The sequence below is a fragment of the Silene latifolia genome, chromosome X (assembly GCF_048544455.1).
Source record: "Silene latifolia isolate original U9 population chromosome X, ASM4854445v1, whole genome shotgun sequence".
Classification (NCBI taxonomy): domain Eukaryota; kingdom Viridiplantae; phylum Streptophyta; class Magnoliopsida; order Caryophyllales; family Caryophyllaceae; genus Silene; species Silene latifolia.
Genome location: NC_133537.1, coordinates 15,797,821 through 15,941,999, shown reverse-complemented (window position 1 = coordinate 15,941,999; position 144,179 = coordinate 15,797,821). Strand labels below are relative to the sequence as shown.

Sequence of the window (144,179 nt, the reverse complement as noted above, 5' to 3'; positions counted from 1 at the left end):
CTGCGTGGGCCGAGACACGGGAGAGTAGGCACCTCGTGTGGGTCTGCAGAGGGTCACCCGTCCTACGGGACGGTGAAGAAGTTTGGTAAGTAAGAATTCACTACTCATTACCTATTCTCTTTCATTTTTTTGTCCAAACTTCTTGCAAATTTCATTCAAAACTAAAGATAGCTTTGTTTCAAATCATAATAGGAGGCCGGAATATCGGTCGTTCTCGGGTTATACGACGGCGATGGAGCACTACGAGCGGTGTCGGCGGAGGAGAGGGCCCCGATCGAGCGTGGAGCGTTTGGTCCTCCGGTTCAGTCCGGAGGGATATCGTGAAGAGGAAGTTGCGGGCTAACCTTAGCCTGGTCCGCGCTTTCCCGGATCGATTCTCGGGACACGACTTCCACGTTTCACCTACCTTTTGGTGAGGTGGGAGTTACCCCGGAGGATTACGGCATGATTTACGTCCGTGTGGGGGACCGAGGAGGTGGTGTGGCCGGAGACTCGCTATGAGGGCGGATTCACCGAGGCGAGGAGGTTGATCGGTGGAACTTATCGCCGAAGGTCTGTTGCGATCTTAGGCTTGGTACCCGCACCTACGTCCGAGACTATTTTGTGGGGAAGACCCCGAGCCGGTGACGATCGATGGGAGGGAGACGGCTCCTCCTCCCCGTGTCTGAAAGAGCAGAGTTCGTCCGTGGCTTTGGTGGTTCTTGTCTTCGATTTACCTCGGAGATAAGGGCGAGAGGCTATCGACGAAGCTTCTTCCCTTTCTTTCTGACCTGAGTTCCCTAGGACGCTGGGACTGGGTTACTGCTGGTTTTGCGGTCCTCATCCGCTTCATGAGGGCCATGGTTCGTCCGGAGTTGATGGAGAAGGGGACTTCTCCTGGCGCTGTCGGACCTGGACTACTGTTAGAGGTATGAACCTTTCTTTAGACCAAAGTAAATTCTTTTCTTTATCAAATCACGAAAGATCGTCATTACTCATTCTGTTTTATAGGCATGGGTGTACTCCTACTTCCCGAGCTTCGCGCCCAAGAGGACAGAGCCGCTGGAGAAGGCCTATCCCGTGGTGAGGGATTGGGTGATGTGTCGGACGAAGAGCAATCGCTCTTCTCACAATGTCTACCGGCGGGAAGTGAACGCCCTTCAGCTGAGCAGTGTGAGTATCCCACTCGTATTCATTTATATTTCTTGTCCTTTGCTTTTAATTGATCATAGGAATGATCTTTGCCTTGTCTTGTCACAGTGGGTGCCCAGACCTTGGGCGGAGTACGCTGGAGTGCCTCCTTTTGTTGCTGAGGTCCTTCGACCTAGGAGCCCGAGCCGGCTGCTGTTGTGGACGTCGATGGGTCCTGTGTGGTACCTGGGCGAGCGTTTGGCTCGTCAGTGCTCTCGGGGCGCGTTGACGGTTCCCATTGACCCTCCGAGGACGATTTTCAGGGAGCCTGCGAGGCCGAGAGGGAGGCGGACCGGGCCGGTGCCGGGGCGACGACCTTCTTCTCGCTCGGTGAGGACTACTCGGCGTTCTGTACGGGAGGTTGGCGACCGGCCGCAGTGGTGAGTATCTTTTATTTTTTGATTTGATTTCGGGAATTACGACGAAAGATCATCGATTAATGAGAGCTATTTGTCTTTGCAGGAGGTCGAGGCGGCGGGCATCGAGCCCCCAGTGTACCCCGAGACTCTTGAGTACACCGACGCGGCTGGGAGGACGACGATCTCCGAGTTGCGTGACTTTGACGTAGCTGTGACGGATGCTGGCTTAGACGACTGGCAGCATCTGATTCGGAGGGTGAGCCTCCAGCTTGTATACCCTTCGTGTAAGAACACATTTGGTTTGAACTTGTTCACTTTGCTGAGAATTTCTTTTGAAATATAAGTCGCGCCATCTCGGTTCGTGGCACTATGGAGGGTGGCCAACCGGCTACGAGCTACCGCCATCGAGGCGCTCGTCGGTGGTCGAGATCGTCAGGTATGAACCTCATTTGATTTCTTTTGATTTTTTTTTGGTTTTTTAGTCTTGTTTGAGTTTGATTGACAGGAGCCAATTTCTTTTTTGTCTACAGGCTGGTCGTGAGCTGGAGCGAGAGCTGACCCAGTCTCGGGAGGAGACGGCTCGCCTGTCGAGGGAGCTCGAGTTTCGGGACGCCGAGATTGCTGCTCTTACGGCGAGGGTTGCTGAGCTGGAGGGTGCCCAGCAGTAGTCTGCGTAGTTCTGTAGACTTGATTTTGATTTTGAACATTTTTGGACTTTGTTTGGGGCGCAAGCCCCCGGTTTGCCTGGACTTTGGAACTTGATTCGGGGCGCAAGCCCCCAGTTTGCTTGTACATTTGTATATATGATGGCCTGAGTGCCTTTGCTGCTGGATTGTGTTGCTTGTACCTGCAGGTTAGTTCTTGAACAGGTTTGGTAGACAAAACGGTTTACGCCGTTATGCTACCGAAATTTACGCCAAAACATACATTTTAATACACATATGGTCTTAATTAGCGCAAAAAAGACTCAAAAGGACAAAAGACGTAAAAAATGCAAAAAAGCAAAAATTTTGTCGGAAATGACCGGACGGTAGGGAGGGTTACCCCCTAAAAAAAGAAAAAATAGAAACCTGTAAGTGTAGAAGTGGAAATGTTGAAATTTGTTAGAAAAATGAAAATAAAAGAAAATTATTTCCTAAATACGGAATTAAAATGAAATTTATTTCCTAAGAATAAATAAATAAATTAAAATAATAATAAAAGAAAAGTTAAATGCGATAAAAATGGCGAATGTGTCGACGTCGCCTCGAAATGCGTGCCCGCGAATTTAGGAAACATGAAACATGGTAAACTGCTCATATTTACCAAAATAAAATCTCGTAGGAATAGGAAATTATTCGCTATAGGATTAGGAAAGATCCAAACACGGAAATCACAGAAATCTAGTCTGGGAAGAGGCGCGAGATGAGTCGCGTACCTTTGAATAGGCGCGCGAGAGAGTCGCGCTTGTTCCCAAGCTTGTCTCTTCTGGCGGATTTTTGGAAATAGCAATTAGTATAAATAGAAGCGTCGACGAAGCTTTAAATCATATAATTCTTCCGTCTCTTCTCCGTTAATCCTCATAAAAACTCCCAAAATAAATTTTCAAGAGAAAATTGTAAGCATGAATACTTTGGAGATCCGTTTGAAGGAATGGACTAATGAATTCTCGAATGTTGAGAAGCACGACATGGGTGCTCATAATCTTGGGTCTCTATTGAGTTTGAAACTCATTAAGGTGGTAAAACCGTTCTTGGATGCTTGTCTTGACTACGGGACCCAAATTGTCATGTTTTCGCTTTCCCGAGGTGATATTTGTCCTTTTCCGGAGGAAATTGCGCCATTGGTGGGTGGGACCCCGAGCATCTACCCGCCATTCCTTCCACTTCACAAGGGTATAAGACAAAATTCGAGACCCGCTTGGATTGACTAGACTTGAGGTGGATCGTTTAGTTACCCCGAAAGGCGTGAGAATGCTTTGGACTTTGTAGACCGATTCATCAACAGTGGTCGACCCCACTGTCTCTTATGTTGCTAGGAGGAGAGCATTTGGCTTCTGTTTGCTTCATGTGTATGTCTTCCATGGACACGTTGATGAAGATTTGCGAGGTGATCCCCGTCTTTTGGGTCTTATTGAGCAAATGGAGCTGCGCAGGAGCCCAGCTTGTTTATGCTTAGGGGAGATTATCTTGGGTTTGGATAATAGGAAATCCAACCGCGATCTTCCATTTCTGGGGAGTCCCGTTATCTTACAGGTAAAAGACACCCTTTTTCTCTTTTTTTTTTTGTTTTTTCTTTGTCTTCTTTTTTTTCGAGGTTTGGCTTATGGAACGGCTCCGACTGCTCGAGCCCCCAGTTCATGCACTTTCCTATCATTCCCGTATGATTGCGATGAGGACGCGGTTGTACATGGTGGACTTCACTCGGGTCTGCGACTATTGGAAGAACAAGCTGAAGAATGACGATGGCCCGTTGATTAGGTGGGTCGTACCGTGGTGGCACCTCAAGTCTGTCACTGGAGTGTCTTCTTTGGATCCTACTAGGTCCGTGCGCATTCCAGGGTTGGAGTTCATGGTGTGCATCTTTCCGGAAAGGTTGATGAGGCAGGTTGGTTTGAAACAGACTATCCCGAGGCTTGATACCGTTCCGCAGACTGCTGTAGCGCTTACCACCGAGAGCCGAAGAGAGTGGGCTATCAAATGGGCCCAAAGGAACATGTGGTTCTTGAGCTTCTCCGCCAATGCTTTGTGGGTGTCGGATTCCTATCTGAGGTGGAGAAAGGCTGCAACTTCGGAAGAACGTGAAAGACTGAGGAAACGCGAGCCTGTTGACTACAAGGTGCGCGAGGGAGAGAAAGAGAAGGAGAAGCATCTGACAGAAGGGGAAGAAGAAGCTGGACTTCAGGTCATTCGCCCTTCGAAGAAATCAAAGACTACTCCTGTTGCGGAAATGGTGGTTGGCAAGAATGGAAGAGTCAGGCCTCGAGAAAGACCGTTGGTGATTAGGTCTGAAGTGGTGCAAGAGCGCCCGGCTCGAGGTCGTGACAAGAAATACGACAAGAATGACAAGGGCAAGGGGAAGATGGATGAATAGCCCGAGTCCTTATTTACTATTTGATTATTATTATTATTGTTGTAATAAAGGGGAGGGATTTTTAGAATCCTAGCCTATTCTATTTTTTTATTATGTATCGTACTATTATTATTAGAAAATGAATGAAATAAAAAAGGTTAAATGGTTAAGAAACCGCTGTGATTTTCTTTTATTATTCTTGTCGAATTTCAAATGCAATGCAAATGTCCTTCTATTTACATTTTAGGTATATTGGGTTGAATCCGGTGAAGGATTGCCTACGTATTCACTTAAAAAAAAGCGAAATCAAACCCTTGCGCGTAGTTCGAATAAATGTAAAAGAATAATTGTTCGAAGCAAGAGCTTGTAGTGAACATAGAAAATAAGCATGAGCTTTTTGCTTGTTCTCAAGGTGCGAATTCGGTTTATTTGATGATATGAGGATGACAATCTTGTCAAGATGCAAGAGCATAGTGACACTTAGCTTATTTCAGCTTGGCCAGGGGCCATTTATTTAGTGCCACAAGAGCGACACATGGGTTTACGCGAGGCGCGTTTTTGTCCTATTCTAGGCATAGTATCGTTTCAGTTGGTCAAGGTTTGTAGGGTTTGAAAACTCATTCCCATCTAGGTCTGTGATTCTAACCGCACCCCCTGGGAGTATGGATTTGACTAGATATGGTCCGGCCCAATTAGGTTTGAATTTTCCCCTTGGGTCGACGGGTAGAAGAGCTCTAACCGATTTGAGTACTAAGTCTCCTTCTTTGATGTTTCTTGGCCTAACTCTTTTGTTGAAAGCTCGTTTGATACGTGCTTGATATGTTTGGACATTATGTAAGGCGCGTAACCTACGTTCATCCAGGAGGATGAGTTCTTCATACCTATCCCTCTTCCAATCGGCTTCAGGGATTTGACTTTCGAGTAAAATGCGCAAGGATGGTATTTCCAGCTCGACTGGTTGTACGGCCTCCATGCCATAGGTCAAATAGAAAGGAGTAGCCCCAGTGGGTGTCCTAACTGACGTACGATACCCCCATAAAGCAAAGGGTATCTTGCTTGGCCAATCTCTATAGTTGTCAGTCATTTTCTTGAGAATTGTGACAACGTTTTTGTTTGCCGCCTCTACCGCGCCGTTAGTCTGTGGTCTGTAGGGCGAAGAGTGGTGATGCTTAATCTTGTATTTGGCTAGCAATTGCTCGGTTTCAGCCTGGAAGTGTGACCCATTATCGCTGATGATATCATGTGGGCAACCATATCGACAGATGATGTTGTTTTGTATGAATTTTGCCAAATTTTTGGCCGTAAGAGCAGTGTAGGAAGCCGCTTCTACCCATTTGGTGAAATAGTCAATTGCTACTAGGATGAAACAGTGACCTCATGTTCCGGCTGGGGTTATTTTCCCGATTATGTCAATTCCCCATGCGGAGAATGGCCAAGGAGATGTCATCGTGTATAGCAACGAAGGAGGGACATGTTGTACATTCCCGAAGATTTGGCAATTGTGGCAGTGTCTCACGTATTTGATGCAATCCGATTCCATGGTGGTCCAATAATACCCTAAGCGTGTGATTTTCTTTGCCATCATGGGCCCACTCATGTGAGGACCGCATTCTCCGTCGTGGACTTCTTCCATTACCTTTCGTGCTTGTGAATGATCAAGGCAACGTAGGACTACACCAAGAGGTGTTCTTTTGTATAACTCTCCTTGCATCAGGACGTATTGGGAAGTTAATAGGCGTATAGCACGTTGTCCCCTTTTGTCCATATCTGGTGGATAGGTACCATTAAGCTTGAAATTCAGGATTGCTTGGAACCAGGGTTCCTGTGCGATTTCTTCTTCATCGGTGATTTGATGGACATAAGCCGGTTCTGACCGTCGTTCGATGCATAAAGGCATTTCCATCATGTGGTCTGGCATATTTATCAAAGATGCAAGTTTCGCAAGAGCGTCTGCAAATTGATTTTCCTCTCGAGGTAGGTGTAAGTAGGTTACGTGATCAAAGAATTGAGCCACTTGGTCTAACCTAGCTTGATAGGGTGCGAGGCTTTCGCTTCGGATTTTCCAGGATCCTGTAACTTGGTTGATGATCAGCGATGAATCCCCATGTACTCGGAGGTTTTTGATGCCTAAGCTTATCGCGCTTGTAGTCCAATGAGACAAGCTTCATACTCTGCAGCGTTGTTTGTCACCTTGAAGTCGAGTTTGACAAAGAATCGGTGTATGCTCACCTTCGGGAGAAATGAGCAACACTCCTATTCCGAATCCTCTTAAATTTGATGCTCCATCAAAGTATAGATCCCAAGAGTCTACGTCTGTTTGAAGTATATCCTCGTCGGGAAATGACCAAGTGTCTATGGTTTGTGCGTCGTTGATAGGATTTTCCACGAAGAATTCGGCGACGGCGCGACCTTTTATGACTTTTAGTGGCACATATTTGAGGTCGAATTCTGAGAGCATCAGAGTCCACCTTGCAAGGCGTCCGTTGAGGACGAGTTTCTCGAAGAGGTATTTGACTGGATCCATTTTGGAATATATCTTGACGGAGTAGCTAAGCATGTAGTGACGTAGCTTCTTCGTTGCCCACACAAGAGCGAGGCATGTCTTCTCGAGTTGCGAGTATTTGCACTCATATTCCAAGAACTTCTTACTTAGATAGTAAATAGCTCTTTCTTCACTTCCGACGGTTTGGGCCAAAGATAGCACCCATGGCGCTTTCGATTCTTGTGAGATATAAACCAAGAGGTTGATCTCGTTGTGGCGGCATGAGCACTGGTGGTTTACCAATATCTCCTTGATTCGGTCAAACGCCTTTTGACAGTCATCATCCCACATGGTGTGGTCTGTTTTCTTGAGTTTCTTGAAGATAGGCTCGCAAATCATGGTGAGTTTCGATATGAATCGGCTTATATATTGTACCTTTCCCAGGAATCCTCTGACTTCTTTTTCTGTTTGAGGTTGTGGCATTTCGATCAGAGCTTTGATTTTTGAGGGATCTATTTCTATACCGCGTTGGCTAACGACATATCCCAGGAGTTTTCCGGATGTTACCCCGAATGTGCATTTCTGAGGATTGAGTCTCATGTTGTACTTTCGTAGCCTTGCGAAGAACTTGCGAAGGTTTGCAATGTGTCCCTCTCTTTCCTTGGATTTGATGATCATGTCATCGACATATACCTCCACTTCTTTGTGCATCATGTCATGTAGGAGCGTAGTTGCGGTGCGTTGGTATGTAGCTCCGGCGTTGATCAACCCGAATGGCATTACTGTATAGCAATATGTTCCCCATTGGGTGACGAATGCGGTTTTGTGCATATCTTCCATGGCCATCTTGATTTGGTTATAACCCGCATATCCATCCATGAAGGATAGTAATGCGTGGTCTGCAGTATTGTCCACCAATATGTCAATGTGAGGTAAAGGGAAGTCATCTTTTGGACTTGCTTTGTTTAAGTCTCTGAAGTCAACACAAACACGGATTCTCCCATCCTTTTTGGGCACAGTACTATGTTAGCTACCCAATCGAGTACTCGGAAACTTTGATGAACCCGGCTTTGAATTGCTTATCAACTTCTTCCTTAATCTTTAGAGCCCATTCTGTTCTCATTCGTCGAAGCTTCTGTTTTACAGGTTTGAAACCCGGCTTAATCGGAATCCTATGTTCGGCGATATCCCTGTCGATCCCTGGCATGTCTTTGTAGGACCAAGCGAAAACGTCTTTGAACTCATTTAGGAGGTCTATGAAATCGGCCCTTTCGGTAGGGCTCAAGGTAGTCCCTATCCTAAGTTCTTTGGGTTCTAATTCGGTTCCTACGTTGATGGGTTCGGTGTCCTCTATTACTGGTCCTCCTTCCCCTTCCTGTAATATTTCTTTGGTTACGTAGGGAGGTATTTCGGTCAAGTCCGGGTCTTGGTCGTCCTCGCATCATCATAAACAGAATTGCACTCGAAAGAACACAGAGAGTAAGCAGAAACTGATTTATTCATATTAAGATTTGAGTAAAGTTGAAACAAAGAAGCCAACCGATCCATGGTCACATGGAAAAGGGACGATAATTGGGGCATTCCCCGAACTACCGTGACTACTTGAGGCTAAGCTAGGAGAAACGAAGGGAGTGGGGATGACAACAGAGTAGACTCTCTAACGACTCCTCTGACTCGACTCCGACTCCGACTCCGACTCCGACTCGAACTCGTCGTCTTCTGGTTCTCCTTTGAACATCTCTCCTTCTCCGCAGAGTGAGCTTGAAGAGCCTTCCTTGGTTGTTGGTCTACTTGATAGATTTTCTCCATCCTTTCTCGCCGCTTTGTGTCGATTTCGTGATCAACACGGTGGGGTTGAAGCGATCGTCCTGAAGTATCATAGTAATGATCTCATCCTGCGCGGCCCTAATGAATCGGTCCTCTCCAAACAATAGGCTAACAGCTTGTTCGTCGAAGCAAGGTGCTTGACGGGTTTTGACGGTAGGAACCGTTTCGGGAGGAATGAAGTAGCAATCGTGAAAGATCTCGATTCCGGCTAACTTCCTCTCAAGATAATGCCAAGGTTCGGGAAATCCATGAAAGAGTTCTGAACTTCCTTCTTGAACGAAGTATCCATTTAAGGTGGGGAGATATGGTCTCATTTGGACTCCCACGTGCTTGCGATTCTGGACTTGAGCGAGCATTTCGAGAACTTCTTCAGTTGTGGGTTTGTATCCTAGTCCAAGTGGTATCCTTGTTGAGTTGCCTTTCTTGTATGGTGCAAAGGTGTTCTTCCGGACTGGGTTTAAAGGCATTCCAGGGAAGTATCCCTGATTCTTGAGTATGTGGTTGACCACCAAGTTAGAGTAGGGATTATAGTATAAGGGTGCCAACTCACTTTCTATGACATTCACACTTTGGAAGCCCCCAAGTTCGTATACGGGATCTGCAAGGACTTGATTGTTTGATTGCTTCTCGATTATTGCCTTGATGGGTGACGAAGTGATTGTCACAACTTTGCCGTTTAGCGGGATCTTGATCTTTTGATGAAGGGTGGATGTTACTGCTTTGGAAGCGTGAATCCAAGGCCTTCCCAGAAGTATGTTGAATGAAGCCTCGATGTCCACTATTTGGAAGTTAACTTTTCGTTCGATTGGTCCCGTGGCTATGGTTAGGCTAGCAAGCCCAACCACTTTTCGTCGTGTACCGTCATATGCACGTACACCTTGATTTGTAGGAGTCCAATCTGACTCCTTCATGCCTAGTTTGTATGCCGTTTTGAGGGGTATGACGTTGACCGCAGAGCCATCATCTACCAAAGTCATTGGCACGTTCTTCTTTAGACAAATGACGGTGATGTATAGGGCAAGGTTGTGACTAGCGCCGAAAGGTGGCAAGTCCTCATCCGAGAAAGTAATAGGATTACTTAGCTTAGGTGATTCTTGGAAGACCAAGTTGACTACATCTTCAGGAGTGGAGTTATGTGCTACATTCAATTTAGCCAAAGCTTGCAGTAAAGCTTGGCGATGCGGAAATGAGCTTGCCACTAGTTGCCAGACTGAAAGATCAGCCTTGGTTTTCTGTAATTGCTTGAGCAAATGATCAGTGGGATCATCTTCGTTGTCATTTGGTGTGATGACGTTGGTTGGACCGTTTTGAGTAGTGCTTTGATATGGGCGACCCGAACGAGTTAGGTGGTCCACATCTTGGTCTTCTCCATTTTGGACTATCTCCTTGACCAAGGAGTTTTCAATGAGGTATTCGTCTTCATCATCATCGGCCCAAACCCCATTGATTGCAGCTAGTTCCTTCATTCTCATGATATCACTTTCTAGTTGTATGATTTGATCGACTAGCTTATCGACCACGGCAACTACTTCTTGCATAGTGGCATTTTGAGAGAAGATCAATGGTACACGTTCTTTAGGCATTGCATTGGGATGGCTTAAGGCTGTTACCATGTTTTCTAATTCCCACACTTGTCTACCTACACTCCTTGCCCATGCGATGAAGTCGGAAATGGTAGGGGAGATGGTAGAGTAGAGCCTTTCTTTCTCAATTGCATGAATTTCATTTTCGGTGGGAGAAATGAGGTGTGAGCAATCTAAGGTAGATTCGTCACTTGTAATCACTAGAACTCCAAGAGGATTCTGAGTGTTGTTGGGCTTACCCCCTGGTGGAATTGGAAGTCGACCATCTTCGATCATATCTTGAAGCACGTGTTTCAACTTGTAGCATTTTTCTCGTGTCGTGCCCTTTGCCCCTATGGTATTCACGAGGAGTTTTCATCCCAGAACTTGGACTTCTTTTCGGGTTCGGGAGTAGGTCCAATGGGTTGGAGTTTGCCTTGCTTCATTAGCCTTTTAAAGCGTTGAGTACGTGTCCCCAAGGTTTGTGAACTTCCTTGGTGGGCTAGTTTTCTTGGATGGCTCGAGAAGGTTAACTTCGTCGGTCTTGCTAGTAGAGCCGTATGAACGACTTGTGGACCCTTGATATCCTCGACCTACCATTTTGGACAAGAGTCCTTTACGGATGTCATCTTCAATTCGTGTCCCTAGTACGGTTAAGTCCTTGAAAGTCTTGATGTTTTGATATCTCAAGTGACTGGCATATATGGGTTTGAGATTATCCACAAACTTCTCCACGAGAGTAGCCTCATCCGGGCGTTCAACTAGTTGAGTACTAGTCTTTCTCCACCTACTTAGGAAGTCGGTGAATCCTTCTTTGTCATTTTGGGTAAGAACCTCTAGAGTACGCATGTTGACTTGGATCTCGGCATTATCCGCATATTGTTTCGAGAATTCGATCGCGGCGTCCTCCCAAGTAGCGACCTTTTTGTGATCCAAAGTGTAGAACCATTGCTTCGGAATGGTGTCAAGAGATGAAGGAAAGATCCTTAAGAACATCTCGGGTTTGATGCCTTTGATAGACATGTAGTCCTTGAAGGCGCGGATGTGGTTCAAAGGGTTCTCATGTCCTTTAAACTTAGGGATATCCGTCATGCTAAAGTTAGTGGGTAATTTGGAATTGACGGCTTCATACTTGCGATTGTTTTCCCTATAAATGTCATCCCCCTTAAGGTACATTAATTGCTCCTCTAGGTATTGGAGTCTTTTCTCAGCTGCGGTTGTCCCTAGGACAGGGTTCTCATCTTTAGACTCGTCATCAGAAAATTGTAGTACTTCACCTTTAAGGGGAGGCAACCTTCCCTCTACATCAAAGATACGGCCTTCGATAAGTTCAAGGCGGTCATAGGTTTGTTCTTGAGTGATTTGCATTTGGGTTATCGCGGCTAGGATTCGATCATTACTTTCTTGAATTTGCTGGAGGTTCGTTTCACCACTTGACCCAGGCATCTTGGAAACTGGATAAGAGATTGGCGACGAATCAAAACACGATCGACCATTCTATCACACTTACTAAAAGAGGAAAGCTTTGACTCGTGAAGTGGGTGTATGCCACTTGTGTTGAGAAAGTTTTGAAGAAAGACAAGGTCTTTGAAAGTGTGTGTCCTAGCCAATTGTAGTGTAGTTGTAGGAGTGGACTCGAAGTGAGGTTTTAAATGGGCTTGTGGCCCGAATTTTGACACGACAAACGGACAGAGTTTTGACCGGATTTTTGCGCTAATTGAAGGCCCTATTTTTTTTTCGAAATTTTGCTTTGAAAATAAGGATTTTGATTTTTTGAAAATTCGTCATGGTTTTGTTTAGAAATGGTGATCACGTAAGGTTTACACATTTATACAAGCATTATAACGGGATGCTGAGTGCATTTAAAAAGGGATTTGGTTTAAAGGGTGGGTTGCCATACCGAACCATCAAACCCGAAGTCTGTGGAGAGGCTCGTGCCAAACAAGAGTAAGGCCGATTCCTAGTCCATTTCCTCAAGTAGTGAAGGCCCTTGATACAAACAAGAGTAAGTACCATGGTATGGATGACGTCAATCGCTATCCATCCTTAGGCCCAAATAAGAATTAGGACCGTTTAGACGGGACGATTGGTCGAATGGGTTGGGTTGGGCCTAGGAAGGCCGAATAAAACGGTCTAGGAAGACCGAGTTATGAAAACCGACAATTGTCTTGTACAAACTATTCCCTAACCTTGTTCAAGTTTCACCCTTGGCTACACGTAAGTGTATTATCCCAGCGGAGTCGCCAAACCTGTGGACAGCGGGCCGCCACGGGGCGCTTGGTGAGAAAGCGGGAACAAGCGTTTGCATTTTGTATGGAGTCGCCACCAATTTTTATGGGAAATTGGAACCGTTCGAATACCTCGTGTCATGTCAAGACACAAAGTAGTGACATGAACACTAAGCAATCGTTACCCTTAGCATTCTATGTCTAGAATGACTCTCGTGGATGCCAATGAACACGGGTGCTCACGGAGATCTGGAGTAAGGGGTGAGGGTACATATTAGGAAGCTCTTTTGATCGAACACCTAATCCCGCCCGCCTCGATAGCGGCCTCTACTAATGATTAGGGAAGTTATTTATACTTGATATACCGTCGGCTATATGCATGCAATGCAACATCCAAGTTTTAATCCTAGCATGTGAGAATTAACTAAGTCGGTGAACAATTAATTAGCATACAATTGATGTCGAAGTTGGATTTAAGTTCAATTACATGTGAAGACATACAGACAATAAAAGAAATACAATAATTACGAATTACAATAATGAAAATTACAATAATTACATTGGATTAAGCGATTTATGTCGAAAATACCTTTAAAACGGATAATTTGAGAAAAAGAAATAAAAGAAATTAACGAACAGAAATTAGAAGGTGATAATACGGATATTAGTCAGTTAATACGTAAACTAATTAATCTATGTCAAGGCAAAAAAGGAGTTCAGGGACAGAACTCATCCTGGAACAGGCGCAGCAGGACTGCGCCCTCTGGAAGAGGCGCAGCAGTTGCTGCGTCTGTTCCAAGGGTGAGTTCTGGCTGTGAAGCCGGAACTGCAAATCGTTAATGTCGATTGGTAAATTTAAGGATTAATTACGATATTCATTCGGATGAAAGTGATTAACAGATTAATTACATGTGAATGATGGTCATAAAAGCGATAAACATGAATGAGATGGAATTAAACGGATTAATCATATGAGATAATGAAAATATTAATGAGTCCTCTATTGAAATAAGTCAATTAGGCTAAATACGACGGATATACAACGAATATGTGACGAACATGCGACTAAACAGATTAAACTATATCAATGACAAATTTCAGAAACTCAATATGAACAAATTGAATCTCTAAAATCCGGGTTTGAATTTAATGACGAAAACCCGTAAATATGGATTATTTAGGATTTAAGTCGGATTTATGATGATTAAACATGCTAATGAATGATGGATTATATGATGCAATATACACGTGAATTATCAGTGACGATTATATCAAAGAATTAACGGACGAACAAATAACAAATAAAAAGAAGCGAATTACAGAGGACGAGGAAGAAGAAAAGAAGCAGGAACTGCGGCAGCCTCACGAAGAGGCGCAGCAGGAACTGCGCTCCTTCGAAGAGGCGCAGCAGTTGCTGCGTCCTTTCTCGACGGTTTGTCTTCTGAAAATCCGTAAAAACAGAGTTTTAAAGCACGGTTTTAGAAATCGGTTTTAATGGTGTTTTCGACATAAATCTTACAATGGTGATATGATAAATAAAATACAATAAATAAAAGAGGAATATACACCCTCAGACTTACATGTTGACGAAACGAGATGAACTAAGATATCGACTAGTAAATGCTCGACGCGAATGCAAGGAAAGAGTGCCCTCGTAAGAGGAAAAAGATTGATTAATTAAGGTTGATTGAGTGTAGTTGGTCAAATTGGTCGGTCATGCAACGGAAAGGCTGGTATCCGGAAAGATCCGAGCTTACGTGGTCGGAAGTCCAAGCACGTAGGCGCCGATTAGTAAGAACGAAGTCTAGAATGCAAAGGGAGAAGAGAAGGGCGGACACTCGCGTGAGAAATATGAGGAACGAAGGCTCCTATTTATACTAATCACGTGAAGGAATAGGGTTCCGGAGACTCTTTGGAAGTGAATCTCGGAAAGATATAAAAAAGATACGTAAATCATGCAAAGAAGGGCTCGGAAGAGGCGCAGCAGCCATCGCGTCTCTTGGAAGAGGCGCAAAGACTGGCCATGCGTCTGTCCCGGAGGTTTCCTCCTGCTGAAGAAAGATTTCCGCGTTTGAGTTATGGTAGGACGGAAATAATTCGATTATCTTGTGAATATTACGGGATATTATTTGCCAAAAGATAAAATTTATGGAATATGGAATAGAAATATTCGAACATTCCGAACATTCGACTCGGGATTTAACAACTATCGAAAAATGGAGACGGTTTTTGACCCGGACTCCGAATGTACTCTAATTATTGCCAAAACGACCGTATCCAGACGTAGATGACAACTAAGAGGTTGACATTAATATTTGAGCAAACACTTGACGATAATCTTACGAACTGTCACAAATCGTTCCGCGAATCAAACATGCGGCCCAATCATCACCGGGTGGTTTGCGGGAGGTGCAGAAACGAGGTGTCTACAGAGCCCCCACTTTGACTGAGGCTTGGACAAGGCGAAAGTCAAAGTATAGCCATCAGTCAATCGAAGATTACAACCTCGACGACTATGGCGACGCGAGGCGCTCAAGGGGTCTGAGCCAAGGACCTATCGTCGGAACATTTTAGTAGTCCGTCGACTATCGGGGAGGGTCGTTTAAAGTCCATTAGACTACGTAAGGAAGCTCGCCAGCCATAAGGAGAGATCATACCGAGACTCGGTCGAACTTTGGGAAACAAGAAATATTGAAAGCAAAGCAGGACGTCGGTAGAAATCTGGCGAGGAATCCGCTGCGTCGGTCTCAAACGAACTCGCGAAACTTGAGGTTGAATCGCTTGCGTCGGTCTCAAACAAACTCTTGCTGGGGAATATATTGACGACTAGGAATATCTTGATCGTCGTGAGAGAAATCTTGAGTGAGCAGTACTGCAAAATACTACTGCGCCGGGGACAGACGACTAGGAACATCTTGATCGTCGTGAAAGAAATCTTGAGTGAGCAGTACTGCAAAATACTACTGCGCGGGATAAAATGAGTTGAGCAATACTGCAAAATACTGCTGCGCGGGATAAAACGATCTGGACAATACTGCAAAATACTGTCGCGCTGGATAAAATGCGGACCGGAACGAAAGAAAAATCGTCGAAACGGACCAAAAGAACATAATAGCATTGAAGAAGAGGCGCACCCAAAGATGGGCCCACTAATAACGAACTCATAACGGATTTTTGAAAATTCGTATGGAGGGAACACAAGGAAGAGGCGCAGCAAGAGCTGCGTCTCTTGGAAGAGGCGCAGGCCCTTTCTTCGTCTTTTCCCCAAATTGGCAATTCTGCGTAAAAACGCGAAATCAGAAGGTTTTATGTTTCATTATTTCGAAACTCAATTCCTTCAATTTCTCTCTCAAATCTTCACCATTTCCGTCAAGGTTGGATTCAAAAGCTTGCATTAAACATGACTAATCGAGGTATGTGTCTTAATCTTGCACTAATCATCTACATTTGTCGAATTTTGAGCCGCGAGAATTAGGGTTTTCGACCCTTTTGATCGAAAATTTGGGGCTTTTCCCCCAAATGAATTTGTTTTGCCAAATTGATGCTAGAAACGGATAGTAGGCAATGTTAGGAACATAACCATGTGTTTGCTTTGAATTTTCATCGAGTTTTGAGCCCTTGAACAAATTTTGAGACGGTTTCACAGCTAGACCGTAAATTGCTTCGAAAATAGCCTTAGGATTGTCCATTGGCGATGAAATTTGACATTTGGGATCCTTGGATGATGGGTAAACTTCCTGTCATCTCGAGCTTACGTGGTCGGAAGTCCAAGCACGTAGGCGCCGATTAGTAAGAACGAAGTCTAGAATGCAAAGGGAGAAGAGAAGGGCGGACACTCGCGTGAGAAATATGAGGAACGAAGGCTCCTATTTATACTAATCACGTGAAGGAATAGGGTTCCGGAGACTCTTTGGAAGTGAATCTCGGAAAGATATAAAAAAGATACGTAAATCATGCAAAGAAGGGCCTGGGAAGAGGCGCAGCAGTCACTGCGTCTCTTGGAAGAGGCGCAAAGACTGCTCGCGTCTGTTCCCAGGAGGTTTCCTCCTGCTGAAGAAAGATTTCCGCGTTTGAGTTATGGTAGGACGGAAATAATTCGATTATCTTGTGAATATTACGGGATATTATTTGCCAAAAGATAAAATTTATGGAATATGGAATAGAAATATTCGGAACATTCCAAAACATTCTGACTCGGGATTTAACAGCTATCAGAAAATGGAGACGGTTTTTGACCCGGACTCCGAATGTACTCTAATTACTGCCAAAACGACCGTATCAGGACGTAGATGACAACTAAGAGGTTGACATTAATATTTGAGCAAACACTTGACGATAATCTTACGAACTGTCATAAATCGTTTCGCGAATCAAACATGCGGCCCAATCATCACCGGGTGGTTTGCGGGAGGTGCAGAAACGAGGTGTCTACAAGGAGGCGGAGGAGACACCGGTAGCACGAGAGGTGCGGTTGCGGGCTGAGCAGGCAGCACAGCGAGCTGCCAGAGAGGAGGAGAGGGATCCCCCGTTTACACCGATTGCGGAGGACGTGGCTGGAGATGACGACTAGAGGTCCCCCTTGTTTGTTGCTGGTTTGGGGAGACCGTTTTGTTGAGTCGGAGTACCTGGGAGACGGCGGTGCCGACGCCGAGTAGCTACTGGTCTACTCACTTCCCCAGTTTTCTGGCTGGTTTGGGGAAGTTCGCTTTTGAACGTACTTTTTACTCTTTTCATTTTGTCTCCTTTATTTTTATTCTGCTGGTTGTATACCCCATCCCCCATCTTTCTGTGGTGTATCTTTGGAGGACAACGAGGGCGTTGTCCGTTTTGGTTTGGGGAGGGTATTGCATCCTTTTGAGTCTGCATCTGCATTTGTTCTGCATTCACGTTTAATTTTTCAGCTTGCATTGTTGTTTATTTTCAATAAAAAAAAAAAAAAAATTTCAAAAATCAAAAAAATTAGAAAAATTTCAAAAATTCAAAAACATTTCACGTTTATTTTTGCATATAGGTTGAGTCGGAACGGTAGATTCCCGTGATGAAATTGCACTATAACTTGTCATTTTACTTGAGCCTTGCACTTTTATTGATAGTCTTTAGCCTTGTCATACGCATAATCTACGAATTTCTGTTCAAATAATAGCTGACCGTTTAGACTTGACCTATAAACTGGCAAACTACTTAAAAAATTCTGAGTTTTAGAGCCATAACTGGTGACATTCATGACCAGTTCATTAGGAATTTTTGAAAGTAGTACTCCTTGCATAGCATGTTCGTCTCATTTGCACATTTATGACATTCAATTTCTCGTCAAATGCACATATTCGGGTTTGTGGTTGGTGTCACATGCAGGGAGGGTCTTGCAAATTCCCCTTTCTTTATATCTTCACCCATTTAGCTCCACTTTAGCCAAAACTTGCCTTTTTGACCCATTAGCTACATTCCAAACTAAGCCTGCCTAGTCAAGCTAGTTAGTATGTCTTTTGTGGTATGTCTTCCATTGCAGTTTGGTCCGTAATTCTTGTTGGAGTTGGTGTTTGTATTAAGGAAGGAGGAAAGAAAAAAAAAAGTATTGAAAAAAAAAAGAAAAAGAAAGAAACGTGAAAGAAGAAAGAAAAAAAAGAGAAAAAAAATATGAAAAAAAAACATAGAAAAGAGAGCTGAATCGAAAAAGAAAGAAAGAAAAATTGTGAAAATAGTTGCACCCTCTTGTCAGAGTTGAGAAGATGTTCGAAGATGTACAATCGACAAGAGTTGTTGTTCAGTTAGTCGTTTCAGACGGTGTCTTTAAAAGGGAAGTTTGTAACCGTCTGACTCCTCCGTTCTATCCTACATTTTTTTGAGGAGATTGTGCTTTGAGTCTAGTGAGTTTTGTGCCAAATGAAGGGCACTAGTACTTAGTTTTTCAGTCAGTTTGAGATCCGGATGGTTTCATTATGGTCCTGTTAGGAACTAGCTTGACGCTCTTACCTCCACATTTCCATAACTTGTTTTGCCTTTTCTCACCTGAACCTCACTATTCCCATATTATTTGCATACCCTCGGCTGTGACGGACATTATTGGTTGGAATTTGTGCATCGATTTTGAATTGTCTTTCATTTTTGTTGCATGCATGCTATGTAGGTCGCAGTTAGGTGAGTGACTGTCTTTTCTTCTCTCTTTTACATATAACATTTGCCCTTTGCTTCATGAGAGAAGAGTGACCACGTGAGAGTCCAGTTTTGTTGGTCTTGCAAGGTCGATAGGTCAGCTTTATTTCTGAATAGCTCATAATTCGTTTGCGTATTGACTGCTTAGCTTTAACTGTTGATTTTTGTTGCATTAAATCGGTTCAAGTAGACAAGTTAAGCTAGCTCTGAGTTATCATTTCCGTTCCATTAGTTTAGTTTTGAGTTTACTCGAGGGCGAGTAAAGGTTTGGTTTGGGGAGATTTGATACGTGCCTAATATATAGTCTTTTTGGCCTATTTCAAAGACGTATTTCTATGCATTTCTATCTTTTTTTTTATGGTATTTTGCCCCGAATTGGCTACTTTGGTGTATTTTGTCCTTTTTGTAGGAATGATCGCGAAAGTGGTGGAACCATACTCCTTTTCGTCCTTTTTGCATGCATTTAGAGGAGACGGGACTGTCCCAGAGTGAGATACTGCATTTGGAAGCATTGTGGCACGCACTACGAGGCACTTGGGTGAAGACGTGAGCTGAATTGAAGATAAAAGTACTCGATCGAGCTACCCCTTGGTCGATCGAGTGGTTTCTAGACCCCCTGATGCTCGATCAAGCTATCCCTTAGTCGATCGAGTAAGCTGCACATGACCAAGTCCTCGATCGAGTAAGAAGTTGGTCGATCGAGGGACTTCTGCTGAGATGTTGGTCGATCGAGTGGTTTAATCCACTCGATCGAGAGGTTTTCACGGCCATGGGCTTTTAATTAGTCCGTGTGTTGTTTATTTCCGCAAACTTTAGTTCTTTTTTCTATTTAAACCTAAGTTACTTAGGTTAATGTATCTAATCTTCTACACTAGAAAACTACTGCTACCTTTGCTACGTTGCTTTTACTTTTCTACTGCTACTCTTATTTTCGGGATTGCTTCATTGGATTTCGTGTTCTTTACGCCGGAATTTGCTTGGATTGTAATTCCTCCCTTCTCTTTATTAATAAGAATTACTTGTTGCTTTAATTTCTCGTTCATGTTATCATTCTCCTTTGCCATAATTTCCGTATTTGCATTGTATTATTATTTCATTATGTCTTCTGCTGGAAATTTATTTGTTGTTAGTTTAATTACGAACATGAGTAGCTAAACCCCCTTCATGTTGGGATTAGGGAATCTGCGGTAGAAAAATGACGACGTAGTGAATGAATTGGACGAATTGATTAAGAGACCCTGTCACTATAGCAATTTAACTGTAATTCCCGACCTAGTTGAGTGCACGCTTCTATGTCACCCATTAAACTGGCTACAATTAATCCTGGATCGAAAGATTGGACTAAATAGGCCTGCTATAAACAGTAGACTACCCTAATGAGGACGAAAGTTAAGTTAGTGGTATTTTAGGGTAGGAAGTGGACCGAAAGGACCTTCTAACATCCGTCTCATATTAGTTCGTCTGAGTCATTTACTGCCGAGTTGTTGGACTACCGTAGTGAACCGAAATCCCGACATGTCCCTCTCTTCTTGATAGTTTAATCGTATTTTATTGCTTATTTGCTCTTCGCCTTATTTCTCTTCCCTTCAACCTTCGTAGTTTAGAATTAAATTTAATCAAACCCCCCCAATTGTTACCATAGGATTAGAATAGACAGCTATAATTACATTTCCTCCCTGTGGATTCGATACTCGACTGCCTCTGCTACATTTTAGTTGAGACCGTTAGGTTTTATCTTTGATAGGGTTGCGATAGCCGTGTCATTAGTAGTCTTAGGTATTTATTTTTGGTACTAAAACGACGGTATCAAATTTTGGCGCCATTGCCGGGGAGGCAATTAGCCTATTTGTCTGTTTATTTTCGTTAGTCTTCGTCTCGGGAAATTTTAAATTCCTTGAGACAGTTCTTATTTATTTTCTCTAGTGTTGTTTATGCCCAGGTCTAACAGGACAGAAATAGTGCCAGCTGATCCTGAATCGGAGCGGACTTTTCACTATAGACAAAGACTGCTGAGAAAGAATCAAAAGGAAGTCTTGAGTACTTTTGAGCCCGATATTGAACACTTTTTATTTGCAGAAGACCAGTCTTTCGAAGAAGACAATTCTATTTCTGCTGCTAGTTCTGTGAAGATGCCTAATATCGCGAGTCACTCTGAGCCTACAGCTTATATTCCTAAAGGGTGCAACCTTGCGATAGAAGACGGGAGCACATTTGATATCAGACCGTCTTATATCAACTTGGTTGAAAGAAATTTGTATCGTGGAGTAGCTGGAGAGGATCCGCGAAAACATATGTAGGTTTTCACAGACTATTGTTCTACCATTCCCACTACTAAAGGAGTAACGCAGGACAAGATTAAGGAAGTTCTATTTCCTTTCTCCCTTAGTGATGGAGCCCGAGATTGGTTGACTGACCTTGATAGAGCCACAGCTGGAATAACAAATTGGGAGACCTTGGCTCTCGCTTTCTACAAAAGGTACTTTCCTCCACAAAGAACTAATCAGCTGAGAGGAAAGATCACACGTTTCAAGCAAACTCCGGAAGAAAAATTGTATGAAGCGTGGAACCGGTTTAAGAAAATGGTGCGGTCTGTCCCTCATCATAGTTTCGATCCATGGTATTTGTGCAATCAATTCTATAATGGGTTGTATGACGATCACCGTGCTATTTTGGATGCTGCATCAAATGGTCGGTTTCAAAAGAATATTGATGATGATAAAGGATGGGGAATCATAGAGGAGATGACTACCCATTGTGCTGAATATGGGAACCAAAGAGGAGGAATTAGAACGGTTTCCTCAGTCGATAGTGCAGTTGTGGCTCAGCTGGAAGCCATGAATGCCCGGTTCGACAAATTTGAATTGCAGACTGCTAGAGATCAACAAATTGTTCACTTGTTGACTAGGTAAGAAACCATTTCATGTGAGAGATGTGGAAGCAATGATGGTCACACTACTGTTGACTGTCTAACTGAGAAGGAGCAGGTTCTTGCCTTTCAACAATATAGGCAAGGGGGCTCTTATTACAACAATCAGAGTGGAGTCCATTCTAACTTAAGATGGACTAGTCAGAATGTCTTGAATCCCACACCTCCACCACAGCAGCAACAACCCTATGTTCCACCTCATAAAGCTCAACAAGGCTTTCAAAAGCCTTCATCTATCCCACCGCCGCATCAAGGTGCTTCCTCTAGTGGTATAAGTGAGATGACTGAGTTGAAGTCAATGATACAAGCGTTGACTGTTCAATTTCAAAAGAGTGACCAACAAAAAGATGCGTCAACCAAGTCACTCGAGTCACAAATAGCTCAACTCGCCACTAATCAAGCTTCGAGGCAGCCGGGTCATTTACCGTCCCAACCAGATAAGAAACATCATGAGACGGTGAATTTTATTAATTTGAGAAGCGTTCTTTCCTATGAGGGGCCTAAAATGTTGACAGAAGATGACAAATTAAACCCGGAAATCAATGTTGTTGAACGTGAACAGTCGTCCCATGACGAAAATATGCTGAATCCGAAGAGAGTACTCGATCGACTAATTTCTGGAGGTCGATCGGGGACAATTGCTATGGAAAGTACTCGATCGAATGATTCTGATGTTCGATCGAGTACTGTTGATATTGAAGCTCTTGATCGAGTGGATGATAGTCCTCGATCGAGTGAAGTTGTTGAAGAAACTGCTTGATCGAAGGGAAAAAGCGGTCGATCGAGTAAAATAGTTGATTATCGTGTTCAAACTTTAGCAGAAAGAAATAAAGGTTTGGAAATTCCCATTATGGTCCCTTTCTCGAGGCGATTGCAGAACAGGAAGGCTGAACAACAGTTCGGAAAATTTGCCAATATTTTAAAGAGCCTTCACGTCAACGTTCCCTTCGCCGAATTGCTAACTCAGGTACCCTCTTACATGAAATTTATGAAAGAAATACTAACGTGTAAGAGGCATATTAGTCATCATTAAACGGTAGCTTTGACTGAAATAGGGTCTGCCTTAATTCAGAATAAGACACCACCCAAACAGTCTGACCCGGGTAGCTTTTCTATTCTATGCCATATAGGGACCCACTTGATTGATAATGTGCTATGTGACTTAGGAGCTAGCGTGAGTGTCTTACCATTGTCTCTTGCTAAGAGACTTGGTTTGACCAAATTTCACTGTACCAATATGACTGTGCAGATGGCCGACCGTACAATATCACGCCCCCTAGGTGTTTTAGAAGACATACCTGTAAAGATCGAGAAATTCTTTATTCCCGTTGACTTTGTGGTCTTAGACATCCCCGAGGATTATTACACTCCTATCATATTAGGACGACCATTTTTATTTACTGCTCGCGCAGTAATCGATGTCGGGGGAGAAGACCCTTACTTTTCAGATAGGTGATGAGGAGCTAATTTTCTATCAGTCCAGTGTTCGTAGGGCCCCTATGCAGGTTCAACCTTGCAATGCCCTACCCTCTATAGACCCTGACACAGATTCTCCAGTTGATAATATCGAGTTTTGTGCGGCTATATTAACACCTCCGCCTCAGACTGAGAGCAATAATATGGAGGACCATTCTGTTAATTCTATTGATGCAGGCATATGCGGAGTGGATAGAGGAGACCATGTCGATAAAGGTGCAGTGAAAACAAAGCTCAATGATGGGAATGATGCGAAAGTCGATGCCAAAAGAAAAGACAAAGGAAAGAAGAAAGTGAAGGTGTATGTGGACGCGAACTATTCTTCTCCAACCAGTTCAAGCTCATGGCGACCCAAGAGGACGGTCCGCGATGCTAAAGGGACCTCCTCCAGTCAGAAGCCCTCTTTTGGGCTGTTAAAGTGCTTCGGAAGATAAATGAGAAATGTCCCTGTAACACCCCCAATTTATTCAGGAGCCTTTAGCTAGACATTCCCAAATAAATAGGACTGTTACCATCTTGGTTTTTCCGAGGTAGTGAATAACAAAGTACAACAATATCAAAGTATTTTAAATTAAAACTTAGCGATTACATGTTTATTACAAATTAACCAACTAAACTTAATATAAAATATTTACAACTCGCAGCGGAAATAAATAAAGTGATATAATTGTTCTACGTGATCTAGACTTCAACTACGGTCCAAGTCAAGCTCTCATCCCAATGCTCCCGAGTCAGCTAATCTCTAGTACCTGACAAAACTGCTCCCCATAAAACGGTTCACCGCAGGTGTTCACGAATACACAGTCAACCACGAGGTTGAGTAGGAATAACCAACAACAAGTCAAAGTGAAATGATATGATATATAATGTAAACACAATTGTGCTCATCATCCGAAACACCCGTTCATCCCACCAATCCCTGGCCCGGGGTATTCATCATTCCAACCAAAGTTGAAGTATTCACCATCACAACCAAAGTTGAGGTATTCATCATCCCAACCGAAGTTGAGGTATTCACCATCCCAACCGAAGTTGAGGTATCCAATTATACACCATGCCAGTTATAATAACCATCTCAGACACGAGCTGAGGTATCCAATGCAAACGAAATTCCAATATAAATGATCAATAATAAACAATCTAACGATATATAATCCACATCCATTAATCCATCCAATTTCACAATACTTTTATAAATTCCACAAACCAACAAAGACAAGACGAGTTGAGTAGTTATCCTACCTTTTCGCAAATCTTCGAGTCACGTGAGTCACACAAGCAATCAAAATTGATTCTTTACCAATTCATAACCTACATAACATAATTATGTACAATTACTATATAACCAATAATCAACCAACTAATCATGCACTTATCCTATGCCCATCACGTCCTAATCCTTTTGACAACTTCAAAGCTAAATCTCTAATTCTACCGTTTTACAGCACTGTTCAGTCTCGCTATAAAATTCATAATTAACTCATCAAAAATCAAAACGATGCAAGACCAGTAAGGTTGGAACCCTAAGACACATATCTACAATTCTTGTGAAATAGACTTTCTTCAAATTCCAGATTTATCAGGGTTTTCTTGAAGGAATCATAAATACTGACGAATTCTGTCGCATAAAAAGTATTGACCTCTAAAATAAGTTTAACAAATCCTTTGCAAGTGAAACAAAAGCCTAACATCATCTAGACTCTCCAATTTTAATGTTTGCAAAAGACACAACTCAATTTCAATTTATAAATTAGGTTTACAAAATAAACTTTAGACCACTAGTGCATTCGCGGATTCTCAGTCGACATGTTCATAACGAATTTATTCTGGAAAATCTACACGTTCAATTGCTACAGAATTTTACAGGAATCAACAAGACTTGAAAATAACCTAAGTTTATTTCTTTACGTTTTTGAAGACAACGATTTTAAGATAGTCTGGTAGTTCGTTTAAGACAACTTACAGATTTATTGAATTGCTGTAACTTTATTCTAAACATTGAAAGATTAAAGATGAACTTACAAAATAAAAGATGATGAACTTCTCTTCTTTTTTTTTCCCTTTTAATTCTCTCTCTCTTTTATGTGATATTATGAGTTTATATGTGGAATAAGAATTTATGGTTAGGTTAGCCTTGCTTATATACTAGTAAGGTAGTATTATTTTAGGAAAGTTTCTCTCTTTATTATTATTATACTAGTCTTACCATAAGTAGGATTACCATACATCTCTTTTACTAATTTAATTATTAAGATATTAATATAATTATTATTACTTTCCCATATTATTATTTCTATACTATTTATTATTAATTCCCGATACAAAAACCCGATAACACCCATAATATACTAATAAGTTTCGGTCCATATAATAATGGCACACGGCCCAAAGCACAAATATTAGCTAAGCCCAATTCCCGACTTGGATGCTTAATTTATTATTTAATTAATTTCTTACTTATACGTATTATTAGAAATGTCTTTAATCAATTATTAATGTACATAAATTATTCTCAGAAATTATTATCAAAATACGGGATATTACAGTCTTCCCCCCTTAAAATGAACTTCGTCCCGAAGTTCGCCTATAACTACTACAACAACACCTATAAACATCCACACAACTGAGCACTATCTAACTGATGATAACACAATTATCCATTTACGATTATCCACCACAACAATCTTATCACAAGGTATCACAACAATAACTCAAAACATTCGTAATATTACAGTCCCATTGTAAAAACTTTGTAATTTGAATTTCTGTTAGACATTTTAATTTGCGTTTAGACTTGTAGACAATAGTGTAGCTAGTTTTTAGCGTAAAAGCGAATATAGACTGCGAATTGTGTTTTTGGTATTTGCGGAAAGTGTTTTGCTGTGTTTTTATGCAGGTTTAGGGAAGGTTTGATGCATTGGGATGCGTGCCAAAAGGAAAAAGCCTTGATCGAGTACTTTTTGTACTCGATCGAGCAGATTGCCCAGCCAAAGCCTTCGATCAAGTAAACTAGAGTACTCGATCGAAATGCCCAAAATGAAGGTTCCTCGATCGAGTTGTCCTGTACTCGATCGAGAGGAAATTAGGAGCAAAAGTCCTCGATCGAACAGTCTGGTGTTTTCGATCGAGTAGAATTCAAGGAGGAAAGAGAAGCTTTCGATCGAATAAGTTCAAATGTCTCGATCGAGCAGACTGGAGAAGAAAGCTCTCGATCGAGTGGTTTCAAATCACTCGATCGAGTGATTGCTGCTTATAACACGCAGGGAAGTCTCTAATTCCCTTATTCTATTTTATTTCATCTTCTTCTTTTTCCTTGTTTTTGTGATAAACCGCCTTCAAAATCCCCCAAACCTTCCATTTTTCTTCCCTTTTCTACCAAGTCAATTACCCTATATCACTTTTTGAAATAATTTCGACCAAAGCCCATTGTTTCCCCCTTGAAATTTCGTGTTTTTTTGTGGGATTTTTCGCGATTTAGGGTTTGCGAAAATCGGGTGTTAATCCGATCAATTTGTGCTTAATTTGTCGTTTTAATTGCTTCTTTTCTTGGGTAATCGTTACAAGTAAGTCCTCTTCCCTATTTCCTTTTGTTTAATTGCGTTTTTTGACCTTAATTATGCAGTTAGGGTGTCGAAAATTTTCGAAATTAGGGAAAAATTGTGTTGTTGGTTTATTTTCTAATTTTAGGACTTACTTTGTTTAATAGGATGAATAGTAGCTCTTTGCCTTCCTCTAGTTCTACTGCTAGTTCGCCTGTTACTGAGACGGTTGTCCCTGCTGCCACCACCGTCACCAGCCCTACTGTTACTCCCGGTGTCACTGTTACAGTTGTTGCTGCTGTTACCACTGCTACTGTACCGTCTTTGGAGTCGACCCCTGCTGCGTCGACACCCTCTATCACAACCACTTCGTCTGCACTTGTACCTCGGCCAGTCTCAGGACGCGCTCCTGGACTGGCTGCCTCTGCCTTAGGTGTTGCTGCTGCCTCAGGTTCACGAGGGCGGGGATGGGGACGAGGAGGGGTTCCTACTGCTGCTGGGCGCACGGCTGCCAGGTTTGTGGCCGATGACTCTCTGGACTCGTTTCCCGAGTATCCTCAAGTACATTTCGTTAACTCGCTTCATCGTAAGCGTTTTAAGTATTTGATGACCTGTGACATTACCTCTACAAAATTTCTGTGTCGTTCTTCATTAGATAAGTTAGGGATTTTAGAACCCGTGGCTGAGTTATTGAATGCGACGAGGATGACGGGTTTGACCATGATGAGAGCGCTGACCTATGAGCAAGTGACCCTCGAGTGCTTTAGCTCTTATACTTTCTCATCCGCTGCCTATGCCACTAACCCGGAGAGTCCTTGTGCTTCTTTTAGACTATTTAACCAGACCACCACTTGGACCTTAGCTGAGTTTGGGAGGAGGTTGGGTTTGTCTTCTCACGGCCATCAGGATCCTCCTCGGAAGATCCTGGCTTTACTTAGGCCTACCATTGCACAGACTCCCTACGACCAGAGGAAGGTGGCTCACGTCCATCTTCCCCCGGCCCGTTACTTTCTTCGTCTCGTAGGAGGGACGATCTTCGGCCGCCGCGAGCCTAACAACGTTGACAACGTTAAGTTGTCTATTTTAGGAGGCTATTTGAACATTGATAGCGTTGGCCCCTTCATTCTTAACATTGCCTATTTGACAGCTCAACATTTTAACGTTGTCGGGCAGAAGAGGACGGGCACGATTTCCTGTGGAGGGATAGCCTCCTACATTGCTCGTACCCTCTTCACTGTCTTCCCCCGAGGCTTGACACATGCAGATAAGGATGTGTACTTAGATATTAACGCCATGCAGGCGATGTTTTGGTTAGCTAAGGATCAGCGGACTTGGAAGATCTGTGGTTCCGAGTCCTTGACCTTACTGTTTCCCGACCTACCCCATCTTTCACCTTTGGCCACTGTGTCGGGTAGGTTGCCTCCACCATTATCTTCCTACCTCCTTACACTTGCTCCTTCCACTTCTTCCGCTTCTAAGAAGCGGAAGCGACCTGAGACCGGAGAGGGGTCCACACCGACTCAGGCTGGGCAGACGTCCACGCCCACGTCTACACCGACCCCTATTCCTACTCCTTCTGTTCCACAGCCGGTTTTGCCGGCTAACTTTGTTCCTCCTCCACCTTTTGAGGCGCCCGAGGTCATGGACCAAGGGTTTCGTGATGGTTTGTTTCTTGAGATGTGCAGGAGAGTGGCTCGTATGGAGCAGGACCAGGCACTTGCCTTGTTTCCTCTATACGAGTACCACATGAGGAGAGGACGTCCCGTTCCAGACGGCTGGCCACACCCTTCTTTCTACCGGTACTCGGCGGAGGGGTACCCACAGCCGGAGAGCGAGGCAGACACAGCTGAGCAGGAGGAGAGAGCTCGAGCTGATGAGAGGAGGAGACGGGAGCAGGAGCGTGATCTCGACTTCACGGTGGTTGGTGAAGAGGAGGAGGAGGCTAACGAATAGCTACTGGTCTACTCACTTCCCCAGTTTTCTGGCTGGTTTGGGGAAGTTCGCTTATTTTGTAAGTATTTTTGCTTTATTTATTTTTCATCTCCTTTATTTATTTATTTCATTCATTTATTGGCTGTAATTATCCCGTTCCCCGTATACTCTGCTGGTGTATGTTGGAGGACAACGGGGGCGTTGTCCGTTTTGGATTGGGGAGGGTATTGCATCCTTTGAGTCTGCATTTGCATTTGTTTTTGCATTCACATTTATTTTCTGCTTGCATTTGTTTTTAATTTCAAAATATTTTTCAGAATCACAAAAAAATTCAAAAATTCAAAAAAAATCAAAAATATTACGTTTATTTTTGCATATAGGTCGAGTCGGAAAGGTAGATTTATGTGATGATTTTGCACTGTAACTTGTCATTTCACTTAAGCCTTGCATCAGAATGGCATTTTATTAGCTTTGTCATGCGCATAGTCTACAAGTTAGTGTTAAAAATACAGCTGATCATATAGACTTGACTTGAAAAATTGGCAAACTACTCTAAGTTATTAGAGCCGTATAACTGGTGTCATTTATGACCGGTTCATGTAGGAATTGAGAGTAGTATACTCCTTACATAACATGTTCATCATTTTGCATTTTCATGAAATTCGATTGCTTTTTGCTTGCATACATTCGGGTTTGTGGTCGGTGTCACATGCAGGGAGGTGCTTGCAATTGTTCCTTTCTTTCATTTTCACCCATTTAGATTCACATTAGCCAAACTTAGCCTTTTGACCCATTAACTACACCCAAATTAAGCCTGCCTGTCAAGCTAACTTAGTGTATTTTTGCGGTATACTTTCCATTGATGCGAGTTGGTTTGTTTTATATTGTATGGAGTTGGTATAAAAGAAAAAGAAAGGAGGATATGTTGAAATTGAAAGAGAAAAAAAAAGTTGTGAAAAATGAAAATAAAAAAAAATAAAAAAAGAGAGAGAGAGAGAGAGAGAGAGAGAAGGAAAGATGTGGGCAAGAAAATGAGAAAAGAATTAGAAAAGAAAAAAAAAAGAAAAAAAAAATTAGACCGTGTAAAAAGAGAAGTTTGTGACAGTCTTACTCCTATGCATTGTTTATACTTTTGAGGAGTTGTGTATTGGTTAGTGAGTTTTGTGCCAAAGAAGGGCTCCTGAGTTTGATTTTATAATCGGCTGAGAATCAGATTTGTCTAGTATGGTTTTGTTTAGGTGCTAGCTTGACGCTTTACCTCCACTTTATCCATAATTGTTTTGCCTTTTCTTACCCGTAGCCTCACTTTTCCATAACTTTTGTAAGCCCTCGGCTGTGACAGACACTATTTGGTTGTAATGTATGTATGGTGATTAGAATTGTCTATCATTTTAGTTGCAAGCATGTTTATGTGGGTCGTAGTTTAGGTGAGTAACTATTTTCTCTTCTTCTCTTACACTTTTACACTTACCCTTTGCTTCATGAGAGAAGAGTGACCCGTGAGAGTCCGATTTTTAAGGTCTTGCAAGGTTGACAGTTCAGCTTATTTATAGGCATCATACAACTCGTTTGCGCTTGACTGTTGTAGCTATAAATGTTAGTTTTGTTTGCATTAAATGGTTTAAGTGGACAAGTTATAGCTAGCTCTGAGTATTCATTTCCGTTCCATTAGTTTGCATTTAGTTTACTCGAGGACGAGTAAAGGTTCGGTTTGGGGAGATTTAATACGTGCAATTTATATAGTCTTTTTAGCCTCTTATTGCACGCATTTCCATGACAATTTCATAGTTTTGTATTGCAAAATGCCCCGAATAGGCTACTTTGGTTTGTTTTGTCTCATTTGTAGGAACGGATCTCAAAGTGGTAAAATCGTGTCTTATTCAGTCCTCTTAGCATGCATTTATGGAGATGGAGGATTTAGTGCGAAAGAACCATGCCTCGGGAAGCGTGAAAGAAGTCCTTGTAAGCTGACCAAACGTGTACAAGTTGTTTTCAGTGGCTAACTACTCGATCGAGTGTTTTCTTGGTCGATCGAGTGGTTTTGACGGTTCAAGGTGTTCGATCGAGACCCTGCTGAGCTCGATCGAAGTGGGCTGAATTAGAAGCTCTCGATTGAAGGCCATATCTGTTCGATCGAGAGGATATGCTGAAGAATTACTCGATCGAGAGGTTTCAAATGCCTCGATCGAGTACTATACTTATTTACATGGGATTTTATTCCGTGATTAGTTTATGTTTTAGTTAATAAACGCTTCCCTATATAAGGTGAAGACGTCATTAGGTTAAATTATCTTGGATCATACATTACTATTCCTCTTAATTACTGCTGGAACTTTCTCTCTTCTTCAACGTTGCTTTGCTCTTTAATTCCGGATCTTATCTTTGTAATATTTCTTCACTCTTTGCTCTTAATTTAATCCTTCTTTGTTGCTCTTAAGCTTTGTTCCTTAATTTTTGTTTTATTATTCTTATTAGTAATTTATGGTTCATCCTAATTACTCATCTATTATGTCTTTCTCTAGTTTATTCATCGGTTTTATTGTTAGTATCATTAATAGCATGAGTAGCTAAATTCCCCTATGTTAAGATTAGGGGAGCCATGGTAGTGAGTTGACGATGTTGTAAATAGGTTAGATGATTAAATTGTGAGATCTGTTTCATTAACAATATAACTGTAATCGTTTAGTTGAGTGCACGCTTCTAAACCCATTAAATTGGTTAAATTCAATCCTGGATCGAAAGATTGGAATGAACAGACCTGTTATGAATAGTAGACTACCCTAATGAGGACAGAAGTTAAGTTAGTTGTAATCTAGGGTGGATAGCGGATCGGAAGGACCTTTCCCTTGCCCGTCTCACATTAGATCGTCTGAACTATTTACGACTGAGTTGATTAATTGCCATGGTGAACCGAATTCCTAACATACTTCTCTTTATCTGATCACATACTTTGCTCATCCTTGCTTTTACTGCCCTTTTATCTTATTCTCTTGTCTTAATCACTTTTAGTCTAGAAATCAAGTTTAAAACCCCCATTTTTACCAGACAGACTTAGATTAGCAGATAGATATAATAGCCTCCCTGTGGATATCGATCCTACTTCCGCTAACTTCTGTTAGTAGTCTTAGGTATTTATTTTTGGTACTAAAACGACGATATAAACCACGGTACCGAGACACGCCTAGACATACCGACAACCACACTGGTATCGGGACACGCCCAGACATACCAACAACCACAAACAAGTACCAGGACACGCCCAGACGTACCGAGTCCGGAAGCCAACCGGATCCCCTGCCAGACGTTGTGTCTCAACCACACGAGTCCATCCGTAACTCACGCCATTAATGTGCACATTCCTCTTGGAGTGGGAAGCTCCAAGAGGCGATTTAAGCGTAAGACGGTCTCCCAACCTGTAACACCCCCATACTCCAAGTGCCTTACCAGGACCACTCAAAGCATGGAAGTGCTACCATCTCGGTTACCCGATGCAATGATAATCAAATGACAATGAAGAAACATAATTTAAATAACAAAATAGTTTAAAGTGATTACATGATCAAAACCAAGACCAAAACTGAAATACAAGATTCTCAGACGGTCTACTGCTAAAACTATCAAAACTATAAAACATCGTCTGACACAGCGGAAGACTTCTAGCTGCCACGTGATGACTCATCCCAGCTATCCCATACGCGTCATATCATACCTGCTCAATAACTGCTCACCACCCCCGAATGGATCACCACAGTTTTTAAAACATTTAAACAGGGTCAGTACTAATCACACAATTTATATAATCCAGTAACACAACAAATAACACAGCTCAAACGGTCACACACAATCACCCACTCTAATCAATCTCCGTCACCGACTGTCCACTGGACCAGCCCTGCCAGTGGGGGACCGCAGCCGTACCCACCAAATCCCCGCTCATCATACCGAGCGATAACCTTGTCCCATTAATGTGCACATCCCCTCCCGTGGCGGGTTCCACGGAGGGCGAAACTAGGGCGTGAAGTCACTCCCGCAAGTGACTCCACTCAGCCGAGAACGCATCTCGAGAACCAGAGATAAACAATCACAACCATCAACAACAATCAATCAACAACCGTCATAAAACCAATACGATAATAATCAGCAATTACACAACACCAACAATGCATTATGGGACTAATACTGAGTAGGGAAACCCAACCTGGAACAACAACACAATCAGACGATCTCAACAGCTGTATCAAAATTCCTCTTTTACGAATCCTCCTCCTAACATATAATCACATAATTACTAACAATCACAAAATTAACACAAATCCCCAATTCCCAAAATTAAGGTTTAAACAATGTTAACTAAATACTATAAAATTGGTATGTAGATCTTACCCTTGACGCAAGGAACACTATGATGCAAAGAACAAGATGATCTGACACTCCTAGCCTTGGGGATTTGTCAACAACGCGACGAGAGAGAACTACGTAACTCCTTTTTCTTTTGAAAGGTTTAGAAAGGTTAAAAATGATGAAATAAACTGACGGAAACCTTTTATATCAAACTCGCGTTATTAGCAAAACCCGTCAAAACAACCCCGTAAAACACACTTACTCGATCGAGTAACTAACGTACTCGATCGAGTGCCGCTTACTCGATCGAGTACCCAACAGGTCAGAAACTATTTTAAAACGCAAAACACACTTACTCGACAGAGTAAGGCCCACTCGATAGAGTACCCAAAGACTCATAAAACCGTGGTATTACAGTCTTCCCTCCTTAAAAAGAACTTCGTCCCCGAAGTTCAACCCATACCCAAAAACAAACATACTAACTCGATCAAGACACAACAACCAACTAAGAACTCAAAACAGAACCCCAACTTATAAAACATGACACCATGAACTCTTAACACCAACTCCACCAACTATTCCTACCTCCACACATCGCTCACGATATCGTACCAACTCCATTATATCTCTCTCGATCCTAACTCCATACACTACCAACACAAACGCTGCTAGCTCCGTAAAATATCATCCACTAGATAATCCAATATCAAGATACTTATAACATCAAACGGAATGTTACATTCTACCATCCTTAAAAGGAACTTCGTCCTCGAAGTTTACTTACACTCATAAACATCATCATGCCACTATCAAAACTCTCTAACTCCTAAACATCATCATCCAACCCTAACCACTATCGAAGTATTCTCACACTCTTAAGCATCACACTGCTACAAGCACGGCCATGACCCTTTTATAAGTATCATCCACAAAACAAATCCCTCCTTTACGCTACGCTAACACTCTACTTCCAATTATATTACAACATGCACCACCATGAAACTCTCTTTTATCGCATCCTACTCCTCTTAAGACAAATGTTACATCCTCGTAACTCACTAATACTAAATCCTTAGCTATATCATCTCATTATCCTCATCACCACCACATGTCAAAGACAACCGCCTATAACCTCATTTCCATAACCATTCCTATTTCCAAGGCTCTCTTACTTAAACAGTTCTCATACTTCAAATCACTCTGCACTCCATCTAACCAATACCACAAAACCCTTAGCATAACTAATACTCCAACTCTTCCACATTACCGCAACACGACATACCTCTCTATAAAAACTATATAAACTCCTATCGTCAAAAGCATAGCTCACGATTCACACTTGTGACGTACACTCATTCCAAATCCTCAAGTTCTTTTCTTTCATCACTGCAAAACTCATACATGACTTAACATGACACTAAATCCAAACACCCTACCCTCACTGTCCCAACGAAATATTATGAACCACCTGCAGCTTTCAGATCATTACCACACATGTTCTACGAATCACTTGCTATGACTATGTGCACCGATGCCTCATCTACAACAAGATCAAATGTACTGTAACAACTTCTGACAACTGTGTCCCATCAACAGAATATCCCTATGCCATGACAACCACGGAAACAAATACACTCTTTTTCATATCATATTCTACCCTCATTCTCAAACTGAAACTGGTAAGAAACATCAGCAAACAAAACAACAGTCTACCTGTTCAACCAAAACTTACAAGGAACAGCAGCAAACAACACAACAATCTATGTGTCCAAACTGAAACTCACAGGGAACAATAACAAACAAAACAACAACTATGTATAACTGATATGTACTTTTGAGTACTCGTATCATAATCATCCCGCCTACTCCACCATAACCGGTGACGGCATCGCAACACCGCCAACAACAGCCACACCGCAGTGCGAAAATACCCGCATCACAACACTAAATACCGTGCCCGGATCACCACCCGAGGCACCACAACCACATCGATAGTCATCACAACTTACACAATCCCATAAGCACTGACTCAACATAACTTCTCGGACAAGAAAAACTTACTCAAATCCACTTTACTAAATCACAAAGCAACATATTATATGAATTAAACAGATAATAACCTCATGAACATCATCCCCTTACCACATCACGGAATAACATATATCATGAATACATACAAGTATAACCAGTCATCCCAGATCAATCAAATTATTACTTTTTGAACTTCATTCCATTAGATTGTCGTACCCAACATATATCACAAACATTCATATAACAACTTTATAGCTATCACACCATACCGCTTCTCGTGAGGTCAGAACCTCACACAAACATTTATACACATCATAGACCCATAATTACATCCAACTAGTCAATCCTGATCACGTAAGTTACCACCTGATAAAAGTTACCTCTCACTCGAGCTTAACTCGTATACCCCTCATAACATACTCTCCCATTCGCATATCCATTACATTTGTCAATTATAATCATACCATTACTATTCAACTATTAGCACTCGCCTCATCTAACCACATCTTATACTTCCTTACAACCATACATATCAATCCGGCCTCTACAAAAATCAACCCCATTAGAATTGCTACCTTTCTAATATACCATCACCCTTAACCACTAGTCACAAACCATAACACTACCACTGCCCGCACATCAAACCTCTTACACTCATCTCTAAACATCACGATTCCTTTCCTACCTTTGGTTAACATCCCAAATAACGAACATCGAATCCATCAACAAAATTACCTCAACATTCTTCCCAATACTATCCTTAATTGTATCATCATCTAACTCTCCACCAAAAATCTCGTATCGTGCAAATACTCCACCAACTCCTTACTCCCTTAATTCCTCGAAACTCAGGATTACTCATGTTGTCCTAAAACTTCTGTATAACCATTAACTTAATTACTCTTGATAGTATCATACATCTCGACCATTCCTTACTTTTATGTCACATAACTTCGGTCAACATTTTTCTCAGCTTACTTTTATCCTTCTTTTCTCTTTATACTCAACAATTCCATTTAATATCTCAACTCCTTATTACTTCTACCTAACCCTTTAGTGCTCCAATTACCTTCTCATCGCTCCAAAACTCAAATCTCATTATTTCATATCGATATCATCTCACTCTTTCTTACCATGGATCTTCTCTTATTATGCTATCACTCACACTTGCCACTAACCTATCCATAAAATCAACGTTCATTATTCAAACAATTTCATTTCATGCCGTTAATTGCCCAAGGAAATCACACATTAGTTTCACCTCTTAATAAACCAAATCTCCCAAACTCACTCATTGTCTACAAATCCACCCCGCGGCATGTCTCCATCTCAGCTCACTATAGACCACCATTCTTCTTCCCTCTACAACGACCTTTCATTACAGATATTCTTAACCAACACAATCTAACCATCTCCCTCCATAATTCTTACACATCTCAAGTTGCTACTATCCACATCATTCCTGTCAACCCCTTTATCCTCACATTCCTTACACTTATATCACTCCTTAGTCACATCCACTTGCCTTTACATCACTCAAATTCGTAACTATATCACTCACCACGTCTCGCAAAACTTGATCCATGCCTCAATCAGCTCGTCAATGTTCTTTTTTTTTTCTTTTTCCACTTCTCATCACAACCACATATAGCTCATCTCCTCCCACCAAACTCATACTCACCATAAGGTGCCACTCACCACCCCATAAAATTGAGTAACTTACGTATCAGGACCAACATACATGTAAAACAATGCATAAAGAAGCAAAATAACAACTTTGAATTAAACATAATATGCAACGAATTCAAAAGATAAGCATATGACCCGAAACATGGGTCACTAGATCGAGTACTGACCACTCGATCGAGTAAGGGACTTACTCGATCGAGTAGGTGAAGGTCAAAAGCACGTAAAACAAATCACCAGGGCTACTCGATCGAGTAACTAGTGTACTCGATCGAGTGCCGCCTACTCGATCGAGTACCAAGGCTACTCGATCGAGTACCCTACGCAATTCTCAAAGATTGTCCGTTTTCGAAATGCAGTCATAACTCACTCATTTCTTGGTCCTTTTGGGCGTGTGACCTATCGTTAGAATCGTAAAAGAACAAGATATCACCTCCAATTAGAATCACATTAAAATCATTTATGCATCTCAAGTTATAACAGTTTAAAGACAACCTCTTTATAATCAAAAAACACAACTACTTGATTTTTACTTCCAAACGACTTAAACAACAACAAGGTAGACAAAAACAACTCAGTACTCATAAAACCAGTATTGCAAATCACATGTTACTATCTTCAAAAGTCAAACAACAACATCCATCATGCACATATATTATTTAACTTATTAATCATGTACTAACCGCAGGCTTTAAATTTTATAACTTTTCGTAACACAAAACATACCCATACATTACAAATCCTATTTCCATGTTACTAACACAACAATATTACAAATCCACTTCATCACATAAACATGTTCATAATCAAGGAATTCATATTCTCATGTAATTGCCACTTCATCTTTTCCAATCAATTCATCTAGTTCAATCACATTCTTTATCTAACAAGCGCATATGATACAACAGTAGACAAGTATAAGAAATCATTATATAAAATTACACACACAAAATTATGTATAATCATATCACATATGAACTTCTTCCTTTTTCCACCACATTGCTCATCATTCTCATACACTTTTCTAATTCCAACCAACATTGTAAACCAACTATCATTCAACATGCTTTCAACCAACAACATACAAAATCACACCAATTCATGCCACACATCACTATATTGGTACACAATTCACAAAATAAACACATAGCGATCCCGACTCATATCCCATGGTTACCGGTTCAAAATTATAGGGCGAGTTCGCGACTTTAGGACGTCTCCCAAGTCTTTGCATTAGCTCCTACAACTTCTACCCCGGGTTCATTTTAATTGACTCCCTATGTTCATTGGATTCATTGGTTACAGGTTTCAGGATCGTCGCTCTGATACCATTTTGTAACACCCCCATACTCCAAAGGCCTTACCAGGACCACTCAAGGCATGGAAGTGCTACCATCTCGGTTACCCGATGCAATGATAATCAAATGACAATGAAGAAACATAATTTAAATAACAAAATAGTTTAAAGTGATTACATGATCAAAACCAAAACCAAAACTGAAATACAAGATTCTCAGACGGTCTACTGCTAAAACTATCAAAACTATAAAACATCGTCTGACATAGCGGAAGACTTCTAGCTGCCACGTGATGACTCATATCAGCTATCCCATACGCGTCATATCATACCTGCTCAATAACTGCTCACCACCCCTGAATGGATCACCACAGTTTTTAAAACATTTAAACGGGGTCAGTACTAATCACACAATTTATATAATCCAGTAACACAACAAATAACACAGCTCAAACGGTCACACACAATCACCCACTCCAATCAATCTCCGTCACCGACTGTCCACTGGACCAGCCCTGCCAGTGGGGGACCGCAGCCGTACCCACCAAATCCTCGCTCATCATACCGACCGATAACCTTGTCCCATTAATGTGCACATCCCCTCCCGTGGAGGGTTCCACGGAGGGCGAAACTAGGGCGTGAAGCCACTCCCGCAAGTGACTCCACTCAGCCGAGAACGCATCTCGAGAACCAGAGATAAACAATCACAACCATCAACAACAATAAATCAACAACCGTCATAAAACCAATACGATAATAATCAGCAATTACACAACACCAACAATGCATTATGGGACTAATACTGAGTAGGGAAACCCTACCGAACAAAGAACACAATCGATTTGTCTCAACAAATGTATCAAAATTCCTCTTTTACGAATCCTCCTCCTAACATATAATCACATAATTACTAACAATCACAAAACTAACACAAATCCCCAATTCCCAAAATTAGGGTTTAAAAAAAGTTAACTAAATACTATAAAATTGGTATGTAGATCTTACCCTTGATGCAAGGAACACTATGATGTAAAGAACAAGATGATCCGACACTTCTAGCCTTGGGGATTTGTCAACAACGCGACGAGAGAGAACTACGTAACTCCTTTTTCTTTTGAAAGGTTTAGAAAGGTTAAAAATGATGAAATAAACTGACGGAAACCTTTTATATCAAACTCGCGTTATTAGCAAAACCCGTCAAAACAACCCCGTAAAACACACTTACTCGATCGAGTAACTAACGTACTCGATCGAGTGCCGCTTACTCGATCGAGTACCAAGGCTACTCGATCGAGTACCCAACAGGTCAGAAACTATTTTAAAACGCAAAACACACTTACTCGACAGAGTAAGGCCCACTCGATAGAGTACCCAGAGACTCATAAAACCGTGGTATTACACAACCGTCTTACGTCTTCACAACAACAACAACAACAACAACAACAACAACAACAACAATAAATCCTCCAACATATATGATACTAACCAATACATGAACCACACTCAACATATCATTATCATCCTCTTAATGATGTGATTACCACTAAACATATTATAATGCAAATGCCCTAATTATGTAAGACTAATTATCAACATAAACATCACATTATTGAAACCGAGTAGAATTAACCTAGCTACCTTTTTGCAATCTCCTCAAGCCACTCGAATCCGGACCGAAACCATCTCAAGGAACCATCTCATCCTATACAAATCACATAATAACTATCACAATACATCCTATACGAATATACACTACAAAGCCCCTTATTATTACCCCTTAATTACCCCTATTACACATACTAATCACTAATTAATTACCCATAACGAATTCCCACAAAAGTTAAGATTTAAAGACTAGAAAAAGATAGATCTTTACTTACTAGATGAAGGAGATGAAGATGAAGGTGGTAGATCTTCTAATTCAAGCTAAATCCCAAGTAGAAGGTGTTTTTGAGGGTTTACAGAGAAGAGAGAGAGAGAGTTTGGAGAGATAAGGAGAAAGGTGGAAATGATTTTAGGGTAGGGGAGAAAAGGTGTTAATCCCGTGTTTCTGAAAACTGCGTCACTCAACCGAGTGCCGAGTCCACTCGGCCGAGTAGCACTCCACTCGGTTGAGTGTACTCTTCAGTCTTCACTCGACCGAGTGGACCCACTCGATCCGCTGCAACACCACACGGTCTAGTCCGGGTCCAGTGTAAGACTATCCTTCCCTTCCGAGTGCTCTCTTATCGGTCTAAAGGTCCTCTCACGCGTCCCAAGGTCTAAGTACGGGTCCCACAAAAGTCGGGTATTACAAAAGTATACATAGAGGACGATTTATGTGAGCCATGTATCGGCGGAATTGGACCCGAAAGGTTGAGGTTGCTCTTGTGGTAGAGATGTGGTGGTCATACGGTGTTTGAAGTGGGCTCAGGTTTCAATGGTGAATTGGGCTTGTGGTGGCAGGAGATGGTGAAAGGTCGTGTATTGTTTAGTGTTGCTGGTGTTGATGGTTCAGTTTTGGACCGAATTAAACTCGGGTTTCATTTCGAGCTCGCTAGGTTAGGTACAGCTGGTGTGCGAGCCATGTCAGATACTAATTGGAAGTTCCACCATGGCGATGTACAGGGAGCAACGAAATGATGGTGGTTACTGAGAAAATGAGAGGGAAACATAAAGAATAGAATAGATGCGGGGGCAAAATCGTCACTTTATTGTTTTTTGCACCTGAAAATGGCATTGGGGGCAAATTATAACCTGAGCTATTAATTGCGATGTAAATTTTAAAAAAAAAAAAAAAAAATTGACGTGAGAGTAAGTGTAAAAAAGTGGATTAAGCGTGAGTGTAATTGATAATTTACTCTAAATTATATAGTATAATGAAATTATATTGATTTATCTACTTAAAAAGAAGTCCATTGGTTTCTGGATTATATATATAGTACTAGCATTGGTGCCCGACCCGCCCGAGTTACCTCTATTTAGCATTAAAACTTATTTTTAATTAAATAAAACTGTTTTAAAGTTGCATAACTCATAAATTTATCATTGATATATTTTTTTCTATGACATATTTTAAAATCACGATAAAATAAATTATAAGACAACTTTAATACTCCTGCTATTGATATTTTACTTAAATCGATTGCTTAGCTAATTGTTCATATATACTTTCTTTTTTTGTTAGTATTGTTACTCTTATTACATTCGTTATTATTGATGTTACTTTCAGTACTCTCGCCGTAAATATTGTTACTTTCACAGCTGCGACATTAATATTGATAACTTCACTACTTCCGTTGTTATTTCTGTTACTTTCACTACTCCCGCTCGCAGCTAATATTGTTACTTTGACTATTCAAATGAGTGATTACTATCGTATTATTATATCCAATGTTACTACAGTTCTTTTCACTACTAACGTAACTATTTTTACTATTTAAACATGCAATTTTAAGAGTCTTATATATTTATATAAATATATTACATATATGCATTAAATCAAATCAAAATAATTACGGAATATTATATTTTTGGAAATATAGTTTAATTTATTTATCTTTTAATAGTTTCCAAAATATAACATACTTATATTATAATTGTGTATGTTGAATAATTAACATCTTTATACTAATTACTGCCATAAGTGGGCCATGTTTATTTTAGGGAAAATCACTATATTCTGGCGTTTTCTAAATTTATATATTTCAACCAAAACTATATAATATTTACATTGAAGTCCCTTGGTCAGGTCTATCACACAGCATTATCGATTAAAACTATATAGTATAATTAATTTGTATAGATTTATATAATTACATTGAAGTGTCTTGATTTCCGGATTATATATATACTAGGTTTGGTGTCTGGCTACGCCCGGGCTACCTTTATTTACCAATTTTATTTTCTACTCCCTCCTAGTCGCTCATTTCTTCCCTCTTACCTTTTTCATGATAGTCGGATTTTCTTACCTCTTTCCTTTTTTGGAAGGTTTTCTGTGGTCCAAATTCATTTGCATGTGAGGTGTAGGGTTTTGTGTGGTTTAAAATCATTTCTTTATTTCTTGTGCAAAATGGAAGGAGGAAGAAATGAGCGACTAGGAGGGAGTATAAAATATGATTCTCTAAATTTGGTTAACACATACATTTACAATTTAAATTTTGAATTTATGATGAGATGTAAAATTAATCAACAAATTATGAGACATGTTCACCACTCCCGCTGTTAATATTATCACTTTTACTACATCCTCTGTTAATACTATTAGTCTATTACGTTCACTACCTTTTCGGTCAGTGTTGTTTCTTTGATTACTCCTACTATTTTTACAGTTAACCCGCTAGTTTTCTCAAAATCATATATTTAAATAAATTAATATTTTCCTAAAATCAAATTGTTAGTTAATTGTTCATACTCTCTATGTTGTTCTTACTGTTACTTTCATTTTATGTGTTGTGATTACTACTATTGTCACTTCTCCCGCCGTCATTATTTTTTCTTTCAGTACTCCCGCATTTATTATTGTTAATTTCACTACTCTCGTTGATGTTAGTATGACTTTCACTACTCTCGTTGCTATTATTGTTGCTTTTACTATTCACGTGGGTGATTACAATCATATTAGTTCATTATCTAGTTGTATTACTACCCACGTGGGTGATTTTCAATGTTATCATTGTTGTGGTATGGAGGGAGTATTTACTAAATAAATTACAAATCTAATGAATTATGGAATATTATATTTTTTGGAAATCTAGATTGATTTATTTATCTTTTAATAGTTTCCAAAATATAACGTTCTTATATTATATTTGTGTATGTTAAATAACTAACATCTTTATACTAATTACTATCATAAATGTTGTCTGTTTATATTAAAGAAACTCACTATATTCTGGTGTTTTAAATTTAAATACTTCAACTAAAACTATATAAAGTCCCTTGTTCGGGTCCATCACACAGTGCTATCGATTGTATAGATTTATTTAATTACATAGAAGTTTCTTGAATCCGTTTTTAAAATAATACTCAAAAATAAAGTATTTGTCGTTTTGGGTCGGTTTTGAAAATATTTATCAAAATGGTGTCCACGTAGGTTCGAGTCTTCAAAACGTAAAATACGGCGTAAATTATAAGTTAGTAAGAAAATCCGTCGTAAAATAAAAAGACACGCCACTACGAATGACGGGTTTTATCTAGTAAACACGCCAATGCCATTGGCGTGTTTGTTCAGTTGCAATGAAAACCAAAGCTTTGCTCTTAAAGGATACTGTAAAACCTGCAACTCTTAAAAAAACCAAGTCAAAGTGTAAAAATCAACCATTCTCTTCAATTCATCCTCTCAACCTCAAACTACTTGACCAAATAAAAGTACCATCACCGCGAATCAAAGTACCATGGCAACCATCATCTTCCACTTCATATCTCCATCTACTGTTAACTTCCACAACAAATCAAAACCCCTTACCTTTTCATAAATCCGGACACCAGACCAGGGGCGAACCCAGTAGGTAGCAACGGGTAGCGGCCGCTACCCCAAAGTAAAAAAAAAAAATCAATTTAGACGCTGCTCTTTCGCTACCCCAGGTCTGGCGTCAAAGATAAGTAAAAGTAAAGGCATTATTATTTCAGGAAAAGTAATATGGCACAGCGGTAAAACATTGGTAGTCGAAGCAATAGGTTTCGTGTTCGAGGCTTGTATTACTCATAATGCCATTCTTTTTTTCTCTATCTCCATTCAGTAATTTTAGTGTACGATTGTTTTTTCCGGGTAAATTAAAATGCGGCTATTTTTTGGTAAATAGTGACCATTTTATGTTAGATAGTGACCACTTTAAAAAAAAATGGTCATTTTCTAGTCATAAAAAGCGGTTACTATTTCTCCAAAAGTGATCACTATTTACTAAAAACTGGTCAAATTTTTTTCATCGCACATATAACGGTTTATACTAGAATTTGCGATCTCCATTATATTGCGTACTAGGGAGTATTGACGTCTTTTTTCTATTTTACCTAATAATAATGTTTGTTATAATGTTTAAATTTTTCTAAATCGTGTAAAATGAAGATAAGTTGTCGAATCATAATGTGAAAATCTTAAAACATTACAGAGCAATGGTTAACCGTACCTTTTTTGTATCACAAAGCTATATAATCAAAATTATAGTCGAAAAATCAAATAAAGGTAAATTGTGACTTAAAAAATGAGTTTTAAGTTAGTATCGATTTCAGTTCATCATTTGATTGTTGGTTGTGCGTTTATTTTTGAATTTTAATACGTTCAGCACGGTTTTTGTTGGGTAAGATCCGATCTGAGACAATAGTAGAAGATGAAGAGAGGTGAGAGACTGATTTATTCATGCATCTAAATATCAAATACACGCCATTTGCAATGGCGTTTGTGTTACATTAGACACGCCGGTCCGAATGGCGTGTCTGTTTTGCTGCACTTTCTGTCAGTCTAACTTCCATTAAACACGCCATTACTAATGGCGTGTTTATTCCGTGTTTTAGGTTTGGAAAACCCGAGCCTACGTGGACACTATTTTGATAAATATTTTCAAAACCGACCCAAAACGACAAATATTTTATTTTTGAGCATTATTTTAAAAACGGACTCAAGTTTCTTGGTTTCTGGAATATATATATACTCGCTCCGTCCTGGTCAATTGTTGTCCTTTGGTTTTGGCACAAAGACCAAGGAAAGAGGAAGAGACCAATTACTAAATGACAAGTGGAACAAATTGAGTATCAATGATCAAATTGTTCGTTCATCAAGTTCATTCTTAAAATGAAAATGATAACAATTGACTGACACACCCTATTGACCCTAATATGGAAAAAGACTACAAATGACCGGGGACAGAGAGAGTATATATATACTGATATAGTATTGATTATTCATTTATTGTTGTTAATAAATAAGAAGTAGATTATATCTTTCTTAATAATGAGAATTGTCACATATAAAACGGTCTTACACAATAACTAACTACGGTTCAACAATGAATCGACCGGAGTCACTCGAATCGGGTAAAACATTAGGAGGTGTATTTTGGACCATCCCAACATTCATCATTTATCTGACAACGCCCGTGACACTCCTCAGACCTCAATCCCCACCACTCCCAAACTCTTGTCCATTAATATTCCCTCCTCCATTATTATTCTTCTCAATCAAAATTCAAAACCCACAAACTTTTTCACACTTTCACCAACTTTCATTCAAACTCCACAGTCCACCCATGAAAACCCCCACCCCCACCCCTATCCCACTAATCCTCCTCCTCCTAATTACACTCTCCACCGTCATCCCACACACAACCTCAAAAACACACTGGCGCGACATCCTCGTACTCAAACAACTCAAACTATCCATCTCTCCAACATCCATCCCTCCTGCCTCCTGCATTTCAACATGGGACTTCACCTACGACCCCTGCGACCACCTCTCCTCTGACAAGTTCACGTGCGGCTTCACCTGCACCACCCTCGGTGGGGCCCAGAACATCTCCCGTGTCACCGAGCTCGCTCTTGACTCACCTGGTTACTCTGCTCAACTCGCTGCCGTTACCTGGACCCTCCCGTTTCTTACCGTACTCGACCTAACCGGTAACAACTTCTCGGGTCCGATTCCGGATTCGTTTTCCGGGTTGACCCGATTAACCAAGCTGACATTGTCTCGTAACTCGGTATCCGGTCCGCTTCCTGGCTCACTGGGTCGACTCAACTCGCTCGAGGAAATTTACCTTGATAATAATGCTCTTGTGGGTCCCATACCCCGGAGTTTTTCCGGGTTGGTCGGGTTGAAGCGGTTGGAGCTGCAGGGGAATAAACTCGGTGGCGAGTTGCCCGACCTGAGTCGACTCAGTAGCTTGTATCTTATTGATTTAGGGGATAACTCGTTTTCCGGCGGGTTTCCGACGAGTTTACCAGCCAGTTTGGTAGAGGTTTCGATGAGGGGTAATAAATTAAACGGGAATTTACCGTTTGAGAGTGTGGTAAAATTGGGTTTCTTACAGGTTTTAGACTTGAGTTATAATCAACTCAGTGGGTCAATCCCAGCGAGTTTGTTCACTCGACCGAGTCTCCAACAGCTCTCACTCGCCTACAATAATTTCACGTCAATCGAGGTGCCTAATGGTTTTGGTGCGGGTATGGATCCGGGTTTGATAGCGGTAGATTTGAGTTATAACGAGTTAAATGGGGTTTTACCGGGGTTTATGGGCTTAATGCCGAAGTTGTCATCTTTATCGCTTGAGAATAATAAGTTGATGGGCTTGATACCGACTCAGTATGCTTTAAAGACGGTTTGGCCCGAACCAGGGATAGCCCAGTTTGATAGGCTGTTATTAGGAGGGAATTATTTGTTTGGGCCGATACCGGATCCGTTAATGAGGATGGAACCGGGTTCGGCCCGTGTTAATTTGGTGGATAATTGTTTGTTTATGTGCCCAATTACAGTGTTTTTTTGTCAAGGTGGTGATCAGAAGTCTTTGGTAGAGTGTAGGAATAATATTGGGCCTGTTATCCCGTGAGCAAATTTTTGGAAATTGATTTTATTTTGCCTTTAGGGGAAATCAAAATTTCCAATTTCCAAATAATCATTTGGAAGGGAGGAAAAACCGAATATTAGTCCAGAAATTGCTATGTATTAGTGCTGTCGATTTTTCTAATTCGTAATTAAAGCTTTCTCCATCTCAAATATGTACATTTTCATGGGATTCCGTTTACTTCACTGATTATTTAAAACCTAATCTCACCTGTTTTCTCAAAAGAAAAAAAAAAAACTAATCTCACGTTCTCATCTAAACAATTTTTAGGGAGACCGAACGAGTTTTACATGCATCACAACATTTGCAAGTGCTCCAAATGTAAATATTAAGAGATTTTTTGAGCGAAAATATTCTTAAATGAATTAAACTTGACTAACTGGTATTGAACGGTACTGAATTGAATTATACTCCATAATAAAAAGTATAAATATATCAAATTAAACTGTACTAGATGTAAAACGAGCCCAATTCCTCTCCATTTCCTAAAAAGAAATGTTGAGGTAAGTTCCTATTAATGGTCCGGATCGCATCTTGACAACATCTAACGATTCTCAATTTACGCATAAGTAAAGGAAAAATGAGAGTGAAATGGGTAATTATTATTAAAATAAATTGTGAGAGAAAATTGAGAGAAAGGAAATGGAGGGGATCCAAATCCATGTAAAACCCAATTACGAAATGTCGTCGACGTTTTATAACGAATCGTCGACGCTTTTCATAAAAAAGACGCTACATATCCCTGCTTTCCCTTTCCCCTACCTCTTACTCTCTCTTTCTTTTTTACCCTATTAACCACCTATCCCTCACCCCCAGCCCCATAGCCACCGCTGCGACCACCACCACTACCACCACCGGAGCACCGGAGCACCGCCACACCACCGCTCCACCGGAGCAGCACCAAGCTTATGAATCAAAGCATAATAGACGTGGAACGAATGTGAAATGAATGCGAATAGCCTTTCTAGTTACTAGCCCATTGAAAAAGCTCGATCAAAGTGGGCAAATCAATAGGAAGCTTATGTAATTTACATAATCTATAAGGTGTGGGGAAATTAAAAGAATTGTGAAGATGTTGTTGTGAGGAAATTAAAAGGAGAAATAGTGTATGAACGTTGATACATGATGTAGTTTTTGCTATTAATTGTGACAATTGCCTTTTGAATCAATGGATTTACGTGTTGAACCTACAAAAAAACTAAAAATGGTCTAATCCGTCTAGTCCAACCGATTTACGTGTTGGAGTAGGGTCACACTTGAATCAACACGGCTAGGTCAAGGTCAACCTCTCCCACAGTCTGGTCGCAGTCCGTATCCTGGTCTAATATTCCTAAATTCTAATGTTTTGTTGAGCTGTCGTGGAGAACTTGGACACGAAGTTGTTCCTGTGTGTCGACATAGTGGTGGAGTCAGGATTTGCCGTTAGAGAACGGAGGTGAAAAATTTCAGCAAAGGCGAATAAGTAATGCCACATATAATTAATTTGAAAAAAGTTCAACCATTTAACAAAAAATTCCGAATTTCTCATTTTCCAGCGAGGGCGAGCGCCTTTACTTGCTCCCCTCGCACCACAATGTGGACACATTGGCGTCGCTTAAAAAAAAAAAAACTCTTGCTCAAGATTCATGGCTAAGAAAAAAATGAATGTTGGCCCACGTGCTTGTTTAGCTTGTGAAGCGGGCGACCGTTGCAAAAAACAGATGATAGAAAGGCCCATTAATAATTTTGTATCCAAGTGGAGAGGGGCCTATGGGCCGTGACTTATGCTTTGTTTTATGGTTTATGCAGCTATGGATGATGCGGAATAATGGAAAATTATGCCTCCAACTAAAAATATTCAGCAATCTTTTTATAAGTTTGTCTTATACTATAAGACCGATTTAAAAAATGATTAGCCAAAAGTAATTATTATATATATATATATATATATATATATATATATATATATATATATATTTTATAACCCGATAACTTGTGATGAATGATATCGCTGCGTGCAAAAAAAAAAAATACCTAGATACACTAATGTGTTTCTAAGCGGAGAGGCCGATCTCCAAAGGGAGATGGAAAAATGTCAACTTAATCGAGTCCGTCTAGGTAACAGTTCTGGGGGTTTTAATTGTTTGTTCTAATCTAAAAGAGATCAAGAAAGAGAGGAAAAACAAAGGAATAAAGGTTAAGCAAATAGAGATAAAACAGCTAAGAAAGTCGGTTCACCATGATTCTTCTGTCATGCAATCTAGGTCTCGGGTCAATACAAGTACGGTCTATGGGGTAGTGAATATCTCCTTCCGGTCTCAATTCGCCCTAAAGCATAGATAGCTTAGCTTCCGCCCTCACTACACGCCCTAATGTTCGCTACAAGTCTCACCCTTTCCAATCTTCCGATCTAGGTCAGGGTTTACTGCGGTTTAATGACTAACTGCGTCGACTCAATTAGGCAGAAACAATTAAATGTAGCGATTAACAACATAAACTACACTACCATTAAACCTAATAATTCGATTTACAATTCCTTCATAATCATGGATTCCCTAAGTCTTAGCAAGAGAAATTAGCTATGCATTATTATTGTGATAGCAACAATCATACACAAGCAAGAAGAATTAAACATGGTAGCAAGTAACAAAAGATTGATGATAACAAATGTAAATAAAGAGAGAAAGAATTAAAGATAAGCAAAAGATAAAGATTAAGATTAAGGAAAGAGATACCGATTACAAGATTCGATCCAAGCAATAATTCAAGAGTAAGAGTATGAGAGAGTAGAGAGGAAGAGAGAGTATCGTCGTCTCTGAGATGATGAAGAAGTAGTATCACGTCCTACTTAACGTAATTAAATCCTAATTACAAAGTCCACTCGAAATAAGGCAAAAACACGTATACAATGATAAAACCTCCCGATCGAGTGAAATCAAACCACTCGATCGAGATCAAATCCAGCAATTCCTCTCGATCGAACAGAATAACCATTCGATCGAGTACTTCTCGTTTCAGCCATATCGATCGAGCATCAAAACAACTCGATAGAGTGAATCTTCAATAGATAAAGCATTCGATCGACTGAAAAGTGGTCGATCGAGCTATATTAGCACGTAGGACTCCTTGACACCTTCCGAGGTCAGCTCACGCGTCTTTTAAGTGATAGATTCCAAGCTCCGATTCCTTATTCTCCACAAATGCATGCAAATGAGACAAGTTTAGGCTTGGCTTATCTTCTTTCTGGTCCGTACCTGCAATTTACACAAGACAAACCAAAGTAGACTATTCGGGGGTATTTGTAGCTAGATGCTACTTAAATAGTACAGAAATGCGTGTAAAAATGAGGTAAAAACCTTATATAAAATACACGCATCAAATCTCCTTAAACCAAACCTTTGCTTGTCCCCAAGCAAACTATGAATGCAGCTAAGAACAGATAGTAGAATGGAACCAACTCATCAGCTACAAATCATCCACCCAAACCGGTTTAATGCAACAACTAACAAAGCGACAAATGACAAGTGCAAACGAATTAAATCAATGTCTCAAACTTACTGAACCGCCAGCCTTGCAAGACTCATAGATATCGGACTCTCACGGGTCGCTCATTACTCAAATTAGGCACAGGGTGAGTATATAAGTGAAAGATCGAAAGAAGTAAAGACACTCACCTAACTCGACCTATAAGAGCATGCATGCAGTTTAACATGAACAAAATCTTTACAACCGTACATACGCATTCCCACCAACAAATGACCAAGACACATGTCGAGGACTTATATTTGGGTAAGTGAGGTACTGGGTAAGAAGGGGCTAAGATGAATTTGGATATGTGGAGTTTGCAGCCAAGCTAGCAACAACGGGTCCAAACTAGAGAAATATCCCAACTTCAAACTCAATAAAGCAATGCAAACCAGTGCTATATTGCAGCACAAAACTCACCAATCACCAGAGAAATGTTAACTCCCCATAAGATATAAATAGAACATGGGAGGAAAATCACAACATATTAAACTCCAGCTCATGATTGTTCATAATTTTTCCTTTTTTTTTTTTTCAATTCTTTTTCTATTTTTTTTTCTTTTTTCACAATTTTTCTTTTCGTATTTTTCTTCTTTCCATTCCCTTCAACATTTCCACCAACTTCTTCAAATCGGATATATAACCAAACCACAATGAAACATTCCCATTAGCTACTGATTACTAGCTCGTCTAGGGTAGGCATGATTATAGATTGTAGCTAAACAGGACAAATAAGGCAATTTGGCCATGTGAGGCTCATGGGTAGAATGAAATAAAGGGAACTGCCTCTCTTAACATGTGTCACCATCCACAGACCGAATGCATACAGGTATTAAGAAGACTAGATTCATGCTTATGCGAATTGATGTTACATGCCTTATAGAGAGTACTACTCACATCCTACATGAAACCGGTCATGAATGTCACCAGTTTATTAAGCTCTAACCTTAGAATGTAATGTAGCTTGCCAATACGTGAGTCAAGTCTATTCGTTCAGATAAGAGAGAAACAAAAACTCATAGATTATACACATTACCATGCCAACAAAATGTCAAGATATGCAAGGCAATGGTAAAGACTCAAAGTAGTGTCAAAGTGCAAGCGTTCCGACTCAAAATAAACGTGAAATGTTTTTGAATTTTATGTGATTTTTTGACTTAAAAACAACGATGCATGCGAAAATGAATAAACGTGCAAATGGAAATACAAGAAAACATGCAGACACAGATATAGATGCATACCTCCCTAAACCAAACCGTACAATGCCCTCATTGTACCAAAAATAGGGAAAGAAATGCAAACTAAGGAGAAAAGGATAGTGGGAGTCGGAAAACTTATAAGACGGCGAAAGGAGGGACCTCCCCAAACCGACCATGAACATGGGAGGTCATGGGTAGGCACGCAGTAACTCAAAGGACAAAAAAACAGCAGCTAGACCATGTAACAGCTAGATCGAACAGGGCAGAATAGTTCGATCGAGAAGATTGGTTGTCAAAATTGCTCGATCGAGAGGATGGCATACTCGATCGAGAAAAGGGGATTTGCAGCATTTCGATCGAGAACAACAGACGCTTGATCGAGTAATATTCCAGCCAAAATGGTTCGATCGAGTAGAAAAACCACTCGATCGACCTAAATCACCTGCAAACCGTATAAAAGAAGTATAGGAAAGACGAGAGACGCATAATTCAGCGTTCAAAGTTCCAACACACAACAAAAAGAAAGAAAATAAGTTTAAAATAAAGTACAACAAAACAGTCCGGGTTGCCTCCCGGAAAGCGCAGGTTTAAGAGGTCCCGCACGACCTTTCTGGCTTCAACTAACTGGCTCATCAAGCTCGTCGAAGTACAAGACTTCAACACGGTTGTCTGCATCATTTGCTTCGTGGTAATGCTTCACATATTGCCCATTCACCTTGAACCCGTTTCCCTCGGAACCCTCTAGCTCAACAGACCCAAATTTGGTGACGGTTGTCATTATATAAGGGCCACTCCACCTGTACTTCAGCTTTCCAGGAAATAATCGCAGTCGGGGGTTAAATAGCAACACTTTCTGCCCGACATGAAATTCTCGAGGTAGGATCCTTTTGTCGTACCATCTCTTCGTCTTCTCCTTGTAGATGCGTGAGCTATCATAGGCGTTGAGCCTAAACTCCTCCAGTTCATCTAGCTGCAAGAGACGGTTCTGACCACACAACTTAGGATCAAAGTTAAGTTCACGAATTGCCCACCAAGCTTTACATTCTAACTCAACAGGTAAATGACATGACTTCCCATAAACTAACCGATAAGGTGATGCACCAATCAGTGTCTTATAGGCAGTCCTATAAGCCCATAATGTGTCCTCCAGTTTAAGACTCCAGTCCTTCCGTGATTTAGAAACTAATTTAGCTAAGATATCTTTAATCTCGCGATTAGAGACCTCAACTTGACCACTAGTTTGGGGGTGATACCCCAAACCACGCCGGTGTTGAACACGAACCTTAGACAGAATGGAAGTTAGTTTCTTTTCCTTAAAGTGCATTCCCCCATCACTAATGACGACTCTAGGGACACCAAATCGGGGAAATATAAACTTTTTAAGCATCTTAATCACGGTCTTAGCATCACAATGGGGTGAAGCAATTGCCTCCACCCACTTAGACACATAGTCAACAGCTACTAAGATATACCTGTTACCTTTACTAGATGGGAATGGTCTTTGGAAATCGATGCCCCAGACATCGAAAACCTCAACCTCTAAGATACCATTCTGCGGCATCTCATGTCTCTTTGAAATGTTCCCTGATCGTTGGCAGGCATCACAAGCTGAAACAAAAGCTTTAGCATCAGCAAACAAAGTAGGCCAGTAGAAACCAGACTGAAGTACCTTAGCCACGGTACGCGATGGACCGTGGTGACCACCCTAAGAGGATGAGTGGCAGCCTTCCAAGATCACTTTGGTCTCCCACTGCGGAATACACCGTCTCTAGAGACCGCATGCACACTCCTTAAACAAATAAGGATCATCCCAAAAGTACTTCTTAGCGTTATACAGAAAACGCTTCCGCTGCTGATAAGAAAGGTCAGGCGGCAGCGTGCCACTGACAACGTAATTAGCTAAATCTGCATACCAAGGATCTTGGTTAACAATAGAAGACAAAACAACAAACAAAGAGTCATCAGGAAAAGAATCATCAATAGGTAAAGAATCTTCTCTCTCTTGCTGTGACAGTCTTAATAGATGATCGGCTACAACGTTCTCAGCACCTTTCTTATCTTTTATCTGCAAATCAAACTCCTGAAGAAGGAGTATCCATCTCAGTAGCCGTGGTTTAGCTTCCTTCTTAGCAAGAAGGTGTCTCAGCACTGTATGGTCGGTAAAAACAGTAACTTCTGACCCTATCAAATAAGAGCGAAATTTTTCTAAAGCATAAACCACAGCTAGCAGCTCTTTCTCAGTAGTGGTGTACTTCACTTGAGCCTCATCCAGAGTTCGGCTCGCATAGTAAATTACATTCAAAGCTTTGTCTTTCCTTTGGCCTAGCACCGCTCCTAGTGCATAGTCACTAGCGTCACACATGATCTCAAACGGCAAATCCCAGTCGGGAGGCTGTATAATCGGCGCCGAAATCAAAGCCTGCTTTAACCTGTTAAAAGCAGAAAGACACTCATCAGTGAATACAAAGGGGGCGTCTTTAAGTAGCAGCTGTGTGAGTGGTTTAGCAATTTTTGAAAAGTCCTTGATGAACCGGCGATAAAAGCCAGCATGACCAAGGAAACTCCTCACTCCTTTAACATTAACAGGAGGAGGTAATTGCTGAATCACTTCCACTTTTGCTTTGTCAACTTCTATACTTCTGTCAGAAACTAAGTGCCCTAAGACAACTCCCTCGTTGACCATGAAATGGCACTTCTCCCAGTTAAGCACAAGATTAACCTCAATGCAGCGCTGCAACACTTTATCAAGGTTAGATAAACAGTTAGAAAAATCACTTCCATAGACACTAAAATCGTCCATAAAAACTTCTATAATAGACTCAATGTACTCTGAAAATATCCCCATCATGCACCTTTGAAAGGTAGCAGGGGCATTACACAAACCAAAAGGCATCCTGCGATAAGCAAAAACGCCCTGAGGACAAGGAAAAGTAGTCTTAGCTTGGTCATCTGGATGAATAAGGATCTGAAAGAACCCTGAGTATCCGTCCAGATAACAGAAAAACTTGTGGGAAGCTAACCTTTCTACCATTTGATCAATGAAAGGAAGGGGAAAGTGATCTTTCTTGGTGGCGGCATTCAGCTGTCTGTAGTCTATACACATCCGCCAGCCAGTTACTACTCTAGTAGGTATTAACTCGTTTTTGTCATTCTTGACCACAGTAGTCCCTCCTTTCTTAGGAACTACCTGAACTGGACTCACCCAGTTAGAATGACCAACGGAATAGATAATACCTGCATCAAGCAGCTTCATTACCTCAGCCATCACAACATCTTGCATCTTTTGGTTCAAATGGCGACGACCACCTGCAAGGCTTGTGATCTTCCTCCAACTCAATCCTGTGCATACAAATATCGGGACTAATCCCTTTGATGTCATCCAAAGAATAACCCATAGCTTTCCTGTTTTTCTTAAGCACAGCTAACAAAGCAGTCAGCTGATCATCATCAAGTTTAGCACTAACAATGACTGGATATTGCTCTGTATCATCTAAGAAAGCATATTTAAGATGAGAGGGAAGAGGCTTACGCTTAGGTACCTTTACCTCTATGGCGCAGAGAGTACTAATCATTCGTTCCACTTTCTCTCCCTCAGCGTCGGTGAGTTCACGCTCATCTAAAGCAGCTTCAAGCAATTCCAACACAGCGTCATTATTATCTGGATTATCTGCACACTCATCCAAAAGCATTAGGGCTTCTAGTGGGTCCTTTATAAAAGCACCCGACCAAAAGTCATAGACAGACTCGTCAACAATATCAACAGAATAATATGTATCCTCTATCATTGGCCGAGCCAAAGTACTAGGCAGACTGAAAGTAATTGCATCATGCCCCACTGCAAGAGTCAAACGCCCTTGTTTGACATCAATAATAGCCCCAGCTGTACATAAGAATGGTCTTCCTAGTATAATTGGGGTCCAGGTATCCTCAGCTATGTCTAAAACAATAAAGTCTACTGGTATAAAGAACTTGCCTATTTTCACAGGCACGTCCTCTAAGATACCCAAAGGTCGTCTTACAGATCTATCAGCCATCTGTAACGTAATATTTGTCATTTTAAGGTGACCCATTTTCAATTTCTTGCAGACAGACAGAGGCATGACACTGACACTGGCTCCTAAATCACAAAGAGCCTTATCTATTACTTCATTTCCTATAATAGAGGTAATAGAGAAACTACCCAGGTCTTTCATTTTAGGTGGAGCCTTATTCAAAAGTAAATTACTAGACTCTTCCATGAAAGCAACAGTCTCAAATTCACTTAGCTCTCTCTTACGCGTCACAATATCTTTCATAAATTTAGCATAAGTAGGTACCTGGGTAATAATTTCGGTAAAAGGGACAGTTACCTGGAGGTTCTTGACAACGTCCACAAACTTATCGTACTATCGCTCAACTTTAGCGTCCTTCAGACGTCCTGGATAGGGCACTCTGGTAGTAACGAGTGGACCCGCGACTTTCTCTTTACCTTTATCAGCAGGTGACGTCTTCACAGTAGGGGAAGATGACACGGTAGCAGGAGTAAATATTAAAGTTAAAGCTCCGCTGGTTCTGGCACTCGATCGAGCAGTTTCTTCACTCGATCGAGTGGTTTTGTCATGAGAATCACTCGATCGAGGCATTTGGACCTCTCGATCGAGTTCTTGAATTTCAGGTTCTCTCGATCGAGTCCCAGAATCACTCGATCGAGTAACTTTTTCTGCCAATGTGTTCGATCGAGAGGAATAAACTCCTCGATCGAAATCTGTTAATTGGGCACCTCTCGATCGAGTGGGATTTATACTCGATCGAGTAACTGGATGACTCGATTGAATAGAGATTTCATTCGATCGAGTAGCAGGACAGTATTCAGCAGAGATATCGTCCATCAGCTCTTCCAACTCGTCATCCGGGGTATCATCAGCTGTCACAACCCCGTCTTCTGGCATTTTTGGCCCATCATAGGCAAGACCACTTCGGAGATTAATGGCATTGATTGGGTCGCACGAGGGTGGTTGATTCGCTTGGTTTTGCGCGAGTGTTAATTGCGCAACTTGCTCTCTTAACTCCACAATAGCGGTATTATCCTTGTTGCATTGCTCTCCAAGCTGTTGCGTTAAGTTCAATACCAAGGATTTCAATTCGGCTAACTCCCCATTAACAGAGGAGGAATCCGGTTGCGGCGTTGGTGTAGAAGGAGTAGAAGCACTCGTTGAGGTCAAGTCTTCATATAATTTGGAAAAAGGAACTCCTTGCTTGAATTTTTGATAAGCAAGGACACGATCTACATTTGTCATACAACAAATCGGGTCATGCCCCTCCATACCGTATCTACCACATATTATCTCATGCTCAGTAATAGCACAAACTTGTGCATGTTCACCCGTAGTCTGTATAATCTCCGGACTACCTAGACTTCCGCTAGGACTCTCCACCTCAGCTACTACCATTTCGTTCACTTGCCTACCTCCTCGGGGATTTCCATACTCGGCAACATGGATGGCCATCTCCTCAATAAGATGCCACCCTTTATCATCCTCTACATTCTTCTGAAATCTCCCCTTAGTTGCATTATCAAGGATAGCCCTCTGGTCCGGATACAACCCATTGTACAATTGGGTACATAAGAACCAACGCTTGAAACCATGATGAGGCACAGAATGGACGAGCTTCTTGAATCTAGTCCAAGCCTCATTCAAGTCTTTAGTAGGTAGTTGCTCAAATGCAGTAATTTGAGCTCTCAACGCATTAGTGCGCTGTGGTGGAATATATCGCCTGTAAAAGGCCAAGGCAAGGGAATTCCAGTCGGTTACACCGACAGCTTCCCTGTTTAAATCTCTCAACCATTACCGGGCATCATCAGTCAAAGAGAAGAGGAAAAGGACTCCCTTCACTCTGCCTTGTGTCACCGAGCAGCAAGAGGAATGATGGAACAATATTCTATAAATAATTCTATATGCTTGCACGGATCTTCCTCAAGTACCCCCTGAAGAGATTTCTCTCGACCAGTTGTATGTAAGAGGGGTGGATTCCAAAGGTCCCCGATTCAGCAGTGGGTAATAGGAAACCTTTTGGAAGGGAATCCACCGTAGGCTCTGAATGACTGGCTATATTCGGCATCCTAGCAGGTAGAATTTACAGTGAAGCAGGTACGATAATGTTCTCTTCTAGAACGGATAGACTGCAAAACTTATCAAGAACTAACAAAAAATATGAGATCAATCTCAAGGAATAAATTCCTTGAGATGAGAGACAAACTTAATACAAGCAACAAAATTACGCCACCTCCCCGGCAACGGCGCCAAAATTTGATACCATCATCAGGTACCAAAAATAAATACCTAGATACACTAACAGAAGCTAGCAGTAAGTAGGGTCGATCTCCACAGGGAGATGGGAAAATGTCAACTTAATCGAGTCCGTCTAGGTAACAGTTCTGGGGGTTTTAATTGTTTGTTCTAATCTAAAAGAGATCAAGAAAGAGAGGAAAAACAAAGGAATAAAGGTTAAGCAAATAGAGAGAAAACAACTAAGACAGTCAGTTCACCATAATTCTCATGTCATGCAATCTAGGTCTCAGGTCAATACAAGTACGGTCTATGGGGCAGCGAATATCTCCTTCCGGTCTCAATTCGCCCTAAAGCACATATAGCTTAGCTTCCGCCCTCACTACATGCCCCAATGTTCGCTACAAGTCTCACCCTTTCCAATCTTCCGATCTAGGTCAGGGTTTACTGCGGTTTAATGACTAACTGCGTCGACTCAATTAGGCAGAAACAATTAAATGTAGCGATTAACAACATAAACTACGCTAGCATTAAACCTAATAATTCGATTTACAATTCCTTCATAATCATGGATTCCCTAAGTCTTAGCAAGAGAAATTAGCTATGCATTATTATTGTGATAGCAACAATCATACACAAGCAAGAAGAATTAAACATGGTAGCAAGTAACAAAAGATTGATGATAACAAATGTAAATAAAGAGAGAAAGAATTAAAGAGAAGCAAAAGATAAAGATTAAGATTAAGGAAAGAGATACCGATTACAAGATTCGATCCAAGCAATAATTCAAGAGTAAGAGTATGAGAGAGTAGAGAGGAAGAGAGAGTATCGTCGTCTCCGAGATGATGAAGAAGTAGTATCACGTCCTACTTAACCTAATTAAATCCTAATTACAAAGCCCACTCGAAATAAGGCAAAAACACGTATACAATGATAAAACCTCCCGATCGAGTGAAATCAAACCACTCGATCGAGATCAAATCCAGCAATTCCTCTCGATCGAACGGAATAACCATTCGATCGAGTACTTCTCGTTTCAGCCCTATCCATCGAGCATCAAAACAACTCGATCGAGTGAATCTTCAATAGATAAAGCATTCGATCGACTGAAAAGTGGTCGATCGAGCTATATTAGCACGTAGGACTCCTTAACACCTTCCGAGGTCAGCTCACGCGTATTTTAAGTGATAGATTCCAAGCCCCGATTCCTTATTCTCCACAAATGCATGCAAATGAGACAAGTTTAGGCTCGGCTTATCTTCTTTCTGGTCCGTACCTGCAATTTACACAAGACAAACCAAAGTAGACTATTCGGGGGTATTTGTAGCTAGATGCTACATAAATAATACAGAAATGCGTGTAAAAATGAGGTAAAAACCTTATATAAAATACACGCATCAATGAACGCCGGCATATTTAAATAGGTAAGTTATCAATAAAAAATTTTAGGTTATCAAAATAAAATGTTTATTTATAAGTTTTTAACTAATTTAGTTGGGATTGTTTGTTGTTGGGAGTCTTATGTATATATAGTCTTATAAAATAATTTGGAAAAACATTCATGATGACCTTTCATAGACGACCAAACGCGTATATTAACTAGTTCATGTGAATTTCAACTCTCACTAAATGTTGGAAAATTAATCAAGCATTAAGTTACTTTGATAAATTATCGTTAGTCTTATTTGTGAGTTGTGATGTCTCAGTCTCATATTCCCTTTTTTAATATTATTTAAATCGAGTGTGACTGAAAAAATAAGAATTTGTAAATAAATTAATAAGTGATAAAATATGACCGTGCATAATAGTCTAAAATCCCTAATAAAGCTCGATAATATCATCATTTTAACTAATCCAAGTTGAGAATAAACCTATAAAGTTGTATCGTGTAATGCTCAGTTTCACCTATGTGACTATGTATCACGGTTCGATACTTTTTCCGGGACGTGGTACGCACCCTTGCCCAACTCTAGAGCAAGAATGCAAGCAACAAGAGTCTCGTACTAGTGAGGGATCGCCCACTAGCACGTTTCTCGGGACTCGGGGTGTGTGTCGGAAATCCTAGTCACGATTATCAAGTCCGGCACACGAAAGGAATAAAAGTAAGCAATACGATTATTGAAAGCAAGCAACAAGCAATAACAAGCTTTTGGATGAGAAGCGGTTTTTGATTGACTAGTACCTCTCATAGAGGCAAATTTGATAGTTTGGTCCTGGTAGCAGGATACATTGATTGTGTAGAATAGCGATATGTTTTCTAAACGCCAAAAAACATACCTTAAACTAAAAACGAGACTCCAAGATTCGACACGCAGGAATTAGTCTTGGAGTACTAAATGAAACTAAAAACAGAAATGAAAATACATAAGCGGAAATATAAAATCTAAGGGCTCGAAGTGAAAGGATTGCGCGCGCAATTCTCAGGGATTATGCGGCTAAATGTGCGACTCCTTACACTCTCCCCCACCTAATCTGTTGCCGCCCTCGGCAACACAAAAATCTCGAACGGCGCTTCAGTGAGACATCCTCAGTGAGCTGTGGCTATCCATGCTGCATTGGGGTTTGGCTTTCTCTTGAGTTCGCCTTGTAGATACTTTTCGGTCCGTACCATGATCGAATTCATCATCCCTTCAAGAAAAGAGTGCATATCCTTGACGGTGAGACTCCCGAACATCATGTCCTCCAAGTTTATCACTCGCCTCTTGTCATTCTGGAAAGTCCAAGTCCTCGTTGCTCGGGCGGAAACTTCACGAGATCATTACAGGTGCTGGCTCCAGCGCACCTTCACCTTGTCCATCACCACTTCAGTACCTGCATTCAAGGGTAAGTGAGTTCTTTAGGACGCCGAATCAGCACTTCGGCGCGGCCCCCTGATGGTACGAGGCCTTCTTGTTTGGGTCGACTGATCCGCAAACCAGGACGTCGATTCAACACATCGATGCGGCCCCCCTAAAGTCACGAGGCCTTCTTCTTTGGGTATCACGACCTACGTTGTTTACTCCCCTTTGTGGTGGTAGACTCTCATTCTGTCTCCCAGGCCACTTAGCAGCGTAGTTAGCCTGGGTCTTGTTCCCCCTCGGTTCTGCTGAACCATTGGGTACTCTCCAAGGTTGTGCCCCTCGTCTCTACGTCGGTATCACCCTCATTACCGATATCCGAGGGTTCCCATTGTCCTCGTCCCCATCCACGGTCTTCACTACGAAAGACCCCATTAGCAACATCGAACCGTCACTTGGCTTTAACACTACTAATACTCTCTGAAAGAACTGCATACCGAGTACTAACTTGAAATTGTCTAATGGGACAGTGGTGAAGTCGATCTCCCCTGCCCATTCACCTACCTGAACCGCGACCTTCTTAGCTACTCCTTGGACACGTCTCATTTTCCTATTAACTGGCTTGAGATAGCTGTTAGTGTCACTCAGAACTAGTCCTAACCGATCAACTTCCTCTTTAGTCACAAAGTTGTGTGATGCACCCGAGTCGATTATGGCTCGTACTTTCCTCCCATTCACCGTCAAGTCCACGAACATGAGCCCGGTGGATTTCTTGGCTAGGGGTTCTTCCAACTTCCCTATCGCGCTTATCCTCTGTAGTAAGCTCAAACGCGGCTGGTCTTCCTCATCACTCGAGTCTTCGTCATATTCTTGGTGATAGTCGGCCAACGCCCCGTCAAGACGCTCTTAAGCCCCCTTTGGCATCTTCTGAATCATCGCGTTGAACTCGGCCTTGTTGGGACATTCGACCATCCTGTGAGCACCCTTGCACAAAAAACACGCGAACGGTTTCTTTGTTGTAGACGCAGTTGAGTTTCCCACATTTGAAGGTGAGCTTGTAGGCGAGTTCGAACTGCTCGCCGCTTGAGCTTGGCTCCCTTGTGAGCGAAACGAAATATTCCCAACCGAAATCGAACTAGCTTGTGGCTTCCTTCCATTGAACCCAATTTGAGGCGCACAACTATTCTCCGTTGGTGCCACATCTCGAGGTACCTCTCCCTCCCCGTGGAAATCGAGAAGACGCTCCGCAGCCGATATGGCCGAAGATAGAGTCTTGGGGTTCTGTCTCATTACCTTCTATTGAACCCATCTCTTTAATCCGTTGACGAACTCGAATGTCCTGTCCATCTCGGTCATTTCCGTAATTTCGAGCATGCACGCTGAGAATTCCCTCACATAATCCCAGATTGATTTGGTGTGCTTTACTTCCTTCAGCTTCCTTCGAACGACAAACTCGGTGTTCTCGGGGTAGAAGTGATCCTTCAAAATCCTCTTGAAGTCAGCCCACGATGTTAACGTGATCGTGCCCGCTTCGATTTCCTTGTACCTAGCCCGCCACCATATCTTAGCATCATCCACCAAGTACATACTTGCCGTGCCGACTTTCCCTTCTTCGTCGGGCCCACTTACTCGGAAGTATTGCTCCATATCGAAGACGAAATTGTCGAACGCTTTCGAATGCCACGACCCATCGTAGGTACGAGGTTGGGGCGCCTTCAACTTACGGCCCCCTAAAGACTTCCCGTCATCGGCCACCGCTTTCAAGAGCATGGCACAAGTGTTCTCTAGCTCCTCGATCTTTCGATGAAGGTGAGTGATCTCTTCCGACCGATCATCGGGGATTGCCTCACTGATCGCTTGGATCCGGGTAATCATCCCGTCTACCTTCAACTCAAGTTCACCAACCGTCTTTTCCATCTCCTCGAGGCACTCCCCCATTCGGATAACGATGCCCTCGAGTAAGGGAAGTTTCTTATCGAACGACTCTTCTAAGGCGTCCACTCGGTCCTCTATACTTTTGCTCATTTTCTCGATCTCGATGAACAAATGCGGCTTGAAGAAACCTGTCCGAAGACAGGGCTCTGATACCAAAGTCACGGTCCGGTACTTTTGCCGGATCGTGGTGCGCACCCTTACCCAACTCTAAGGTAAGAATGCAAGCAACAAGGGTCTCGTACTAGTGAGGGATCGCCCACTAGCACGTTTCTCGGGACTCGGAGTGTGTATCGGGAATCTTAGTCACGATTATCAAGTCCGGCACACGAAAGAAATAAAAGTAAGCAATACGATTATTGAAAGCAAGGAACAAGCAATAACAAACTTTTGGATGAGAAGCGGTTTTTGATTGACTAGCACCTCTCATAGAGGCAAATTTGATAGTTTGGTCCTGGTATCAGGATACATTGATTGTGTAGAATAGCGATATGTTTTCTAAACGCCTAAAAACATATCTTAAACTAAAAACGAGACTCCAAGATTCGACACGCAGAAAGTAGTCTTGGAGTACTAAATGAAACTAAAAACAGAAATGAAAATACATAAGCGGAAATATAAAATCTAAGGGCTCGAAGTGAAAGGACCGCGCGCGCAATTCTCAGGGATTATGCGGCTAAATGTGCGGCTCCTTAAACTATGTGTCACGGTCCGATACTTTTGCCGGATCGTGGTGCGCACCCTTGCCCAACTCTAGGGCAAGAATGCAAGCAACACGGGTCTCGTACTAGTGAGGGATCGCTCACTAGCACGTTTCTTGGGACTCGGGGTGTGTGTCGGGAATCCTAGTCACGATTATCAAGTCCGGCACACAAAAGCAATAAAAGTAAGAAATACGATTATTGAAAGCAAGCAACAACCAATAATAAGCGTTTGGATGAGAAGCGGTTTTTGATTGACTAGCACCTCTCATAGAGGCAAATTTGATAGTTTGGTCCTGGTATCAGGATACATTGATTGTGTAGAATAGCGATATGTTTTCTAAATGCCTAAAAACGTATCTTAAACTAAAAACGAGACTCCAAGATTCGACAGAAGTAGTCTTGGAGTACTAAATGAAACTAAAAATAGAAATGAAAATGCATAAGCGGAAATATAAAATCTAAGGGCTCGAAGTGAAAGGACCGTGCGCACAATTTTCAGGGATTATGCGGCAAAATGTGCGGCTCCCTAAAATCTCCCTTACCTAATTTGTTTCCGCCCTCGGCAACACAAAAATCTCGAACGGCGCTTCAGTGAGACATCCTCGGTGAGCTGTGGCCGTCCATGCTGCATTGAGGCTTGGCTTTCTCTTGAGTCCGGCTCGTAGATACTTCTCGGTCCACACTATGATCGGATTCATCGTCCCTTCAAGAATAAAGTATATTTCCTTGACGGTTAGACTCCCGAACATCATGTACTCCAAGTTTATCACTTGTCTGTGGTCATTCTGGGAAGTCCAAGTCCTCGTTGCTCGAGCGAAAACTTCACGAGATCGTTCCAGGTGCTGGCTCCAGCGCACCTTCACCTTGTCCATCACCACTTCAGTACCTGCATTCATGAGTAAGTGAGTTCTCCAGGACGTCGAATCAGCACTTCGAAGCGGCCCCTTGATGGTACGAGGCCTTCTTGTTTGGGTCGACTGACCCTCAAACCAGGACGTCGATTCATCACATCGACGCGGCCCCCTAATGTCACGAGGCCTTCTTCTATGGGTCTCACGACCCTCATTGTCTACTCCCCTTTGAGGTGGTAGACTCTCATTTTGTCTCTCGGGCTACTTAGGAGCGTAGTTAGCCCGAGCCTTGTTCCCCCTCGGTTCCGCCGAACCGTTGGGTACTCTCCAAGATTGCGTCCCCCGTCTCGGCGTTGGTATCACCCTCATTGCCGAGATCCGAGGGTTCCTATTTTCCTCGCCTCCATCCACGGTCTTCACTACGAAAGACCCCATCAGCAGCATCGAACCGTCACTTGGCTTTATCACTGCTAATGCTCTCTTAAAGAACTGCATCCCGAGTACTAACTTGAAGTCATCTAACGGAATGGTGGTGTTGTCGAGCTCCTCTGCCCACTCACCCACCTGAACCGCGACCTTCGTAGCCACTCCTTGGACACGTCTTATCTTCCTATTAACTTACTTGTGGCAACTGTTCGTGTCGCTCAGAACTAGTCCCAATCGATCAACTTCCTCTTTAGTCACGAAGTTGTGGGATGCACCCGAGTCGATCATGGCTCGTGCTTTCCTCCCATTCACCATCAAGTCCACGTATATGAGCCCGGTAGATTTCTTGGCGAGGGTTTCGTCCAACTTCCCCATCGCACTTATCCTCTGTAGTGAGCTCATACGCGGCTGGTCTTCCTCATCACCCGAATCTTCGTCATATTTTTGGTGATAGTCGGCCAGCGCCCCGTCAAGACGCTCTTAAGCCCCCTTTGGCATCTTCTAAATCATCGCGTTGAACTCGGCCTTGTTGGGACATTCAGCCATCCTGTGAGGACCCTTGTACACAAAGCACGCGAACGATTTCTTTGTTGTAGACGCAGTTGAGTTTCCCACCTTTGAAGATGAGCTTGTGGGCGAGTTCGAACTGCTCGTCGCTTGAGCTTGGCTCCCCTATGAGCGAAACCGACTGTTCCCAACCGAAATCGAACTAGCTTGTGGCTTCCTTCCGTTGAACCTAATTTGAGGCGCACTAGTATTCTCCGTTGGTGCCACCTCTCAAGGTACCTCTCGCTCCCCATAGAAATCGAGAAGACGCTCCGCAGCCGATATGGCTGAAGATAGAGTCTTGGGGTTCTGTCTTATTACCTCCTGTTGAGCCCACCTCTTCAATCCGTTGACGAACTCGAATGTCCTGTCCATCTCGGTCATTTCCGTAATCTCGAGCATGCACGCTGAGAATTCCATCACATAATACCGGATTGATTTGGTGTGCTTTACTTCCTTCAGCTTCCTCCGAGCGACAAACTCGGTGTTCTCAGGGTAGAAGTGATCCTTCAAATTCCTCTTGAAGTCGGTCCACGATGTTAACGTGATCGTGCTCGCTTCGATCTCCTTGTACCTTGCCCGCCACCACATTTTGGCATCGTCCACCAAGTATATACTTGCGGTGTCGACTTTCCCTTCTTCGTCGAGCCCACTTACTCGGAAGTATTGCTCCATATCGAAGACAAAATTATCGACCGCTTTCGAATCTCTCGCCTCATCGTAGGTGCGAGGTTGGGGCGCCTTCATCTTACGGCCCCCTGATGATTTCCCGTAATTAGCCACCGCCTTCAAGAGCATGGCGCAAGTGTTCTCTAGCTCCTAGATCTTTCGATGGAGATGAATGATTTCTTCCGACTAATCATCGGGGATTGCCACACTAATCACTTGGATCCGTGTCTCCATCCCGATCATTGTCGACTCGAAGCCACTAACTGTCTTTTCCAACTCCTCGAGGCTCTCCCCCATTCGGATCACGATGCCCTCGAGTTTTGGAAGTTTATTGTCGAACGCGTCCTCTAAGTATCCCACTCGTTCCTCCATACTTTTGCCCATTTTATCGATTCCGATGAACAAATGCGGCTTGCAGAAACTCGTCCGAAGACCGGGCTCTAATACCAATTGTCACGGTCCGGTACTTTTGTCGGATGGTGGTGCGCACCCTTGCCCAACTCTAGGGCAAGAATGCAAGCAACAAGGGTCTCGTACTAGTGAGGGATCGCCCACTAGCACATTTCTCGGGACTTGGGGTGTGTGTCAGAAATCCTAGTCACGATTATCAAGTCCAGCACACGAAAGTAATAAAAGTAAGCAATATGATTATTGAAAGCAAGCAATAACAAGCATTTGGATGAGAAGTGGTTTTTGATTGACTAGCACCTCTCATAGAGGCAAATTTGATAGTTTGGTCCTGGTAGCAGGATACATTGATTGTGCAAAATAGCGATATGTTTTCTAAACGCCTAAAAACTTATCTTAAACTAAAAACGAGACTCCAAGATTCGACACGCATGAAGTAGTCTTGGAGTACTAAATGAAACTAAAAACAGAAATGAAAATACATAAGCGGAAATATAAAATCTAAAGGCTCGAAGTGAAAGGACCGCGCGCGCAATTCTTTGGGATTATGCGCTAAATGTGCGGCTCCTTACACTATGCCACTAATAAACGTTAACTCAGTAATGATCTTGCTTAACCATGAAACCAAATGAAATTAAATCACCTATTTTAATTAATCAGCCACTTATAACAATATTTCGTATTTTACAATATACACTGTGAGACCAACCAATTACTCTACAACTAGTTTAGATATCGCACGATGAATGCGCGGTATTTATAGAGTTTTTATTTTTAGAAAAAAAAATTTAACCATAAAACAGAAACTAATCAAAAAAATTGAGTAATGTCATGAAATGTATATATTTTTAAACAAAATTAATGAAATTGTTTATAAATTTTTAATTAGCATATCTTTTAGTTACGATTTAGCATACAAAGAACGAAATTTTTATCACAAAAATTTTAGAGACAAATTTTAAATAAGGGATTATATCAAAATAGGAAATTAAATAAGAGATTTTATCAAAATAAAAAATGTGGTTTAGGCGGGAAAACTTGAAGTTTTTCCTATTCTTTTAGTATATAGGGGATTATAAAACTTATTATACATATATAGCGTGTTTATATAATTATATTATTCATGAACTAACTTATACTGTTTCTGTCCTAGTAAATAACTAGTTTTTAACCCGTGCAAAATTGCACGGGTATGTAATTTAATATTGTAGATTAGCAAGATTTATAAAAAAACATAATTCATTTTTTATGCAGATTTGAATTATAAATTATATTTGTAATCATAAAAAACGTGATGTAAAATACATGATGTCTTAGGTTTATTGTTCGAGTATTGATTAAATTATGATTTGTCTTCTTGATAGTTAAAGTATGGATATCTACTTAACATTGTAATTGAGAGATTGAGTAAAAGCCGAGAAATAAAATGAAAAGAGATCTTTGTATGAAGATTAACATCTTTTAACGAATTTATGTGAATATGCTTGAAAATTAATTAGTAATTTTGTTTATTAAAAGATTTATAATTGACAAAGTTAAACTACAAAGCATGTACTTGTTAATATTTAACCTAACCGAATCAATTTTTTCCCGAGTCTTGACTCGTGAAACTTGATATGTCGATTAACTCGAAATAACTCATTAAATTAGGTCGAAATCCGATCCACTATATGACTATAACTGACCGGTTAAACATAAGTTTATTATAATATAAAATATAGTATAAGTCACAACTATTATTAAAGTATTAATAGGCAATTATTTTTTTTCATACAAATAGCTTCCCTATTTAAAAATGGGATTTTGTTTTTACAGTAAAAATAAAATGGCAAAATAAAAGCGCCATAAACTTCTTACTTAACTTGTTTACTGATTGTAATCCGTCTCCGTCATAACTCCTATTACAAATTTGCCTCATGTTATAGAGTTCCCAAATTTTAAGTTTTAACTCAACCCGAATCGTTTATTTTTGAGTCTAAATAAACTGATTGATTATTTATATTTGTGTTTACATTTTTTAAGTTCATAATGTAGACCTATAAAAATTTGACTTAACCTGAATTAACCTGCCCTGTTATTTCCAAGGTCAAAACCCGTAAACCTTGACTCACAGCTCAACACGAACGTAAAATGATTCGTTATTTTAGAGTCGAAACCCTATCCAATCTGACCTACTCGACCTGATACGTCATTAAAAGTTGATGTTAAATATGAATAAAAAAAATATTAAGTTTAGTACTTTAAATTTAATAACAACAATTTATATAACTTTGATATTATTTGATGATAAAATAGATATTTTAAAAAATATATATATAATTCACTTGTAAAACTCAAAACGAACCATTTCCATTTTAACTCAAACTATTATATAACACTATTTTTTTTTTTTAACTTTTTTTTTTATACTAATCAAAAGTATTTTCAAAATTTCTTTTCAAGAGTTAGTGAAAAAAAGCTTCGTATCCGATTTAATGTAATTCAAATATTTAATAAATATAATAGCAATTTTTGGTAGATAATTTAGTATCAAGTTTAATATACTTTAGATGTATAATGACAATAAGTAATGAAAGCACATATATCTTTAGTGATATTGATTGTATGTTTAGTAATATTGACTTTATTAATTAAAGGTTATAAGTTCAATCACATTTCATTTTCAATTTTTTTCAATTTATTTGCTAGTTGCTACATGCATTATATAAAAGTTAATGAATTATTTTAAATTTAATTATTCGTTATTCGTTATTCATTAATTATTATGTACGTATAAAATATAATCGTAAACATTTACATACGAAACATAAACATGGAGGTTTTTTAGAAATTAAATCCAATTTATTTGTTGTGGGTACCACATTTATTGTTTTTTTTTAAAAAAAAATGTATGTGATGATGTGGCTTCATGAAGATGGGTTAAATTTTTTGTTTTTATAAAGATAAGATTATCTATATTGACGGACAAAAAGAGTAAAATAAATACTCCACCCTATTTTATTTATCTAAGTTGGTCTTTTACGGAGTACTAAAATATGAGCCCAATTTCTCTCCATTTTCTAAAAACAGGGGCGAAGGGAGAAGGTAGCAAGGGGTAGTGGCCGCTACCCCATGTGAAAAAAAATCAATAAATAAGTCACGTTTTAGCTACCCCAAATGTAATTAAGAAAAGAATAATTATAATGAAGCGCATAAGTTAAATAGCAAAATAGATATGCTTTAGTGGTAGAAATAGTAGTGTCCATGCAAAATGACTGGGGTTTGAATCTCACTATCGTCAAATTTTTGGTTATTTTTGACTTTTTCAATGACCTTATTAAATGTTTCTTTGTTTGGGAAGGGATTTGAAATAATTCCACAAACTTCCTTATTAAGTTATTTAATATACGTGATTTACTTTTGGTTATTTAATTTATTTATCTTTTGCTAATTTTTAAAATTGTCAATATTCATTGTTTTAGGTAGACCTGGCAAACAGATCGGGTCGTGTCGAGTTCGTGTTCGTGTCACATGTAAACGGGTCACGAAACCTTCAACCCAAATCCGACCCAATTAAATTTCGTGTCGTGTTCGTGTCGACCCACTTACATAAATGGGTCATCAAGCCTCAACCCTAACCCGTTAATTTTGTGTCGGGTTCGTGTCGTGTTCTCGTGTTTTGTCTATATTTGAAAAGTGTAAGTATATTTATGCGATGGAAAATCAAGAAAAATTATGATTAATTTAGTAAATAGGTCATTCGTGTCGGGTTCGTGTTTAGAGAGCTCAACCCAAACCCGACCCAATTAAATCTCGTGTCGTGTTCGTGTCGACCCACTTACATAAATGGGTCATTAAGGCTCAACCCAAACCCATTATCTTCGTGTCGGGTTCGTGTCGTGTTTTCGTGTCGTGTCATTGTTTGCCGCCTCTAGTTTTAGGGTATTAACTATTAAGAATTTATTTTTTCCAAAATGGTAAAATTTTCTTTTAATGACGGAGTATAAAGCCCGACCCAAAATAATACTGTAATACTACGGTTTTATGAATCTCTGGGTACTCTATCGAGTGGGCCTTACTCTGTCGAGTAAGGGTGTCTTGCGTTTTAAAATAGTTTCTGACCTGTTGGGTACTCGATCGAGTAACCTGGATACTCGATCGAGTATGTCAGCTACTCGATCGAGTAGCCGGTTTACGGGGGGATGATTTGTCGGATTTTGTTAATAATGCGATTTAATATATAATTACTTCCGTCACTTTCTTAATACACTTTACAAACCTAAATACTTTCAAAAGAGAAAACAATCTACGTTCTTCGCATCAATCGCATTGTTGGCAAATCCCGGAGCTTGGAAGGTCGGAATTCGTGTTTCTTTATACCTTTGTAATCCTTGCGTCGAGGGTAAGATCTACATACTGTTTTTATAGTATTTCGTTAAAGTCAGTTAAACCCTAATTTGGAGATTTGGGAGTTTTGTTGTGTTTCTTGATTGGTAGTAATTATATGATTGTATGTTAGGAGGAGGATTCGTAGAAGAGGCTTTTTGATAACAAATTTGTTGAGATCGTCCCGACCGTGTTGCTTTCCAGGTATGGTTTCCCTACTCAGTATTAGTCCCATAATGTGTTGTTGGTGTTTTGTGATTGTTGAATATTATCTTACTCGTATTGTGACGATTGTTGGATTTGGTTGTTGATAGTAGTTGTGATTGATTGTATCTGTCTGTGTTCTTTGGGCGCATCCCTGGCTGAGTGGAGTCACTTGCGGGAGTAGCTTCACGCCCATTATTCGCCTTCTGTGGAACCCGCCACAGAAGGGATGTGCACATTAAGGAATTTGGATTTATCGCTCGATGGAGATGAGCGGGGATTTGGTGGGTACGGTTGCGGTCCCCCACTGGCGGTGTGGAGTGACCTGTTGCGATGAGCACTCTGGCAGGGCTATACACTTTAGTGTGTAGTCAGTATTGTGGAGTTGGGAATGGAGTTCGGAGGATATCTGTGATGATTGAGCTGTTTGTTTACTGTGTTGTTGGATTATATAAATTGTGTGATTAGTCGACCCGTTTATTGTTTTAAAAACTGTGGTGATCCATTCGGGGATGGTGAGCAGTTGTTGAGCAGGTATGAGTCGAGTTATATGGGATAGCTGGGATGTGCCACTTTCAGATGATAGAGTCTTCCGCTGTAGCCTGAGTAGTTTGTTAAACTTTTCATTTAGTTGAGTAGACAGTTGGTTTTGGAGAACATGTAACCGTATTTCGGTATTTGTTTTCGGTTTGTAACCTTTCACTAAAGTTATACTATTTAAATGTTGTTTCGTTATTGTCTTATGATTATCATTGCCTCGGGCAACCGAGATGGTAGCATCTTTATATCTAAGTGGTCCTGGTAAGGCACTTGGAGTATGGGGGTGTTACAAAATGGTATCAGAGAGACGATCCTGAAACCTGTAACCAATGAATCTAATGAATATAGGGAGTCAATTAAAATGAACCCGGGGTAAAGGTTGTAGGAGCTAATGCAAAGACTTGGGAGACGTCCTAAAGTCGCGAACTCGCCCTACAATTTTGAACCGGTCACATGGGGGGTATATGTCAAGGTCGTATGTGGTGTTTGTTAGCTTGTATGTGAATGTGACGATACATGTTGTGAATTGATGGATGTTGGGAGTAGAAGATTGATGTGGTGATTGAAAAGTTAGTGAAGTATATAAATATGTTGTTTGAATAAGAAGCATGTTGGATGTTTATTATGTGGCATTTGATAACATGAAATAGTTGTTTTGTTGATCATATGAAGAGTTGTGTAGAATTGCATGTTTAGCTATAATAGAATGTTGTGTTTATAAAGTTGTACAATAAGTTGGGATATGAGAGATAACATGCGGGTAGTATATACGAGTCAGCATGACTCGATCGAGTAGGGGGTACTCGATCGAGTAGGTGAGGTACTCGGTCGAGTGGGTTTGACTCGATCGAGTGGGTATTTGACGTTTTTACAACCAGAATCGTGTTTTTGGGCACTCGATCGAGTACATAGGGCACTCGATCGAGTAGGGGGTCATTCGATCGAGTGGCTGTGCTACTCGGTCGAGTATGTTAGAGATCAGAAGGTCTGTTTTGGGTCTGATGTCGGGGCACTCGATCGAGTAGCCTCTACTCGATCGAGTAGGTTTAGGCACTCGATCGAGTGTGTTCTGGGCAGTCTGTTTTCGTGTTTTGGGGTTATAGTGCGTATGTTTATATCTACCCTTTCTTATATAGTTTCAAGATGCCGCCCAAAAGAAACGCTTTGTATGCGAGAGCTGAGAACATGAACATCGACGATGTAGTTAAGATGTTGGAGCATCAAGATGCTCTTACGGAGGCCCTAAAGAGAGTGGGAAAGGACAAGGAGGTTGATCACTCTAAGATCAGCCTTTATATAGCGAGGTTTAACCCAAAAGAGTACAAGGGGACCGGGGAACCAAATCTTCTTGACAACTGGCATCGTGAGATGGAGAACATACTAGACCTGGTACACTGTCCTGATTAGATGAGAGTAGAACAAGCTGCGTTCTACTTGAGGGAAGCAGCTGGTGAGTGGTGGGACAAGGTGAAGGTGAGTGCTAGGGAGATGTATACGAAGCAGGGCTTACCTGCTATACCCTGGGAGGAGTTTCGGAGGGCTATGAGGAAATAGTTTGTACCTGAGCATGTGAGGAGTAAGCTGAGGGAGGAGTTTGATGGGTTTAGGATGACATCTGATATGTCAGTGGCTGAGTACTACAAGCAGTTTAATGAGAAGTCTAGGTATGCTGAGGACATGGGTTTGAGTGAGGAGAACCTAGCGCTGAGATTTGAGAGGGGGTTGACCCCTAAGATCATGGATAAGTTACCCGTGGGAGTCCTTACCGATGTTAAGGAAGCTTATGAGAGGGCTGGGAGAGCTGAGAGGTTGGTGGAGATGGCTCAGGAGAGAGTAATTGAGAAAAGAAAGGCTGAGAGTGAGGGTGGTGGCCAATCTAGTCACAAGAAAGGCAACCACAATCAGGCTAGAGCGTTTTCTTCTGGGTCAGGGTTCAGTGTTGGGGCCTCCTTTGGGCGTGGCCGTATGAGTGGTAGTGGTAGTTGGGGGATGGCCTGCTATGGTTGTGGCGGTGTAGGCCACAAGAGACATGAGTGTACGAGTTTACCTGGAGCTTTTCAGAGATCGGCTCAGGGGAGCTATTCTCAGGGGCCGGCACAGAGTTATGCGAGCAATAGACCGACAGGGTCTTGGTCTAACCGGGGAAGTCAGAGCTATCAGGGTGGAGGTAACCGCAATAGCAGTAATTCCTATCAGAAACCAGCTACGAACAACAACAATAATCAGGGGTCGGGTGCTAAACCGACCACATCACAGCAAGATCTTGTCCGGGAGGTGGACGAAAAACTAGTGGAAAGCTGTTCATGATGGACAAGAAAGCAGCTGAGAATGATGCACATGTTATCACTGGTACTTTTCTTGTTAACGGTATTCATACCTTTGTTTTGTTTGATTCGGGGGCGTCTCAGTCGTTTGTATCTTCGAGTCATGTTAAACGGTTGGGTTTGAGGGTATATGAGTCTGTAAGTGAGAAAGTTTTTATACCTTCGGGTGAGTCTGTATCATGTGGGAGGCTGTATAGGGATGTATCTATGATAGTTGGGCAAGTTGATCTACCTGTAGACTTGCTAGAGTTTTCTTTTGACGGTTTTGAGATGATAGTCGGGATGGATTGGTTGGGAAAGTATAAAGCTAAGATAGACTGTCATCAAAAGAAAGTGTCTTTGAGAGGTGCTAAGGGCGTTAGTGTGTCTTATCGTGGGTTTGTGGTCAAATCCAAAGTTAAGTTGATTGCAGCTGTTACCTTGAAGTCTTATCTGAGGAAGGGATGCCCTTTGATCTTGTGCCATGTGAGAGATGACCGGATAGAGAGTCCGACGGTTGATCAGATACCAGTGGTGGGGGAGTTTGCAGATGTTTTTCCAGAGGAGATTCCGGAGTTGCCACCAAAGAGGGAGATAGATTTCACGGTTGAGTTGAAACCGGGGACGGGGCCAATCTCTAAAGCACCGTACCGGATGGGTCCTAAGGAGATGGAGGAGCTCAGGAAGCAGTTAGATGATCTGATAGAGAAGGGATACATTAGACCTAGTGTATCACCGTTGGGAGCACCAGTCCTTTTTGTGAAGAAGAAAGATGGGAGCTTGAGGTTGTGCATAGACTACAGGGAGCTGAACCGAGTGACGGTGAAGAACAAGTATCCTTTGCCAAGGATAGATGACCTGTTTGATCAGTTGAGTGGTGCATCAGTCTTTTCCAAGATTGATTTGAGGTCGGGGTACCATCAGGTGAAGATTAGAGAGTTGGACATACCAAAGACAACTTTCACGTCGAGGTATGGCCATTATGAGTATGTGGTGATTCCGTTTGGGTTATATAATGCACCGGCTGTGTTTATGGATTTGATGAACAGAATCTTCAGACAGTTTTTGGACAAGTTTGTGGTGGTGTTTATCGATGACATCTTAGTTTACTCCAAGACTAAGGAGGAGCATGGGAAGCATCTGAGGATTGTGTTGCAGACCTTAAGGGAGCATGAGTTATATGCTAAGCTGTCCAAGTGTGAGTTCTGGTTAGAGGAAGTTGCTTTTCTGGGGCATGTGATCTCTAAGGATGGGGTAGCTGTGGATCTGGCAAAGATTGAGGCAGTGACAAAGTGGGAAGCACCAAAGAATGTTGCTTTGAGATCGGGAGTTTCTTGGGTTTAGCTGGATACTACAGACGGTTCGTGAAAGATTTCTCCAAGATTGCTAGACCTATGACAGCTTTGATGAGGAAAGAGAACAGGTTTCGTTGGGATGAGAGTTGTGAGACGGCGTTCCAAACATTAAAGGAGCGTTTGACCACAGCTCCTATCTTAGCATTGCCTGAAGGGATCGAGAACTTTGAGGTTTTTACAGATGCCTCAAAGAATGGGTTGGGATGTGTGTTGATGCAGAACGGGAAGTGATTGCCTATGCTTCTAGGCAATTGAAGCCTTATGAGGAGAACTATCCAACACATGATCTGGAGTTGGGTGTAGTGGTGTTTGCTCTTAAGATTTGGAGACATTACCTTTATGCGGCGACCTTTAAGGTATTTTCGGATCACAAGAGTCTCAAGTACATCTTCACTCAAAAGGAGTTGAACATGAGACAGAGGAGGTGGATGGAGCTGATTGGCGATTATGACATGGATATTATCTACCATGAAGGGAAACCCATTGTTGTCGCAGATGCTTTGAGTAGGAAGAGTGTACATTCTTTGTGTACAGCTCTATCTTTGATGAGGTTGAGAGATGAGGTGGGGAGGTTTGGGATACATATGATGCAGAGAGGGGATGCCATGGGAGATTTGATAGTGCAGCTTGATCTTTATGATGATATTCGAGGTAAACATGCGTTAGACCCTAAGATGGTTGAGTGGAGAGCTGGAGTAGAGAAAGGGACAGTGTCTCGTTTCTCTATTCATACAGATGGTAGTTTGAGATTTGATGGGAGGTGGTGTGTCCCTAATGATGAGGAGCTGAAAAAGACAATCATAAAAGAGGCACATTGTACACCGTATTCAGTACATCCAGGTGGTGACAATCTGTACAAGGATTTAAAGAACACGTTCTGGTGGCCTGGGATGAAGAAAGAAACAGCTGAGTTTGTGGCCCGTTGTTTGACATGCCAGAGAGTTAAAGGGGAACAGCGACTACCACAAGGTAAGATTCAGTCTTTAGAGGTACCTGAGTGGAAGTGGGAATCCATTTCTATGGATTTTATCGTGGGTTTGCCAAAGAGTCAACATGGTAACAATATGATATGGGTAATAGTGGATTGACTAACCAAGTCAGCTCACTTTGTGCCAATAAAAGATACATGGACTAAAGCACAATTAGCTATGGCTTATCGAAAGAATGTGCTAAAGTTACATGGAGTCCCTAAGGACATAGTATCTGACAGAGATGCGAGATTTATCTCAAGGTTTGGAAAGAGATGCAGGAATATTTGGGAACAACTTTGAAGATGAGTACAGCATTTTATCCTGCGACAGACGGTCAGACTGAGAGAACGATCAAGACTCTTGAGGATATGTTGAGAGCTTGTGTGATGGACTTTGGTGGTAGCTGGGAACAGAGGTTGGATTTGATAGAGTTTTCTTACAATAACAGCTATCACACTAGTATTGGTATGACACCGTTCGAGGCCTTATATGGGAGGAGATGTAGGAGTCCGATTTGTTGGGACGACAGTGCTGAGGCAGTGGTTCTAGGACCAGAGATGGTACATGAGATGGTTGAGCAGATTAAGATGATCAGGGAATGGATGAGAGCAGCTCAGGATAGGCAAAAGAGTTATGCAGATCTACATCACCGGGATATAGAGTTTCAGGTTGGGGACAAGGTTCTTCTGAAAGTGTCTCCTATGCGTGGGGTTATGCAATTTGGGAAGAAAGGCAAGCTGAGTTAGAAGTTCATAGGGCCTTATGAGATCTTAGAGCGGGTTGGAGAGGTTGCATATCGTCTGGCTTTACCAGCTGCGTTAGAGAGAGTGCATAATGTGTTTCATGTATCTCAACTGCGGAAGTATGTGAGTGATCCGTCACATATGTTAGAGGCAAAGAGCTTAGAGCTAGATGAGTCCTTGTCATATCTTGAGGTGCCTAAGCAGATTCTTGACCGGAAGGTTAGGAAGACTAGGAGTGGTGAGACAGTTTTGCTTAAGATCCTTTGGTGTAACCACGAGTATGAGGAAGCTACATGGGAGGCAGAGGAGGCTATGAGAGAGCGTTACCCTTTCCTTTTTTATCAGGTATGTATGGTTACGGGGACGTAACCTTGTTTCTTTTAGGGGGTAGGAGATGATCGCGAAGAGTTTTTAAGAGCTTTTATACCTTTTTATGTTGTGTCGGTATGTTGGTTGTGGTTGAGTCGGGTTGAGTTTGGGTGAGTAACATGTTTTATGTTGAGTTTTGTTTCGGTTGTTGAGTCGGGAGTGTTGTAGTGTGTGTCTTTGTTTTGTTGTGGTTTGAACTTCGGGGACGAAGTTCTTTTTAAGGAGGGAAGACTGTAATACTACGGTTTTATGAGTCTCTGGGTACTCTATCGAGTGGGCCTTACTCTGTCGAGTAAGGGTGTCTTGCGTTTTAAAATAGTTTCTAACCTGTTGGGTACTCGATCGAGTAACCTGGATACTCGATCGAGTAGGAGGCACTCGATCGAGTATGTCAACTACTCGATCGAGTAGCCAGTTTACGGGGGGATGATTTGTCGGGTTTTTTTAATAATGCGATTTAATATATAATTACTTCCGTCACTTTCTTAATACACTTTACAAACCTAAATACTTTCAAAAGAGAAAACAATCTACGTTCTTCGCATCAATCGCATTGTTGGCAAATCCCGGAGCTTGGAAGGTCGGAATTCGTGTTTATTTATACCTTTGTAATCCTTGCGTCGAGGGTAAGATCTACATACTGTTTTTATAGTATTTCGTTAAAATTAGTTAAACCCTAATTTGGGGATTTGGGGGTTTGGTTGTGTTTCTTGATTGGTAGTAATTATATGAGTGTATGTTAGGAGGAGGATTCGTAGAAGAGGATTTTTAATAACAGCTGTTGAGATCGTCTGACTGTGTTGCTTTCCAGGTAGGGTTTCCCTACTCAGTATTAGTCGCATAATGTGTTGTTGGTGTTTAGTGATTGTTGAATATTATCTTACTCGTATTGTGACGATTGTTGGATTTGGTTGTTGATAGTATTGTTGGATTTGGTTGTTGATAGTAGTTGTGATTGATTGTATCTGTCTGTGTTCTTCGAGGCGCGTCCCTGGCTGAGTGGAGTCACTTGCAGGAGTGGTTTCACGTCCATTATTCGCCTTCTGTGGAACCCGCCACATAAGGGATCTGCACATTAAGGAATTTGGGTTTATCGCTCGATGGAGATGAGCGGGGATTTGGTGGGTACGGCTGTGGTCCCCCACTGGCGGCGTGGAGTGACCTGTTGCGATGGGCACTCTGGCAGGGCTACACACTTTAGTGTGTAGTCGATATTGTGGAGTTGGGAATGGAGTTCGGAGGATATCGTGATGATTGAGTTTTTTTGTTTCTTTGTGTTGTTGGATTATATAAATTGTGTGATTAGTCGACCCGTTTATTGTTTTAAAAACTGTGGTGATCCATTCGGGGATGGTGAGCAGTTGTTGAGCAGGTATGAGTCGAATTACATGGGATAGCTGGGATGTGCCACTTTCAGATGATAGAGTCTTCCGCTGTAGCCTGAGTAGTTTGTTAAACTTTTCATTTAGTTGAGTAGACAGTTGGTTTTGGAGAACATGTAACCGTATTTCGGTATTTGGTTTTGGTTTGTAACCTTTCACTAAAGTTATACTATTTAAATGTTGTTTCGTTATTGTCTTATGATTATCATTGCCTCGGGCAACCGAGATGGTAACATCTTTATACCTAAGTGGTCCTGGTAAGGCACTTGGAGTATGGGGGTGTTACAAATACAGAAAAATAAAAGTAAAGATAACAGGTTGAATTCTAAGAAAATGTTTATCCCATTACATTAAAAAATGTTCAATTCGTTGTAAATTACAATGCAAAAATCAAAGTTCTTTTGAAAAAATAATATATAAAGATAAGTTGAACTATACAATGAAACCTTCAAGCTATTACAATGCGTCCATTTGATTATATACTAGTTGAGATCCCGTGCTAAAGCACGACATTTGTGAGGGTTAAATTAAGTGAGCTTGTAAAAATTAAAAATTTTTACATAACTGAGTTGTAGTTATAACAGTATGTTGTAATGTACTGATTATAATATTAGTAAAATTATATAAAAAAAAGTTTACTATTCAAAGGACTTTTAGATTAAGTTATTTTTGTATAAACCTATTTTTATTATAAAAATAATGATAGCTGACTATTATGGAATTACATAATCTAATATAGGGACACTACTCTGTTATTATAAAGCGCATACTAACCTTATAACGGGAACATATATAAACAGTATACGACACATCTAGAAGGACGATTTTCAAAAAAATCAAAATACTATTTACCCCTATATTCTCAAATTGAAACTTATTAACTCCAACAACCAACTTAAAAAAAAAAAAAAAAAAAAACTTAGTATACTACGGGTATATTAAGCGTGAATAATGGCAGTGTTAAGCCTATTTTTAATTGACATTTGATTTGATTGTAATATTTTATTCTGTAGATGAAATTTTAGTCAATAAATTAAAAGTCATAATTTTAATATAGGCCCACCATATTTGTCAATCAATTGAGCGGGATTATAAGATTATATCAATTGTGTTGAATAAACTTGTATAAAATAACATGGGTTCCACTTTCTTTTGTAAGTCAATCAATAGCAATTATAATAATTTTAGCATGGCCCACCACTATGTCAATCAATTGGGCGGGAAAACATTGAGAGTTCCTTATTCTTTTAGTTTAGTAGCGATTGTTAGTTTGTAATTTGAATTTTTATATGTTGCATATTAGGTAATAACATTTTTTGGATTTCCAATTTTCAAATAGTATAGCCTTAAGAAATTTGCTACCCCAAACAAAAAGTTCTGGCTTTGCCCCTGCCTAAAAAGAAATGGAGAGGCAAATACCTATTAATGGTTCAGATTGTATTTTGGCAACATCTAATGGTTCTAAATTTACGCATAAAAATAAAGGAAAAGTGAGAATGAAAGGAGTAATTATTACTTAAATAGATTGTGAGAGAAATAAAGAAAAAAAATGGAGAGGATCCATAAAATATCATCATCTAACCGTGTCATGGTTGTTTGACCCAACTCATAGTCAACCATGGTTTTGAGCTCTAGTTACTTGGCTAAAGAGGAAAATACAGCCGGCATTATCCACAAATTGTTGATGCATTATCCACAAATTAAAAGCATGAACCATTAAATTGTTGATGCATTATCCACAAATTAAAAGCATGAACCATTAAAATGTTGATGTTAGAAAAGTATTACGGAGTATATTAAAAGGATATTTATATAGTAATTACAAAAGTGTGATAATTAGAAATCAGTTGATTTATTATGGAAAAGTGGAAAACTATGACTATTATAATATATAAAGATTATATCTAAATCTATATTTATTGTAAACTATCACAATATTACCGTCTTGTGAATTCTATTATTAGAGTAATATTATATTCGTTATATATTCGTTTTTATGGTTTTAAAACAAGTCAAATACATACCAAGTCATATGATAAATATTTAATTTTTATTACCATCATATGATAGTATTTAATCTATTTTAATATTTAAAATGAATGATCCGTTTTAAATAAAACTTGTTGATCGTGAAGAAGCAGATGTTTGTTATTTGAGCCATACTTTAAGTGATAACTTGTGGAAGCACATTTTAGGCGAACAACTTTGAAACTACTTTTCTCATCATGATGAGTCCATGTTTCGTCGTCAACAATAATCGCAACTTGAACGTGGTCACGTGACATTACACTAGTGCGCAGTAGCCTCCCACTTTGACCCAGGCCAACACTACACAGCTCATTCCTTAATTATCCAACGTTAACTTTTCTTCGTGTACTACGTAACATTCCGCATCATTATTACTCTTAATCATTCTCTATTTTATTTGGTTTACAATCCCCAAATCTAAATTATTACTAATAAGTATATCGACCAAATTAGGGTAATATGGATATGATGACCGTTGTTTCATTAATTACTTTGTCGATCAACAAAAAATCATTCTTTATTATAGCTACAATTATGATAATTTGGATTACACAATTTTATAAGTTTTCAGTAATATTCGATGGATAATGATGAAGAAGTGAAGCACTAATAAGTACGGAGTAGTATCGAAATTTAGTACCACCTAGTAGCTAGCGCCATCTTATTTTCATATTCGATTAGATTGCAAATGCATGTATAGAACCATTGGTTCAAACTCAGTCATTCGTCATACTTTTAATTGAGCCTTTAATCATAATATGTATGTATAACTGTATCTTATATATTACGCATTTTTTTTCCCGATTCAAATAAGCATACTATATTACGGGTAAAAATTAAACCCCAAACCTTACAGTTAAAGTAAGAGAATTTTAACCCCAGCCTTAATACATATATTACACTTACATATTCTAAATGGCGATATTAAAACTTGATATCTTCCGATAGTATTTTATCATTCTCAATAAAGATATGGAGTGAGTTCCGAGAAGAAAACAGAGACGAGTATTTTACTCTGACCTCCTAATTCCGCGGGCACCACCACACACTTCATTGATTACGAACGTTTTGCTTCAACTCCTATATATACACACGCTCATAATCATCTTCTAAAGACATCCAAACCCAATAATTAACGGTAACATTTTCTGTCATGTCAACCTTCATCAACTCCATTACCCTAATTTACCTCATAATCACAATCAACACATTTTGGCCTATACCGGTCGAATCATGTAATGCAATTGACAAAGAAGCATTACTTGACATTAAACATAGGATCACGTCCGACCCGTCCCAACTCCTAGGCACTTGGGTCACTGGCACAGACTGCTGTTCTTGGGCCGGGGTCGATTGTGATCATGGTACCGGCCGGGTGGTCAACATCTCCCGGTCCGGCCTCGAGTCTGGGGATGACTTCATCTTGGATACCACAATGACAGGTACACTTTCACCTTTTTTAGGTAACATCACATTTTTACAACTCCTTGACTTTAGTAATAACAAGGAGTTGACCGGTCCAATTCCGTCTGAATTAGGCAAGTTGACGCAATTGACCCATCTTTTCTTAGACACTAATAACCTAATCGGGTCAATACCTGTTTCTCTTGGTCGTCTCAGTAAGCTAGAGAAGCTCTACCTTAGTGATAACAAACTCTCTGGCACCATACAAAATTCTGTTTTCTCATCATGGGCTTTGATTTTGGAATTGGGCTTATCCGGAAACCAGCTATCCGGCCCAATTCCGTCTTCTATTGTAAACATGGTTTCGCTTACCAAACTCGATCTTCATGACAATCGATTTGCCGGTAAATTTCCAATTGGTATAACCAAACTCAAAAACCTTGTATACATAGATTTATCCATGAATCGTATTGGCGGAAATATACCGGATACTCTCGGCGAACTCTCCAAATTACGAGAATTATACCTTCACCATAATAAAATCATTGGACCGATACCTTTGTCGATAGGTCAGCTAGTTTCTTTACAATTTATTCAACTCGATCACAACAAATTGAGTGGTGTGTTACCAAATTCCATAGGCAATCTCCCACAAATTCAAAGAATGTACTTAGACAATAACATGATCACAGGAACACTACCCTCAAGTTTAGGACATCTTGTTACATTAACCGATTTGTCAATGTCGAACAACAAGTTTCTAGGCCTAATTCCCCCGAGTTTTGGTAATCTTAAGAGCCTACAAGTCTTAGATTTATCGAGTAATCAGCTCGTTAGACCGCTTCCTACTCAATTAGTTAAACTAAATCTGTTACAAACGTTAAGTTTGTCGTATAATCCGCTTAAATTAGTGAATATACCGTCTTGGATTGCAAGATTAAGCGGCCTATTTACCCTAAGGTTAGCCGGGACCGGTGTCAAAGGTCAGTTACCACAGTGGCTGTCCTCATCGTCGATAGGCTTGCTGGATTTATCAGTCAACGAGCTCACGGGTAAGTTACCTTCATGGATAGGTAACATGAGCAACTTATGGTCACTTAACGTGTCGAATAACAAGTTTTACTCTACACTTCCTGTTGAATTCAAAAATCTATCTCACCTCTTAGACCTTGACCTACACTCGAACAAATTCTCCGGTCCATTGGATGTTATTTTTGACAAGAGTACCTCTGAGCCACAAGGACATTACAATTCAATCGACGTCTCTAGCAACATGTTTACTGGTCCAATTGATGCCAATATTGGTAACAATCCCGTCATGGACTCAATTACATCCTTAATCCTATCAAATAATCCATTGGGAGGTCGTATACCAAAGTCGCTAGGGAATATGACTCGACTACAAGTGTTGGAAATGGTTGGTGATCAACTTCATGGCGGTATACCTACGGAACTTGGGAGCCTCAAGGAGTTAAGCACGATTTTGCTGTCAAAGAATACTCTTAGTGGAAATATTCCAGAGAAGGTGATTAACTTGGAAAGTTTGCAAGTATTCGATGTATCATACAATAAATTAAGTGGGCAAATCCCGAATCATAAGGCTAATATTCCGGTTACTTCATTTACGGGTAATCCGAAACTTTGTGGTTCTCCTCTGCCCCCTTGTAAGCAAACATAGTAAGCCATGAAGTAGTACTAAATTTCTTGTTATGTGTTAGTTTATTCATACTTAGGAATTACAATTGTGTTATGCGATGATGTATCATTTTAGATTCTTAGCTGTTAGCACTTGGTATTAATGACAATGTAATAATCCCGTCTTGTCTTTACAAATATCAAATAAAATGCGCTTTTACTTCAGACGTAATGTATGTAGGCATCGAAGGTGACATGTGTATTAAAGTAGATGAATTATTCGGATTGGTTAAACTTATTATTATTTTCACATAATTATAAGGAGAATACAAGTTTTTAAGATAAAGTTTCGAGTTTCAGAATTTGTCATTGAAAGAGTGTATTTTTAACTATGTTTGTATAATTTGCTTTGAACATATATTAATATATCAAGAAGGTATCATATCAAGAAAGCGCACCAGTGGTCTAGTGGTAGAATAGTACCCTGCCACGGTACAGACCCGGGTTCGATTCCCGGCTGGTGCATTGAATTTTTTAATTTTTTCCCCTTTTTGGGGCTTCTGTTCTACGTGTGATGGATGAGCTGAAATAACGTGAAGTCCACACTAGCAAGTAATATGCATTGTACACAAAATCAGAGTTAAGCAACAACGCATCTTACGGATTGGTATCGAGTTAGGCAAGGCCATAGTTCGAGAAACATCACTAAAAAGCTCATAATGTTTCCGGATGATAGGTTGATTCACTGATTGTTTCATTTCGTCTTTTGATCTCTTTAATAACATCTAGAGCCCAATATTTAAAGGGATCACACCCATTCCGAGGAAATTATGCAACCTTACTCATGTCGCTGATATTTGTGATATTAAAGTTCTTCATTTCAAATGACCCGTGACGTAAATTTCATCAAAACTATAGTGTTATAACTATGCCAATAATCTTCAATAACACCAACAAGCGTGTGATAACTGATAAACAGCACGAACAACACAGAGAATCGGAAACCTAAAGGCTCTGCAAGCAGATGGTTACTTATAATTGCAGTTGCCTCTTGCTTAACAGAGGCCTATCTCTTATCCATGAGTTAATTACTAAACACTTAAAACACAGTGTTAGAAGATATACATGGCTTAGACTTTAGATACACTTAATCTCCTTCTATTAGCTGTTAAGTTTGACCCAAACACATTGTTTAAAGAGGTAAAAGTCAAATGGAATCCAAGCGAAGTACTTGCCTACATTACTCATGTCTCACGCCTTAAGACGGTCTTTTTATTGGTTAAACATTCATTTATTACTATCAATAAATGAGTGAATATATATATATAAAAAAAACACTCTCACACCGCAAGACTGTCTTACACAATAATTATTGTACTCGTGTAAGACGAGTTTACTAGCAATCGCTTACCAAAAGTCAAATGCTGTTACATTCTATACTCTTAAACTGGTATGACTTTCAGCAAATTGTCAGATTACCATGTTACACTTCCACCTAGTGTACATTACAAAAATCCATGATCAAGTGTAGTTGGTTCTATATATATGAATTCATATTAACAATAATATCATATACCAAATCATGAACATCACTAGAGTTAACAGTTCTACCATCTTAGTTCTGCTTGTAATATTGGCCAATACATTTGGGCCCTTATTAGCAAAAACCTGTCATCGAATCGACAATGAAGCATTACTCGAATTCAAGAAAAATATCCAGGCTGACCCATCAAAACTCCTCGGCACATGGGTCCCTGGTACAAACTGCTGTACTTGGTCGGGTGTGGACTGCGATTCAACCACCGGAAGAGTAGCCAATCTTTCACTTCCCGGCGTCCAACAACAAGGAGACAACATCATCGACACCTACATGTTAGGTACAATCTCTCCTTTCTTAGGTAACCTTACCTATCTCCAACTCCTTCATTTAGGCAACCTTAAGGAACTAAGTGGTCCTATCCCATCCCAATTAGGCAAGTTGTCGAATTTGAAACATCTTTTCTTAAACACTAATAAGCTAAATGGGTCGTTGCCCGTTTCACTTGGTCGTATGTATAACATACAAAGGCTTTACCTTAGTGAAAACAAATTCACGGGTCCCATTCCAGACGCTTTATTCCGATCACTGAGGCATCTCTCGACAATGGATTTGTCGAAGAATAAGCTGTCAGGTCCTATACCGTCTTCCATTGGTGCGCTTATTTCCCTTACTTATATTATACTTGAAGACAACAAATTAACTGGTAGTATTCCAGTTACTATTGGGAAATTAAAGAGCCTCAGCCTCATGGATTTGTCCATGAACGATATCTCGGGCTATATACCGGATTCTATAGGTCAACTCTCTCAACTAGTCCATCTATACTTACACGGAAACAAAATTACCGGTCACATTCCAAATTCCATAGGAAGACTTGCGTCTTTGAAATATATCCAACTTCAGGACAACTTTTTAACCGGCGACTTGCCATCAAGTATAGGGAAACTTTCTGGTTTAAGCGATTTCATTGTATCAAACAATCAGATTTCAGGCCGAATTCCTTCCAGTTTTGGGTATCTTAAGAACCTTATGTCCTTAGATATGTCAAGTAATCAACTAGTCGGGCCACTCCCTTCACAACTTTCTAAGTTACGGGAACTACAGTATTTAAATTTGTCAAATAATCCACTTGGGTTAACCAATGTACCAAATTGGCTCTCGAAAGTGCCTCTTTTTAGCTTGAATTTAGCCGCGACAAGGACCAAAGGAGGTCTACCTCGATGGCTATCTTCGTCATCAATTGGAAAGCTCGACTTGTCGAAGAATGAGCTCAAAGGGAAGTTGCCTTCATGGATAGGAAACATGACCAATCTATGGTTTTTAAACATATCTAACAATGGATTTTACTCGACTATTCCCAATGAATTTAAGAACCTTTCTCTTCTAACAGAGCTTGATATCCACTCAAACAAGTTTTCTGGGCCACTGGCGGTGATTTTCGACAAGAAGGTTGATGAGCCACGAGGATATTACAACTCTATCGACGTGTCTGGCAACTTGTTCACTGGTCCAATACCGGACAACATTGGTAACAAGCGTGTCATGAACTCCATTGATACCTTAATTTTGTCCAACAACCCGTTGGGAGGTTCCATTCCAAAGTCGATTGGGAAGTTGAGACAACTCGAGGTACTGGAGATGGTTGATAATCGACTTTCAGGGAGAATACCCCAAGAACTCGGGAATGCCAAGGAACTAACAACGGTTTTACTGTCAAAAAACAAGCTTAGTGGAAGTATACCAAGTAGTGTGTTGAATCTGAAGATGTTGAAGGTGTTTGATGTTTCGAAGAATAGACTTAGTGGGAAGATTCCTGCTCATAAGACGAAGATTCCTGCTTCTGCATTTTCGGCTAATTTAGGGCTTTGTGATGCTCCCCTTCCTCCTTGTAAGAAATCTTAGTACTCCACGAATTAGCTTAATAATGAAATGATACAATATAAGATTGAGTTATAACAATCTTTATTGTTTTAATGTAACCCGATTAAAACTTGAAAACACAAGGTCAATGTATGAATGATGATTACACCTTGTAACCACCAAATCTATCCCGATTAAAACTTGAAAACACAAGATCAGTTCAAAGGCACACTGACATACCATATCACCATACACTCTAATCAATGATAATACATCTTATTTATTTCACTTAGATTACACTTTGTTATCCATGACAAAAATCCTGGAAATTCCAATTTTCCCATTAGTTAAGGAATACAGTGACGTGGAACAACGGATGTACCCAAAACGTTCCCGCTTGACACATGCATATTCTTTTTTTTTTTTGACAATTGGAAAGCGAGTAGATATTACAGACGGATAGCTCCTTAGCTAATCTATGAGCTATCATATTACAGTTTTTAGGGACAAAACAGAAAGAAATACAATGGAAATTGTGGACCAAAGTAAGGATATCTTCAATAATAGCCTTGGTTCCATGGTGGAGTTGATTAAGTTTGAGAACTTGAGATAACACCTGCAAACAATCAGAGAAGACAGAGATATGAACGTATTTTGTTAGATTTTATAAGGGGAGAGATATAATACATAAACGATTCTTATTATTGATAATAATGTGTGACTTACATGATTATGGCGAAGGTATTTATAATACCTCTCATCTTAGAATCTTAACCCTAATAGTACCCGGGCCTAGTATAGGCCCAATCTCCTAATACCCTCCCGCAATCATAAAGGCAGTACGTAGTACGAACTTTACGATTGGAGAATTACAATAAAATCATAATCAATAAAAAAACGTCTTCATCTCGATCTTTCTTCGAAAAACCTTCTCTTCTTCACAGGGTGGTAAGGGGTGCGTATAGGACTCGCCAGACAATTTTCATTGCGTAACTCGCCAGTTTTTCTTGCGTAACTCGCCAGTTTTTTTAGTGCGTATTGGTCTCGCCAGACAATTTTCTTGCGTAACTCGCCAGTTTTTTTTTCTTTTCTTTTGTACCACCTTGGTCAAAAATTGAAAATTTTCTTGTAGAGCAATCTCGATAAAAGGAGAAAGAACATTATTAGAAGCTCTTTTTTTTTTTTTAAAACTAAGAAAACCCCCAACGTAAAGCCATGGATGGCATGATGATGACGGTGGAAATACGTTTCTCCTTCTTTTTTTTTTTTTTTTTTTTTTTGAATTCAAAGACATAAATTATTATTTGTGGTTGAAAATCCTACCGGTGGGTGTAAATTTCCGGTCACTCACCGATAAGAATGCGGAAGCGGTTTATAGAGACCTCAAAAACGAGGCTCTGATACCATGTTAGATTTTATAAGGGAAGAGATATAATACATAAACGATTCTTATTATTGATAATAATGTGTGACTTACATGATTATGGCGAAGGTATTTATAATACCTCTCATCTTAGAATCTTAACCCTAATTTGGCTAACCCTAATAGTAGTCGGGCCTAGTATAGGCCCATGTTGGGGTTGGTGTCCTTAACAGTTAGTGCAAGGACTTATAAACCTCTAAAAGGATCAAAGGGCATACTTTTGGTATTATTATCAGTTGATCCACGTTTATCAATAACGGTTGGCTTGCTAGATAAGTTTGACGTTATTGTCATACAGATGGCGGTGATCAACTGGTCCCTAAAAGTCACACCTATAGGATACGTTTGAGAGACGTGACAGTATGAAAATACGGTCATGTAGATGCCAAATATGACTAACCAGTTAGTCCGAGTTATTTGACTAGTAATTAGTCAAAAATGTGATGTTGAGATACTATATTTAATACGGATTAAATATCATGGGCTAAGGCGAATTAACCAGTTAATTCGTAAAATTAAATATAAGCGTTTTATATTTAATTAAATGTATATTGAATATTAATTATACAATATCGTTTTTGTCGGACATGTATTAATACTTCAACTAACCCGTGTTATTAGTTGATGTTTTAATAGCCGATAACCGATGACGATTTATAATAAACCGCGTCATATACATTTAGCAATTTTCGGGTCGTACCATGAGTTATGACTTAGAGAAAGTGGAAAGCCCACTTTCCCATGTAAAGCTCTCGGCCAAACCGAGATTAGGAGAACAAAAGGAGAGCACCTCCTCTTGTTTTAACCTAATCATTCACTTTTACAGAAATTAGGGTTTTGGAGACAGTTTCTCTCTGAAACCTAGATCTCACATCTCGAAAACCTCACAACAAGTTCTCCCAATATTGCAAGGCAATCGGAGAACACCATCTAGCCAAGGGCATATCTCGGACAAGTCTTGGGTGCAACAATTAGGAGGGAATCGGTTTGATTTACGTTCTTTACGCCGTGCATCAAAGGACCCGAGGTTGATTTCTATACATTAATCATTTCATTATGTTTTTCGTTTTATGACTATAAATTGCATGTTTAAATTTACGTTATAGTCCTGCAATTAAAGGGTAGTATACGGATATTAACCCACAAGTGGTATCAGAGCGAGGCCACGTAAATTTTCTATGTGTTTTTCATAAAACGATTATGAAACGATGATTTTGTGCATTGAAAACCGTGCGGCTCTTTACACGGCTGATTTTGTTTTCAATTCGTTTTTGCATCTTGTTATTTTATACAGATATTATAGCAATATGTTAAAGTTTTGTCAATTATAAAATTGATTTTATGCGTTTTTGATCAAAATTGTTTTGATTTTGTATCATAAAACTTGTTTTCTCGAGGGTTTGAAGTTTTCAGAAAGTTTTGTACTCGATCGACCATGTTTTTAATCGATCGAGTGGTTTTCTGTCTTGTTTTTTCACTCGATCGAGTCCTTGCTTTGTACTCGATCGACCATTTTCAAAACCCCACCGCTTGATCGAGGAGTCCTCGTACTCGATCGAGCAGCTTTGTCGATATAAGTACTCGATCGACCACCAGTTTAGTCGATCGAGCACTTCCTGTTTGGCAACCCTCTCGATCGACTTGCAGCTTCATCGATCGAGCCCTTTTCCCCCTCGATCGAGCACTTATGTCCCTGGATCGAAGGATTTCGCTTTTAACACTTTGAAAATTTGTTTCTTTTGATTTAAATTTTCTTTTGGCTTCAATATGTACTTTATACGGATATTGTACACTCGCTATGATTGTGAAACGGTTCACACACGCACCATTAAGTTATTTTAAAGCGTATTTAAAGTAATCGGATTTGTATTGATTAAAATTAAATGATAGAAGCGGTTTTATCACATGAATTTTAATCATTAAAAGGTGGTTTTGATAAATTTAACATAATTACGGAATTATGTCACGAATGAATTTGTTTTTAGTTGATGCATTTATTTATCGTTTTGTTGAATGCCTTGAATGCCTTTTATTACGTATTTATTTATTTTGCAAACGGTTGTAACTTAGTGTGGCCTTAGTAGAACGTGTTACCGTAATGATGGAACACGGTCTTGGTTGTATTTTGAGATCTCGTATCTCCGTTTTGGATTTTTCACTTGTAATTACGCTTTTAATTAGAATGTAATTAGGTTTATATTTTGTAATTTTAATTGTAATTTTTGAGAAGACCAAAGACGGAGACCAGATGCTCACTCCCGCTAACTGGATCAAGATGGAACAACAAGACAAGCTTCTTGGGTCCAACGGTGGATTCCAAAGTTGTATTTTGTTCTTTTTATTAGGATAGGCCACACTAGGAAATTTTATTTACGTATTGCATTCAATTATTTATTTTATCGTAACGATAGTATGCATCATTTTCCGCCTAAAAACCAAACCACCTAATTAATGCATGAAAACTGACACATTTAGAGGTCACGAGTTAGTTTTCTTTGACATTCGTATGTCACACGTTTTTATAAGCCATCACCCAAATTAATTCATTCACGCAGACGCTAGTTATTCGTTCACTTAATATGAATTATAATTTAGTTGATGGGATCTTCCTCGTATAAACAAAAATTGAGAACGGTCTTTATAGGTCAAACTCCAATGAGTCCCTTCTTCGTCGGTAGGCATAATATGACCCCTTCTACGTCGGGTAAGTTGGAACCGATTGACCTATTTTATCTCAACACTATGGTCACTCGTACGATCCTCGTGATCGTGGTGGACTATAGATAGGATTTACGGAAATCTATCGACCAAGAGTTCTTCCGGAAGAATTAGCTAAACAGTTGGCTTATCAATTTACAGAAATTGAGTCTTGGGATCACTTGTATCATTCTTGAGGGAGATCAATTATGCAAGTGCGAGAGTCTACATGTTTAAAATGAATTTTAAAATAGACTTAAATCACCTCGATGAGTTGCTTATTTCGTTTTGTTTTTCTTCCTTTTTCAGTGTAGAACACGAACATTTAAACTGCTTAACAACATATGGCTGGTTCAAGTGATAACCCAATGCCAAGTGTCACATTGGACCGTGAGTCCTGGCTTCGGATCTTCATGGATCAGATGAATCAGTCTACTCGACTGAAGAATGATGGATCAAACTTCACGGACTGGGAGGCGGCATTACGGAATGCTGCCATTGCTGATGGGAAGCTCAAATATCTGATTGAGCCCATCCCACCAAACCCAGGCCCCACGGCTGAAATTAACGAAATCGACAAGTACAACGATTTCGCCATGGAAGCGGGTGCGGTAAAGAACGTACTTATTTTTGCAATGGAATCCAATTTGCAGAAACGCTTCATAGCTCAAAGTGCAAACAAGATTTTCACTACGCTCACTAGAGAATTCTCAAAAGCACCGAGAATCGTGACCTATGAGCTTACCACTCGCTTCTTTGATGCGAGACTCGAAGGGCCAACCGGTTAGCCCACACATTCTCAAAGATGATTGAGAATGTCGAGAAGTCGGAGACCTTTGATTGTAAGATCAACGAGAACATTGTTATTGACCGCATACTTCACTCACTCCACGATGGTTATTCGCAATTTAGAGCGAATTACTATATGAATGATTTGAAGAAAACTCCCCATGAATCGCACTCCTCCTCGTACGCACCGAGAAGGACATGAAGTTCAGTGGGAGCATAAAACAGGATGTTCTCGTTGTGTCAAACAAGGGCAAGGGTAAGGGCAAAGTTCAGCCAGGCCTAGCAGTAGGCAAACCGAAGTTTAAGAAGTCGGGATCAGGTAAGAGTGGGCCTGGTGAGGCAAGTAACTCATCAGGCGCGACAAAGAGCAAGACCGAAAACATGGAATGCCATCATTGCCATAAGACTGGGCATTGGAGGCGTACATGTCCTGTTTATCATGAGGACATAAAAGCTGGTCGCGTTAAACCTGTTGGTATGTCTTCTCCTTCTACTTTATTCATATGATTGAGATTAACCACGCAAGTTACGGAACTTGGGTACTTGATACTGGTTGTGGTTCTCATCTGTGTAATCATGTGCAGGGCCTCCGAAATCTCAAGCCTCTCGTAAAGGGTGAGGTTGACCTGCGTGTCGGGAATGGAGCAAGAGTGGCTGCCGTCTCGAGGGGAACATATGTGATCCAGCTTCCTAGCGGATTTGAGTTATCATTATATGATTGCTATTATGTACCCGTCTTTCGAAAAACATTATTTCGGTTTACGCACTTGACAAACTTGGTTTTTCATTTGTAATTGAGAATAATACTTGCATTTTCTCTTTACACAATATGATTTATGGCAAGGCAGTCTCCATGAATGGAATTTATGTTTTAGATCAGACCACCGAAATATTACACGTAATGAATAAAAGTTAAAGGTTGGTGACAAAGATCAAACTTATCTATGGCACTGCCGTATGGGACACATCAATGAGAAACGCGTAAAACAGCTCATCAAACATGGAGCTATCTCGGCTTTTGATTTTCAATCATTTGGCACGTGTGAATCATGTCTCATCGGTAAGATGACTCGTATTTCCTTCAAAGGTGTTGGAATGCGCGCTGCTGACTTATTAGGACTCATACACACGGATGTATGTGGCCCTATGTCAATCACCGCACGAGAAGGCTATAGGTATTTCATCACTTTCACGGACGATTTGAGTAGATATGGCTATGTCTACTTAATGAAGCACAAAAGTGAATCCTTTGAAAAATTCAAGGAATACCGAATAGGGTACGTAAACCTATTGGGTAGAAAGATAAAAACACTGCGTTCGGATCGTGGTGGCGAGTATCTTTCTCACGAGTTTGATCAACACCTCAAAGACTGGGATTGCCTTACGCTTAACTCCACCGGAACACCTCAATTGAATGGTGTGTCCGAACGGAGAAATCGAACACTACTTGATATGGTTCGATCCATGATGAGTCACACGGTTTTACCCGATTCATTATGGGGTTATGCTCTTTGTCGGCCGCTCTAATACTTATCCGAAGTCCGTCTAAAGCTGTTGACAAGACTCCATATGAACTATGGAAGGGAACGGTCCCTAACTTGTCCTTTATACGGGTTTGGGGCTGCGAGGCTTATGTCAAGTGGAGACTCAAGATAAGCTCGGCCCGCGATCGGGCAAGACATACTTTATAGGTTATCCTAAAGGAACACGTGGTCATTACTTCTATTCGCCAACCGAACAACGCGTTTTTTGTTGCGGCTAGTGCGACATTCTTAGAGAAGGAATTTCTCGAGAATGCAAAGAGTGATAGAACCTTCGACCCGTCGAGATTCCAGACCAAACACCGAGCAACCATTGGATGAACCTATTCCTTCAATCCCGGCTGCGGTGAACATTCCCGAGGAACCTAGAAGGTCGGGAAGAGTCTCTATTCCTCCGCATGATACATTGGTATGGTCGAGGAACATGACATAGATGACGTTCTACTCTTAACGAGTAGTGAACCCGCAACCTATAAAGGTGCCATGACTAGTTCTGACTCAAAGCTATGGCTTGAGGCCATGCAATCCGAGATGGACTCCATGTATGAGAACAACGTGTGGGATCTTGTTGACTTACCTGCTAAGGTTCGTCTCCTTCAATGCAAATGGCTTTACAAGATAAAGCATTCTGTGGAAGGTCAACAAGATATCTACAAAGCACGACTAGTTGCTAAAGGTTTCACCCAAGTGCCAGGTTTGCACTACGATGAGATTTTTGCACCCGTAGTCATGCTGCGTTCCATTCGGATTATCTTAGCGATTGCCGCTTTTCATGACTATGAAATTTGGCAAATGGACGTGAAAACCGCCTTCTTAAACGGCTTTTTGGAGGAAGAGTTGTACATGGTACAACCCGAAGGTTTCATAGATCCAGTAAATCCTAAGAAAGTATGCAAACTTAAGTGTTCCATTTATGGACTTAAGCAAGCATCTCGGAGTTGGAATCATCGCTTCGACCAAGTGATTAAAGAAAATGGATTTACTCGATCGGTCGAGGAACCATGTTTATATATCAAGTCGAGTGGGAGCAAGATTGTCTTCCTAATATTGTATGTTGACGACATACTCCTGATTGGGAATGACATACCTCTATTAACTTCGGTGAAAGTATGGTTGAAAAACCATTTCCAGATGAAAGATCTGGGAGAGGCACAAAGAATTCTAGGCATTCGTATCTATCGTGATAGATCACGACGGATGCTATCTCTCAGTCAGGAGTCTTACATAGACAAAGTCCTGGAGAGATTCAGCATGACTAACTCCAAGAAAGGGTTTCTTCCTATGGCTCCAGGGGTGCATTTGAGCAACTCTCAGGCACCAGAGACACCGGAAGAGAAAGAGCGCATGACACGGATTCCATATGCTTCGGCAATAGGATCAATCATGTATGCCATGATATGCACACGTCCGGACGTGGCATATGCATTGAGTATGACAAGTCGATTCCAACAGCATCCAGGTGAACCACATTGGTTAGCTGTCAAGAACATTCTTAAGTACCTACGGAGGACTAAAGATTGGGCATTGACTTATGGAGGCTCTCAAAAGCTATGCGCAACCGATTCTGTGCAGATGCTAGCTTCCAAACGGATCGAGATGACTCGAAATCTCGGTCTGGATTCGTTTTCACTCTTAATGGCGCCGCATGATCACCGGAAGAGTTCAAAACAAATCGTTCAAAGAGATTCTACGACGAGTCCGAGTACTATGCCGCGTCTGAAGCTACAAAGGAAGCGATATGGATGCGTCAATTCTTACATGGGCTCTCTGTAGTGCCCAGTTCGAATGACCCGATCACCATCTATTGCGACAATAGTGGTGCCATCTTCCAAGCTAAGGAGCCAAAGTCTAGCAACAAGTCTAGACATGTACAACGGAAAGCTCATCTAATCCGGGATTACGTGGAGCAAAAGGAAGTAGTGATAGAAAAGATTGCTACAGATGATAACATAGCAGATCCTCTCACTAAAGCATTACGACAAGATAAGCATGAAGGGCATGTTAATTCCATGGGAATTAAACGTGTTCCTAAGTTGTAGTACTCTTTTATGGATCAGATTCATTCTCTCTTGTACTCTATACGACATCATCGTTTTGATATTTTATATATATATATTTTGTTTGTCATGTGGATTTGTACGACAAATTTTGAACACCACAAAGTGAACTGAACGAACATTATATTTTTTCAGTCCTTAATTGCCCACATGAGCTGATAACTCTGGCAATTATTTTGTGACGTTGGTTGATGGTGGGTTCAACGAGCCATAAGTCAACCGGTTGACTGACCAATCACAGAGGCGATTTATACGGATATTTCGTAGGACACACTTGTGACATCGACGTGGAGTCCTAAATGTTTTATAACATTCGGTGCCCGGTCGTGGATAGGACCTCCATGGTGATCCTAAGAGTCGATTCTTTTGACTATCGACTGTCTCTTGAGACTAAGGCAGATTTTGGGTGACTTTGGTTTCTTTCTCACGGTCATCCGTAACAGGGGGCCAAGTAGATTTTTTCTGGGTCATTTCATGCTGTGCTTAGATCGGAAGGAGTTCGAGTTGAAGGAAATATTCAGCCTTTATCAGGTACTCGATATTTCTCAGGGCCACTCGAGGAGTCAGAATCGAAATGCATGGCCATGCTCGGATACGGATTCGTTTTATCAGTTGAGTTACTCTCTAGTCGGGGAAACCACTCTAGATACAGATCGATTGTGAAATACGACCTTTGTGGATCCAGATCTGCAAATTGTTTTACATTGAGTGGGAGAAATTTTAAATGAATATGAGAATCGGTTATCGCACATACACTTGTACGGACAAGTGGGAGTTTGTTGAGCTTGTGTCCTCCAGTTAGTGCGGATAACGTCATTGCACATGCACTTGTACGGACAAGTGGGAGCTTGTTGGGGTTGGTGTCCTTAACAATTAGTGCAAGGACTTATAAACCTCTAAAAGGATCAAAGGGCATACTTTTGGTATTATTATCGGTTGATCCACGTTTATCAATAACGGTTGGCTTGCTAGATAAGTTTGACGTTATTGTCATACTGATGGCGGTGATCAACGGTCCCTAAAAGTCACACCTATAGGATACGTTTGAGAGACGTGACGATGATGAAAATACGGTCATGTAGATGCCAAATATGACTAACCAGTTAGTCCGAGTTATTTGACTAGTAATTAGTCAAAAATGTGATGTTGAGATACTATATTTAATACGGATTAAATATCATGGGCTAAGGCGAATTAACCAGTTAATTCGTAAAATTAAATATAAGCGTTTTATATTTAATTAAATGTATATTGAATATTAATTATACAATATCGTTTTTGTCGGACATGTATTAATACTTCAACTAACCCGTGTTATTAGTTGATGTTTTAATAGCCGATAACCGATGACGATTTATAATAAACCGCGTCATATACATTTAGCAATTTTCGGGTCGTACCATGAGTTATGACTTAGAGAAAGTGGAAAGCCCACTTTCCCATGTAAAGCTCTCGGCCAAACCGAGATTAGGAGAATAAAAGGAGAGCACCTCCTCTTGTTTTAACCTAATCATTCACTTTTACAGAAATTAGGGTTTTGGAGACAGTTTCTCTCTGAAACCTAGATCTCACATCTCGAAAACCTCACAACAAGTTCTCCCAATATTGCAAGGCAATCGGAGAACACCATCTAGCCAAGGGCATATCTCGGACAAGTCTTGGGTGCAACAATTAGGAGGGAATCTGGTTTGATTTCTGTTCTTTACGCCGTGCATCAAAGGACCCGAGGTTGATTTCTATACATTAATCATTTCATTATGTTTTTCGTTTTATGACTATAAATTGCATGTTTAAATTTACGTTATAGTCCTGCAATTAAAGGGTAGTATACGGATATTAACCCACAGCCCAATCTCCTAATATATTTAGACTTCAAAGTAACAATTAATCCTTCCCCAATAGCCAGAGCTTCAGCTTGTTCCGCACTTTGTGCAACTAGCGATCGGGCACCCTGTAAAACCACTTCTCTAGAGCTTCTCCTTATAACCCAACCTAAACCAGCCGAGAGATTTTTGTGCCAAGAAGCATCTACAAATAACTCAAGTTGGTCACAATTATACTTAGCCGAAATAAGAGAAAAAGTAATACTATTCCTTAAATCCAAGAGTTGGTCGTCTGCACGGCATTGATGCATAACTCCTTTAGGATTCAACCTAGAAGATCTTACTTCCTTCGCTTTCAAAGCCATATTGTAAGAAAATTCATAAACCTTGATAGCTCCATAAGAGGAGATAACTTCCTTGTGAAAAATCTTTTTACATCGACGCCCCCCAAATAGTCCATAGTGAACAAAGGAAGGAGAGGGCAGAAGACTCTCAATCCGGCAATTTCTGAATCAGGGACATCCAGTTAATAATCCAACTTTGGATATTAAGTTCCTTTCCAACATGAGCACGTATCCCTAAAATACTACCCGCCCAGATTTTGTTAGCATACGGGCAATCTCTAAAGAGATGAGCACAAGATTCCACAATCAGCATATCACAAAGGTGACAGTTAAAATCCCCGTCAAGACCCCTCCTAATGTAACCTTCACCCACAGAAAGACAGTTGGTTAGAATTTTCCAGAGCAGAATAATCCATGATTTAGGGCCAGGTAAATGCCAAACTCTCTTTTTTACAAACATCTTCACGTCCGCCCCGATCCTACTAAGATCCTTAAGTGTAGCCAGAGAATTCCAAGTAAAGTTGAAAGCAATAGAGTAGCCTTTCTTTACATCATAAGATCCACTAATAGACTCGGTCCAATAGATGGAATCTTTACAATCCTTGCAACTGAGAGGGATTGCCAAGATCTTAACAGCCCATCAGGATTAAAGAACTTATCAATTTGATTAGAATCCCGTGAACCATTTGCCTGGAATAAGTGCTTAACCTTCAAATCTTTTAAGGAAGGGGAAGTTGAAATAAGATCAGAAGAGGATGGTAAAGGTGATACACCATCGACCCATTTGGAATCCCAAACATTTAAGTAAGATTGATGTCCAACCTTCCAAGCAATAAAAGGTAGAATAAGCTCGAGACCCCAAGCAATACCCTTCCAACCCCAAGAGATATTACTCGCCCTCATATTGAAAGTAACCTCATGATTAAGACACCGCAGACCATATTTTGCGCCAATGGTTCTCGATAACAAAGAGTTTGAGTCGTTATCATCCTCCAACCAATCTTTGCTAACAAAGCTTGATTAAATTGATTAAAATCCTTTGTTTTTCGAATACCCAAACCCTCTAGGCCTTTTGGTTGGTTAATAAAGAGTCTACTACACCAGCTAATCGACTTCAATTTCTTCAATCCAGCCCACCAAAAATGTGATAGGATAGAATCAATCTTTTCCGTCACACTTACCGATATTTTAAATACCGATAGGAAATAAATAGAGAGGGAAGACAGAATTAGAAGAGATCAAAGATAACCTGCCGGCAGGGGACAAAAAAATTCCATTCCACGCTGAAATTCGATTCCTAATCTTATCCAAAATAATGATTTCAAAAATTTCCCTTTTAGTTCTACCAACCTCCATATTGCCAATATCAGAAGAAAGACCAAGGTAATTTCCCATTGAGCTCGTACCAGGAACTTTAAAAATCTTCAAACAAGCAGAGGCATAGGAAAGACTAGAACTTGGACTTATCATAATAGCAGATTTGTTGTCATTAATCTTCTGACCCGACGCCTTACAATATTTATCAAGGGTAGATGCCAGCGAAACACAACTATTAATATTACCTTCAAAGAAGAATAAAGAATCGTCCGCAAAGAGCAAATGCGAAACCGGGGAACTTGCTCTGCTAATCTTAATACCCTGAACTAGATTATCCCTTTTCATCTTGGTAATGTTCCGCGATAAGACTTCAGTACATAAGACAAATAGATAAGGCGAAAGCGAATCTCCTTGACGTAGGCCACAATTTGGGAAGATTTTCCTAGAAGGCACCCCATTTATGAGAATTTCATAAGAAACGGTTGTGACACACTTCATAATGAGGGCAATAAATTTCTCAGGAAAACCCATCATAGTCAAAGTTCCTTTGATGAAATTCCAATCCATTCTATCATAGGCCTTACTCATGTCCGCTTTAAAAGCCATTCTTCCCATTTTACCACATCTTGAGGACGAAATTTTTTGAAAAATTTCGTTAGAAATAAGCACATTATCCCCGATACATCTCCCAGGGACGAAAGCATTCTGGAAGTCCCCCACCAACTTACCCATAAAACCTTGTAGTCTATTTGTAATGCATTTGGTTATGATTTTCATAATCACATTACAAAGGCTAATCGGCCTATAATGCTCCACAGATTCTGCTCCATTGGTTTTTGGTACGAGAGTAATAAAGGTTCTATTAATCTCTTTAAGAATATGCCCATTATTTAAAATATCTAAAACAGAATCTGTAACGTCTTTTTTGACAAAGTACCAGCACTTTTGAAAGAAAATAGTAGGGATATCATCCGAACACGGTGATTTAAGCGCACCTAATTGGAACACTGCCCTTCTAACATCCTTTCTAGTGAATGGTTTAGTGAGAGAAATCTGATCATCTTCGCAAAGAATATCTCCTGCAGCAGAAAGGAAGTTGAATTCTCTCACGTAAAAAGTCATCAAAACTCTCGTTAGCTTCCGTTTCCTTGAAGTAACAAGCGTATTGCATTCTTCACATTAAGCCCTGCCCTAAAACCGAACCAGAGCCCTCCTTTGGTTCCGATAGCATCCACTCCTATGCCCCGAGAAAAACAAAAAGTCCGGAATAAAGGATCAACTACAATAACATTACACTTAGTTTCAATTAAAAAAAGAAAATCAAAATAACTACTAGACAGAATCGCTCTAATTTTCGCAATTGTAGGAGCGAGAGGATTATTAAAGCCCCTACAATTCCAGCAAAGTCCTTTCATGAAGAATGAGAAACCACCACATCATGACCAACCAGCTCCACTGCCAAGCTCATATCAAAACAACCCATAACGATTTGCCCTATATAAGAAACCGAGGAAACAACGAACCACAGCGAATGGAGGAGAATGTCGCCCACTCACCCACTCGGAACACCAAAAAACTGGAGCCCACCCAACATCAAACCCCATCAACACACAAAACGACTCACCACTTACATCAGAAAGAAACCATAAACATAGACAATAAAGAACCCAACCCAGACACGATTCCAAACCAGACCCGAACAACTTTAGGAAAATAACTTAGAAGAGCCATCACAGGGACACCGTCTTGACAAACCGAAAACGACCATAAAAGCACGCATGCAAGCACCAGAATGGGACAGACTACACCAGGACCACACAGAGACAAAAGGACAGCAAGTCCGATAGGCGGGGGGGAGGGGCGAGGGAGAGGGGAACACCATATCGGACGAAAACAGACCCATAAGAAACAACAACGGACATCAACAGTGTCCGGCCGAGAAGCCAAGGGAGGTGGGGGAAATGGGGGGATCACCTCACAAGTTGCATTCACGGAGAAAGGAGATCCAACAAGGCGATCCGTCCCAAGATCAAGCACGGTAGCTGGCGGTTGACGAAACCAGTTGCAAGACCGAGTGATAGGCCGACTCACATCGCAAAAGACTTTAAGTTAAAACACGATTAAAGGAGACAAGAACAGTGACTCCGACTCCAAAAAAGACAAACCCATAATAGAAACCGAAGTATGAGTCCGATGGAAAAGCCGGTGGGATTGAGAAACGGCGCTGACAAAACAGCACTTACCAAAACAACACAAGAACGGGAGAATCGAGGACCGAAAGAAGGAAAAAATGTGTGTAGGCTGATCGGAGTATGGTGAAACCGGAGGCACCAGAAGCGATCGATCGAAAAGGGATTCACAAATGCAAAGGGAAAGCTAAACAAACCCGGGCAAATCGTACGGCCGGAGATGAGCGAGGCTGTCGCCACATCTCCGGCGGTGGGCCGAAAGACAGAGGAGCACGAGTGTTGAGTGGCGGTGGCTGAGTGTGGTGGATCAGGGGTGTTTAAATTGGGGTTTTTTTCTCAAGCAAAATGTTTTTGACACATGCATATTCAATCTTTCACAAGACCGTGAACTGAGCTGAGCTCTTAACGTACACTTAACACAAATAGTGTTACAAGATGCAAATGGCTTAGTTAATTAATCTCCTTATTAGCTGTAAAAATTGACCCAACTATCCCTTTCTATATTCTTAAACTGGTTTGACTTTCAGTAAATTGTCCAATTATCATGCTACACTGTTACGCTTTAATTTCAAGTTTCAAGTGTACATTACAAAAATCTATGATCAACTTTTGCAATGCATAGAAATATGTTCATGGTTCGAGTGATTTAAACTGTTTCGCTTATTCTCTTAGTAAATAGATCAAAGAACAAAATTTTTGTTTAAGACGGGACATATGTGTCTTAAATAATAAAACGGGTCATATAGATAGATGAGACAAATAGCAGAATGTCTAGGGAATGACAAACTCTTGTCATATCTGCCTATATAGGGTAGTATTTGACCCGTTCTACATTTAAGATGTATATGGCCGTCTTAAATTAAGGATTCCTGAGCAAGGGTGGTTGCTTAGAATTACCGTTGCCTCTTGCTTGACAGAGGCCTATCTCATTAGACTATTACCCAACTATCTCGTTTTATACTCGCTCTTAAGGTGGTTTGACTTTCAGCAAATTGTCAGATTACCATGTTACACTACCAAGTGTACATTACAAAAATCCACAATCTAGTTTAGTTGCTTCTATATATATATGACTGACTTCATAATAACAATCACTTCACTGCTACCAAATCATGAACATCATTAGAGTTAACAGTTTTACTCTCTTGGTTCTGCTTCTAATATTTGCCAATACATTTTGGCAGCCTTTATTAGCAATAACCTGTAATCGAATCGATAATCAAGCATTACTTGAATTCAAGAAAAAAATCCAGGCTGACCCAGCCGAGCTCCTCGGCACATGGATCCCAGGTACAAACTGTTGCACTTGGTCGGGTGTGGAATGCGATTCAACCACCGGAAGAGTAGTCACTCTTTCACTTCCTGGCATCGAACAACGACGAGACATAGTCCCCTACTTGATAGGTACAATCTCCCCTTTCTTAGGTAACCTTACCTCTCTACAATTCCTTAATTTAGGCAGCCTTAAGGAACTAAGTGGTCCTATCCCACCTCAAATAGGCAACTTATCTAATTTAAGACGTCTTTACTTAGGAATTAATAAGCTAAACGGCTCCTTACCCGTTTCACTTAGTCGCCTTACAAAATTACAGACGTTTTACCTCGCTGAAAATAAGCTCACGGGTCCCATTCCTGACTCTTTATTTCGATCAATGAGGCTTCTTACAAGTATAGAATTCTCGAAAAATCAGTTTAGCGGTCCTATACCGTCTTCCATTGGTAACCTGATTTCCCTTAACGGGTTGATACTTAAAAACAACAAACTATCCGGTAGTATTCCACACAGTATCGGCAAGTTAAAGAACCTCACTTACATGGATTTGTCGAGGAACCATATCTCCGGTAATATACCAAATTCCATAGGTGAACTTTCTCAATTAGGCAGTCTATACCTTTATAAAAACGAACTCACCGGCTCCATTCCTCGTTTCACAGAAAAACTCGCTTCTTTGAATAACGTCTATCTTAATGACAACTTTTTGACTGGTGGTCTGCCATCAAGTTTAGGACATATTTCTCATTTAATTGACATCACAATTTCAAACAATCGGATATCTGGCCGAATCCCTGCGAGCTTTGGGAATCTCAAGCAGCTTGTGTCCTTAGATCTGTCAAGTAATCAGGTAGTTGGGCCACTCCCTTCCCAACTCGCTACATTACCGGAATTAGTGTATTTAGATTTGTCAAATAACCCACTTGGGCTAACCAATATACCAAGTTGGCTGTCCAAGCCGCCTCTGCTTGGCCTGATTTTAGCCGGGACTGGGATCAAAGGAGGTCTACCTCGATGGCTATCTTCGTCATCAATAGGAAAGCTCGACTTGTCGAGGAATGAGCTCACAGGGAAGTTACCTTCATGGATAGCGAACATGACCAATCTTTGGTCTTTAAACATATCTAACAATGGATTTTACTCCAATATTCCGAATGAGTTTAAGAATCTTTCATTTCTTACGGACCTTGATATTCACTCAAACAAGTTCTCAGGGCCTTTAAGATTGATTTTCGACAAGAAGGTTGATGAAACACGAGGACATTACAAGTCTATTGACGTGTCTAGCAACTTGTTCACTGGTCCAATTCCCGACAACATTGGCAATAAGAGTGTCATGAATTCCATTACTACCTTAATCTTGTCCAACAATCCGTTGGGAGGTTCCATTCCAAAGTCAATTGGAAATCTGAGAAAACTCCGAGTGCTGGAGATGGTTGATAATCGCCTTTCTGGAGGAATACCCCAAGAACTCGGGAATGCAAAAGAACTAAGGACAATTTTGCTATCAAAAAACAAGCTTAGCGGAAGTATACCAAGTAATGTGTTGAATTTGAAGATGTTGAATGTGTTTGATGTTTCGAGGAACAGACTTAGTGGGAAGATTCCCGCTCATAATATGTCTTCGATTCCTGCTTCTGCATTTTCGGCTAATTTAGGCCTGTGTGATGCTCCTCTTCCTCCTTGTAAAACATCTTAGTACTCCAACTTAATTAGAAATGCTTCTTATCACATTTGAGCTATACTTTGGTTTAGATCCAATCAATAATTAGACTGCTTAAAAAAAGCAATGTAATATTATCATGTTTCTTATATTGTCTGTTGAAGCGTAGCAATTAACAATAATATTAATATCGTTTCCATCTCCTTTGTAGTCAATCGCCCACGACCAATAATATTACCACTTCCATCTTATTTGTATTCTAATCTTCTGATTATATTCCGTAATAGTCCATTTTGATTACTAATCTCTCCAAATATACGTACAAATATAATGTAAATTTGTTCATTTGATTTAGAATATACTCGTAACATATAGCTAAAATTATTTACTTTGTTAGAGAGCAATATGGCATATATAACAATAATGTTAAATGTTCGATAAATAACAACAAAGCACCAGTGGTCTAGTGGTAGAATAGTACCCTGCCACGGTACAGACCCGGGTTCGATTCCCCGCTGGTGCATTGAATTTTAACATTTTTTGACGCAGAAAGCAGTACTAGCAACTAGTGTACTACCAAACAACCATTTTTCATCACAAACGGTTGTCCACAACTCCACATATGCGAAAGTCGAAAATAAAATTCACAGCATCAAATGAACTTATGAACATGATTCTTCATGAGATACAGTCAAAATTATTTATGTGATTTAGTCGCGTACATCCGGGATTTTTGACCTTAAATCCTTGTTAAACAGCCTAAAAAGCCAAAGAGACGGAGGAATTTCTCTGAAACTTGACAGTAATGCAAGAAAACCAGTGTTCAACCGATGAAATGAAAAGAGAGTACAAAAAGAGTATATTGAAACTTGAAAAGTAGATCGATCATCTTTGAAGCTTAGCAACCTCTTCTTGATGCTTCCTCTCAGCCTCCAGTAATTCTTGCTCCTCATCTTCTTCAGCTTCAATGTCATCTCTCTCTTCGAGTTCCTTGCTGGCTGCCATTGCTCGGACTACAGGGTCTCTAAGCTCGGCTATTAGTCCTCCGCCAATCCGGTACTCCTCTTCACCGCCAACTAGGAATATTCGCTGGTCAGGTCCTGATGCCATTGGGACATCCACTGCCAATAGCTTCACATCATACTGCAATGCCACCAATTTGTGGAAAGCTAATCAGCTCAATAACCGATATCCTTTCAGCTAGGCTCCCCCATTCATAAACATAACGAAAACAAAATCGCAAAGAATGACAGAGAAAAAGATGGGTAGCAAGCGGTGTAACATGAATCATCATTTGGGAAAACCAATAAGCGATGTACAATAAAAAAAGGGAGAGCACGATAAATATAGAAGATCAAAAACTCTAATAAACAAACTGTAAATAGAAAGTTATAAAATGTGGACTTTTTTCTTCTAAAAGAAAGTTCATACAAAAACAATGAACCTAACAAAGTAAGAAGTGTAAAGAAAATATGTAAACTAAAAGAAAAAGAAGTAGTAATTCAAAACTCTTACAAGGGGTAGTAACTAAAAAACGTAAGACAATAAAAAACAAGATAGTAAACAAAGGAACTATCCCAAGCAAGGGATAGTAAACTCTTGGGAAAAAGGAAGAGTAAAAGTTCTTTAAATGTACAATACATACTCCCTCCGATTCTTTTCTTTCGTCTTCTCAAACTCCATGTGGAAGAAAAAAAATAGAGGGAGTAGTAAATAATTAAAAAAAAGGACAATAGAGAGCTCGTGCTTTATCATTTGCAGTTTTGCACACATTCTTCCTCTTTATATTGACCTCTCTAAAGCCACATTTTCTTCAATATGGGAAAAAACATATCTCCCTAATGTACATGATCAAATGGAAAATGTTCACGAATATGAATAATTATTTCCTCAAGAGATTCGACATGCATTGTAGAATATGAACCACAATTCTAAACTGAGAGATTTTCCTTCAAACAAATGAGATCAAAATATGACAGAAATTCAATATGTATTGGTGTCTCTCAGAAACAATCAGTCTTAGTCTTGAACATGTCTGAGTCCCATAATAATTTAATTATGCACATGAAACTTTACCATATGAAGCTCCTAAAATCATCAAATTAACATGACAATGCCACAACAGAAACAACTGAACAGGTAATTGTGAACAAGAAACACAAACATAATTCATGATCACATTACAAAGCACTAAAGCAGAGTTACCAATTAATTTATTTATTTTTATCCATGATTTGTTTTTGGGAAGCAAGCAAAGCAAATATTCACGACAATCCCCAAACATTCCAATCATAAACTTCTGATGAAAATTTCTTGGTTAATACACACACCTTTCCCTTCTTCTTCTTGACGTGAACACTCGCTAATCCTTTTCTTTCAGAGCCTCGTACTGGAAAAATAAGGAAACAGCTTTTACTCCTGAGCCTGGGTTTGAATTTGCTCATCGTGAGGCCACCTCCTGACATCACATATGCTCTCAAGTCAGTTCCTGCCAGAGGAGCACCCATTACTTCAAGACTACGGGCATCTGTATTGAGCTCCCTCATAGCCATCCTGTATACTTTATCGGGGTTGACTGCATATCTTGAACGAAGATATAGGCCCTAGACAGAGAAGGAACCATAGGTAAGTTATAAAGCAATTGTCAAAGTGTCATTGAACTGCAAATGTGATAAAGGCGCAACACTATACAATTTCCATATTTCCACCATTCCCTGACCTTTTCTTCTTTGCATATAAGCCCTTTCTAAAAAAAATTAGAAAAAGGAAAAGTACTGTTTCCGGGGTTTTTTTTTCTTTTTATGTGGTTTGCTCCCAAAGGTAAAAGTCCTACCTTCCTTACTTATCCCTTCATTTTTGATAGCTTATCCCAAAATACAACCACAGAAAACAAGTATGAAGAATATTATCGCTGTTAATTTGTTTCATATTGATTACCTACACAAAATTTAGTTTCTTATCCAAATTGAAAGAAGAAGCAAGCATTAGATTTCCAAAGTTACTCTATTATCATCCTTCAACAATTAATGGAGGTACAATTTTGATCTATCTCGCAACACATATCATACGAAAGAGTATTTGTTTTGATTATGGATTTTGGGTTCATGATTACTAATTTTGCCATGTGTTATTAATTAGACATGTTAGCTTAGCAAAATCACAAAAACATGAAAAATAGGGAGATGAGAATCTACCATTTATAAAAGCTAGGAACCCAAAATGAATTACGGGAACCTTCAGTACTTAAAATACATTTGTCCAATTAACTCTTTTATAAATAGTAGATTCTCATCTCCCTATTTTTCATGTTTGTGTGATTTTGCTAAGCTAACATGTCCAATTAATCACACTAATAATACATAGCAAAATTAGTAATCATGAATCTAAAATCCAAAATCCAAAATCAAAACAAAGACTTTCGTATGATATATGTGTTGCGAAATAGATCAAAATTGAAATAATACTTATTAGCAAAATTAATTTTAAAGGAGAATGATAATGGAGTAACTTTGGAAATCTAATGCTTGATTCTTCTTTTAATTTGGCTAAGAAATTAAATTTTGTATAGGTAATCAATATGAAACAAATGAACCGCGATAATATTCTTCATACTTATAAATTGTGATGCTCGGACTCTTCACCTAACCCTGAGGATCTGGTGGACAAGATCCAAACATGGATCCTTAACGGATCCTTGTATGAGAAATCCGGACATGTTTTTAACCTCTGTTTTGTATAGCAGGCCTATATCCAGAGTGATCTTGACATGAATTTAATGTTGTAAATAAAGTCTTCATTCATGTTAAACATGAAGAAACTACTTTTCCTTTCTTTTCTTTGATTTTTTTTAACTAATAATCAATTTTTTCAGAAAAAAATAAAAATTAGCCGAGTCCAAATTTAAGTTTGATTCCTCGTATCCAAGTCCTTGTTTTTGAGATTTCAAGGATCCGACACTCGGATCCGTACCCGGGTCGAATCCTCGTATCCAAGGTTAATTCGCTGAACCAGGCTGCGAATTGCGAATTAATTCGCGCGAATTACGAATTCGAATTACATCGAATTATGGTGCTTGGTTATAATTTTATCGAATTATGCTCAATATTGAGCGAATTGCGTATTGGTATTACAAATTCGAATTGGTCATATTACGAATTAGGTAACCCTGCTCGTATCCAAGTACCAGCTTGTAAGGAAGGTAGGACTTTTACCTTTGGGAGCAAACCACATAAAACGTACGATTGGTGTGAATATCTTTTTTTTTTTATTATATTTAACTACATTTTGATTTTGGGGATATTCTACTGTGTACCCTTGAGTTTTTCAGTTTTCTATGTTGTACCCCTACATTTTGAAATTTTGAAATTCTATGATGTATCTCTGAACTCTATGTTCTACCCCTACATTAGTCTTCGCTAACTTAGTTTCTTAAATGGCCTATTAAATCGTATATTTACCATTCCAATTACTCGATAACCTACTCATTTACTTATTAGTTCGCCGAATTACTCATTAACCCACCAAATAGTATACGTAACTAACCAAAAGTTCATCAAATCTCCGTTATCATGCCATGAATCATAACAGATGTTTTTAATAGTAGTTGGTGCTTATTAAAAGTGAATTGTGATGTTTCTCATATAGGATGGTGATACAACATTAATAAGTCAGAATAAAGGTCAAACCGGTTGTTTGATAGAGAAAATGTTACTGGAGAGTTAAACGAGGTCATGATGGAGAAATAAGTAAGAAATTTAGGGGCACAATGTAAACTATAAAAAAAGGAGGGGTAGAACATAGAAAACCGAAAAATTCAGGGTACACCATAGAATATCCCTTTGATTTTTGAGGCACCTAAAATAGAGTTACTCAAATCTTGGGTACCTAAAATACATTTGCTTATAAACTTGGGCACTCAAAGTGAAATTTTGCAAATGTGAGGTACCAAGGCACCCAAAGTGAAAATAACCCTAATCAAAAAGTCGTCTGAAACCAGTAAACCCATTGGTTATTTTTATTACTGTTACAATAATTGAACATAATTCTAGCGTGTTTAGAGTATTATAAACAGAATCCACAAAAGCTTGAATTATCATTGTTGAATACATAACATATGAAAATACTTTGCGATAAAAAGAATTAAGTAATTTTGAAAATCAAACAAAGCTTATAATACAAAATAATTATTCAACACATATGACTCTTTAAATATAGAATGGAGCCAAAGACCCATTGATCTTTGTTTCTAGATTTTGATGGAATAAAGCAAAATGATTAGCGTAAATGGTTGCACACCATTATACTGTGAAGTACCGAAAACAACCTCTTCATGTTGCTATACATGGTAAGACTGCACACATCCAACCCTCCCTTATCCCATAATTTGCGGGAGTCTAATTGGGGTAATGTTGTTTATAATGACACGTTTCCTCGTAGCAGTCATAGGTTAATGTATGTCATCTAACTAGTCAATTTAGGCCTTAATGCACCCTGCAAAAGTTGTCTATGGGAATTGATGTGACCTATATAGTTTGATTGCTCCAAAGCCTGCCACGATGATTTTTTAAGCTGGCCTTCAATTTTGTATAATGGGTAATCGAAGTATGTTTTGTAAAACAATGTCTCCTGCTCATGAGGCGTGCAGCTTCGCCTTGAGAATCATGGCATGGCCCCTCATCGGGTGCGCCTTGCTCTTTTTAAAGCTAAGCTCCCTATGTCTGATCCCACTTCTCTTTCCTTTATCCTGATCTCTTCCCTCATCAGCCCATCACCGTTGTCATGTGTAACTTTCACTGTCAATTTTGTCATCCCTTCAAGATGAAGGAACGATTGACCTCTTAATTCTCGAAATTGACCATCATAATTGAGATCAACATTTATGGTGGTCAAATTCAAGCACCTAAGGGTCAATTTTCCCATTTGCCAACCTCCTACCTCTGAGGTTGTAATGAGACAGCATTGATTTAGTGACTAGTTGAAGCATGAAGCGACAAGGTGTTTGGGTCTGAGTGATGCAATGGTCAATTTGAAATGGACAGCAGAAGTGATGACTGTGATATGGTCCAGCAATTGCAGAATGGATGGTAAAGGTTGCTAGTCAGGTAAAAAGGTTAGGGGTGGCCCAGGAGGAGGTGCAGCCTTCATAGACATGGTTATGGATGTAAGACACAACGGCATTCTCTCAACCTCCAAATAGGATGAGGTGGATCAAGAATCCTACCAGGGAATCTAAGAAGGAATCTAGTGAAAGGAAATGAAATAAATTGAGCCAAAAGAGCAAAAGCAGCCTTTCCTTATCTGTAAAACCTCAAACCAAATAGCCCCTTAAATCTGAGTATAGACCTACAATCTCACAGTGAGCACAGTTTTTATAGTCAAGTCTTCTAGTGAGGGAAAATATTTGGAGGCGTACAAACAGCCAGACAGGAAACTCTATCGCCATTCTAGGAGGGTCTTCCGCTTGTTCTAGAGGACGTGTTCCAATATCTAGAGATCAAGGTGGCAACGACACGACTGCTGAAAGATTGAGTATTATTTAACCATATGACACAATGAGGAGTTGATATTAACTTCCTCTCCATATCTCTTTCCTCCCTCTCTTCACAATCTCCATATGCTATCCACACGAGAAATTAGGCAATTATGGATTAATCCTCCCTCCCCTCCCTCATAATCTTACAATTCAAACACATCATTGTAAATTAAAGAAGCAACAATGCTACCCAGTTCACAACAAAGTATGGCACAAATAAATGAATGATAAAGCACAATAGCATATTATCCGTGCAAAGAATACTCAGTTCAGAAACGGCATAATACGTGACTTCAAGGACCTTCAAACATTACAGGCTTATAATGATAAATTCTTAAGAACTAAAAGAAACACATAGCAACCATTCAATTCTGTAACATAAAGGCAACTATCAGAAAGTCATACTCAGCAGTAAATAGAAGCAATGTAAATACGAGTAGCTTACAGCAAAAGCAACCATGGAACTGGAAAGAGCGAGGAAACCATACTTAGCCATGCCTTCTGACAACCCGACAAAAGTATTAGCAATCCCAAACATAATCCTCCACAACATAATGCATACTACCACACCTCCAGCACCCACCACAAACAACAAATTCCGCTTCCAAAACCCCTCGATTTGAAGCCCAATCGCCTCCTTATACCGCGAAAATGTCTTGCTAACCACAGATAAAGGCTGCTGAACCACTTTCTTAGCCACATTACCTTGACCTTTAACACCACCCAACTTAGTCCCAAAACTTGGCATCCTAGTAGAAAACTGCCTAATCTTTAATGGGTTAAACACCAATTTCTCAACACCCAAATTCATTTTAACATTACGCAACAACGAGTAATTCCTACACGAACCGGCATTAATCGAGTTGAAAGATCCAAACTTTGTGCATAAAACACCATTTGACGAACTGGGTCTTGAAATTGAGGATTGTAAACCGAAGCCGAGGCGGGTTTTGCAAGAATTAACAGCTGAATTCGACAAATTTGTTGAAAATCCACGAAAATTATGAAGTGAGGGTTTGGAAATTGGGGTGGTTGAAGCATTAAAATGTAATTTCAGAAGACCTTTGATGATTCTTTGAGAGGGTTTCGACATTTTTACTGTTTAATCTAATCTAACATCAAGAACACAAAGAAAAAACAATTACAGATTGAATTGTGAGAGGGATTAATGTATTATTACCTCGTGGAAGCTAAAATTAAGAAATTCATTTGAAGATCTTCGTGAGAATTAGGAAAATGGTGTTATTGTGTTGTGTAAATTTGTTGACCTGAGTCCTGAGGTATTTGAGAACGGGCTTATTGAATGATGATCTTGTGTAACAAGTTAAAATTACGGCCTCTTTGTCAAAGTGGCAATGGACCGTCTATAGATCCAAACAGGACTGTCATACGACTGTAGAGCTCGCAAACAATGACACGACATAAAACTATAACACAAATTCAATACGAAATTAACGGGTTTAGGTTGAGCCTTAATAACCCATTTATTTAAGCATGTTGGTACTAACACGACACGAGATTTAATTGGGTTGGATTTGAGATGAGCTCTATAAACACGAACCAGACACGAATGATTTATTTACTAGATTAATCCTAATTTTTCTTGAACCTCCATCACATAAATATACTTAAACTTTCTAAATATTGACATGACACGAAACACAACACGAACCCGACACGAAATTATTGGGTTCGGCTTGAGACTTCACGGTCCATTTATGTAAGTGGGCTGATAAGAACACAACACGTGATTTAATTGGGTCGGGTTTGGTTTGAAGGTTTCGTGACCCGTTTACATGTGACACGAACACGAACCCGACACGACCTGATCTTTTTACCAGGTCTCGATCAAATTTTCCTACTCGATCGAGTCAGTGGGCTTGATCGAGTAATGGTTGTTGTAGCTCTTTCTAGTTTCAACCCTCTCCTAACCGTTCCTTACTTCTTTGTACATATGCAATTTACTCCATTAAGCTCAAAATGTGGCTTAAGCCCTACGAAATGAGGAAACAAGGAGGGAGAAGCGATGTTTCATAAAACATAATGCATTTGGCGACAATATGCTCAAAAGACGACATAAAATGTATTGTAACGAGGGTATAAATATCATATAAAATGCACTTATCACCGGTACTACAATATTATTGTCTCAACTCTTAATAATTCTAGGGATATACTAGGTAACTCAACCATTTTCCATAAATCCTCCCAAATAGAAAGGGACAATAAATATAGAAAATTTTGACAATTCTATCTTGATAATTTGACATTTTATGAAGATGATCGATATATTTACATATCAAATTGTTAGAATAAAATTAAATGTGATATAAATACGAGTAATACTATAGACATAATAATATGTCTTGTGTTATTAAAATGGGGTCAAAGTCAAAATGTTGCCAATTTCTAAAATTGGGTCAAATCACATTTATAAATCGAATCAGTAGAATGACTAGAAAATCATACCCAAAATCGTTTAAATTAATAAAAAAATCATTTGTGTTTTCTCTACTTTTTGCAAATTTACTTAAATTTGTTGCTACAAAATTGGCACGTCCGGTGACACATCTCTACTACTCATCCTTTTGCGTACTCAAGTTTTGCAGCAATTATTTCAATGGCCACTAGGAGGATCTTCACCATGTCGAAGAGGATGACATCCAGATCTAACGATGAAAACTTAACCCTTTTAGTATATCCTTCGATGATTTACCCATTGGTGTTTCCATAAGGAGTGGGACCGGATCCATCATCCTCGGTGTTTTAGTAGCTAGACTCCGTTCTACATATGTCCACGCGAGGCCAATCAGGGCCATATTAATATCATGCGTTTAGAATATTTCTCCCGTCTAAGTGGACAAGACTTAGTTTGTGTAACACCCTCTTTTATTTAAGAGTTTTGACTAGACTTTTCCAAATAAATGAGATTCTTTCTATTTTTGTCGATACCGTAAAGTCCATCCAACATAATTCTTCAATTTATAATGCGTTAACTAATGGTTTCGATGAAGCTTTCAATAAAACTCTTTCCAACTTGCTGAAGAAAATGGTTTCATAATCCAAACAAGAGAGGTTAGGCGAAGTACTTTGGGCATATCACACCACGTGTAGATCTCCTACCTAATCAACACCTTATGCTTCAATTCGCGGAGTAGAAGCCCTTCCACTTTAACAGGAGATTCCTTCTCTTCGTATGACCATAAAAATGGGCATGATGGAAGGCGAGAATGACAAGCTTCGTTTGGCTGAACTCGATTATCTGGATAAAAAACGGTTTGATGCACATCATAAATCGGAGTGTTAGCGGGCTCGCTTGTCAAGAGCGTTCAAAAGAAGGTCCGTCTTCGATCTTTTCAAGGTAGTTGGTGACGAGGTTTTGGCAGTACGGTGATCCATTATTATGTTTCACAAGTCAGGGAACAAGTTCACCTCTAAGTGCGATGTATCTTATCTTGTGTAAGAGGTCAACAACACCAATTGTGCGTAGAACATAGTCGATGGTGAAAGATTGCGTATCGGTCCGGTCAACAACAAGTTGATCTCGAAGTGTTAATATGCTTATGATGTTAAATCAGCAACAATAGGCTCCTGAGCACGAGCCTAAACTACCCGAAACCCCAAAATGTTCCATACCCCTCTCTCCCTACAAAAAAAACCCCGACAAATTCCAAAAAAATCAGCAAAATAATACCCATAAATTTCTGGTGCGGTCAAAACTCCACAAACAAAACCGACCTTGTTTTGTTTGAGCTACATTGGCTTGATCTTGTATTTGCGTTTTATGGGTACGTAGGTAGTTGAAGTAAAACATTTGCTTTAGTCCAACCACGCAAAGAAAAACCTCTCTAAGGGACATGCGAAATTGAGAAATAAAAAAGGAAAATAGGGCTAACTTATTCTTATCATGGTTCAAATTCAAGACAAACTCCCTTAGTGTAAACTAAAGATGTCTAAAACAAAGAAAAATACAGAAAATGGTGTCATGGAGATCACTTTAAGTCTTTTAAAGCTTTACGGACAATGCTCTTGGGTCAAAGTCTTGACAACTAAGGCTTGCTCGAGTTGGTTTTTCTCCGCAACAAGCCAACAACAGTAGACGCAACTAATTATTGTTTTTTCACTTCCAGTTCCTCCAATTGTTTTTTCAACTGCCTTTCCTTCAAGGCAAATTCTTGCATACTTAAGCTGAGAGTCTCGGCTTCCTTCTCTGCTTGGTTTCTCAAAGATGTAGTCGAGATACGTTATTCAATGACCTTTATCTTATCCTCAAATTGCGAAAGAGTTGGCTGACTTATCGCATATTCTTCTCTCGCTGACTGAAGTTGTGAAGCAGCTCTTAAATAATTCTTCACATGAGCATGAAGGTTGGAGATATCAACATTCTGTGACTTAAAGTAGTCGAAGATGACCTCACATTCCTTTTCATATGCTGGAATCTCGGCAAGAGGGGATGCCAACAACTTTTCCCGCATTACATTAGCCATAGATAAACACGCTTGTCATTCAGCTTCATGGATCATTATCTTGGCATTGAAGGAAGATTCTTCGACTTTAGAAGCCTTTGCATTATTAGTGAGTTTTTCCTTGGAAGAAGATGAATTTGAAACTTGAACCGGATCAAGTATGACGTCAAGTATTGTTTTTTTTCCATAGGATTCTCTTCATATGACGACTCAATAGGAATGGCGGACAATTCGTTTATGGTACTCGCGTCAGACATAGAGCTCTATTTAGAAAAAAAAAACAAAATAAATTAATTTTCCAAACCAATTCCCGTGAACTCTAAAAATAAGCCATGTGTTTAGCTAAAGTTCTTGATGATGACAAGTTCCCAATCCTTTGTTCCCTCTCAATTAATGTTTTTGTCGAGAATGTGAATGTTGTAGGTCAGGACTACATCAATTAAAGAGGATAAAAGCTTCTATATTCAAGTATCGGTCTTTGTCTAGCATCAATGTAAGAGTATAGTTCTTAAGCTCACTTGATCATGTTCTGAACAGTTCCTAAGACTGTTCATTTCTGAATGGTTCACAAAACAGAATGGAAAAAACGTGATTGATTTTATTTGGCAAAGAAAGGATTTCGAATAAAATATTTTCTGATTATAAAAGTTTGGCTAAGATACATTTATAAGAACTTTCTGGTTGTTATTGAGAAAAAATATCTTTGAAATTATTTGGAGGATTTCTCTTGCAAAACAAGTCAAACTATTTTATGTAATATTTTTATTCTAAAGATATTATTTGTATTATCTCTTTGCCAAAAATATAGGATTGGTTACGAAACAATCTTCCTATATATTTTTTCAGTCGACCATTCATTTTGATTAACGAAAAATTAGAGCAACACATATTGCACTTAAAGCTTTATTTTGCAAACCATTCTTCACGTGTGTCCTTTTTAAAGTCCAGTTTTTGCAAAATATTTTTCGTGTCTTGTGAACCATTCCCGTGTGCTTAAGTTCTTATATTCATAAGGCTAATTTTGTTCTCCATCGTTCTTAATCATTGAACCATATAAGGAGACAATTTGTGTTGTAATCTTCTTTTTGTGAGAGAGTGCTTTTGGGGTACGGGGTTGTATTCGAGTCGCACGGTCGGGTTGATCGTGGGGATTTACTTTGTAATCGGGTTTGGTTATAAAGTAAATATTTTCTCACTATAGTTGACGATTTTTCTCGTTCTACATGGGTTTATTTATTACGTCATAAAAGTGACACCAAACAAACCTTATTAAATTTGTTTGCTATGGTCGATCGCCAATTTCAAAAGAAAATCAAAGTTTTTAGAAGCGATAATGGAAATGAATTCAATTGTTTTGCTCAATTTTTTTCGTGAAAATGGTATTATTTCCCAAACCTCAAATGTTGACACTCCTCAACAAAATGGCCGAGTCGAACGAAAACACCGTCACATTTTAAATGTTGCTCGTGCCCTTCTCTTTCAAGCAAGTCTACCTATTCTATTTTGGGGGGAGTGTATTTTAGGGGCCGTCTATCTCCTTAATCGAACTCCATCCACAGTCCACAATGGTAAAACTCCCTACGAGATGTTATTTAATGAACCACCACCTATGGACCATATTCGCACTTTTGGATGCCTTTACTACGCTAAAAATATAAATCGGTCTCATGACAAATTCGCTCCGCGTGGCAGAAAATGCATCTTCCTAGGCTACCCCTTTGGCAAAAAGGGATGGCTAGTTTACGACCTAGATACGGGTACCTATTTTTCCTCTCGAGATGTTGTCTTTATCGAACATGAATTTCCCTATCAATCTCTTAATATTCACGACACTGATCCCAACAACTCGTCTTTCCTTGATGATACTTTACAGCCCATTGAAACAGTTCTCATATCCACACCCGTATCCTCCACTGAAGGCCCAATTCCCACTACTTCTACTACCTTGACAGAGACCTCCACCACCTCCACTCCTTCGACAGATAACACCACCACTACCTCCACTCCCTCCTCCGTCACACACGACCTCACGCCTGCCTCCACCCCCATCACGGATGCTGCTACGTTTCACACACCAGAAGCTCCCAATCGTGAGGCCATGGGAAAAGGGACATCGTCCTAAAATTCCCAACACTCGCCTCACGGGTTATGTTCGTCCACCTATACGCCCCTCGACTCATCTCACCACCACATCACCATCACCATCTTCAGGTACTCGATTTCCTATCTCTAAGTTTATTTCATATGATAAATTTTCTCCTAATCATAAAACTTTTCTAGCGGCCGTGACCAAAAATCACGAGCCAAGTTCTTTTAAAGAAGCTATGCAGGTACCACAATGGCGCGAGGCAATGAAGAGTGAAATTGATGCCCTCGAACGCAACAACACGCGGACTCTCGAACCTCTTCCGCCACACAAAAAGGCAATTTGTTCTAAATGGGTGTACAAAATCAAATATCATGCCGATGGGACAATAGAGCGATACAAAGCTCGCCTCGTCATCATGGGAAATCGCCAAATCGAAGGTGTCGATTTTCAAGAGAGTTTGCTCCTACTATTAAAATGGTCACCGTTCGTACTCTACTTACTATTGTCGCCGCAAAGAATTGGCACATCGACCAAATGGATGTCCACAATGCCTTTCTTCATGGCGATCTTCAAGAAGAAGTATACATTAAACCGCCACCCGGGTTCCATCCTTCATCCGATAACCGAGTATGTCGTCTTCGTAAATCCCATTATGGACTTCGACAAGCTCCCCGATGCTGGTATGCAAAGCTCGCTTCCGCTCTTAAACAATACGGGTTTACAAAGTGTCCCTATGATCACTCCCTTTTCTCTACTGTCAAACCCGCTACCGAGATACATGTCCTTGTCTATGTAGATGGTCTAGTCATCTGTGGAAACGACACAAAATTGATTCAACAATTCAAAACCTATTTAAGTACTTGTTTTCACATGAAAGACCTAGGTCCTCTCAAATATTTCCTTGGTCTAGAAATAGCTCGAAATTCGAGTGGTCTGTCTATCTCACAACGAAAATACACGTTGGATATCCTCACTGAAACGGGTCTCCTCGGGACCAACCCCACGTCAGTCCCCATGGAACTGAACCATAGTCTCGCTGAGACTGACACCCCTACTCTTCACGACCCCCAACCATATCGTCGGTTAGTGGGTCGCCTCGTCTATCTCACAATTACACGACCCGAACTAACTTACTCGGTTCATACTCTCGCACAATTCATGCACACAGCACGCACAACAGGCTGCTCTTCAAGTTGTCCGTTATCTTAAAAACAAACCGGGTCAAGGCTTACTCCTTCCCGCCAATGCCAACCTTCTCCTCCATGCTTATTGCGACTCGGACTACGCCTCTTGCCCATCTAGTTGTCGCTCCCTCTCGTCCTACATTGTTTTCCTAGGGCACTCCCCCATCTCATGGAAGACAAAGAAGCAATCTACTGTGTCCAAATCATCGGCCGAGGCATAATATAGGGCTATGGCTCATACCGTATGCGAACTCAAGTGGTTGAAAGGCCTTATTAATTTTCTCGGCATACCACATCAACCGCCCATTGCTCTCTCATGCGATAATCAATCGGCCCTTCACATTGCTCGCAATCCGGTTTTTCACGAACGCACTAAACATATCGAGGTGGATTGCCATTTTATTAGGGACGAGATTTTGAATGGCCTTATCAAACCAAGTTACGTTCCCACCAAGGTACAACTAGCAGACATTTTAACTAAGGCCCTTCGACGCACTACATTCGAAGACCTCTTATCCAAGTTGGGCGTCGTCGACTTACATGCACCAACTTGAGAGGGGTAATACGATCCCCATATCAAAGCCCATTCCAACGGCTAGTTTGTAAATATGGCACAGTGTATATTTGCCTTACTTAGATTATTTTATAGCTGTTAATATTATTGTGCAATCTCAACTATATATACATGTAATAGCAACAATAGCAATACAAGATAATTAATCATATTATTATTCCCAAATCTCTTCCTAATTATAATATAGAGTAGGTCGAACCACGTTAAAAATCTCGTGTCTCGTGCCTTCTTTTGTTTTGTTTATTTTTTCCTTTCTCGTTTTATTTAGAATCCTTTTGATACATGCGCTCAGTTACAACAGTATAGCACAACTCTGATTGTTTGAACAGTCTCCGTGAATGTTAATTTCGCCTGTATACTGCTTTTATTATCGAACGTGAACAAACTACTCGCTTTAATTTTTAAAAAGGGTACTTAATTCACCCCCTCCCCCTCTTAAGTACCGGATCAATAAACTCAACACCATGCAAATCAAATTCAAAGTCTCATGACTTGTCAATTGGAGAGCCATTATGTCGTGTTCGATTTTCCCTCGAATCAATCGCGCTCGGGGATAGTAGGCTATCATTAACTCGGTCGCTTTTTCTCCCTGACGCCATGCCGAGTTGGCTCGAGTGGGAGCGGTACAAGTAAGCAATAGGAGCATTGGGTTAGGAAGCACCGTACTGCATGCATAAAGAAAAAATTGGCAAGTAAATTTCGAATTTTGCTCATTTACAAACCTGAAATTCGGCTGTTGTGGGTGATGATTAAGAATAATGACGGGCCGAAAATTCGTGTTTCTTGGCTTGCGAAGTTAGAAGATTGAAGATTGAGGAAGATGAAATTCTATCTTTTGATTATAGAGGTATTTTTGTAGTAGGATTGTATTATTGAATTGGGTGTATATTAAATGTATGAATTTAGACGCTTATTTATAGGGTAAGGTAGTTACCTAAACTAGGATACACAATTTTACCAATTATAAGTTTCCTAATTCAATTAGTATTTGAACTCCCCAATTTTCAATTTTCTCTCCATATATTCAATTCTCCTTGAATTCTACCGCCTCCTTCTCCCACTCCTGCCACCACCTTGCCACTGCCCTTTCCAGCCTCAGCTAACCGCCAACCACTACCTCCTTCCCTCGCTTTCCTTAACCGACGACGCCCACCACATTAATGCCCGACCCGTCAGTTACCACACTGTAAGACAATTATGGAGTACGATGTGGATCAACAAATATAGTTTGCAGCATCAACAGGCTAGTTCGAAAAACTTGCATGTGCAGAGTTCTAATAGTGCCACTGTGCCAATGTAACTAGCAATCTCAGACAAATTATACAATTTAACTAACATAAACATGTTAGGTAAAGAAACACACAATTGAGGCAAGTGCTCTAATCTTGGAACGACATGGTTGTGGCCATCCTAATATGTTCTCCATTGCAGCTCAATCTGAATCCTGCCATTTTTAGAGTCAAAAGATTGTAACTTTGATTGATTCTTCTATTATTGACCACATCTCTAAGACTGATATCAACAATCACGCAAAAGTATGAAATACAATAATGTCAATCGTGTTTAATTGACATAATATAGAGCTATCAAAATAATGTCAACGTCGGCGACGATTGCCATCCCTCACCCCCGATGATGGTTTAAACAACCCCTAATTTAATTAGTGTAAATCAATTCCTTAATTTGATGTAATATAATTAATAAAATTAAGAATTAGAATTATTATTTGCCCAATACGAGAATTAACATCCATAATTGTGTAATTTGAATTTGATTAATATTGTAGATTTGTAATTTGGATTTGATTAATTTTGTAGATTTGATTAATTTTGTGAGTTTTAGATTTGATGAATTAACATCCTTTTTTATTCGCATTTTGAGACGTGCGTTCACCCATGGACGGTTCGAAAGGATGATTCATGTCAGCCGACCCCAAATCATTTTGGGATTAAGGCTCTGATGTTGTTGTTGTTGATTAATTTTGTGAGGGCGAGAATTAGAGAGAATTAGGCAAAGGACGTACTATGGAAACATAATGAAAAAAAGTCCATGAATGAGTAAAAGTTTGTCCATGAAGAATGAGCAACTACGTAATAATATGATTATCTCTGCAAAAACCTTTCTAAAGAGAAAATTAAGAGAAAAAGAAAGGCATTCAAATCTAGATTTGAATATGGAGTTGTTCTTCAATCCAAAGTCCTTTATCGTTAATGATTGACCAACTAACTAATCAATCATAATCTTACTTTCACAAGCTATAAAATCTATGAATATTTACCATGGCAACACAAAAAAACCGAGGTTAAATACAATAATAATGACAACAATAAAGTCGACGTTCCAAAATGATCTAGGTCGGTTAACTTGAATCATCATATCTAGTCATCTAGGCAAAGGGTGATGCCATCATATATTCATATTGCCATGTTAAAGTCAAATACATTAAAGAACAAATAAGTAGAGATGATAATTAACAAAATCAGACTTCCGTATATAATTTAATAAGTTGGAGAGTTGGATATCATCAATATCAGGGACAAGTAAAGGCATCTCCAAGGTCAACCCACTTATTTTCCTGAGCAAAGGATCCCACAGTATTATTCATGGTGCTCTGAACCTTATTCATGCATTTCCGATGACGGATTCTCCGTAGAACAACGTCTTTATCAAGAGATTCTGCTGATACGAGGCGGAGCTGGGTCGATATAGACTTACCATCATCTGCACTATTAACACCATCTACATTATTCTCCCGTCTCTTCAACATGGATTCCGACATTAATAATTAGCTAAAATCTGAAAACGTCTAAATTTTCGTAAACCAGAAAAAATGAGGATGTTGTGAAAGCTGAAATATAACTGAATAAGCTGATAGAATGAGGTAGTTGGAGGGGAGTATAAATAAGGAGGAAGTTGCCAATGGTTTTGTAAGGCAACTGTGGGTAGTGAAGTCATAAATCCAGGGGTAGCTGATTAAAGTGTGATAATAAGTTGTTGGTTTTGGCTAAAGTTCAGGAACTACTTGTGTTGTATTTGCCATTCATCAATTCCCTACACGCAAATGTTACTATGTTTATTTTTGCTGCACTTTTTTAATACTAAGACAAAGATAGTGTTAGTAAAAAACAAAGGTAATGGGACCAGATGGTTTTTGATTTCCTACCATTTTCACCTGTAGATCATGTGTGGGGCTCTACTCCAATAAAATACTCCAACTATCTAGATCGGAAAAGATGGGGAATTGAGTACAAAATAATGACACCAAATAGGCAAATACCACTTTCCTCGATTTGGAGGGAACTCGCTTTGGCTCCCAGATCTCCTTGTTGGTTGCCTTCTTTTGGATCCCGCTTTCCGCTTTCGAGGACGGTCGGTGGTATTTGGGACCCGCTAGATCTGTATTCATCTCGTAGATTAATTCTTTCAGAAGTAAGTAGTCATATCTCTCTCTTTTTGTTGAAGGCTGAGGTTTTACTCTTATTAGATTCAATCACTCCGCCTTATTTGTTTATGATTAACTTCATCGTCCGATTAGCTTTATTTTTTGATCTACCCCTTTCATTCTTAGTGGACACTTGGTTGCTCTCCTACTTAGCCAGGGAGAGCTCTATCCAGAATTGTGTCTACTTTGATGAAAGTGTGGATCAAGAAGCTCTTTCAGTCACAGTTTCTTCAGCTCTTTTTCTAGTATTAGAACTTATTCGTCATAACGATTTGTTCCGGGTGTGCAATAGCTGTTGTCCGAGTCTTGACTTCAAGTTGTCAATTTTGTATTCTATGTATTTCGTTTTGCCTCTTGGTTTTGGCAGATTTTTAATCTGTAACTTTTACTTTTGTAAAAGTTTCGAGGGGAAGAGGCTTTGCATTATGGAGGATGATTTTTATCTCTTTGATAATTTTGTGTATTATTGTGCCCAAGTCTTACCAATCTTTATCTTTTTTGATGAGTTTTGTGACTGTCAAATTTCCTTTGCTTATTGCCAGTCTGAAAGTTTTTGGAGTAGAAGCCAATTTACTTGTAGTTTGGTTAGATTTCATTATGAAATCTAGTGTTTGCCTTCATCGTTCCGATGCGGCTTGGGAATTTCACAAACTTTGTGTTGGACAGACTCTCAGCAAGGATAGTGTATTTTTCTTTTCTTGCAGCCAAGTCCTCTTTGGATTTAACTTAGCATTTTTCATCTTCATTGGTGTTTGTAACCTTTGCAGGCCCTTTGCCGATGTACCAAGATTTTGTCTTGAAAACTTGTTTAGTGGTATATATGATCAATTTATTGGTTGTATTAGACTTAATTGGGACAATGATGAAACATTTAGAAGCATGGATTGGGGTCTTGTCTTCTCAATTAGAACCAATTATATCGTCTCAGTGTATTTTCCATGAATATTGCCTTTTGGAATGTTAGGGGTACTAAAAGAAAGAATTTTGCCGAGGAGCTTAATTTCTTTAGCTCGTCCAATGGTATTAAAATATTAGCTATTTGTGATACGAAATCAACATCTAAGCCCGAACCTTATACGACTGCCAGTTTTGGCTTTAATAACTGCGATTTTATTCCGAGTATTGGGTTATCGGGCGGTATTTGGTTATTTTGGAAAGAGTCTATTTCCATGACTTTTTCGATAAATGTCCTTTTTAAGTCAATTAGATTCATTGCTTGTGAAGTATGTGACTTACAGAATAACTTGGCTTTTTGCCTTATCTTTGTTTATGCTCCCGCTCAACCGTCTGAAAAGGCGGAATTTTGGAGTGAGTTGGAAAATTTTATCCTAAACCTTGGGTTGCCTTTCTTATTACTAGGAGATCTCAACGAGATTAAAAGTCCTAGTGAAAAAGAAGGTGGTGCAAAAGTTACCAATGCGCGTTGTGTGAGACTAAATAAGTTCTTAAACAATACAAATTGTGTAGACCTCCCCTTTTCCGTTAATTTTTTACTTGGAGAAAAAAGAAAAATGGCTCTGAAAATGTTTTTGAAATTCTAGATAGAGCCTTAGCCTCTCCAAATTGGATTAGTAGTTATCCAAACTTTCAATTTGTGCACCATGCTTTCACTAGCTCCGACCATTGTCCTATATCCGTAAAATTTCATGAGCAAGCTCATAAAAAAGCGCCTCCGTTTCGTTTTGAACTCATGTGGACTCTTCGAAATGACTTCACTAAGATGGTTAAAAGTAGTTGGCGACTGGTTTGCGGATCTTATATGTTCTGTCTCTCTCAAAAATGCAAATTACTAAAGCAAAAAGCTAAGAAATGGAATCAATCTACCTTTGGAAATATTTTTAGACAACTTTCAATTGCTGAAAAAAAGTTAGAGATTATTCAAAACCAACTTGGTTCTTCTCATATTGCCCATTTAGAAAACGCACAGTTGAGATGGCTAAAAAAGCGTGATGCACTTCTTGACTATAAACGTGTCTATTGGCAACAAAAATCTCGTATAACCAAAGCAAATTTTGGAGATAATAATACCAAGTTTTTTCAAAATTATGTCACGATTAGACGTAGTAGAAATGGTATTAAGCAGTTTATTAATAAGAATGGTGCTTGTATTACTGATCAAGAACTTATTAAACAAGAAATTTCTGACGAGTTTACACTTAGGTTTACAAAAAATCAACTTTGCAATTTCGATAAGAATGAGGATTTTAAGTCTATTAGTGGCTTAATTACAGATGAAGATAACATATTTCTTACAGGTAATATCAGTATGGAAGAGGTTAAACAAACTGTGTTTAGTTTAGCCGCAGATAAATGCCCAGGTCCCGATGGGTTTCCTGCAGAGTTTTTTCAAAAATACTGGGATATTGTAGGAAATTCCGTCACTAAAGCTGTTTTAGCTTTTTTCCATTCTGAGAAATTACTAAAAGAAATGAATCATACATTCATAGCATTGATTCCTAAAATTGAAAATCCTCAAACAGCAAACCATTTTCGCCCGATTAGTCTTTGTTCAACAATTTATAAAATTATTGCAAAAATCTTGGCTAATCGTCTTCGAAGTGTCTTGCATAAGATTATACACCCGTTTCAAGGTGCTTTTACGCCTAATCGCTTCATTCAAGATAATATTCTTTTAGCACACGAGATTTTTAACTCGTTTAAACGTAAAAAAGGCAAAGGAGGTTGGATTGCAATCAAACTTGATATGGAGAAAGCATACGACAGATTAGAATGGAATTTTATCGAGGAAACTTTTAAGCAAATGGGTTTTAATGCTAAGTGGATTTCATGGATTATGGCATGTATAAACACTGTTTCTTACTCAGTGTTAGTAAATGGAACACCGGGAGACGTTTTTAAACCCACTAGAGGTATTCGACAAGGAGACCCACTTTCGCCATATATTTTTATTATGTGCGCCGAGATTTTAGCAAGATCTCTGCAAAAAAATAGTGATGTTAGCTCTAGTGATATTGGTATTAGAATTGGATCCGGGGTGGAGAAAATTTCGTTTCTCACTTTTGCGGATGACACTATCATTTTCGCTAAAACCTCTAACCGGAGTTGTAGAACTATTAAGTCTATTTTAGATAAATTTTGCACGATTTCCGGACAATTTGTTAATTTTGACAAATCCACTTTTCAATGCACTAGAAATATTGAGCGTTCTCTTCGTGAATCCTTTAAAGGCATTCTTCATATGAACGAGGAAGCCCATTTGGGTAAGTATTTAGGATGTCCTATAATTGATAGTAGAGTGACCAAAAATACTTTCGAGAACATTATTCAATCTTCTTGCACGCAATTATCGAAATGGAAAGCGAATTCTCTATCTCAAGCAGGTAGACTAGTTCTTGTCAATGCTAATTTAGCCGCGAAGGGAACTTTTCAGATGCAAAGCTTCCTCCTCCCTTCATCGATCCATAATAGATTAGATAAAATTAATAGAGACTTTCTTTGGAATAAGAATCCTTTCCAGCATTCTCCTAATTTGGTTGGTTGGCATAAAGTTTGTTTACCAAAGTCGGTTGGTGGTTTATGAATTAAATCTTCTGAAGCAGCTAATAAAGCTCTTCAAATGAAACTTTTATGGAAAATTCTTATGGATAAGGAAAGTATATGGGTCAAAGTGGTATCTAAAAAATATTTGAGAAATTGTTCACTCTTTGATCATAAGCCTAATTCAGCCTCTTCTTGGCAATGGCGTAAACTTATGAGTCTTCGGACTCTATTTAGAAAAGGACAGAGATGGCAGGTAGGTAATGGTAACAACATTAAATTTTGGTCTGATAATTGGGTTTTTCACACCCACTTACAAGCACTATGGTTGATGATGATAGTAACCGTGATCGTAATCTTTTGGTTAAGGATTCATAACCTCAGACAAGCAATGAGATGTTTGTAAATTATCCAATTTAGTGAATAACGATATTGTTAATCAGATTACTAACATTCCAGTGCCACATAATGATATTCCAGATACCCTCATTTGGAGGTTGTCCGTAGATGGAAATTTCTCTACCAAAACAGCAACTTGGTTAGCACAAAGTTTGTTCGATCAAGCTCTTGACAAATGCGAATTTCAGTGGATTTGGAAATTAAATATTCCTCCTAAATTGAAATTTTTTCTTTGGAAAGCCTGCGTTGACGGCCTTCCAACGAAAAGTAGACTTCTCAAGAGTCATATTGATGTCCCACCTCATTGTGTTCTGTGCAACAATCCTATTGAAAACAAAGATCATTTCTTTTACGAATGTCCCTTGATTGGGCCTGTCATCCAAGACCTGAACATTATTAGTTTCAACGAGTTTCTGTCAAATTATGATACTATTACAAATCAAAGTTTTCTAACAAAACTTAATTATCTAAAGGATTTAATTCTAAAAGATGACTTTATAAAGATTATTTTTATTTGGTGGAATGCATGGTTCCATAGAAATGATATTATCTTTAATAATGTTAATTTAAGTATCAGCAAACTTATTACTTTATGTAATAATAGCACTAAGACATGGAATGTGACTAGATTTAAGGATCTCAACAATCCCGAGGTAGAAGAGTCAGTTAGAAACAATTCTAATAAGGAAGAGATTTGGTGGGATAAACCTACAAACGGTTTCCTAAAGCTAAATTTTGACGGATCGAGAATAGAAGGTAACAAAGTTGCTTTAGGATATTCTATAAGAGATCGGAATGGTAAAGTCGTTTTGTTGGGAGCAAAAAAGTGCGGATCCAATAGTATCCTTGTTGCGGAAGCACTTGCTTTAAAAGAAGGTATTTTAGGAGCTAAATACTTAGGAATCTCAAAGTTAATTGTGGAGGGTGATAACTTATGTGTTATTAACTCGATTCGAGGTACTTGGCAAATTTCGTGGGAAATTTCTAGCATTATCAAGGATGTGAAATTATACCTTCATTTTTTCGATGAATTGATAGTTAAACATTGCTTTCGTGAAACCAACAAGGCTGCTGACTTCATGGCTTCTGTTGGACATTCATGTCCAACTCTTTCGAGGTGGTTTGATAGCCGGTGGCTTCAACTTACCTCCCTCATTCGAAAGGATGAGATAGGTTGGTCCTACCCTAGAGGATCAACCTAGTTTTCTTACCTAATAAAAAAAAAAAAAATAGGCAAATACCACGATATTACCCGGCTTAGAACGCTCCCATACGGCAGGTAAAGGAGATTGGGTGTACTAAAAACGTGGTTGTTTCCAGATGATCCATGATAAAAAAAATGCACTAAGAATTACATAGACTAGCTTCTACTTCATGCTATAGCAGTCAACTTCACAAGATGACTCGGGTCACTCGGGTCGGTTACGGGTCGAGTCGAAGCGGTTCAGGTCATATCGGGTTCGGGTTGTGCCGAGTTAGTGGCGGGTCGGGTCGGTTACGATTCACGTCGGGTCATCTTCGGGTCGGGTCATCGGCGGGTGGCAAGTTGGGTCGGGTCAGATTATAAGCATATATTTTCTCTTACATATTTAGTTTTAGATGGTTAATTTTATGTTTAAACAACGTGTAGGCTAGGTTGTGCCAAAACGGACACGGACACGGACACTGACACGACACGAGCACGTGACACGGCATCCCATGAAATTAAGGACACGGGACACGTCATTTAAATTTAATAAAATATATATATTATAGTTATATATGTGTGATTTTATTTTTGAAAAAGTATTGAATATTAAATTTTAATAAGTGAAAGTAAAACTTACGTTAATTATAACTCATTCTCATTTCCAAAACCAAAAACCAACTTATAATCAATCTATTTCGACATCTCATTACTAGTCTAAAGAACATCATTTGTCTCCAATTCAACTTATTTCCCCACCAAATTCAACCATATAACAATTCTCGCTATTTACCTTAAATTCAACTTGATTCCGTTTGGAGGTGTGTCCAAATACCATGGACACGGCTCAAAATACCATGGACACGTGTCGGACACGTGCCCAAATAAAAGATGAAAGTTAGACACGGCTTTACAAGTGTCCGACACGTTTTGACGTGTGTCCGACGAGTGTCGTGTCCGACACGGGAACGCCGATTAGGAGGAGTGTCCGTGCAACCTAGCGTGTAGGTGTATTAATTGTAATTTTAAGTGAAAACAATTAAGATTAATGTCAATTTGGTCTTATTTTCACCATTATTAAGCTAATTCATTATCGGGTCATCTATCGGGTTGAGTCAATATCGGGTCACGGGTCAGGTCTGGTCGGTTGAGGTCGGGTTCGGGTTGGAAAAAATAAGGATGTTATCGGTTATCGGGTCGGGCTTGGTCGGTTCGGTTCGGTTCGGTTTCGGGTTGTACCGGGTCGGGTTTCGGGCGGGTCGGGTCGGGTCAGCTTTTGTCAGCTCTACCTATAATATATATGAAGTAGAAAAAAGAAAATGTATTTGAAATTTAGAATTCACGTCAGATAGTATTACTGGAGCCCTGGAGGAATACTAATGAAAAATTTCAATGGAACTAAGAAATAAGTGAAAATAAATTTCTAAATCTTTTGCTTGCAGAGTTCCAGTAACACCGCTTCACAACAAAGTTGACTACCCATCTATTTCGGTCAATTGTTTTAACTTTTCTATTTTAGGGTACCTCAAAACACTTTTTACCTTTCCAATGAGGGAAAGCTATGGGATCACTAGTACCATGGATACTAGATTCGCTCGGGTGCCCTAAGAATAGCAAATCGTTAAGAGTGACTTCTATCATGTCGCTTACTGAAAATATATATATCACACATCCTATATAAGCGAACCCCGAATAAGTAAGGGTGTATTCATAGTGAATCTAGTAACCATACTAGGACCGAGAGTCTGGGTTCCAAAAGGATCGTTAGATTTTCGTACTCCATACGTAAGCATACAAAAGTTTGGCACTACTAAATTGAAAATCACCAACAAAATTATTCTATCCAATCATAGGGAGCACTATGTAGGACCTAGGAAACAAAAATAGTGCGGATTATTTTCTTATGAAATTAACTACAATTCGGTTTAGTATGAAACTAAATATTACCCTCTGTGACTTTCAGGAAGTTTTTGCTTAACTGGAGTCGAAAAGGAAACTATTTAACAAAATGGGGTTGATTTCAAACTAATTACCAAAAATGGGTCGACGTCATCAACATTCTTTTTTGTTTTAAAAAAATGACTCCTCGCTGTACCAGACAGCGACTTGCCAAAAATTTCCAAAAATGGTTGTACTTATCGCTGTCCCAGAGAGCGACTTACAAAAAATAGTAAAAAAAAAACGATTGTACTCTAACTGAGTAGTATTCAGTGCATCTTCTTCCTCATAATCCCAAACTGTAGTATGTACGATACACGTTCACACCCCCACAAACACCCAAGTGACCCAACCTCCTTAAATCCACGGTTGTGGTGGTTCTCTATTGTCCTTGTTCGAGCTCGAGAGCTACGATAGTGGCAGCGATGGTGAGTTAATGAAGGGAAGGAGGCTTGTTCCTGAGGTGAAGAGGAAGGTGACGAAGAACTAAACAAAATCAAGGAGATCTTTACTGATTGATGAACCTCCTTAATTAGATCCACGGTTGTGGTGGTTCTCTAACGTGCTTAGTATTGATTGATGAATCAAGGAAAATACCAGCTCTACTCTTTACTCGGGTCGCCATTGTTGAATAACGGGAACTTTGGGTTTGAGATCTTTCCCAGATTATTAAATCCCTATTTTAATGGATGATGGAAAAGAGGGAAGGAGGGGATTGCTTAATGTGAAGGAGGAATTGAACTGCTATAATGTTCAGAGGCAAGTAAAGAAGCCATTCCAGTGGGATTATATCTGATTTCAATATCAAAATGAGATTCGGATGATCTAAATAAATTATGAATCAACCCGCAAATATCAGTTCAGCTATTGAAGTTTACTTAATTTGGCGCAACCAAATTTAAGCAATAAAGAACCCAGCCATTACGCTATCGAAATTCGTCAGCATAAGGGTCATCAAAGTGAAAAGAAGCTTGAATACGTACCTCATCAATCCAGACGTTCGATCATCTACTCAGGACTCCATCCAAGATTGTTGTTCCATGAAATGGTGACTCCATGGTGAAATGAAACATTCAAGGGTAGACCTGTAAACCAGTGGCCATATAATGAAGGCTTATATGCCAGTTAAAAAACAGTCTTTTCGACATCAACTATAACAGGAAAAGCATTAAAAGAGTTCTACAAAACTGTATATACGCATTTTGGAGATAACACTGAATATTTCTGCTTTTACAGAAATCTGGCAGTGGAAATACTACTGTGTCTTCAAGACAGCAAACAAGCAGGATTCTTTCAAGTTTTTGACTAATTTGTCATTTTTCAGTTTCTTACAAAAAGGCGCATTAGCATTAGCCATTTATGCAGGAAAGAGGTCGGAGGTATATTAAAAACTCAATCAGAAAAACGAGAGCAGGAAGTTTGTAAATTATTTCAAACAATTCCAACAAAAATGAGGAAGACCAAAGATAGGAACCATGGATTCCATTGGGCATTGCCATATATCAACAACAATTTTCAAGGAGATAGTTTGCACTTTGCGGCTTCATTTATATATGGGTTCTCAAATGAATTCATTCAAAAAATTGAAATGAACGATGTTTTTATGTTACGCAGCTCTTGCACTTTTCAACAAATGTGTTTATTATTTCGCGAGTGTGTGCGGAACATTGTCTCACATAGGTAAGCAGTTGGGGTGATGAGAATTGTTTATAAGTTAGTGACAAGAAAAACAATACATATGACAGAATTACAAAACATAATTATCTATTGCCACGACAACTATACGAAAGGGATAATACCTCCAGCAGTTCCATGACTATTATTTCTCTGAAGTCGGAAACTGAAGGTGTTTGTGACTTGATTAAGACATCAACCTCAACTTGCTGGTTCAACTGAAAGAGATACCAGTCATACCACAAGGTCGTAAGGAGTGTTAATATTCAGAAAAAGCATCAACCAGACCATCCCAACCAGTGCATTGTCAGAGGAAGTTGTCATTGAACAATAAAATTGTCTCTGCATCTACACATTTACTTTCTGTGATCTTTGAAGTACACAACCCATGAATGGATTTTCTCATGATTGTTGGTTTCAGCAGCAGTGGTTCGCTGATTCTCACTTTTTTTATTATTATATCACCCCTAGAAGTCACAGTAATCAAGCATCATAATCAAGAACAAGAATGTAAATTTAGCATGTCCAGGAATCTTCCATAATGCAGGATATAACAAGAGATTATTACGCAGCCGAAGATAAAAATAAGCAAAGAACGCTGGGTAAACTACAATTGCGAGAAAGCATGAAGAACCAACAACTAATAGTGTCAACACTCTCAACCAGAAAAGATATGTGGGTGAAGAAGAGTTCCAATTCATGTAAATTCACAAATGAGTGTTCCACACTGAAGATATAGTAGAGAACTGATCACTTAAAAAGGTCTAAGAGCTACTCCTTTGCCAATTGGTTTTAGACGAAACAATCTTGGGGTTTATAAGTGGACTCTCTCTCTCTCTTCCCTGTGAGTGCAGCTTATGCCCATGTCGTGGCTTAAATATGTCTGAGCCAAGTGAATAGTTTCACAGATTCTAGCTACTTTATCTGTCGTTTTAATGCGAATGACAAGTGATACATGCAAACTCAGCAACAACGTATTTTTCTCAACCACATCTACCAATGGACAAGTCGCAAGTTGTTCGTGCAGTTTTGTTTTGGGGTAGTCAAAATGATGGGCAGTTCTCTATATTTTCCTTTCCTGACAGGATACACATAAAACGACATATAAAGGAGTATTCTGATAAGGTACATTCAATTCCAGACAAACCACAGATAAATAGGCAATGAGACCTCATAACTAACCACTAAACCATATATCCCTGCCGGCTACCTACTGTAACCACGTTAGCCCCCAGCTCTTCCTCCATAATCACCATCCTCACAGTACCAGCAAGTCCCTTCCTGTGACCCCCACCTCGACTATCTCTATTGCTGCTCAAGCCTCTCATCGATCACCACCACTTATTCTATATAGAAAAAAAATCAAGGATGGTAAATAAACATATTCCGATTCTATGAAATAATTTAGAAGACTATCATTATTTCAGAGTATTCCCACGTTAATTTCATGACACCTCAATAATTATTAAGCATAAGTCTATAAGCGAGCTAAATTATAAGATGAGAAATCATTAGGTACACCGGATGTACCACGTTATCAAACACCTAGCCAATGGAACTATTAAAATTAACAACATTTTCCATAGATAACAAAGTAGAATCTAAATAGAATAAAATATAAAGGTTTCCCATTGGTTGGGGAAGACTATACTAGGCAAAACAATGCCTGGCCTGAATAACCCAACCCATACCCGACTCGCACTGGAACATTGGACCCCGTTTATTGACCTCAATGTTTATTGGCGGACTTCATAATGTGGACAAGGAGTGGCTATCACAAGACACTCATGGGCGGAGTGCCGGAGTCCATAATGAGGACACTAAATCATAAGTGTGAAGAATGCTTCAATCCAAATTGATGTATCAAATGTAAGTCATTAACAAACTACGAGAGAGTTTATCATTATACTACTTCCCGGTGACGGAGGGAGTATAAAACATACGTTATTCTATCACTTCCCAATTGATTTAGGGTGTGTTTGGATTGAGGGATTTGGAGGAAAAGAAGGGGAGGGAGAGTATGGGATTTAAAATCCCTTGTTTGGATAGCAAATAATGAAGGGGGAAGGATTTGGAGGGATCCATTTTCCCTCCTTCAAGGCAAATCAAAATCTCTCCACAATAGGCAAAACTTGGAGAGAAATTGTATCCAAACACCCACACCCCATTTGCCCTCCCCTTCCCTTCCCTTCCCTCCTTTTCTCCTCCCTCTTTCCCCCTCCCCTTCCTTTCCCTCCACTTTTGCTATCCAAACATACTCTTAGGGTGTGTTTGGATTGAGTGATTTGGAGGCAAAAGAAAGGAGGGAGAGTAGGGGATTTAAAATCCCTTGTTTGGATAGCTAATAAGGGTATAGGGAAATGAAGGAGGGGAGGATTTGGAGGGGTCCATTTTCCCTCCTCTAAGTCAAAATCTCTCCACAATAGGCAAGATTTGGAAGGAAATTGTATCCAAACACTCACACCCCATTTGCCCTCCCCTTCCCTTCCCTCCCTTTCTCTTCCCTCCTTCCCCCTTCCCTCCCTTTCTCTCCCCTCCTTCCCCCTCCCCTCCCTTTCCCTCCACTTCTGCTATCCAAACACACCCTTAGAGACTGAAACTCCATTTTGGTTAATAAAGTCGACTTTCTCATCCTTGTGACACGGTCGCCATAAATTCAACAATAGGGTAATTCAACATAAAATTACGGAAGAACTAATAACACATATAGAATAACTGTCGATGATAACAAGATTTTTCATAATAGCATAAACACCACAGTGTGATGCAGTGTCCACAATATGGGCTCCGCCCATGAGTGTCTTGTGATAGCCATTGCCCGTCGCAAGTCCGGATAAAAAGAGTAAGCTTGTGGCGGCCAACCTAAAAATTCCCCTCATACTTTATAGACATGAATCAAAATTCGAATTTCGTTGTTATAGTTAACACAATAAATAATTTGGATGTCACATAAAGGACAAATAATACCTTCAATTAGCGTAATTGAAACTATTGCGGGGTATTACTAAATTAAATTAAAACTAGAATTACACAACAATTTACTGAAACACACAAATCAAGCAAACACTAGAAAATTGCATGAAAAAAAAAAAAAAAACGTACCAGGAAAAATACTGAATGCTGCTGTTCCTGTTATTAGCCTTCCTTCAGCGCAAAAATGGATGGGTTTCATACTTTCATGATTCTTGTTGCTTTTGCCCTGTCCTTTGTTTTGGGCTTGGGTGGCCCCAACTATATAATCATGAGTTTATTTCAGCTTGTTTAGTATTTGCCCATATGGATACGGTATACCTGGGAAACGGATTAACTAGGTCAAGTTCGGGGCGGTCAATCTCAGTTTGCAAGGGATCAGATCAAGTAGAGTCGGGCCGAATTGTTTTCGGTTATAATAATCAAATGCAACAATAGTCATTCGGTCGGATTAATATTGGGTTGGGTAAATTCGAGTTCAGGTAGAGTACGGATCATGATTTTGGGCGTCAGGGCAAGTTATTTGGGTCGGGTCATTCAGGTCGACTCAATTTTGTCATGTTTATTATATGTAGGGACTAGGGCGGTCGGTTGAGTGTTACATTTAGAGCTGACAAGTCTGACCCGACCCGACAGGACCTGAAAATATTGCGCCCGAAACCGACCCGACCCGACCCAATGACGACCTGTAACCCGAAACGACCCAATTATCAGTGACACGAACCTGACCCAGACCCGACCCGATATTAACCCGACTCGATGCTGACCCGATTAAATTGATGACCCGACAATTATTAAGCTCAATTTTGATCAAAATGAAAGTGATTTTGTGTTTAGATTGATATGTTTGACTTAGTATGAAGTAATTAAACCAAATAATAGGTTAAAAACTAAATTTAATGGTAAAAAATTATAGTAATGCGATTAAGTTACCGCACCCGATAATGACCCGACCCGACCCGATACATCATTTGACCCAAAATGACCCGACCTGATAACGACCCGAACCTGACCCGACTCGATCCGAAAGGGTATGCTGACCCAATACGACTCGAACCTAATATGACCCGACTCGATGTGACCCGACCCAAACCCAACCCGACTGACCCAATTACCACCTCTAGTTACATTTAATTCACCCTAGTTGGAGCAAATAAGGTAACGGTGCTTATTGGACTGGTCCTAGATCCGACCCGACCAAACTAGGTGGATCGAAGACCTGAGCAAAATTACATTTGATCCGGTTTAAGTCGGACCGAATATAGAAGTGGATAGGACTAGATTAGGCCAAATGGACTAATAAATGTATTATTATTATTATTATTCAAAATGTTGAATAAACAATAATGTACATGATATTATAAATTTGCGGTCCATTCAATTTGGTTCATGACCAGACTAAACACCAAAATAACCTAAATTGTTCAACCGTTGGTCGGACCAAATAAATTATGAGCTGGTCGGACCAAATTGTACAGTTCAGTCTAGTCTTTGATCCGGGCCATTGAGGGGGAACAACCATAGGATATGGCAGGGTTTTAATAAGGGGGTAAATGGGTAATGTACCAAAAGTGTGGGTACGAGGATTGACTATCGAATATGCATCCCACGTAAAGTGGATTATACATCTGATGTAGTATTGGTATAGTTTTTGAGCATTAAGATAAAGTTTTTGAGTTTTAATTTAAAATTTTTGAGTTTTATTATAAAAATTTTGAGTTCAATTACTTAAACATTAATCTCAAAAAGTAACTCAAAAAAATTACATATAAGCTCATAAAAGACATTAAGTATGAGGTCGTACATCTGATGTACAATCATTTTTCTCCTGAATCAGGTGGATTTTACATCATACATGCTTATTTAGAGTTTTTTTTTTCCTAAAAAAGCTTATCTTTATTTAGAAGTTTAGTGTAAAGTCGATGAGTGTTGAGTGACTCATTGACTTTGTAAAAATTATTTGCGTAATTCAACGATTTTGAACTGAAACTGAAAAATAAACGAAAATTGAGTGACACATTTCTAATAATTGATTTCAACACTGCTGCATTTGATTTTTTATTTTTCTTTTATTTTTAGTCTTATTTGGAATTATCATTTTTTTCTTCTTCTAGATAGGTGAGTTGCTCACATTATTTATTTTTATAAGGTTAATAAAGTTGATGGTTTTATGATCAATCAAACACATTTGTTGAAACTAAGTGTAATGTTAGTTGTATTTCTCCTTTGTTTAGGCATTTTGGTTTCCATAATAATGTAGGCATAGATGCCAATGGAAACTCGGGGGGCTTTGGGTATGATGGAGGAAAGAGGCGAAGATGCGCCACATTTTGACTTGTAATAATTTTATCGTTTTATTAGTCGAAAAATGTAATGGTCGTTTATGGTACTTGGTGCTTTTTTATGGTGCCCCATCCTTTCATTTGCGACAGCCGGTCCTTGATGATTTGGAGGAATGTTTGTCTACTCTTGTACATCCATTCCTTATTTTGGGAGATTTTAATCAAGTCGAGTTTGGAAGTGATAAACTAAGTTTGAATACAAGATCGATCAGTGGGGCAGTGGAGTTCAATCATTGGAAAATTAATAATCAATTGGTGGACATTCCATTTAAAGGGCCACGATTCACTTGGTGTAATAATCGTAAAGGTTCTAAGCGAGTATACGAGAGGCTTGATAGAGCGCTTGGTTCCAAGGATTGGCTTATGCTGTTCCCGGAGACGGGAATTAAACATTATCCTATACAAATATCGGATCATGCGCCAATTGAATTGGATTTGCACCTCACACGAAATAAAAGTAACAAGCCTTATAAAGTGGATGCATGGGTCTTAGAGTATGATGAGTGTATTTGTATTATTCAAGATGTTTGGAAGCGTCATGTTCGGGGATCGCCGGCATTCAAAGTCGCAAGAATACTTTCTATGGTACGACAAGAAGTACGACACTGGGCTTTGGATAAGACGCTAGAGTGGCATCAGAAATGGGACAATTTTGATTTAGAACTGGAAAAGGGTATGGATGCTGCAATTAACGATGGTGATGATGCTGTGTATACAAGGGCCAATGATAATGTGCGTGAGTTCGCAAAGGCCGCTGCGGTTTTTTGGCGCCAAAGGGTTAAATTAAAATGGATGATTGAAGGGGATACTTGTACAAAGTACTTTTTCAATTGGGTCAAAGGAAGAGCGGGTCGAAATTTTATTCTAGGGATCAAGAATGGTAATGAGAGTTGGATTTATGAACCGGACCTTGATGGGGATATGTTCCATGAATCGTTCTATAATTTATTTAATCCGCCTAACGATACTGATGAAGACTATATAGGGTCACTTTAATGGAGGAAGTTTTAACGGGGCTAAGTAAGAAAGTTAATAGTGATGATTGTGATACGTTAAGTCGGCCTTTCACGGCTCAAGAGGTGCGAACGGCTGTGTTCCAAATGGGTGCGCTTAAATCACCGGGACCGGATGGAATACCTGCAATCTTTTATCAAAAATGTTGGTATTTTATTAAAAAGGATGTCACAACGGCGGTTCTGTCAGTCCTAAATTCGGGGTTGGTTCTCAAGGAACATAATAGGACATTCATTACCTTAATTCCTAAGAGTGATAACCCGGAGAAAGTGGGTGATTATCGACCGATAAGTTTGTGTAATGTTTTCATGCATATTGCCTCTAAGTGTATCACAAACAGAATGGCGTAGGTGATGTCTTATTTAGTTGGGGATTTCCAAAATGCCTTTATTCCGGGAAGACAAATATCGGATAATATTCTGTTGGCAAATAAAGCTCTTCATAAAATCAATTCACACAAGAAAGGAAAGTCTGGTCGGTACGCGTTTAAAGCTGATATGAGTAAAGCTTATGATCGCGTAAGTTGGGATTTTTTGCGTGCTGTGCTTTATAAGTTTGGGGTGTCGGAACGGTTGATTTTATTAATCATGAATTGTGTTACAACAGTCTCGTATCAGGTCCTATTTAATGAAGCGCCTTTAAGGCTGTTTCAACCGATATGTGGCTTAAGGCAGGGTGATCCGCTTTCCCCTTATCTTTTCGTTTTATGCATGGAGGTGTTATCCTGTAATGTGCTTAAAGCACAACAACGTGGCTCTTTGAAAGGGATTACATTGTGCCGTGGGGAGGAGGCATTGTCTCACTTGTTCTTTGCGGATGATGCGGTTTTCTCTATAAATGATAGAAAAAAATCTACGAATTATTTTGAAGAAGTTTTGCAAGGTGTCCGGCCAAGTAATGAATGAAGATAAATCGGGAATTCTTTTTAGTCCTAGTACTACCCTTGCTCAGGCACGTTGTGTAATAATCCGTATTTATGAGTCTCTGGGTACTCTATCGAGTAGGCCTTACTCTGTCGAGTAAGAGTGAGTTGCGTTTTAAAATAGTTTCTGACCTGTTGGGTACTCGATCGAGTACCGTTGATACTCGATCGAGTAAGGGGGCACTCGATCGAGTACCTCAGCTACTCGATCGAGTAGCCGGTTTACGGGGGATGTTTTGTCGGGTTTTGTTAAATGATGCGAGATAAGTATAAAAGGTTGTCCGTCACTTTTCTTAGTTTCTTTTATCTTTTCTAAAACCTAAATGAGGAGAAAAGGAGTTACGTAGTTTGTCTGTCATCGCATCATTAGCAAATCCCGGAGCTAGAGGTGTCGGATTTCACCGTTCTTTGCATCTTTGTGATGTTGGGGCTGGTGTCCTTTACAGTTAGTGCAAGGACTTACAAATCTCTAAAAGGATCAAAGGGCATACTTTTGGTATTATTATCAGTTGATCCACGTTTATCAATAACGGTTGGCTTGCTAGATAAGTTTGACGTTATTGTCATACAGATGGCGGTGATCAACTGGTCCCTAAAAGTCACACCTATAGGATACGTTTGAGAGATGTGACAGTATGAAAATACAGTCATGTTGATGCCTAATATGACTAACCAGTTAGTCAGAGTTATTGACTAGTAATTAGTCAAACGCGATGTTGAGATAATTATTTAATACGGATTAAATAATCATGGCGAAAACGAATTAAGCGGTTAATTTGTAAATTGAATATAAGCAACTATATTTAATTAATGTATATTGAATCAATCAATTATACAATATTGTCTTTGTCGGACACGTATTAATATATCGACTGAGTCGTGTTACTAGTTGATATTTTAAACCGATAACCGATGACGATTTGTAATTGAAAACCCGTCGTATACATTTTAGCGAGACGAGTCGGACCATGAGTTAAAATGAGGAGAAAGTGGAAAGCCCACTCACTCCCCATGAAACCCACGGACCGAGTGAACAAAAGGGAGGGCATCTCTCTTTTGCAAGTGATCATCTCATTTTTACAGAAACTAGGGTTTTGGAGATTATTCCTCTGAAACCTAGATCTCACATCAGAAAACCTCACAAAATTCTCTCAATATTGCAAGGCAATTAGAGAATTATTTCTAGCACAAAGGGCATAGTCTCAGACGGTCTTGGGTGCAACGATTAGGAGGAAATCTACTTTGATTTCTGTTTATTACGCCGCATTTCAAAGGACCCGAGGTTGATTCTTGTTCCTTATCGTTTCTCTATTGTATTTATGTTTTATGACGATAATCGCATGTTAAATTTACGTTATAGTCCTAAATTTAAAGGGTCTTATACGGATATTACCCTACAAGTGGTATCAGAGCGAGGCCACGTATATTTTTCATTGTGATTTTCATAAAAACGTTTTGAAACGATTTTTATTGTCTCGAAAACCGTGCCATGTATACACGGCTGCTTCGTTTTTGTAAACCGTGACATGCTTGTTCATGTCTGACCTTGATTTCGTTTTAATTTTGCATATTGTTATTTTATACTGAGATTATAGCAATATGTTAAGTTTTGTCAAATTTGTTGATTTAATTTTATACGAATTAGATCAAATTTGCAATGGTTTTGTTTCGTCAAATCTGTTTTCACGAGGGTTTTAAAGTTTCAGCATGTTTTCCTCTCGATCGAGCCATTTTCTTGTCGATCGAGAGCTTTTCAGTGATGTTCTCATTCGATCGAGCACATGCTTTACTCGATCGACCTCTTTTTAAACCCCACTGTTCGATCGAGAGGTCCTCGTACTCGATCGAACAGTTTTGTTGACTAAAGTCCTCGATCGACCTCTAGTTCGCAGCGATCGAGTACTTACTGTTTGGCATACCTCTCGATCGACTAGCGATTCATCGATCGAGCCCTTTTTGTTCCTCGATCGAGCACTTTTGTCCCTGGATCGAGGGATTTTTGATCTGGCAGCTTTGAAAATTTATTCCTTTTGTTTTAAATTTTCTTTTGGCCTTAATATGTACTTTATACGGATATTGTACACTCGCTATGATTGTGAAACGGTTCACACACGTACCATTGAGTTATTTTAAAGCGTATTTAAAGTAACGGTTGTAATAATAGATTAAAATTAAATTGATAGAAGCGGTTTTATCACATAAATTTTAATCGTTAAAAGGTGGTTTGGATAAATTTAACATAATTACGGAATTATGTCACGAATAAATTTGTTTTAGTTGATGCATTTTATTTATCGTTATTTTGAATGCCTTGAATGCTTTTAATTACGTATTTATTCATGTTTACAAACGGTTGTAACTTAGTGTGGCCTTAGTAGAACGTGTTACCGTAATGATGGAACACGGTCTTGGTTGTATTTTGAGATCTCGTATCTCCGTTTTGGATTTTTCACTTGTAATTACAGTTTTTGTATTTAGAATGTAAATAGGTTTATATTTGTAAATTTTAAATTGTAATTTTTGAGAAGACCAAAGACGGAGAACCGGATGCTCACTCCCGCTGCATGGACATAGATGGAACATCAAGACAAGCTTTTCGGGTCCAACGGTGGATTCCAAAGTTGTATTATGCTCTTTTTACTAGGATAAGCCACACTAGGAATTTTATTTACGTATTGCATTCTTTTATTTATTTTTCGTTACGATAATATGCATCATATTCCGCCTAAAAACCAAACCACCTAATAATTGCATGAAAAATGACTCATATAAAGGTCACGCGTTAGTATTCTATGACATTCATATGTCACACGATTTTAAGCCATCACCTAAATTAATTCATTCACGTAATGCTAGTTTTTCGTTCACTTAAAATGAATTAAAATTAAGTTGATGGGATCTTCCTCGTATAAACCAAAATTGAGAATGGTCTTTATAGGTCAAACTCCAATGAGTCCCTTCTTCGTCGGTAGGCATAATATGACCCCTTCTACGTCGGGTAAGTTGGAACCGATTGACCTATTTTATCTCAACACTATGGTCACTCGTACGATCCTGTGATTATGGTGGACTATAGATAGGATTTACGGAAATCTATCGACCAAGAGTTCTTACGGAAGAATTAGCTAAACAGTTGGCTTATCAATTTACGGAAATTAAGTCTTGGGATCACTTGTATCATTCTTGAGGGAGATCAATTATGCAAGTGTGAGAGTCTACACGTTAAAATGAATTTTTAAATAGACTTAAATCACCTCGATGAGTTGCTTATTTCGTTTTTGGTTTTCTTCCTTTTTCATTGTAGAACACGATCATTTAAACTGCTAAAACAATATGGTTGGTCTTCAGAACGACCCAATGCCAAGTGTCACATTGGACCGTGAGTTCTGGCTTCGGATCTTCATGAATCAGATGAATCAGTCTACTCGACTGAAGAATGATGGATCAAACTTCGCGGACTGGGAGGCGGCATTACGGAATGCTGCCGCTGCTGACGGGAAGCTCAAATATCTGATTGAGCCCATCCCACCAAACCCAGGCCCCACGGCTGGAATTAACGAGATCGACAAGTATAACGATTTCGCCATGGAAGCGGGTGCGGTAAAGAACGTACTTATTTCTGCAATGGAATCCAATTTGCAGAAACGCTTCATAGCCCAACGTGCAAACAAGATTTTCACCACACTCACCAAGGAATTCTCGAAAGCACCGAGAATCGTGACCTATGAGCCTACCACTCGCTTCTTTGAAGCACAACTCCAGAAGGGCCAACCAGTTAGCCCACACATTCTCAGCATGATTGAGAATGTCGAGAAGCTGGAGACGCTTGATTGTAAAATCGGCGAGAACATTGTGATTGACCGCATGCTTCATTCACTCCACGATGGTTTTGCGCTCTTTAGAGCGAATTACTATATGAATGATTTGAAGAAAAGTCCCCATGAATCGCACTCCCTTCTCGTATGACCAGAGAAGGACATGAAGTTCAGTGGGAGTATGAAACAGGATGTTCTCGTTGTGTCAAACAAGGGCAAGGGTAAGGGCAAAGTTCAGCCAGGCCTAGCAGTAGGCAAACCGAAGTTTAAGAAGTCGGGTTCAGGTAAGAGTGGGCCTGGTGAGTCGAGCAACTCATCAGGCGCGACAAAGGGCAAGAATGAAAACATGGAATGCCATCATTGCCACAAGACTGGGCATTGGAGGCGTACATGTCCTGTCTATCATGAGGACATAAAAGCAGGTCGCGTTAAACCTGTTGGTATGTCTTCTTCTTCTACTTTTATTCATATGATTGAGATTAACCATGCAAGTTACGGAACTTGGGTACTAGATACTGGTTGTGGTTCTCATCTGTGTAATCATGTGCAGGGGCTCCGAAACATCGAACCCCTAATAAAGGGTGAGGTGGACCTGCATGTCGGGAATGGAGCACGAGTGGCTGCCGTCTCGAGGGGAACATACGTGATCCAGCTTCCAAGCGGATTTGAGTTATTTTTATATAACTGCTATTATGTACCCAGTCTTTCGAAAAACATTATTTCGGTTTAAAGCGCTTGACAAACTTGGTTTTTCATTTGTAATAGAGAATAATTCTTGCATTTTCTCATTACACGATTTGATTTACGGCAAGGCAGTCTCCATGAATGGAATTTATGTTTTAGATCAGACCACCGAAATATTACACGTAATGAATAAAAAGTTAAAGGTTGGTGACAAAGATCAAACGTATCTATGGCACTGCCGTATGGGACACATAAATGAGAAACGCGTTAAACAGCTCATACAGAATGGAGCTATCTCGGCCTTTGATTTTCAATCATTCGGCACGTGTGAATCATGTCTCATCGGTAAGATGACTCGTATTTCCTTCAAAGGTGTTGGAATGCGCGCTGCTGACCTATTAGGACTCATACATACGGATGTGTGTGGACCTATGTCAATCACCGCACGAGAAGGCTATAGGTATTTCATCACTTTCACGGACGATTTAAGTAGATATGGTTATGTCTACTTAATGAAGCACAAAAGTGAATCCTTTGAGAAATTCAAGGAATACCAGAATCGGGTCAGAAACCTCTGGGTAGAAAGATTAAAACACTGCGTTCGGATCGTGGTGGCGAGTATCTTTCTCACGAGTTTGATCAACACCTTAAGGACTGTGGGATTGCCCTACAGTTAACTCCACCTGGAACACCTCAATTGAATGGTGTGTCCGAACGGAGAAATCGAACACTTCTTGATATGGTTCGATCCATGATGAGTCACACGGTATCACCTGATTCATTATGGGGTTATGCTCTTCTGTCAGCTGCTCTAATACTTAACCAAGTCCGTCTAAAGTCATGTTGACAAGACTCCATATGAGCTATGGAAGGGAACGATCCCTAACTTGTCCTTTATACGGGTTTGGGGCTGCGAGGCTTATGTCAAGTGGAGACACGAGGATAAGCTCGGCCCGCGATCGGTCAAGACATACTTTATAGGTTATCCTAAAGGAACACTTGGTCATTACTTCTATTCGCCAACCGAACAACGTGTTTTTGTTGCGGCTAGTGCGACATTCTTAGAGAAGGAATTTCTCGAGAATGCAAAGAGTGATAGAACCTTCGAGCTATTGGAGGTTCCAGAACCAAATACCGAGCAACCATTGGAGGAACCAATTCCTTCAATCCCTTGCTGCGTTAATATTCTGAGGAACCTAGGAGGTCGGGAAGAGTCTCTATTCCTCTGGACAGATACATTGGTATGGTCGAGGAACATGACATAGATGACATTCTACTCTTAACGAGTAGTGAACCCGCAACCTATAAAGGTGCCATGACTAGTTCTGACTCAAAGCTATGGCTTGAGGCCATGCAATCCGAGATGGACTCCATGTATGAGAACAACGTGTGGGATCTTGTTGACTTACCTGCTAAGGTTCGTCCCCTTCAATGCAAATGGCTTTACAAGATAAAGCATTCTGTGGAAGGTCAACAAGATATCTATAAAGCACGATTAGTTGCTAAAGGTTTCACCCAAGTGCCAGGTTTGCACTATGATGAGATCTTTGCACCCGTAGTCATGCTGCGTTCCATTCGGATTATCTTAGCGATTGCCGCTTTTCATGACTATGAAATTTGGCAAATGGACGTGAAAACCGCCTTCTTAAACGGTTTTTTGGAGGAAGAGTTGTACATGGTACAACCCGAAGGTTTCATCGATCCAGAACATCCTAAAAAAGTGTGCAAGCTTAAGCGTTCCATTTATGGACTTAAGCAAGCATCT

At 39.9% G+C, this 144,179-nt stretch overlaps 6 protein-coding genes, 2 long non-coding RNA genes and 2 other non-coding genes across 15 annotated transcripts; 8 read left to right on the top strand and 2 right to left on the bottom strand.

The window, feature by feature from the left end:
• The first annotated feature begins 45,145 nt into the window (after window positions 1-45,145).
• On the top strand, window positions 45,146-46,740 carry LOC141623024 (uncharacterized). The gene has a single exon (XM_074439055.1). It carries the CDS (start codon window positions 45,281-45,283, stop codon window positions 46,571-46,573), a length of 1,293 nt encoding a protein of 430 aa, XP_074295156.1. The 5' UTR covers window positions 45,146-45,280; the 3' UTR covers window positions 46,574-46,740.
• A 34,413-nt stretch (window positions 46,741-81,153) lies between these two features.
• Window positions 81,154-83,394, top strand: LOC141621251 (uncharacterized). The gene has a single exon (XM_074437892.1). The coding sequence runs from the start codon at window positions 81,284-81,286 to the stop codon at window positions 83,210-83,212; it is 1,929 nt and encodes a 642-aa protein (XP_074293993.1). The 5' UTR covers window positions 81,154-81,283; the 3' UTR covers window positions 83,213-83,394.
• A 229-nt stretch (window positions 83,395-83,623) lies between these two features.
• TRNAG-GCC (transfer RNA glycine (anticodon GCC)) lies at window positions 83,624-83,694 on the top strand. The gene has a single exon. It is a non-coding gene; the product is annotated as a tRNA-Gly (tRNA).
• A 1,057-nt stretch (window positions 83,695-84,751) lies between these two features.
• LOC141616933 (uncharacterized) lies at window positions 84,752-86,611 on the top strand. Its single transcript, XM_074434092.1, has one exon. The coding sequence runs from the start codon at window positions 84,752-84,754 to the stop codon at window positions 86,609-86,611; it is 1,860 nt and encodes a 619-aa protein (XP_074290193.1).
• Window positions 86,612-101,861: 15,250 nt separating this feature from the next.
• On the top strand, window positions 101,862-103,846 carry LOC141616932 (uncharacterized). The gene has a single exon (XM_074434091.1). It carries the CDS (start codon window positions 101,862-101,864, stop codon window positions 103,719-103,721), a length of 1,860 nt encoding a protein of 619 aa, XP_074290192.1. The 3' UTR covers window positions 103,722-103,846.
• Window positions 103,847-104,137: 291 nt separating this feature from the next.
• Window positions 104,138-104,208, top strand: TRNAG-GCC (transfer RNA glycine (anticodon GCC)). The gene has a single exon. It is a non-coding gene; the product is annotated as a tRNA-Gly (tRNA).
• Window positions 104,209-104,323: 115 nt separating this feature from the next.
• Window positions 104,324-111,531, bottom strand: LOC141623023 (uncharacterized). Its single transcript, XM_074439054.1, has 3 exons — window positions 110,663-111,531; window positions 106,016-106,288; window positions 104,324-104,828 (listed from the first exon to the last, which is right to left on the bottom strand). Exons 1-3 carry the CDS (start codon window positions 111,308-111,310, stop codon window positions 104,571-104,573), a joined length of 1,179 nt encoding a protein of 392 aa, XP_074295155.1. The 5' UTR covers window positions 111,311-111,531; the 3' UTR covers window positions 104,324-104,570.
• An 8,187-nt stretch (window positions 111,532-119,718) lies between these two features.
• Window positions 119,719-133,920, bottom strand: LOC141623020 (uncharacterized). 6 transcript variants are annotated; one of them, XR_012533170.1, is made up of 5 exons: window positions 133,770-133,920; window positions 131,850-132,013; window positions 130,793-131,134; window positions 129,977-130,078; window positions 119,719-119,974 (listed from the first exon to the last, which is right to left on the bottom strand). It is a non-coding gene; the product is annotated as an uncharacterized LOC141623020 (long non-coding RNA). The 6 variants fall into 6 exon arrangements; XR_012533167.1 differs by lacking the exon at window positions 119,719-119,974 and adding an exon at window positions 125,818-126,255; XR_012533168.1 differs by lacking the exon at window positions 119,719-119,974 and adding an exon at window positions 125,818-126,241.
• Window positions 120,593-122,966, top strand: LOC141623022 (uncharacterized). The gene is made up of 2 exons (XR_012533173.1): window positions 120,593-121,959; window positions 122,740-122,966. It is a non-coding gene; the product is annotated as an uncharacterized LOC141623022 (long non-coding RNA).
• Window positions 133,921-135,955: 2,035 nt separating the features above from the next.
• On the top strand, window positions 135,956-136,975 carry LOC141616929 (uncharacterized). Its single transcript, XM_074434090.1, has one exon. It carries the CDS (start codon window positions 135,956-135,958, stop codon window positions 136,973-136,975), a length of 1,020 nt encoding a protein of 339 aa, XP_074290191.1.
• Window positions 136,976-144,179: the final 7,204 nt, after the last annotated feature.

Excerpts from the sequence above, each read along its gene's own strand:
- LOC141623024 (XM_074439055.1), top strand. The coding sequence starts at position 45,281 with ATGAAAACCCCCACCCCCACCCCTATCCCACTAATCCTCCTCCTCCTA.
- LOC141621251 (XM_074437892.1), top strand. The coding sequence starts at position 81,284 with ATGTCAACCTTCATCAACTCCATTACCCTAATTTACCTCATAATCACA.
- LOC141616933 (XM_074434092.1), top strand. The coding sequence starts at position 84,752 with ATGAACATCACTAGAGTTAACAGTTCTACCATCTTAGTTCTGCTTGTA.
- LOC141616932 (XM_074434091.1), top strand. The coding sequence starts at position 101,862 with ATGAACATCATTAGAGTTAACAGTTTTACTCTCTTGGTTCTGCTTCTA.
- LOC141623023 (XM_074439054.1), bottom strand. The coding sequence starts at position 111,310 with ATGTCGAAACCCTCTCAAAGAATCATCAAAGGTCTTCTGAAATTACAT. Across the intron at positions 106,289-110,662 it reads GTTCCATGGTTGCTTTTGCT|GGCCTATATCTTCGTTCAAG; the intron begins GTAAGCTACTCG and ends TTCTCTGTCTAG. Across the intron at positions 104,829-106,015 it reads TCAAGAAGAAGAAGGGAAAG|TATGATGTGAAGCTATTGGC; the intron begins GTGTGTGTATTA and ends GTGGCATTGCAG.
- LOC141616929 (XM_074434090.1), top strand. The coding sequence starts at position 135,956 with ATGCGCCACATTTTGACTTGTAATAATTTTATCGTTTTATTAGTCGAA.